This window comes from Lycorma delicatula, chromosome 11 (genome assembly GCF_047948215.1).
Source record: "Lycorma delicatula isolate Av1 chromosome 11, ASM4794821v1, whole genome shotgun sequence".
Lineage (NCBI taxonomy): Eukaryota > Metazoa > Arthropoda > Insecta > Hemiptera > Fulgoridae > Lycorma > Lycorma delicatula.
The window spans coordinates 71,193,579-71,337,757 of record NC_134465.1 but is presented as its reverse complement, the minus strand read 5'-3'; the positions used below and the strand labels follow the sequence as shown (position 1 = coordinate 71,337,757).

The following is a 144,179-nucleotide window of genomic DNA, read 5'->3' as shown; positions in this document are numbered from 1 at the left end:
TATTTTATATTTGGCATAAAATAACACTGTGAAATGGGTAAACTACTAAAAATACATCACACCAAATAGAAATAATAACATTTGTAGACCGCATAATAAAAATACATCACACCGAATATCTAATAACAAAGAAAGATCTAACCAAAAATAATAAATACATGTACATCTAAATAAAAATGTAAATGTTAGTTTGTTCAAAACCTTAAATCTCCGAAAGTTCTTCACAGATTGCTTTGAAATTTTGACAAAACGTTGCATTTGAATACGCGCGTTTTTTTCTCTACCTACTACGTATATGCTTAAGATATCAACACATGTGACAGGTAAAAACATGCTTTTTTTAATAACACCGTTGTCTGTTGGACGTAAAAGCAACACACGCTATACTAAATATTTTACGATATCATTTCAATGTTTATAATATGTGTGTCCGTTATAGACTAAAAAACTGTTGGACCGATTTATGCGCGGGTAAATAGGGAGAAAGGGAAAAATTATAAAAGGTAAATAGGGAAAAACAGGAAAAGGAAATGAGAAAAAATAAATGGAAAGGAGGAAATATGAAGGGAAATAAGGGAAAGATAAACGGGGAAAGGAGGAGGAAATGTGGGAAAACTGGAGAGAGAAAGAAGTAAATGGTGGAAGGGAAGGGAATATGGTAAAAATGAAAATTGGAAAAACTGTTAAACGAAAATGGGGAAAAGGAAGAAAGGGTAAAAGGGAAAGGTTAAATTTTGTGAAGTTCCGTAATGTTCATTTTGTTAATGTTTTATTAAACTTCCAATTGTATTCATTTAATCTATATATATATTCAAATCTAGTAATAGCGAAGCATTACCAGGTCTACTAGTTTTTTAAATAAAAATAAAACTAAAACCAGCTTTAGACATTACAAATTTTTTTTTTCTAGTTTAAATTTCGAAAATTTAAAATTTGATGTCACATTTAAAAAACCTGCTATAAACGATTTATTCTTGTTAATTTCGATTCGACTTTGAAAAGTAAATATTAAACAAAAAAAGATTGGAAAAATATTAACTTTTTTTTTAACAATAAATAATTAATTTTAATTATAAATTGATATTTCTGTAATATCTGTATTGCTTTTGTATTTATATATTTATTTTTTTAATAAAAAAAAAAGTTAATCAAAATTAATTAAGCACCAAAAACAATAAAATAATTGAATATTTTACAAAACTATTTTATAATTTTAGTATTTTAATTAAAAAACAAAATTTAGCTTATTAGTTATATCCACTACAAGTATGTAATTCCATTTTTATTTATATTTAATAATTAATTACAGGTAGTGTACAGAATCATTGATTAAAGATATTTATCGAAGTATTTTTTTTTATTTGTTATTACTGAGAGACATGTAAACCCAGCACTCACAAACATGAGTGTGTCTGTGTATTTATTATATATATATATATAAACAGGTTTATATCTGATTGTGCGTATGCATGCGCGCGCGCACACACACACACACACACACACACACACATAAACAATCATGAACGCGTATGTGTTACCTCTTACCCCTTTTAATTAAATTGGAAAATACATATTTTAATAAAAGTAATAAAACGATATTCTACATTCTAATAAGAGTAATGTAAATTTAATCAAAATGATTATTTCCTGTGTATAAAGTACGATAAACATCGAAAACAAAATAAATATTCAGACAACAGGCGCTAGTGCCCACACGCAATCTAGATAAGCAACAGATCACCAGAATTATGAAGAATTTCAATTTACCTACTATTCGAATACCCTTCCAGACCGCTAATCTTCAGCGTGTTACACGTAATATTAAAAATACAGATCAAAAGATTCCGGGTTCGAATACCCCGGTCAGGCAGACATTTTTTTCACGGCACGAAATTCAAATTATTATCAGTCTTTAACTGTTGAGCGAATCCCAACCGCCAAAAAATATTGGTATTAACGATTTACTATTCTTCTTCTTCTTGTTTAGCGTCCGGTAACTACCTTTCGGATAATACTTCAGAGGATGAATGAGGATGATATGTATAAGTGAAAATGAAGTGTAGTCTTGTCACGTCGACCATTGCTGAGACTTGCGGTTAATTGAAACCCAACCACCGAAGAACACCGGTATCCACGATCTAGCATTCAAATCCGTGTAAAAATAATTGATTTTACTAGGACTTCAATGCTAGAACTCTCGACTTCCAAATCAGCTGATTTGAGAAGACGCGTTCATCACTAAACCAACCCGGTGGGTACGATTTACTATTTACTATTCAAATCCGTATAAAATTAACTGCTTTTATTAAGATTTGACTTCGAAACGAGCTGATTTCTGATGACGCGTTCACCACTATACCATCCCGGTGGATTCTTTTAATATGTACTCATCTTGATTCTGCAAGTTGAAATATTGATGTTTTTTCATCTACGTTATCTATAGTTAGCAATATTTTTCAGCGTATTCAGATAGCGTTACTTAATTTGAGAGTCATGATAATTGGGTATATGTTTGAACGGGGCAGAAGTAAACAAAATAAAATAACGAAAAGTCGGTCTTATTTTTTTTTAACTTAAAATATGAAATCGCTTCTCGCTAGAAAAAATAATTAAAAAAAAACAAAATTTGCAACTCAATAAAAAGTACGAAATGGTTCATAAAAAAACGAATTAAATCTATAGCTACCCAGGGAAATTGGTTTGCTTGGCATTTCTCCCGCCACCACCCCATTCGGTCACCCTAAAACATAAGACCGATTGTCTGTGCCACAAACTGCTACTGATCCACGAAATAGTTTAGCGACCGGTGTCCTAAACAGCTCCTAGAGCTTACCTAACAGCGTAAGTGAACTAGATTAGTCAGAGCTAATCGTTTTTGAGTTATGCGAGATACATACGTACGTACGTACAGATGTCACGCCAAAACTAGTCAAAATGGATATTTCCGTTGAAATCTGAAAACCGACATTTTTTGCGATTACAATAGTTCCTTGTACGATTTTTACTTCTTTACAATGAAGAAAAAAGTACCGTCTGTTCAATGAATGATAATTATTTATATGTTTACAACATAAGAAATTTTGCTAGATTAACTTAATCGCTTGTGGATTTTAGTTTCAAAAAAATGTTTAAGTTAACACAAAAGAAAATTAGAAGTTTTCTGATTTATGTTTACATGATTGTTTTTTTATTTTATTATTATTATTATTATTATTATTATTATTATTATTATTCTGTAGAACACAATATCAAAATATTGGAAAACCTTTTTTTACGTGGTACATTCGGTATATGTTTTCACATTTTATAAAGGATTAATACAGGTTTCCAGGGTTACCCTATTTGGTTTAAACCTTGATACCACTATTATAATTCTGTTATTATAATAAGGAACGAGAGAGCATTATAAGTTTATAACCATGTGCAATTTTATCCTAGTTTATTAAAGACTCGAAAATATATTACAGAAAGGACATTGTATTATCTGAATTAATCCGTCATTTTCTTTACTTCATCATTTATTTTTTTTCTTTTTATTTTATTTAGCATTTCCTTTTGTAATAAATTAATAAAATATTTCAATATAAGAAAAATTCTTGTTATACGTTGTACATATATTTTTTTAAGGCTTGACAACCATAAATTTATTTGTTATTTTTAATTTAGTCATTATTCATTTTTTTTTTTTAATTAATTTTATAATAATTTATCTGAGTAAAAAACAAAAACGTAAGGGTAAATTTTAATTAGTTTTTTTTTAATTAATACTTTTCAAAATTATAAATAATAATGTCAATCATGCTGAATTTAATTACCGATCCGTAATCTTTATTATGTACTAGCATCCCCGTCGCGGCTTCGCCCGCCCTCTATGGTTATATGTAATTAATTGTATGTCGACCAATATTTTATCGTTTTGAACAAATATGGGCTAATTCGGATCATAAATACAATTTTTCGAAATATTTCGACCCCAGCGCCACCTAGCGGGTCCAAACTAAATCAGAAACCTTCGTGAGCATGCGCACAACTCCCAAACTTTTAATAAAATCTTGTTATCTTAATTATGCATCCGTACGTAAATTTGTTAAACACTTTTTTTTTACACATTATTCACTAATGCACTTTTTCGCAGTCCTTTTTCTGGCCACTAACGAAAAAGTGACAGAGCTTAAATACTTTTGTCTGTGAGATCTTCAGGTTTTTTACTTGCGAGATCTTCTAGACGAATTTAAAAAATGTAAAATTTTGTAATATGTATCTTATCCGCACGGGTAATCTTCTGTCTTCTATATATATATATATATATATAAGGAAGAAAGTTTGTTTGTTTCGTAAATATCTCGACACCGGCGCCATCTAGCGAGTATAGTTTATGAAAAATTATCTCTTTTCACGTAACTAATATATATTCTGAATACGAGCCAAATCGGACCATAAATACAATTTTTCAAAATATCTCGTTCCCAGCGCCACCTAGCGGGTCCAACCTAATTCAGAAACCTTCCCCGGCATGGCAACCAACCATTCCCCAAAGTTTCATCGCAATCGGATGAACGGTTTAGGAAGGCATAAGAGACATACAAACAGACAAATATTAATTTTTATATATATATAGATGTACTGGGTAATTCACGAAGAATGTAACAAACTTTCAGGACATGTTCTACAGGTAAAAATATGAAGAACCCTCATATAAACATAGTCGAAAACGCTTCGTTAGTACGCCTTGGCTGACGGAAAACGTCGCTCTGATTTCTGCATCTTCGGCAAAATTAAGCCCGATAGTAATTTTTACCCCAAATTGAGGGGTAAATCAAGCGGTTTCTAACCTGAAAAATTGAAAATAAAATAGATCCCAGAACTGTACTTTTTGTAGTTTTCGAGAAATCTATGGTAAAAGACAAAAGATTTCGGTCAAAAATCAAACTATTTTATGTTTCGCGTAAAATAACTTTGTTAATCGGGTATTAAACAAGCAAAAGTTTTAAACAGAAATTGTATAGAATTTGATTCAGAGTAAAACGGTGTGAATATGGCTCACGGAAATTAATATAAATCTATGTTTATTAAAACAAAACAAATTAAAATCAACAGATTTTACCGAAGACCCATAAATAGGGGCGAAATCTTTCACCTATCGACAATCGCTAACAAAGCATTTCCGAACCTATGTTTATATGAACTTTCTTTTTTATTTTTACCAGCATAATATATTGGTAACATGGGTTGTCGTGTTTCAAGCTTAGTAACTTTTTACTGGATAAACCGATTTTGATGAAATTTTGTACAGAGACTTGCGTACATGAACCTATTTGTCGGTAAAATTTTGAAGTCAATTGTTCCAAGAGGTGGAGAGGTTTTCTAGAGTCAATTTTCTCAAAATTATTCAAATCTAATCCCACTTTGTATTAACCTCACTACTTGCGTGCGTGCTTAATTTACTATTTAAAAAAAAAACAATTGCCCCAAAATTCCCCTTCCCAAAAATCGAAATAACCTACTTATTTTTTTTATTGCATAGAATCTTATTTAATAATTAACTGTATTTACAATACGTAGTTTGTGGTAAACATAAAAATATATGCAAAGCTATAAATTTATAAAAATGTATGATTAATCATCGATGCTTGACATTCCTTTCTTCCTGCTATCGCTTCACATTCCTTGAGATTAACGTCTACATTTCATATTTATCGGTTGATCCGCATGCAGGTTCGTCGTAACTCTGTCTTGCCCGTCTGGAGATTATTTAAAGTAAAAAATATGAAATTAAATACATAAAATGCTATTTTAATTTTTCGGGAAGGGGAAAAAATTTCCCCTGTAAAAATGTTTTCTTCAATAGGGCGGCGGACCCCTCTTATCGCATCTCTTATGGCAAACAATAGGGGCATCGCAAAAGATTGTCACACAAAAACCATCTCCATTTGCTACGGCCCTGCCCGCACGATATACTAAAAAAATACCTTTTTTTTGCTCGCGGTTGATAGTATTTGCCTACCACTGCTCTAAGCGGGCATCGATTTAGGAAAAAATGGTAATCTACCGACGTAATGAAAACCATGACGATATTTTTCCATGCATTTTAGATAAAGTACTCAAAATATTCACAAGTACCTAAATTTGAGGCGTGTTACATCTTTCATGATATCAATTTTTTTCTACTGTTTTACAACAGCCGGAAAACTAAACTTCTATGATAAAATTATCATCCCCGAGGCAGGTCCCTCCTGCTTTACGTTTGTCTTCATTCTGGTCTATTAGGAGTGAACCTTTGACTTCTGGATATCTACCGTTTTTTTTTCGTACATTCACCAAATTTTTACTCCTTTCCGACTTCTCTTCGAACCTTTTGGCAATATTTTAATCGATCATTCTCCTTTCATAATATATCCTGAGCGGTTAGATTTCCTATTTTGAATAGTTTCGATTAAGCTTTTGTTCTCATTACTTATTTATTGTAAATCTACAACCCTCAGTGGACATCCGCTTACATTTAATTTCGCAACGACAATTTTATTTACAGAGCCGATTCCTCAACACTACGCCCAACCCCCGACTTGGAGGATCACTGACCGCTTTGTCGGGGATCACCGTACTCTACCCGAATTGTTCTGCTTAAAGGTGCAGGGCTTTTCACTTCTCTCCAACCGATTACATAACGAACGACTCGCATGGACCTTTGTGTTGCCCGACAATTGAGTCAATTACTCTCACGATTAAAACAGTAAATACTGTTTAGTACCAGAAAATAACTGGTATTATTTTTAATTTTACTAGTAAAATACAGGGTAATCATAAAATAACGGTGCGGTTTCAGTAATTCATAGCAAGATTGTAGGGAAATTTCTAGATGTTTTATTGGTATCCCTGAAAGCATCCAACCCAAAAGTTTGTTTATCAGGAGTTGTAACCACAACGTCAGTTCTAGTATTGTTGTTGCGGTGAGTTTAGTGAGTTACTACGTTCTCGGATAAAGACAAAGCAAAGTGTGTTTTATTGATGGCTGAATTAAAATCCGTAATTCTAGTTCAACGTGCGTTTCGACGTAAATTCGGAAGAGATCCACCGCACAAAAATAACATAACACGTCGGTTCAAACGATTCGAAGAAACCGGATCAGTTAAGAAATAGAAATCAACCGGCAGACCAAGTGTACCAGACGAAACGGTTGAACTAATTAGACGATCGGCAATTAGAAGTCCTGGGAAGTCCATCCCCCGTCGAAGCGTCGAATTAGGTATTCCAAAATCAACGGTTCACAAAGTTTTACATAAAAAACTGAAATTACACGCTTATAAAATGCAGATACTGCAGGAATTGAAACCCGATGATGGTGTAAAACGTTACAATTTCGCTGTTGAAATGTCGAACAGAATAAGTGAAAATGAATCATTTTTAGACGATATAATTTTTACAGACGAAGCTACATTCCACGTGAATGGATGTGTTAACAGACACAATTCACGAATATGGGGCTCTGAAAACCCACACGCAATTATTGAGAAACAACGCGATTCGCCTAAAGTTAATGTTTGGTGTGGCGTGATGAAAAATCGTGTAATAGGGTCTTTCTTCTTTGCTGAAAAAACAATTAATGGAGTTGTGTATCTTGACATGTTAACCAGTTATTGCTTTCCTCAGCCGAATGAACTCGAAAACATTCATTGACTTCATTTCCAACCGCGCTTCAATGCATCGGTCACGGACGCTTTGAAAAAAAAATTTAGAAATCGATGGATAGGCCGGCAAGGACCCATATTTTGTCATCCAAGGAGTCCAGACCTGACACCTTGCGATTTTCTTGTGGGGGTACATCAAAAGCGTTGTTTATACACAAAAAATTCGCGACCTAAACCGCTTAAAAAAACAGGATTAATGAAGGAATGACAACCATTAACGAAGAAATGTTAACTAATGTTAGGAGAGAAGTTGAGTATCGTTTGGACATTTGTCGAGCGACTAAGGTCGCACATATTGAAATTTATTAATTATGTAAATAAATGTTTGAGACGACAAATTTGAAAAATAAAAAAACATAAACTGTAAGTAATTCTGTTTTAATTTAAACCATGTACAAAACCGCACCATTCTTTTATGATAACCCTGTATATTAGGCATCGGTTCCCCGAGATCACCTTTTAACCGTGGTCAAAAACCTCCTTAGGCCAAATTCCAGGACCCATCTGTTATCCATAAACTTATTTTTCTCTATTTGTACATATAATTTTCTCTAATCTCATTCATGCCCAGATTTTTATCTTTTCTTAGTGTCCATATTCTACGTCGTACATTAGTAGAGTACAAACACAACATTTCACGAAATTAAAAGAATATATTCATTCAAAATTAATTAAAGAAGATATTTAGTTTTAAGTAAAATTATTTTTAATATCGTTTAACGAAATAGTGAATCTAAATTAAAAAATATAAGTAAAAATTAAATTTAAGAATAAATTAGAAGAACGCTACGGATTAAAACCGGTTCACATTACGTTTTATTTCACTGATATACCGACATCAAAATTGAAAATATTTCTAAGGCTACCTTCGTTCACGTTTATTTGTTTATTTATTGTTAAACGGCCTTTGTAGGATTTGTCCTACAATCATCGAATAATTCGTTTTAATTAAATTGTACCGTTACGAAATAATTACAAAGGAAAAGCGCGTAAAATGTACGTATAAAGGTTCAGTTTAATGCGGTCAACAAATCCTACCGCATTATTATTTACAAATCTGCATATTGTTTTTGTTTATAGAGTCTATTAATATAATAAATTATATTACACCGGCGCGTGTATATAATAAAGTAATATGCAAAATAATTACTTTTTAAAACGTACATGGTCTAACACACGAATACGCATTATACGGTATCGCTATTCAACGTAACAGGGAAATTGTTCAGAAATTGGAATTCCTCTTGTCAGTACCAGGCGCCGGTTAGGCAAAATCAATGCGCATTCACGGCATGCCTACAAACGTAGTAAACTTTCCATTCGCTCACCCTCTGCAATCTACCTCATTCTAACCCATCGTTTCATTCAGTTATAAGACAGTTACAGCATTTATTGAGACGGCCCGACATCTTCCACTGTTTATTACTATTTATTTACTTCATGGTAAGAATCTTAACAATATTAATATTATACGTACAGTATCTATTGATAATTTAAATTTAATAACCGATTACACGTAACAGTAGCAAAACATAACAAGATAAAATATAGATTAAACAAAATTAAAATAGAAAAAAAAATCATAACGATAATGTAAATTATTTAAAAACTCTATAAATCAACAACCGACAGTTGTACGAAATAACAAAAATTAAAATAATCGTTTTGTACAAATTCGGATAGGCCAGAAAAAAATTATAATTATTTTGGAAACTTTAGCAATGTAATAGTAGTAAAACTGAGTTTGAATCCTGGTAATACATGGAATTTTTCGGATAGCGAAATTCATTTCTCATTAAAAACGAGTAGTCATCCTGTAGTTGACAGATTAAAAATAAAAATAAAATTATTCAAATTAATATAAAATCAATTTATTTTGATAAGAAAAACTGTTAAAAAATTAATCTTGTGCGAACTAAACGCTTATTTTTTTTTTTTGAAAATGTTAAACTATTTATTAAATCCAACAATGTATTTAATTTTCAAATTTATAAACTTATTTTTTTTATCATATATACATTTGGTAATAATCTCTTTTCTTTCAATGGAAAACTAAATTTTTAAAATATATACTGTTACTGATTTTTTTTTCAAAAAAACTTTTCTATGAATTACATTTAAATTAAATTACTTCTGTTATACTCTACCTTCTTCCACACGCCAACCGTTCCTCTTTCTTTAATTTTCTGTTCTTTTTTGTTTAGTTTTCTTTCTATATGAAACGGTATAAAATAATAATCAATATGATAACAAAAATAATACTGATTTCTTATTTCCTGCGTAACTATATAGCTTCTGCTAGCGATGTAAACTTATAAAAGTATAAAATTTTTCAATCTATTTCTATTATTTTATATTATTTTCATAAGTATATTATTATTATTAAAAATCTCTTTTGTTTTTTTATTTTAAACACTTTATTTCCATTTTTAATATTTTCTGTATATTTACCAAATAAATGAAACAATTTTACCATTGCTTTTCTTTATTAGCTGAATTCTCTACTGCAATCTATGTGATTACTGTGAAATTATTTTAAAAGTTAATTTAGTTTACTTCCATAAGTAGTAATAATAATTTCTTATTTAATGAACATTTATATCACTGAAAATCAGATTTGAATTAAAGTGTTGAAAAAATGATGCAACCTTATCGGAAAATGAGTAAGTTACGATACATGTTGCAAGTCGCCTACAATCGAAAATGACGCTACATACTCTTAAAAACAAATTGTAACGTTTGCTGAGGAACTTCAGGGTCACACTGTTCAATTTTGCTTTGCGATTCGGGAATGATGTGAAAATGAGTTTCGTAAGCAGCATCCTTAAGGTATCCTCGCAGGAAAAAGCCAGAATAAGTCAGGTGATCGAGGGAGCCACAACCCTTTCGAAATCACTTGTCCATGGAAACATTGATATAAGAAAGTCATAGTTTTATTGGCTGTATGAGCCGTAGCATTGTTCCGCTGAAACCATGTGTACTCTATCCGGTCTGTAAGTTGTCACGTTGTAGTATTTTTGATTACATGTGAATTATTACGTAATAAAATGGATAGGAAAATCGATGTTGCTGCTGACTGTGAAATGCGTGGAGTCATACGTTTTTTAAACCATCAATACGTTAACGCTAAAATTTATAGGCAGTTGGTTGCTGTGTACGGAGATAATATAATGAATGAAAGAAACGCCCGAAGATGGTGTGAAACGTTTAGAAATAACAGAAATAATGTACACGATGAAGAACGTTCGGGGAAGCCCTCGACAATCACCGAGGGCTTGTTGAAACGCGTCTATGATGAAACAGACGCGTTTTAACAAGTCCTCGCTCAACTATTTCTGACCTGGCCCTTCTTTTTCCTGATGTTTCAAGAGCTGTTGGTCGCATTGTTCGTGACCATTTAGACTTCAGAAAGGTTTGTGCACGTTGGGTGCTGCACTTCTTGACGGATAAAATCGCTGTTAGGTAAACGCAACAGGGAGGTAGGTTTTTGATGGATCCCTAGCCACATTGGAATTCTAGGTAACAAAAAGAGCAGATTCTGCTGCCAAGGAAGCGTGTATTCAGCCTCCTTTCACCACCCGAGTTACTACCTTTGATTTTATCAATCGTATAAAACAATCACTGCGAGCGAGGTGGCAAAGTGACTGGACGACTACCGTCGATAATAAACTCCGACGGATTAAAGATTCAGTATTGCCGTGGGGCTCCTCTTGCAGAAACTCTCGTCGTGAGGAAGTGGTCCTCTGCCGGTTACGGTTGGGACATACGAGGGTCACACATGAATGCCTAATGTCAGGAGAAGACCCACCCCTGTGCACACGATGCAACTGCCGCATGACCGTGCACCACATTCTCGTGGGCTGCGTATGTTATGCGGCGTTGCGTCGTCAGTTTAATATACCCAGAAACATCCGTGATATCTTGTGCAACGATAGCGGGGTTTTGGAACGGGTGTTTCCCTTTTTTCATAGTACCGGGTTACTGCAAAGGATTTAATATACTCATGTATGTTTTTCTGTAAGGAGAGTTTTTTTAATAATTTTAACCTTTATTTTCAAATTGATTTTTTGGTTCTATGTACTTAATTTTACTATCCGGGGAGGGGATTTTTGCACAACCCATCGGAGTTAGGTAAGTTTTATATACTTTCTTTATTCTATTATTTTAACTTTTATATTTTATCAACTTTGTCTATGGTACTGGTTTTGAGTTTTATTTTGCCTTCTTGGCTTGTTTTAGTAAATTTTTATTATGATTAATATTACGTTTACACCTTGTATAGTTTATTATTTCGGAGTTATTTTACCCTTTTACTAATATCTACCGGGCGATGATAACGACCAGGCGTTTTTCGCCCACAGACAAAAAAAAAAAAACTTCTTGACGGAACGTCACAAAAAATTCGAATGGGATCTGCTTTCGAATTTTTGTTGCGCTACACAGAAAAAAGTAATGAGTTCCTTAATTCGGTTATTACCGGAGATGAGACATGAATTTCGTGTTACAAGCCAGAGAGTAAACGGCAATCAAGTGAATGGCGTCATCCTCAATCACCGACCAGACCAACAAAGTTCAAGCCACAGACGCAAACTGATGGCCGCAGTCCTTTTTGATCGGTTTGGCATGCAGCTGATTGATATCATGCCACGTGGAACTGCTATAAATGCAGAAGTCTATTGTGAAACTCTTCGCAAGTTACGGCGCGCCATTCAAAATCGACAACATGGGCGGCTGACCGACAGCTTCGTCCTACTGCACGATACGCACGTTCACATGTGGCGGGTCCGATACGTGATTTACCGAGAACATTTGGATGAGAAATTTACGATCACCCACAACATAGTCCGGACTTAGCGCTCTTTCTGATTTTCATTTGTTTGGGAAATCGAAAGAAGTTTTGAGCGGTAAACGATTTGCGGGTGACGATGAACTTAAAAATGCTGTTAATCAATGGCTAAATGAACTGGCGCCAGAAGAATACGACGACGGTATATTGAAGCTGTTGATTCGCTACGATAAATGTCTTAATTCATCGAGCGATTATACGAAGCAGTAGTATAAAGTATTCAGTTTAATAGAAATAAAAAATATTTATAAAGTTTTCAGAATAGATTTTTTTTTTACAATGAAACGATCTTTATTTTAGAGATAAATTCTCGTAGATATGCGTATTTTTAATCATCATTATTCATGCCTGGTAATTAATTGTTACTTGGAAAGTAAAAAATTTAATAAACTCATTAACTCACACACAGCTTTTTAGTATTTTACAACATAAAATTATTTTAAAATCGTTAAAAAAATATGTCTGACGGAAATCGAACCCGAATTAGTTGAGCCAAGCAATCTGATGGCCGGAAATTTGTCGATCCAGGCAGTCGCTAAAGAAGGCAACTATGGTGACCATTCATCATCGGTGTTTGTTAAGAGTGATTTAAGATAAATATATCTAAATATACACCACGAGTATATATGATTAAAATTAATTTCTTTTTTGGATCCGATAACTGGGTTGAAGCTATTATCCAAAGCTTTCTGTTCTATGCTATTTTTTTTTTTTTATTTTAACAAATTTAAATCAAACTACATTCTCGATTATTATTTCGTATATTCCAGTTTTTTCCTCCTACACGCTACATCATCAGTAAACGAACTATATCATAATACATAGCCCTCCAACTTAGTTTGTCTTATTACAAGGTCCTGATAAAAACTTTTTTCACCTATTTGTCTTTTTAATTTCATTATTAATTAATTTCAATTTGTTTTTTTAATTTCATTATCCAACTAATTTTCAATCTTCTAGTGTAAACCCGTATTTCAAAGTGCGCAATACACATATATAAAAGTGTAACCATATTTCAAAGTGTGCTTCACTCCACACGTATGATTCTAAGAATTTAATCCTATTTCTTATATCTATATTTTTAAACTAACAAATTTATTATGCGTGTGAATTATTTGATCGCTTGTGAGAATCTGCTTTTAATATTTACATTACTTTGTTCATACTTTATAATTTTACTACCTAAATACAAAAATTTCTGGATAATTATGTTTCCCTAGCTACCTTTCTTTTTCTCTTACTTCAAGGCTAAATTTCGCTCCCTGCATTAAATTCATGATACTCAATGTTTCTATTTATAATATTAAGTTATTTAAAATAATAATCACTTCATTTTTTTTCGTAAAGAGTGATTCACGAAGAATGTAACAAAATTTCAGGACATTTTCTGAAAATAAATAAGTTTCAGAAAGAAATGAATCTAGTACAAAAATAATTAATACGAATAAATACAAGAGAACCGGTAACTATCAAATAAGTTGATAATATTTGATAGTGTCTGAAAATACAGTTAAATGCAGAATTAATAAACATATTCATACCATTAAGGTATGTAAATAGAACAATAAATGAAACAGTTACTTCAAGATATTTATAAATAAATAATAAACATAAGCGTTCATAAATTTTATTAAAACAAAATAAAAATAGTTATGGATCCAACAAACCGGATGGATCATCATAACCGTCCATCAACCAGGTCAAGCATATAGAGTTATCTCATCCTCCTAACGTCCTAACTGTTGTCTAGAAAATTCAAACCTAGATGATTAACAAGCATCTCCAACCTTGACACATATCTCAAAACTAGGCATTCAGCTTCTCAAATGTATGGAACCCCTATGTAATTCTGTATTTCTGTGTTCGTTGAGAATCACGGTGCTTGTGTTATTGTGTTCCATAGTATTTTATTCTGGAACCAATGAATGATGTCCTCATTTCTGTTACTGTTTAAATTCTACAGTTCATACCGGCTTCAAAAAACCTTTTATATTAGAACCATGTTAGGCAAAGAACAAGATCCTTTACCTAATATCAAGCGCATTCTTTTAAACTTAATGTCAAGCAGTCTCCCTTTTCTCCCTTACATATCTCGCAAGTTAAACGACGATTAAGGTATAAGCCCAGGATACCTTACCTTAAAATTTAATCCGTTGGAAAATTTGTAAATTACTTTAAGTTTGCCGTTATATAGTTTATTTGCTTTTTTATCTAAAAAAAATTTATTAAACAAATAAAATTAATTCCAAATTTAACTTTCCTGAGATTATTTATCTTTTTTTTTTCTTTTTTTCCTTTTTAGCCTTCGGTAACTACCGTTAAGATAATTCTTCAGAGGATGAATGAGGATGATATGTATGAGTGTAAATGAAGTGTACATTCTCAGTTCGACCATTCCTGAGATGTGTGGTTAATTGAAACCCAACCACCAAAGAACACTGGTATCCACGATCTAGTATTCAAATTCGTATAAAAATATCTGGCTTTACTAGGACTTGAACGCTGGAACTCTCGACTTCCAAATCAGCTGATTTGGGAAGACGCGTTCACCACTAGACCAACCCGGTGGGTTATAGATTATTTATCTATATTCAATTAAATTACGTCTATCAAGAAAGAACAGGAAGTAGGAAATTGATATAAAATCTAATGGCAGGATTGTCTATCAAAAGAACTTGATCGGGTCTCTTAACAAATATTTAATAATTTTTTTAAAGTTTTAGAATATTTTTTTATCAAACTGGTGTGAATTTCTACTTCTCATAAAGATATTGATGAATTAAATGGTATACAGTATATGAACAAACCATATTTGGTATTTTTTAAATGTTTAGTTTAAAACGTGGATAATGTTTTTACTAATATTGGTTTTTAGATTTCTACCGTACCATTTACTTAAGAGAATTTTATCCAGTATAGATTTTAAACTTTTTGCTTACAATCGATTTATTAAATCGGGTACCTTAATTTGTTTAAAAACATTTTAGTGAAAATTCTTCTGTACTATATTCTCCCATTCTAGAATGGCATAGATAATATTATTATAACACAGTGTTTTCCACCTAATGGGGTGCATTAAGTTGACATGTTATCCTGCCTATCACAGTATTTCTTACGAATGTAAAAAAAATGCATTGAAGTGACTGTATGTCATTGTAAAGCATTTTAGGTAGAGCCCAAATGTTTCTCTGGGGTATAATGTTTACAAATTGTTGCAAAATCTGTATGTAGAACTCACTATTCACTGTCCCATAGAAGAATGTTGTGAAGATTCATCTAAGTAACACTGCACACTAAATGCCCACTTTTTGTCCTTGCAAAGGAAACTCGTACAGCTGATGTGAATTTTTTGTACAACGTGAGTTCATGATTCATCATGAACTCGATGAATGGTTTTAGTCTCATCAGACTAAAATTAATCATAAAGTTCTTCCCCATCTGGCGTTACAGATGACATAAACCACTGTCAGAGACCCGTTTTCGAGTGTTTGCAGGTAACAACTCGTGAACAACACAAATCCTATACGGATGCATCTTTAAACATTTGCCGGACGTTATATGGGCACTACTAAAGGAGAGAGCAGACCGGCTAGTTAAGAGTCACATAGACTTGTTGGAACAAACATAATATGCAGCTTGCACATCAATCAACTTTTCTGGTTTAGTAGTTTCAGTCTACAACTTTGGTTGCTACTGCCACGTTCCCTGTCTTTTGGAACTTGCGGTACAACTGATTGATTGAGGACTTGTTTGGTGCATCCACACCGTACTTTTCTGTGAAGGCATTCTGGGTCTCGGCATAACTGGTACATCTAATATATTGAGAGACAAAGAATATTCTCAGCTGCATTAAGTAATCCATTTTTCCTCAATTAAACCAGCAAAAAGAGGAGACATTTTTCTACAAGATATATATTTAGTGTTTTGAACACTCTGTATATACAACAATTAATTGTCAAGTGAAGATAATAAAATTATATAATTATTTATACGTTGACATCCAATTATGTTAGGTTTGTTTTTATGATAATTAATGTATTAATAAATAATAAATAACATAACATGTAAAAAACATTTTAATGAAAGAAAACATTATTTAGTTAATAAAGCAAAATTATGGCCTTGATTTTTACCCTCCATTCACATCTATAAAAATTATTTGCAAATCAATTAGATAATTCCACATCCATTTGAATGTTTTCCAATGTCTTTTTATTATATTCTAGCATCCACACTTTATAGATGAAAAAGCATTCATAAATAATATCTTACTCCCATTCTACAGAAATGTACCCTGACATCTTAAGGCTATTTATTTGAATGAACTCCACTACCTGAAGGAAGGTCTTGACATACTCCTTTAAGCAAGGTTGTTTGTCTTTCATTTTCTTTTTTTTATTTTGCTTGATAATTTCACCACATAATCCTGAAGCTTGTATGCGGGATAAAGAAAAGGAATTTTGTAGCGTATAAAAAAATACCATACCTGCCTGGAATTGTAACTCGGGAGAAATCTGGATGAAAGGCCGAGACAATAACACTCTGCCACGGAGATCGGTAATTTTGATTCTTTTTAAGGTATATCACCTGTTCTCTCAATCTACCCTCTTTTTTTTATCTCTGATCCCTTAATCCACAGCTATGTTCATACATTTTTTCAAACATTCATTAGATTCATTCAAAGACAGGGAGAGTCCAACCTGAAGGTGCGGTCTACTAATCGGATAAATAATAACTCATAAAATATTCCCGAGCATATACTTTGGAATAAACATATAAATTTTAATTGTAAGATTTTTTTCAATTAAAGTTCTACTACATAAATATTAGTTCATAAAAAAATATATATATATAAATGTTCTTTAAGATGGGAAGATTTTTTTCATAAGTCATTTAACTAGTATGATGCACTTATAAATTTCAATCATATCTATTCTAACCTCCTCTATGAATCATGAGACCTTGCCGTTGGTGAGGGGGCTTGAGTGCTCAGGGATACAGAGTAGCTGGACTGAAGGTGCAACCATATCAGAGAGGTATCTGTTGAGAGCCAGACTAAGGAATGATTCCTGAAAGAGGGCAGCAACTCTTTCAGTAGTTGTTAGGGGTGTGAGTCAGAATGACTTAAACGACCATATCAACATCACTCAGTCCTCTGAGTACTGCGCAGCTGAAAGCAATGGAAAACTACAGCTGCTTTTTTTCCAAGAAAATGTGGCTCTCTGCATTTTCATATAACAATGATGGAAGCGCCTTCCTTGGCAAAATATTCCGGAGGTAAACTAGTCCCCCGTTCGGATCTCCGGGTGGGGACTACTAAAGAAGGGGTCACCAGAAAAGTAAAAAATAACATTCTACGAGTCGGAGCGTGGAACGTTAGAAGTTTAAAAAAGGTTGGTAGGCTAGAAAATTTAAAAAGGGAAATGGATAGGATTAATGTAGATGTAGTAGGAATTAGTGAGGTTCGGTGGGAAGAGGAAGGCGACTTTTGGTCAGGTGATTTTAGATTAATTAACTCAGCTTCAAATAATGGGCAGGCAGGAGTAGGGAACAAGAAGATAGTAAGAGAATAGAGTATTTCAAAACGCATAGTGATAGAATCGTTGTAATAAGGATAAAATCAAAACCTAAACCGACAACGATTGTTAACGTCTATATGCCTACAAGCGCCCGTGATGATGATGAGGTAGAGTGTGTATACGAAGAGATTGATGACGCAATTAAACACGAAAAAGGAGATGAAAATTTAATAATAGTTGGAGATTGGAATGCAAGCATTGGAAAAGGCAAGGAAGGAAATATAGTGGGTGAATACGGGCTGGGCAAAAGGAATGAAAGAGGGGACCGACTTATAGAGTTTTGCACGAAGTATAATTTAGTAATTGCCAACACCCAATTTAAAAATCATAATAGAAGAATATACACTTGGAAAAAGCCAGGCGATACTGCAAGGTATCAGATAGATTATATCATGGTTAAGCAAAGATTTAGAAATCAACTAGTTGACTGCAAAACTTACCCTGGAGCAGACATTGATAGCGACGATAATTTGGTGATAATGAAATGTAGATTGGGGTTTAAAAACCTGAAGAAAAGGTGTCAGATGAATTGGTGGAATTTAGAGAAGCTTGAGGAAGAGGAGGTAAAGAAGATTTTTGAGGAGGACATCGCAAGAGGTCTGGGTAAAAAAGATAAGGTAGAAAATGAAGAAGAAGAATGGGAGAATGTTAAAAAGGAAATTCTTAAATCAGCAGAAGCAAACTTAGGCGGAATAAAGAGAACTTGTAGAAAACCTTCGGTTTCAGACGATATATTGCAGCTGATGGATGAACGTAGAAAATATAAGAATGCTAGTGATGAAGAATTGAGAGGAGAGTGGAAGAAGTGTTAGAAGATCAATTTGGTTTCAGGAAAAGTATAGGGACAAGGGAAGCAATATTAGGCCTCAGATTAATTGCAGAAGGAAGATTAAAGAAAAACAAACCAACATACTTGGCGTTTATAGACCTAGAAAAGGCATTCGATAACGTAGACTGGAATAAAATGTTCAGCATTTTAAAAAAATTAGGGTTCAAATACAGAGATAGAAGAACAATTTCTAACATGTACAGGAACCAAACAGCAACATTAATAATTGAAGAACATAAGAAAGAAGCCGTAATAAGAAAGGGAGTCCAACAAGGATGCTCCATATCTCCGTTACTTTTTAATCTTTACATGGATCTAGCAGTTAATGATGTTAAAGAACAATTTAGATTCAGAGTAACAGTATAAGGTGAAAAGATAAAGATGCTATGATTTGCTGATGATATAGTAATTCTAGCCGAGAATAAAAAGGATTTAGAAGAAACAATGAACGGCATAGATGAAGTCCTACGCAAGATCTATCGCATGAAAATAAACAAGAACAAAACAAAAGTAATGAAATGTAGTAGAAATAACGAAGATGGACCACTGAATGTGAAAATAGGAGGAGAAAAGATTATGGAGGTAGAAGAATTACTAAAGATGGACGAAGCAGGAGCGATATAAAATGCTGAATAGCACAAGCTAAACGAGCCTTCAGTAAGAAATATAATTTGTTTACATCAAAAATTAATTTAAATCTCAGAAAAGATTTTTGAAAGTGTATGTTTGGAGTGTAGCTTTATATGGAAGTGAAACTTGAACAATCGGAGTATCTGAGAAGAAAAGATTAGAAGCTTTTGAAATGTGGTGCTATAGGAGAATGTTAAAAATCAGATGGGTGAATAAAGTGACAAAATGAAAAATGAAGAGGTATTGTGGCAAATAGATGAAGAAAGAAGCATTTGGAAAAATACAGTTAAAAGAAGAGACAGACTTATAGACCACATACTAAGGCATCCTGGAATAGTCACTTTAATATTGGAAGGACAGGTAGAAGGAAAAAATTGTGTAGGCAGGCCACGTTTGGAATATGTAAAACAAATTGTTAGGGATGTAGGATGTAGAGGGTATACTGAAATGAAACGACTAGCACTAGATAGGGAATCTTGGAGAGCTGCATCAAACCAGTCAAATGACTGAAGACAAAAAAAAAAAAATCTATTCTAAATAATTTCTTCGATTCAAAATAATAAATTTCTTAGGCTGTATTTCTTACATCCTTAACAACAGATAATTTGTCTATTGACTATTGTCTATTATCTCAGAAGATGAAGTATCTTTATAGTTTTTTTTTAATATTATTCAATTTGTACTTGCATTTTTAATCAGGCTGAGGTCCCCCAATTGAATTTTAAATTTGTGTTAAAATTAACATAACTGTTAAAATTTACGTTAATTGCTTTTATTAGAAAATGCTAAAGGCTAAAATTTTAATTAAAGTATTTTGTTTAAACGAAGGAGAATAATCCTTTTGTTAATTAGAATCCTTATTCCTTCAAAAAGAGATACATTTATTACATTTAGTTTATTTTTTTTCAGCAAAAATACTAAAAGTTCATTTTTGTTCAAAATCCTTGTTGCTATTATCAATCTCGGTATAACCCCCACCTTTTATTACAACATAAAATTGAATAATCTTTGTTAAATATTAATAAATTAATTTCTAAAATGTTTACTTCAATAAATTATAGTTTTACCCAGTAAGTTATAATCTAACCAATTTAATCCCACATGCTGATTGAGGAGAATTAGGGCTGTTTAATCCAGTAATCACTGTAACCAAATGCTTAATATGGTAGCTTCTCAGCCTTTCATCCGGAGGTCCCAGGTTTGAATCCTGGTCAGGCATGGCAATTTTACACATATTACAAATCATTCATCTCATCCTCTGAAGCAATACTTAATGGTAGACCCCAACAGTTAAAATAAAAAATAATTTTATGGAACTGACCATATAGTTCCTGAATGAGTGGTAATAGTCTGTATGTTGTAGAATTTCTGATTAATTATATATTTGAACTAACACAATGTTTAAGAGAATACATAACACACAACCAATAATTTATAATAACTATTGAGATATCTGATCAAGAAAAATGTGTGAAACAGTTGCTGACAGCTAATATTGTTTTCTAGACAATAAATTTCTGAACACTAGGAAAAAAAACTCTAATTTAGTCAAGTTTTTTACTTATCAGCAACAAGTTAAACTATTAGGGAGCAGACGAAATACTATTTTCTATCCAGTTTGTTGTATGAAATCCCTCCTAATTATTGAGTAGTGAGTAAGTATTAATCATCAAAGGTTATTTAACAAAACTGCTAAATTTTGCAACAGAAAAGTTTTTTCCTTATTAACTTCTGATAGGAATAATTTAGCGTAAACCAAAATAATTTTGCAACCTTATAAAAAATTGTGAATGTTATTAGAAAGTATAGGAAAATCAGTAATATGAGCTAATTACTTCCTGAATTCACACACATGTGTGCACGCACATTTTTTATAAAACAGTAACAGAGCTAAATAAATCATCAGAAAATAAATGTTAGTGTACAAACAGTATTACGTGTTAACAAACCAATACAAACTAGTTAAAACTAGTATTGTATTACGCTGGATCAACCGATCATTATTCCCCAATTACAGTTATACAAACTAATCAAGTCAGTGTAACAAACAACCTGTTTAATATACAAACCCCAAGAGCTAATTCCCAAATGAAAACAAATGGCTGCAGAACCTATTAATCATTTTGTATTTATAATGTTTTGAAAATTATAATTTCATTTACTTTACGCGTACGTGTAATAATATATCACTATTTATTTACCGAATTTGTAAGATGTAAGTTGAGAGATAAACATTTTACTTGCACCTCAATTATAAGAGAAATATAGTACAAACTTATAAATTAACTACCCTTTTCTACAGAAAAATAATGAAACAACGTGTTCACATTGTCTTTACTCAGTAAAGTTAACTACTGTAGGTTAATTAATGAAAATTTTTTATGTCAAATTATTGTTAATCGATGTGATTTTATTATCATCAGACAAGCATTGACTCTTGTGTTTTGTAAGATGTCTTGCACTACTGTTTTCATATGTACATAGGATAGACATGTAAACATAGAATTAAGCTAAGACCGAACCAGAATTAAATAGCGAGTTGTATTATATACTTCATCTTATTAATAGCATGCTAGATTAGCAGATTTTATAATGTGCTTAATCATTATGTTATATCTTTTCAGAGATTCTTTCTCATCTGATCACCCCATTCTTTTAATGCTTCTACTAGTAATATTAATGATTAGTTGCTGGTTATCAACTAGCAATAGTAATATATCAGTCACAGACAATATTATATAAAACTCTACAGCCTAGTTTTGTTTTAACAATTCCCTTTCTTCTCAAACTCTTTTTAACGATTCTTCATTTTTAACCCACAACATAAGTTAATTTATTTCATTTTTTTCCTGTACATCACCTTATGACTTTCCATCCATTTTAGTAATAAAATATCTACACAGAATTACTCATGATGAAATTTTTTGCTCGTCTATTCTTTAGCATGAGTTTCCATGCAGCAATTTTTATTTTCATTATATTTTATTTTCTATAGAATTATGCATTTTTACTTTCTTACAGCAATACAATTCTAGTTAAATTAATCATTCTTAAATCAAGGGCATGTACACCATACATGCTGTGTCAAGGATATGTGCCACTGCCAATGACACCATTAAGTGACGAAATCACAACAGACAAAGTACTGCACCCTTATCAGGCTCAACATGAAGGACAAGTGCTGGTCAAAGATAATGCAGATAATACTGGCACTTGACATACCTGCTTATCTGAAAAGAGTAATAGCCTCATACCTTTCAGTTAGAAGTTTCCGGTTCAACACCAACAAAGGAGTTAAGGTGTGTAAAATCACCAGAAGTGTTCCGCAGGAACCCATACCACAGAACCTGATGTATGACGATCTGTTCAGGATACTTTAGCCTGATGGGGTAACTCTCACAGGTCATCAGTTTTTGTTGATGACCTGGCATTGGTCGTGATCTCAGAAAGCTTTGAAGAACTAGTTGAGTGTGTCCAGGCCTCTTTTTATGCAGTATTGTATGGAGGAGACAGGCTAAGCTGTATTTTTCTGTTATAATCTTTTGTTTTTGCTGAAAAACTTGTGATGGATGTCATCTCAAATTTGAAAAGAGATGTAAATACTGTTGTAGATGAAGCATTATGTATTAATGCGTAGAATATTGATATCCAGTACTGTCACATTTATGCTACTCTATGAGGCTCCAGTGTGGGTGGGGGCACTGAGCAGTGTCTGTAACAACAAACATATGGTGGCAGTAGCATAGGTGCAGCTGCCTTAGGATCTGTTCCACCTGCTGGACAGTGTCCAGAGAGGCAATGATTGACACAATATCTAAGGTATTCAAACGCAGATGTCCATAGCTACAGAGGACGTAGGAGGGCTTTCAAACAAACAATTTCGATTTCGTAGAGGGAGACAGCCTTAGATGAAGTTGGAGGAGGTTGTGGGGATGGTGAGAAAAATAACTCGTGAAAAGAAGTTATGTGTACTTGTGGCGTTGAATGTTCGCAACACTTTTAACTGTATAACCCACAGCGCCATCAGGACCGCGACGGTGAACAGGAGAGTTCCCCATACCTTCGATGGATAATCTTTATTATCTCAATGGCTGCAAACTCATCTGCAAGGTGACAGATGGACCGGTTGAAAGGGTCAGTCCTTGGATCAACCCTTTGGAATATTGTCTACAAAAGTGTTTTCCGGGTTCCGTTACCGCCAGGAGTCATGGTTATAGAGTGTACGGATGACCTAGCCCTCATGGTTGAGGCAACCACACTGAGGGAGTCTGCTGTCTGATTACAGGCATCCTATGTCGCAATTAGAGATTGGATGACAGGAGCAGGGCTAACCATGACAAGACTGAGGTCATTGTTATTACAACTACCAAGAGAAGACCAACTTTGAAAATGGTCCTTGAGGGTCAGATGGTAGTTTTGAAGGCTGCCATAAAGTATCTCGGTGTATGGGTGGATGTGAGGTTATGCTTTGGCACTCATGTTATGGAGACAAAACAAAAATTATGGAATCTACCAAAAGGCAATAAAGGTGAGGCAACTAATAACTTGTTTTCTACTGAATAACAGGGAACCCAGGCAACAAAGGAGGAGGCTCCTGTCTGGCATTGTGTTTTCTGCGTTACTATATGGTGCCGAAGTCTGGGGAGGAGTCACCAAATATGGTAAATACAGGGGTGCTCTCAAATCAATACAAAGAAGGAGCAGTCTCTGAATCACAGCAGCATACCACACGATTTCCCGTGAGGCTGTGGACGTCTTAGCAGGAATAATGCCAGTAGACCTTGAGATTCTTTGTAGGAAGAGTATGAAAGAACAAGGTGTTCTAACACCCGCTGAAAAAAGGAGATTGGCCAGTTCCATCATGGAACATTTGAGAAGGGAATGGCAGAGACAGTGGGATAACAGTGAAGAGTCGATGGACATACCGCATGATCAAGGAACTGGAGGGTTGGTGCAGGCGTACCCATGGCTCGCTGGATTACTGTCTTACATAGTTTCTGGTAGGCCATGGAGGGTTTAGAGAGTACCTTTATAGGTTTAGACTTGACTACTCCCCATGCTGTCCGGTTTGTGGGAGTATGGAGGAACCACATACCACATACACATTTTTTCAGCAGTACCAGATTCAAGAATTATAGGAGTGAAGTACTGCATGCAATAGGCAGAAGGGATATGTTTTCACCTGAGGAAGTGCAATGGATCATGCTTGAGAGTGAAAATAATTGGACAGCCATAGCAAGATAGTTGGATGGTCAGTAGTGCGCAGGAATACATACGCACCTAATATCATCTTACAGAACCTGTTACCGAGTCCGACACTCCTTTGACGCCCATAAATGGGGTTCCTCTATCTCTTTAACAAACAAAAAAAAAAGGTTTGGAACATGCCCATCAAAGAATCTTAGGATTTCTGGAGATATTGTTGCTTTTTTTAACAGATTTTCTGCCTCCAAACTAGAACTATAAAATCTATTTTGATAATTGGTTCTCACCGATACCTCTTGTTGAGCATTTAAAGGAGAAGGGAAAGTGGAGCAACAGAACTATTCGCTCAGACAGAATGGAAAAATGTCCTTTACTGTCTGAAGGAGAATTAAAGGAACAAGGACATGCATCTTAAGACTGGGAAGTGAAAATAGATTCAAATATAGCTAATATTGGTTAGATAATAAATGTATTCAGCTGGTTTCTCCATACGGTGTTATTGAGCTTGTTGACAAATGCAAAAGATATAGCCAAAAAATAAATACAACCCCTATATTATAAAAGAATATAATAAATTAATGGTGGTAGTTGACATTACTAACATGCTAATAGAATTATACAGATTCAATCTGTATTCCACTAAATGGTTCTCAAGAGTTGTGTACTGGTGTCTCAATGTTAGTGTTGTGAATGGTTGATTATTCTACAAGAACCATCAAACTCAAAGAGGCTCAGAGAAGAATGAAATTTTGAGTTTGTTACAATTTCAATCAAAAATTATATCAAGTTTGCATATTAAAAAATTAATATAAGGAATATTGGTTTTGTTTCTGGCCCACTGGGCCATTGGACACAATATGTTAAGTCAAAGAAGAGATGCAAATGTTGCACCAAGGGAGTGATGGCAGTTATTTGTAAGAAATGCAATACACACTTGTTTCACACCTGGCAGAAACTGTTTCTTTTTATTTTAAAATAAGTATAATTATATAATAAATTTATGTAGTAAATATTATGTATATTATAATAAATAAAAGTTTCCTATTCAGCCATATTTTATTATTTCATTACATGTTTTTCAGTGGATTGTTATTGTAATAAGAATTACCAAATTGAGCATGATAAATCTGTAATTTTGATTAGATATGTAGCAAAATTTTTTATAAACAAATCTACAAGATAAAATAATTATCATTCAGTATCAGTTTATTATAAAGGAAAAAGATTTTGTTTTATATTTATAGGCCTAGTATAAAGAATATTTTATATGACACAAAATAGGTTAGACAGAAATAATACGTACCAATATGAAATTTATTTCATTTCCAATATATAATATTCATATACATTTTAGAATGAAATTTTAAATTAGATATTAAGTTTAATGGTGCAAATGTAATAATAAAAAATAAAAATTAACATCACAATGAAAGAGTCTATTGATTTATCATAACTTCTCAATGTAACTCCAGTTCATATTCATGTATTTTTCAAAATATTCATGAAATTTTACGTTTTTTGTGCAAAACTGATTTTGATTACACACAATTATGTTGTCTTCAAATTCAATAAGATCTCATTTGGAAATATCTTTACTGAAAAACATCTTGGGAGCTGCTCACTGTAAGAAAGGAGCTGAGAATTTAGCTGCTCACCACCTAGTGGCATTAATGAGAAGTGCAGCACCGTAACGAATTATTTATTATTTAAATGTTTTAATAAATAATTTTTCATTTTTAGGTAACATTTCCAAATAATTGTGATCTGTTAGATTGAGAGTGTAACCGATGCATACAAAAGTTAGCTTTTAACCTAATAACAAATACCCCGTTAAAATTTTGAACAGATTGTTTGCAAAGATATTATAAGAACAGTCCATTGAACCTCCTAAAACAGCATCCCAAGGGCACCCTGTTTGATAGTGATTATTGGTCTAGCTTTCCACTAGGAGCTTACATACCTCACCACTCTAGCCTCCCTCACACAGTCCCCCTAGGAAGCCCATTATCATTAAACAGACATTTTTTTTAATTTATTTAAACCCAGCTCATGTAGTGATAAAGAATAATAATATAATAAAAGTTCATTAATTCAATTCCATTAAAGTTTTTGCTTCAACCAGCAAATCTCCACTACTACATACATACATATATACATTTTTTCAAGATTTTCTGAGATGAAATATATCTAAAAACCTTCTCAGATACACCAAGAAACACGGGTAAAATTTGGTTGCGATTGATCAAGTAATTTTTGTTTATCACGAACAAAAAAAATCCTCTTCCTCTTTATATAGTAGTATACACATGTGTGCACACACACACATATATACACACACACACACACACACACACACACACACACACACACACACACACACACACACACACACACACATACACACACACACACACACACACACACACACACACACACACACACACACACACACACACACACATACACACACGAGTATGTAACAAATTTCATCAAAATCGGTCTATTCAATCAGACGTTGTTAAGCTTCAAACATACCAAGTAGATTTAACCACATTTATTTTTAAATGTACTTCATATTTCAGAAGCATAAATATGAATCCTTGAACATGCTTCAAACAGCTTTGTAGTACATACAAACATTACCCTTTTTTGTTTTTTGGACTCTCTGGGTCATGAAACATCAAGAAATGCAGAAAAACCCTTATCCGATTTTTTTACTGATTACCATACTTTCCTTCTCATAGAATATCTATGATTCCAAGATGGTAAAAATGATTTAAAAAAATTCTTTAGAATTTGTATTTTGCATGAATCAGTACACTTAAAATAAAATAGTACATATATTCCCAAATTCTGTAGTCTCAGCTCATGATTGGCAGTAGCCTGCCATTTACAAATTTTTTAAAAATATTTTTATGAAGTTATATTTATCCAATTTTTTTGTTTCTTATGAACAACTCTCTTCCATACTGGTAACATTTTGTTGGTCTACCAGTATTTTAAATCGAAATAATTAAAAAAAAAAAAATTAATCTAATTGATATTTCTAAAAGTATAACAAAAGTAAACAAAATTATATATCTAAATTAAATTGATTAAATTAATCTTTTAATTATTTATTTTTAAACAATTTTTAAGATTAGCATAAAAAAAATTAAAACGTATTACTGATTTTTTAATTTTTATAAGTGTCCGTTTTGAATAAGTTTTATTTTTTGTTAAAAGTTTTTTTTAAATAACATTTTTATATTTTCCTAATGAAAGTTGTTTAAAATTTTTACTTTTTTTGTAATTACTCTGAAGTTACATATTTCCAGTTAAAAGTAGCATCAGAATTGGCAGAATGTCAGATTAATTTTTTTTTATTTTTATGTGTATGTAAATGTAAAAAAATAAACTACTCCAACATCCCTACAACTGAATATTAGAAACAGAACATTTACAACATACCGTTTCCTTCAATTCATTATTTCCACTAACATTCACAACCTTTGATTTACAAGTGGCTCAAAGCAAAATTGCTTTCTCTGAAAGTAATAACATTTATTATATACCAGGTCTTTAATGAATAAAATGAAGATGTCAGACATAAGACTGTATATCACTTGCGTTTTAGTGGGCTTAAAATGTTGCTTAAATTTGGCTTAGAGAAGGGGGGCAGTAGAAACCACCAAATTCCTCAATATTCTTTTATAAGCCTGGTCATTCTCCATATCAAGTCTTCTATAAACATTACTATTATGGCACATAACATATATAACACTTCTCTTTCAGATAGGAGTGGGATTTCTGATAAATTTAAAAAAAAACAGTTTAAATTTTAGTTAAGGTTAAATAAATTCATTACGCAGTTCTGTTTAAACTAATCTGTTTGATCTGTTTTTGTGTGAGCAAATAAACACAAATTGGACAACAAAAGAATTTGTTTTATTCATAAACAAAACCCAAAAAAATATATCAAGAAAAGTGAACTGATATTTTGAAAAATTTAAAACTAAAATGTCAGGTTACACACAGAGTATTTACAAGTTACTTTATACAAAGAGATTTATAAAAAAAATATATAATTATGTTTTAATGATTTATCATCAGCAAATATTTTAAATAATACTGAATAATAAGTGAAATGAAAGTCATTCTATGAACAGTTGAAAATACATTGAAACCAGTATGACAATGGAATGTACAATACCCATTACAGAGGAAATAGAAATCTGGTAATTTCATATAAACATAATTTCATCACACAGATATGATAATGTACGCTTGACTTAATATCACTGGTTCAGAAAGGCCAAAATACCATTCTATTTATTACCTGGAAAGCATTAATATTCATAAATATTATGTTTGCACATATCAACAAGTTTTGAATCCCCTAGTGGTTTTGCTATTATTATACGACTAAGCCATATTATTTAGTTTAATTTCCATTTCAGTAGATTAATATAATCATGAATAGCATACTTTCATGAACATTAAAGGTAACAATTAATTGATAATTAAATATTTTTTTATCACTAGTAATGTGACCTTTGCTTCCAAAACTGATGATATAATTCTCTCCCACACACTTCTAATAAACCTTTATTCAGGCACATCTAAAAATAAATCTGTATTTGCATTCCGGAAAAAAAAATTCTTTTGCTTACAATTTCAATTTCCTGGTTTTTATGACCCCGAGGTTTACATTAATGTTCGCCCTGCTATCGCATACATATTACAAAACGGATGTTTATTCCTTCAAAATAATTTCTTACAAATTTTTCTTTGTAATTCAACTTTAACCATATTTACTACAGTCACTTTTATAATTTTTTTCAAGAACACAATTCAAATTTTAGTATAATTATTTACATTTTTTTTCACAACAAGAAAAATAATATTTAGATCACATTTATTTAGATTTCATTTTCAAATCTTGAGATAAATTTCCTTCAATCATAATGAATATAATTATCACATCTTTCATGTTCACTCAATAATCTTTAAAATTTCACTTTCAATGATAATTTTCAATTAGGTAGTGTATGAAGATAAAAAATAATAATTAATACACTTATAGAAAATTGTGCAAGAAGAATTGGTTTATAATTATACAAAACAAAATGGTTTTTCCAATAATAAAAGTAAAATCCAATCAATAAAAATCACTGAAGAAGAATCAATCAAGAGTCCAAAAATTTAAATATTCAGGTGAAATAATTACCCTGAAATTTTTTGGAAAAAACAAATAAAAGCCATAATATAAAAAGTGTAACTGGCTTATCATCTTACAAGAAACATTAAAAATAAAAAATCTTTAATAAAAAACACTTAATTTAGACATTATAAAACCACATTTAAGTGTAAGCATTATATGGGACAAAAGGCCAAACAGAATTTTTTTCAGGAATCAAACTTTTTTTCTTAAAAAAAGAATTTTAAGAAAAATCCACAGATCAAAACTTGAAGATAATATTTATAAATTAAGAAATTTACCAAAATTTTAAAAAATAGACCATGCATTGAGAGAAATAACTAACATTTAAATTTAAGAAAAAAAACTGGTTCAAAATAATTGAAGAGATTAAAAATTATATAATGTTTTCAAAGAAATAATTTCCAACAGACAATCTTTCAGAAAACTAGTTTTAATTTAATCTATATTAAATTCTAATTCAAATTTCCAGAAGTACAGAAAAGGAAACACGGTGGATGGCCAAAAAAAATAGAGAAAAGCTAAATAAAAGAATGAAAAATTTTAGAAAAGAAAGTAAGTCAGAAATATGCATGCATGATCCTTAGGATATATTTCAAAAAAAGTACCGAACTGGCAGTATATAAGTTTAACTATTAACAAGCTTAGAATGTAGAACATATCAGGCTGCTTTATTGCTTCACATTTTTTGGAAGCACTAATGTACCAACCTTATTTATATTTTTACGCCATTCATGATTATTTAAGCAATTACTGTAGTACTAGAAAATACAACTATAAATGTGAAACATGAAATGTTATTTGGATTATTTATAAAATACACTGAGGACTTGGAGTGAATTATAATTTTTTTTTTATAAAACTGATGAAATCAGTGAGAATACATTTTATCAAATAATAACATTTTGTAAATTGTAATTAGTATTATTATTTCACTGCATAATATTTCTTTTTAATTTGATAACCAACAATGTTAATTATTTTTATAAAATAAAGTAGTAAACATGTTCAAAATAGAATTTATATTATTTTGATTACAAGCATTGGTAAACTGAGATAAATTTATAGAAGATTCAAACATTTTGTACATTTTTCTACGTTTTTCAATTAAATATTTTTAGATCTCGTAACATTTCTGTTCTTCTATTCATCCTCTTTCCATTGCTTCCAGTACTTTTATCATTCTTCCTCACTCTTCTGCTTGTTCTTGCTCTTCTGTAAATTTTCTGAAGTTATTATTCTTGGTTATTCCTTTTCATCTAATTTGAAATCATCAACTGTTTTTTGAAACTCTTTCCCAATAAAAAAAGTAGTTTAAACCAGTTTAACCCTCTTAATAAACTTTATATGCTCGTGTGTAGAGCATATCAAGTTGCTTTATTACTTAATTACAAGAAAGAATTTAATAATATAGAAATCAAATTTAAAATTTTAAAAAATATGCATTTAAATACAGAAAAGGATAAGTATAATCAACATAAAAATCAAGTATCACTTAGGAGAGTAAAAAAGTCTTTAAATGAAAAAAAGATGAAATATGGTTTAAAAAGAATGGAAGTCTCTCCCTATTGAATTTTTCAATTTGTACACAGAAGAAGCAACTCAAAAACTGAAGAGAAAATTTGAGAATGAAATAATTATCCAAGAAAAAAAAAGATTTTTAATTTTTTTTAATGATATTTCTCTTTAAGAGAAATCAAGATGAGTTAGAAGAAATATTGAGTGATGTGGATTTATATTTTATCAAAATTAATAAGAATAAAAACAAAAATAATGAACTATGATAGAAAGGAGAATAATTCTGGGCATTATGATAAAGGAGGAATTAAATATTAACTTAGGAGAATACAAAATATCAGCAGTAGGAGAATTTTATTATTTAGGTAGTAAAATTATGAAAGATGGAGAAAGTAATGCAGAAATAGATCGGCACAAGCAAGAGAACTCTCAAACAGAAAAGTTATCTGCTATTATCAAATATAGTGTACAAATCTGAAAGAAATTCTTGAAAATATTTGTGTTGTGAGTGCCACTTAATGTTTGTGAACAAGGATGACATAAAAAACAATGAATAAGCATAAAATCTTTGATATGTGATGTTATAGCAAGATGTTGAAAATTAGTTGAGTTGGGCGATACCAATGGGATAGTGGCTGCCCTTGCACCCTGAACCTCTTCGTTTAGAAGAGGAAGGTGATGTACCAGTGTGTAAGTAAGGTGGCCGAAAGGGATCACTTCTTCGCAGGTGGTAGGAAATACGGGACCAGTCAGTAAAAGGCAGATGGACCCCCGTAGACTGATCCTGGACCTCAAGAAATGGTTCTTTCACAAGCGCGGGGAACTGGGGTGTGAGTAGACCCAGATCCTGATCAGTCATGATTGCTTCAAAGCATACCCAGCATTGACACCAATCACCGAGTGCAATTACTGTGGAAGAGAGGACACCAAAGAGCATACTATAGTCAAATGTAACAGGTTTTTGCACCACATGGTAGTGTGCTGAAGTGAATTCAGTATGCTAACCCCCAATATATCAAAGAGACTATGCTACAGACTGAACAGGCATGGCATATAGTGTTGAGGATGTTAGTTAACCATCTGAACAAATATGTCAGAAGAAGTTCAAGGATAAATATCACCTGATTTTCTCTAGGGGCTGTGTTCATAATTAAAGTAGGTCCAGCCTCAAGGAAACATAACATATAAAAAAGGGTAGTTAATAAAATTCAAAACAAAGAGACTTTAGGGTGAACAGGAAATAAACATGTAGCAGAATCTCATAAGAGATGAAATAGGTAGTTGGTCTAGATATTAAGATATATAGGGTTTAATTAATTTAGTTAGGGCTAAGGTTTAATTAATTTAGGGTTTAATTATCAGATTTAATTAACTTAATTAAGGAGAGATAAATAGAAGGTAGAAACTAAACAGAAAGATTAAGAATGGACTATATGTAATAGAAATAGTTTAAGATGTAAGCTATAGTAATTATGTTAAGTAAAATATTAACACAGAAAAGAAAGTAATAAGGAACAGCATCAAATAAGCCAAGTTTAGTTTTAAAAATATTCCATGCAGAAACAACAAACATTATTAAGAAATTTCAGGTTCCGGTTTTTTATTTAACTAACTTCATAATGGTAGCATCTCAGCATTTCATGTGGAAGTTCAAATCCTGATTGCATATTTTCATACTCTACCAAGTACCAATGGGATAATGACCATAGCTGTTAATATGTGCTCTTTCATAAAAAAAAAATCTTCGTAATAATTGTATCACAGCTGCATCATTACTGAACAATAACCCAGCAATGATTCTAACAACTTATTAACCCGATAAATAAAAAAATAATTGCGATCTCAAATCCCAAAACAAATCAAGTACTAACAAAAAAATGATTTCTTTTCATGCACATTAAAACTTCCCACAAAATGATTTATAATTTTCTTGTAAATTATTTACCAAATACTCTTCTCACAACAAAAGCCTGCACTTAGCTATGTATAGCTGCTATAATGAATTTTGAAGCTTGAACTACAACAGCTAGTACAGTGACTGTTATCCAAACTGAAAAACGTTCAGTTTAGTTATCACGTGCAGAAACAAACTGCTTTCTTATAAATAAAACTTATTATTTTATGTTACTGGATGGTATTATAAATTAATTTTAAATATTTTTTAATTCTACTATTTATATTTTATAAAATTATTAAGTATTTTGCCATAAAAAGAAATGTTCTGCTATACATTTAAATGTTATAAAATTGACCTATTCTCAACAAGTATAATTACATCAGCAAACAAACACTAAATGATAAATTAACTAACATTATAATTGTCTGACATATATAAACACACTTTATAATCTATTGTGACAAAATCTTTGTAAAAAATAAACATGGGACAAGCAAAGTATTATAACTCAGGAAATGAGTTGTCACCTTTTTTAGAATCATATCAAGAAACAATATAGCTATATTGCTTGCTATGTGCTCATAGTTTTCAAATACAGCCAAGCTACTGTAAAAATAAATAATTACCCATAAGCCTATGTTATTGAATGCTTGAGTATAATCCAAATAACTAGTTATTATGTATCTGTTGATCCTGTAAGAGCACTTGTGCATATTCTATTTCTTTTTATTCGAGTTTGATTGAGAAAAGTAATCATATTTTATAAATAGTTGTGCATTTTTAGTGTTTTATAATTTTGAGTAAACTTATGTCTACCAATAAAAACCAAAAAAACTAAAATGGCAGGCCTGGAAAATAATAAATAGCATGTATGAGTTTATGAAACAAGAAGGTGAACAATTACCAAAGTCGGAAAAAGAAGATAAACATCTGATCCACATTAAAAAATATGAATAAAAACACCCCACTGCATGTGGGTGTCATGATCCCATGTCCAAAGAGTGAGAAAAGAGAAAAGCGGTTGTTAGAAAACAGCCGAAAATCTGGCGAAGACTTCTTTCTCTACTCCAATAAAATACAAACCCCATTAAATGCCTTCAATGGAACTAGATAACTTTGACATACCAGCCTTCACGCAAATGATAGCGTCTCACCCTTTCATCCAGAGGTCCTGGGTTCGAATCCCGGTCAGGCATGGCATTTTCACATTCTACAAAAATTTCTTCATTCATCTCATTCTCTGAAGCAATACCTAACGGTGATCCCGGAGGTTAAAAAAAAGATGACTTTGACAACTGTATTGTGAAATGAACCAAAAACGAATTTCATGAAATTCATAAACTGCCTATGGTGAAAAAGATAATGTTAGTATTTAACAATGCCATTGGTTATTCAGTAAAAGAGATAAGTTTGAAAAAAATAATACAAGAACTAGGCTTTAGGTGGAGAAAAACCAAAAATAATAAGAAGGTGGTCAGTGAGCGACATGACATAAGGTTTAAGCATATATCTGACTAAAAAAATTTAGAACGAAAAATAGGCCGATAGTGTACCTCAACAAGTCATATATATTATCTTCTCACACTACAAATAAATCTTGGTGTAGTGATTCAGGGGACTGGCTGAAAGTTACTATTTTAATGGTTATTAGTCCTATTATAGTACACGCCGCAGGAAAAATGGGTTTTATACCAAACACCTTACTAACTTGGTAAGCAAGTCTAAAAAGTGGCAATTACAGAGGTCAAATGAAAGCAGAAAATTACTTAAAATAGAAAGAATAGATTTTAATTCCAAACCTTCCCAATAATCCTATGGTAATTTCTGATAACGAATTCTACCACACTGACGTTTTAGAATAATCACCAGCTTCCAGAAAAGAAGATATGATAAAGTGGTTGCAGAAACTTTCTGTTCCTCATCTTCCCGAAATCACAGTTGGTCAAATTGGTAAAAGCAAACAAGGAAAAGTTTACTGTATATGTATTTGACTAACTTTTACAAAAACAAAAAGGGCATGACATTCTCCAACTAGCTCCCTCCATACCACTCTTTATTTAAATCTTATTGAAATGGATCGGTCAGAAGTTAAAGGATACATTCCTTTAACATATCTTTTGATATCAAAGATGTTCAAAAGCTATATGGAAGTAAAATGGCCAATATGAATGAAAAATAGTGGAAGGTGTATAGTGATAAAGTTAAGGAAACAGAAACTGAATATATGCCACAAGAACACATTATTGACAATACTATGGAATCATTTATTTCTTTACAAAAAGATAGTGAAAGTGACAGTATGATTACAATGATGATTCTGACGACAGTAACCTTGGAAATAATAATATTTCTTGCAAAGTGGATGGCATTCACCCTCTTTAATTAAAATTGTTTTGTTTTGTACTAACATTTAAAAAATAATTAGTTCTGGTGTAACTTCCAATTCCATTATTTTGCGTACTTTATTTTTATCTTACATTAACTTTTGAATATCTGTTTAAAAATAAAATGGAACACCAGCACTCAATGAAGGTAATACATTTTGATTTGCATATAATACCACTTTATGTGTACGCCTATTATTGTACAACTCCCAGCTTCAGATTAGTGCTTCTATAATTCTTATCAAATTTACCATTTTCAAAAATGCATAATAACATTTTTTTTTGCAGAAAATGGTCAGATATTAATTAAAGATTATTCAATCAGCCGATTAAATTTGACATTATATACTCGTATATATAATTAAATCAAATTAATTTTAAAAAGTAATAAAGTTCAAAATATTAGCTATTAAGGTGATTATTAAGGTGATTTTAATTTATTAAGGTGAATTAAATTTCAAAAAAAATTGTGATCTGGAATCCAATAATAAATAACACCACTATACATCTTACGAAGGTCCATTTGCTGTTAGGTAATGAAACAGATTTTATGCTAAAAATTTAGTAGAATGATTCAAATTACAACTGTTGCTACTGTGGCACCAAGCATCAAGATTGATTATACCAGCTGTACATAATTAAATTACATCACATCCCAAATTAAAGACAAAAAACAGAACAACTTAAAAAAGAAATATTAGAAAGTATGCTACTTTTATCGATCCGAACACTTTTGCAGTTTAAACGTTCTGTAATTTCAAACATATAACTGATTTTAAATACCAGCAACTTAAAACAAAAATTCATGAAAATAGTAAATTACTACTTTAAAATTAACAATTTACTTAATTAAAGGTAGCATTTCTGTTACCTATGCCAAAATAAATAAAATCTTTTTCAATCATATCAGAATACAAGCAAAGGATACCAATGAATATAACAATAAATAATAAAAATATAAATGATGAATAAATACTTACATTTAAAACAGAGGTGTGTGCAGGTGCTGTAGATATGAGACTCAGTTACTTCTAATAAGACTTATAGCACTACCAAGTAAAACAGCTTATAAAAAATGCCATAAAATATGACACCAAATTCCAATAAGCTGTTCAAAGTAATTTCATTAGTCACTTATGCATGACATGATACAGCAGCTACCACTGCAACAGAAAAATCTGTTTTATTTACATATATGAATGTATGAATAATTTTTATGAATTTACTGAAACCACCAAAATGACAGACAGGGCAACGTGTATTTGATACTCTCTTCATTAATATATGTTTATTACCTGGTATGCACAAACCAACCAGTGTGACAGCGCAGAACACAAAACATTAATTTAGGAGCATAATCAAGATAGAATAAATCAATAAAGCTGAAGAGAAAAGGTAGAAAAACCTAGAATATGATTTGGTATGTCAAAAGGATGGATAAGCATCAAATTCCTAATATAAATAAAAAATTAATAGTTGGATAAAAAAGAATAAGAAGAAAGCACAAACTGAAGTGAGAAAATGATGACAGAGAAAGAAGAGTTGTAAATTTGGATATAGGAGAAACAGAAGGAATATGAAAAGAGGGGACAAAGTGGGCAAGGTTAGTAAATTCCAGATAAATAGGTATGTATGAACAAAACTGTCAATATATATATATATATATATATATATATATATATATATATCTTGATTATAAAAGATTAGCAGGGTATTAGAAGAATTAAGAAATTAATTAAACAATTAAAGTAACTTGACTCCAAATTTATTTTTTCTGGTGTTTTTCTACTGACACCAGAAAAAACACACATTAGAATAGTATCCTATATTACAAAATAAAATTGTCAATATATTAATTTTTCAGGTATCTAACTGACTTTATCAATAGTGAAAAATAAACAACTAAGAAATTATCATAAAAAAATAACAAAAAATTCATACCTACCACTTACACATGTAAGTACAAAAAAAAAATATGGCTGAAGTATATAAAGAAACAGAAAATAAGGAAAAAAAGATTAATAAGGATAATGCGAGTAACAGAATAGAAGAACAAAAAGTAACAGAAGAAAAAAAATCTAATGTAAAATTAAATTGCGATGAAATTAAACATAAAGTAGTGACAGCTTACGCAAAAATGAATTTAAAACCAGAAAAAGGTGAATCTACAAAAGATTATTTAATAATGATTAGAGAAACAAATGATTTAAAGGCTAAACCTCAATGGGATACAAGTAAAAATACATTAACATTATCGATGATAAAAGCAAGAAAAAATGTAATTACAGCACAAAATTTATTAGAAGATAAACAAAAGGAATTTAAAAAATATTGTAAAGAAAGGGATGAAGAAATAAAAGAAATAACAGAAAAAGAAAATAAATTAAGAGAATCATTTGAATTTTTTGATGGATTCGTAAGAGAAAATATTGAAAAAAGGGTACGCGCTGAAGAAAAAATTAAAAAAGAAAAAGAAGAACGCGAAAAAATTAATGATGAAATAAATAAAGTAAAAGAGCGATTGGTTCATTTAAATCAACTAAAAAATGGCATGATAAAGGCAACTGAAGAAAATAAAATATTTGAAAATTATTTAATCGAAGTTGGTAAAGCACTGCCAGAAGTATTCAGGTAAATACTCATATTTTATTTAGAAATAACTCAAAATTTTTCAGTCTTTTATTACTGATTTTATATTAACATAGGTTTCATTTTTATACAAAAAATTATTCTTTTTTTAAAAATTACATTACTCTAACTAAGCCAATAGGCAAACATCAAAGTGTAATACAATAATAATTTAGTATTTTTTTTCTTCAATTGACTGGTTTGATGTTATTTTCCATTCATTTACAGCTAGCTATCTATAAATTTCAATCTTTGTTTTCCTATACAGTTTTTACCCTTTACATATCTCTCTATCACCAAATTAATAAAACCAGTCTAGTATTTGACTGTAAAGTAGCCTCTACCTAGTTCTGTGTTTATAGATCATGCCGAAAATTTCTCTCTTCTTCCATCTTAAAATTTTTCCATTTTTAATTTTATAAATCCACTTAATGTTTCTGGATGAATCAAGAAAAACTTTGATAAAACTTTTATCAGGGCTACACTACAAAATAAACAATAATAAAAGAGAAAAGAAGTAGTTGAAGTCCACCCTCATAGATATGTTTGCTACAATAACTATAACAATTATAGGTGACCTAACAAAAGTTACAAGTTATTTCTGAAGATAAAATGACAACCCCAGAATTAACATATACCCTATACCAAGCTTATTAGGGAAAATGAGACAGAAACTTGTTACTGATTGCCTTTTTCACAGAGTCAAATATAATCCATATTATTATATAAAAATAAGAAACATTTTAAAATAGTTTGTCGGTTGGTCTCCAACCAGTTTCCTGCTACTGCTGGGTTGTGTGTGTGTGTATGTGTTTGTGTGTGTGTGTGTGTGTTTTGTGTAGTTTTCACTACCAGGTGTTTTTAACAACGTAATTAATTACACCATTTTAAATAATTATCTTCAAAGGTAATAAATTAACATATATGCAGTATTGTATTTTAAGATTGGTGCTAACTAAATACATATTGAATTAGAATGATTAATTGATTATTGGTAATGAAATAAGTACTGGTAGAATAAAAGTAGTTTACTATAAAATAATTTAAAAAGCATTTTAGTAAAAAAAGTAAGAAAATATACATATTATTTGTTCGAAGTACAGCTTTTTGACTTATTGGTAGGTTAAAAGCTGACTTATGTCTAATAATATGCACTGAGTAATTATTCATATGACTTTTTAGTCATACTGACTTATTAATGAATTACGATTTTCTTTAAAACAAGCCAATATTTGCCAAAACAACACAGTGTAGCCAAACTATAAAACAACAGTTATCATGTCTACCATTGTTTTTAAATGAAACATATGCAATTAAATATTTAAAAAACTAATTATATCTTTAAACAGACTTAAGCTACAGTTTTATAGCATTATAGACCATCTGCAATAACTCCTAATTAGTAATAATGTGAATCTTCCACTCAACAGACTGCTTGTAGATACAAAAAGAAAAAAAGTGAGCCCCACTTTCTGTATTCAGTTGATTTCAGCAACTTCTTCCACTTTCCCAAAACCAAAATCAGCTTCAAGGAAGAAAAGAAAAATGTTCTTAAGATCAAACATTTTCTAATTATAAAAAACTAGTTCGAATGAAAAATTAATACAGATTATCATTAAAAATTTACGATGTAAAATTTCATTAACAAGAAAACTTTAACAATATTTAGAAATATATTTCTAGAATAGTCCTTAATTCCTCCTTCATTAGTGATATAGGTACCACTGAATATCAAAGAAAAGCATTCCAATTAATAACAAATAATAAACTTATAATTACTGACTCAAAGCAACCATACTGAAAGAAACACACTTCATATCATCAACACAGCAATTAAAAGTACAACTTAAAGGAACAAACATAATTCTCATACATATGAGAATTATACTAGAGAACAGGTTTAATACAAAAATCAAAAATAAATAATTGACAAAATCATAAATATTCTCATAAAAATCCTGTAAAATAAACAATTCTAAAAAAAATTATCAATAAAAACTATAACCTTGCCACTAGCTCTAAAAAAATACAAAATATTTTGCTCATCAAAAGAAACTACACTCAACCATGCCTACGAGTAGGCTCGCCAATCCAGTTTGATATATTTTTACACCAAATCCCGGGGTAAGAGCTCAAATTACTAAATTTTTTTTTCTCTTCTCGTTCTTTTGATCCCTAGTTGGTATTTTGATTGGATCGAATCCTATGCCCATACGCTGCTGTGGATGCCAATGGTTATCTGATTTCACTAACAAGACATTTCCATGCCTTAAATCTTTTTGAGGTTTAGTCTATGGTTTTTTATATTATCATCGATCTGCTTCATCCACATTTCCTTTGGAGCTGTTCACTGGACTTTCCAATGGGTGGGTCGTTCAAGTCAGAAGAGTAAGTGTGGTAGTCAGTTTCCACTCATTCTGCAGACATGGCCAAACCATCACAGTCTTCGTTTTAGAATCTGTTCCTCAATTGTTGAATGTTGTTCACAGCAATGTCGAATATTCTCATTTCAGATGTGATTGCAAAGTAAGACTCTGATCTGGTATATGCGTCGCATTTGGAACACTTCAAGTTTGCTCAGGTTTGTCTTAAGTAGTGTTCATGTTTCTGCTCCATACAATAAAATTTGCAGGATCAAGGTTCAAAAAGATGAATGATTTTGTTTCCACAAGCACCACTTCAGGGAAGTCCAATTGGTTCCTTGACCAATTCGAATGTGGATTTCCAACGTAGCTGCTATTTTCTTCTCTTGGGACAGTGAGCTCTAATATTTGAATTTTTGCACTTATAAAATTTGCATACCATCCAGTTGGGCAATGGTGCATGAGCCATCTGTCGTTAGTACATGTCTTATCCACATTTATTTTCAGGCCATAAGATTAGACAATGCCAATCTTAAGAGTTCTTAAATCTCTTATTAGACCTCATCTTATCAAAAAGTAGATGATAAGCAAATTTTCAAATGTTACTAGAGTCCCACCACAATTTACTTACTTATAAACAATACATGTAATATATAATACAGCTTTCTTATACATGTTACACATATACAAAATTGGTGGACAAAAGAGAAAAAAGTAAAAAAAAATTAAATATCTAGCAAATGTTGTTATTTGTACATACTTATAAAACTACTTTGTATAGAATACAAAACGTAGTAATAAAAAATGTATAACATATAATAAATATATAAAAATGTATAACTAACATATAATAAATGAGATTTACCAAAAAAAAACAATCAGGAAAAAGTTTGCTATATTGTTCCAAAAATTACTCTCCAACAATTTAAAAGATATTTTTTTTAGCCAAACTAAAAAAAAATCATGAGCATATTCTAAGTTAAATTTCCAAAACTGTACAAATACATAATACAATGGGCTATCTGAATACTCATACTAGCAAGAACAGATTCATTACATACAAATCAGAATCAATCAATCAATCAATCAATCTTTGTAAATAACTTAAATGAGAAATATGAGAAAAAGATAAATATATTTATAAATATGCATAAAAAATGTCAACAAAAACATTAAAAATTTGATATACAGTTTCACATGTAAACTCCTAGAACTCAATACTCTCAAAAAAAATAAAATATTTTCTAATATTTATACAATTTTATGAAAATAAATATATAAAAAAAAAAAACTATCGCAACATACATCAAATTTATTATTCAACCGGATAAAAGAGATTTCTTCATAATCTTTACAAGGCATACCATTTCATCCAGAAGCTAACATGCTCTGTTGGAAAGTTTATCCCCTATTATGTAAATACAACTAATACATTTACAGCTATAGTCAGTCATCAATCAAATAAACATTCTATTCTAGTAAGCATAAAATTAATATATTAAATTACATGTAAAAATAATTTCTTATATTTTATCTGTTCAATTTATTATACGTATCTTTTCACTAGTAGAAGTTAATTATTTACAGTCCACTATATATGAATACTGTTTCAGCCAGCAAATTAAACAATGCATAGGTTATCATAATCCCAAACAGACTATGTTTAATAAATTCCATGAAAATGAAGAGATTAATAAAAACATGAAAAAATCTTTTGGTAACATATATCCATACATTTTGTAAAACATTATTTATATAATTGTTTTTTCAAAAGATTAACTACATTTTTTTTTTTTTTTTTTTGCTAACTGTATTAATTTCCATAAATTTCTTGTTATTGCAGTTCTGATCCTGAAATGATAATAGAAAGGTATGAATTATTAAAAGAAGTAAGTGATGAACTGTCAAGATTGCAGTGGCAACATATTGAATCATTACAAGAGATTAGTAACAAAATTGATGAAGAAACAGAACGTAGATCAGAACAATTAATAGATCTAAATAATTTATTAACAGATTTATATAGTAGAAGACAAGTTGCTGGCCGAGAAGTATGGAGGTAAATAGATTCATATTTTAATATAATATACAATATGTAAGAAGTATATTTTGGTAAATGTTTTATTAAGAAAATACCATTGCTTTTTATTTAACAATAATATTCAAAAGCATGAATCACCTTAACAAGCAGAAATATAAAAGGAAGATATATTTATTCATTGATTATTATTACCTTTTTTTTAATGAATATTGAATTTTCAGATGTACCTCATCTCTTAGTTCTTTTATAAATATATATATATCATCATTCTTTTGTAATTAGCACCAATTCTAAAAAATTAAATGTCATAAAAAATTAGAATTAAATAGATATTAAACTAAAACGCACAGATCAAAAAAATCTTAATAAGGAAGAGCCATGGTCCAAAGGTAACACAGGAAGGATACAGATTGAAAGTTAACAAAGAGATCTATGAAAATCAAGAAGGCGTAGTAATAATGATAATAAAATGAAAGTAAATTTCTTGGGACATATGATCAGAATATACCCAAACAGATCAAATAGCAAATTGTTGACAAGATGAGGAACAAGAAAAGCAAATTGAATTACCTGAAACAGATAGAAGAGGACCTCCAGTTGTGATAGAGGTAACTTCCAAAAAATAAATTATGTTATAAGAGCTCTTGTGACAGAAAAAAGGACAGGAAGAAAGTGAACAGCCGAGCAAAAATGAAGCCATGCTGGAATAATGAGAAACGTATAGAACAAAAGAAAAGAAACCAGAAATAGCTAATATTTGGTGGTCCTATGTTATTCTTTTCATGTTAAAAAAAAATAAAAATGCAGTGTCACTTAATCAAATTCCCCCATGTAACTGAATGATATTATTAATATTTATTACTGATAGTATATCCATATGCTAAGCTTTACTGTACAATATTTGATAATTTAAACAAAATGTTGTTATAGTCATCCTGTGAATTATTAACTTTTGTTGTTTTTTTTTGTTTTAATTTAAATAAGAAATACTTACTATTATTAATTATTTACTTCTAAACCTATTTTTTCTGTAATAATTACAATATGTTTGATTTAAATAAGATGTCGATCAGCTATACGAGATAGATTTACACTTTTATTTTCTAACTATATATTTTCTACGTATGCTCTCATACGTTTTAAAAATCTTATTTTAAATAACGTGTTTGTTTTTTTCTATTATACATATATTCACATAAATTTATTTTATTTTATAAATATCACAATATTAATACAATGAGAATGGTTATTATAAATAGGTTTTTAAATATTTTATAAAATTAATTCTTTTTTGTTTCAATATATATTTCTTATTTATAAAAATAAATCTTTCCACTTACTTTTTTTTTGTTTCCTCTACATTTCTCACTTCCACAGAGATTTCTGCTTCTTAAGAACATAAATGTGAAAATTTAGATTAGATTTAAAACTAACATCATAAGCATACTCTCTATATTAAAAAATGTATAAATTATGTTTCTAATCTAAATTCACACAATCATATTTATATATATATGTTTAGATCTCTGTGAAAGAACTGAGTGTTGACAAAAAGAAAAAAATGAAACAATAACTGGAAAATTTTATTTTTATAAATAATTATACTCCCTGCTGCCACAATGCAATTTGCTAGACTATTTATTTCTTTATTATATATTCTTCTAAAAAAATCTTCTGCTGTTTTATTTACATTTTAAATTATATCTTTATTTTTATATATAAATATATTAAATTTACATTTTACAAACAATTTTATATAATTTTTCTTTTATTAATTTGTTAATTACTGGGCATACTTTTATTGTTTCTGTAAGACTCAGTTGTTACCTATCAATCATTATAGTTGATTTGTATAAATATTATCTTTTTCATATCTATTTAAAACAGGTAGTACACATGCTAAGAAACATGTACAAGTTGGGAGGAATTTATAAGTACAATAAATCAACAGTTTAGATGTATTGCATGTACAACAGAAAATAAACGGAGAGTATGATGTTTTATCACAAATGAAAGAATCCAACCTTAAATTCTAACAATAAAATAACCTCTTCAGAGATGACTCAAACATATCCATACTTGAATATGAAACCCACTTCATTACTTGACCTCAGTGAGATGGTGAGGTTAAGTGAGGCTCTACAGGGTCTTTTCCACCCAGAATTTTTACAAAAAACAAAATTAGTACCTATCAAGTAAATATGAGCCTCATACTTTCCATGCAATGTAACATTTATATGTAAATAATTCTAATACATAACAGAATTAAATTAAAACCTGAATTTTACACTATTATGTTCACAAGTATGTGTTAAAAAATATTCATTTACACCTTCTGAGATTTGTAATTATTATGTTTATTTAACATCTACACACATCTAATTTCTATTACTTCATGTATTTTTATTTTTAATTAATAATATGGACTTTTTACCAGTTCATTTTCTTATTTTAGAATGACATGTATATTTAGTACAACATAATTATAACAGAATTAAATTTAAAAAAATAAACATTTATTAATATAAAAATTTCAGATTAATTTAAAGTAAAATAATAGCATTAACCTGACATTTTTGGATGAAACAGGGCTTTAGTCTCTCTCACCTAACAAGCCATTACTGAGTAGTGCCTTAAGTTTAACATGAAGAGAATTCTGTCATCACATATAATACAGTTATTTTATCACGTAACCAATTAAATGCATTTGATATCTTTGTTAAAAGATTTTGATGAAATCAAAGGATACAATTCATTCATTAAAAATTAAATTAAAATTATATCCTGCCAGGATCTGTTTTTAGCCATGAATTAATGATACGTCATGCCTGGTGAATAATATAGAAAATATAAAATTATCATACATTAATATACGTACTGTACAAGTCCTAACTAAATAGTTCCATTACGTATCCGGGATACGTTCAGATTATCACACAATGTGATCTAAGCAAGCAGTATTCAAAAGGAGATATCAATTACAATAAGTATCAATCTTCAAAATTTGATTATGATTTTTAGAAAGGATCATAATTATATGCAAATAACTATCATTTTGATTATAAATTTAGTTTCGTATTAACAAATTAATGATTTAACTAAGTAGATTTACAAACTCACATAAATAAATTACCACACTTATTAATTTATATATTACAGGTGGAAATGCGTATTAAAAAGAGTACAAATAGCTGCGGCTGAATCAGCATTAGAAACAGAGCAAGCACAGACAGCGTGTGATGATCTTTATTCACAAGTTTGTAGAGAAATGGGAGGACCAGCAGATTCACCAATACAAGAAGATAACAGCAAAAAATTACATGTAATATTGGATAGGATATTAGAACTACGTAGTATTTTGAAAAAAGCCAATGAAAGGGCATCATGTAACTATTCAAACAGACCGAATTCAAATTTATCTCGACCTAAAACTGAAAATCCAAAACCAAGAACTAGGCCTTAACAAATGTTTGTAATGATATGTTTCTGTACTGTAATGATAATGGTACAGTACATTTACCTTTTCTACATGCAGATTTAGTTTTTATATAATGGTATCAACTAAATTACCTACTTAACAATGGTTCATTTATTATTTCTTATGATTTACCATGAGGTAAACCCCTAGTCAAAATTAAAAACAATGTTGTTTAAAAATTTGTTTTATATTATTTATATGAGAAAATTCTAAAAAAATTGTAGCATCTTTAAACTGAAAGTCAGTATTTCCAAGAAAGATGAATCGTGATCACTATCTTATTTCCCAATAAAAGTTACTTCAAACCATCAGTTAAAGAAGAACTTGAAGCAACCATTCAGAATAAACAGATTATTTACATTACCCACCTGTAATTGGACATATTTGTAAACTTAAGATGAGATTCCAAACTCTTTTAATATTCGAATGAAATAAAGTAAAACTGTCATACTGACAGTATGTCAAAGAACAATAATATAACAGTTTTAAATTCTGGAATGAGCTTTGAATTTGCTTTTAGCTAATCATTAATGGTGTTAACCATCCTACTCAGTTGAGATGTGAAGAGTACAAAGAAAATTGCATTCTTTGGCATGGCAAATTTGAATCTGTGATTTTTATTTGATATGAATGTTATCAAATTTTTAACAAAAAATCATCACGTGAAAATAATATTAATCACTGGGATTACAATTTTATGGAAACTGGTAGCTTGTTTGAAATAGATTTTCTACCAGACCATCTGTTAATGACAAGTAAGTTACTTTTCTTTTTCCTGTTTAGCCTCCGGTAACTACCGTTTAGATAATACTTCAGAGGATGAATGAGGATGATATGTATGAGTGTGAATGAAGTGTAGTCTTGTACATTCTCAGCTCGACCATACCTGAGATGTGTGGTTAATTGAAACCCAACCACCAAAGAACACCAGTATCCATGATCTAGTATTCAAATCTGTGTAAAAATAAACTGGCTTTACTAGGACTTGAATGCTGGAACTCTCGACTTCCAAATCAGCTGATTTGGGAAGACGCGTTCACCACTAGACCAACCCGGTGGGTCAATGACAAGTAAGTTAAAAATACTTAACTTAACATAGGTTGAGCAACATATGAAGTGTGCTCAAGAGCTAGTCATTAAAAATTACTGGGAGTTGATAAAAATGTTTGTTAGAATTAACTTTATTGAGAAATGTCCCTCACTCAATCACTAGGGTTTTATCACATAAAATAAAAAATTATATATAAAAAATATATATAAAATGTGTATCTATCTATTCAGTAATTTGTGTGGAATAAATAGTAATCTACTTATATAATTTGAACTATTAAACTCTTTGAATACCAAATCCAGTGAGATAAACTGGATCATCAAAATGTCAGGACAAATTACATTGGATCACTGTAAACATTTTCATTTTTTGTCATATTTTTTAAATACATCATTAAATGTATAATATATTTCTATATTTTGTTCATAGATTTTGCTGTTTCTTTTTTATTTTGAAAAAAAATAACAGTACTGATGATTTCATGTCTGGTCCATGTAAGCAGGTGGTGTCAAAGGAAACTTCTTAATAACAGTTAAATTTTAAACATCAAATTATTCAAAAGCTCTCCAAGCTTTTAAATAAACACAGTTTCTGTAGTAAATTTTTTGCTTATTGAAATGGTTAAGTTGGTAGAAAACAATTTTAATTCAAACTCAGGAAAATAATAATTTTTTTCTATAAAAATTAAATTTGATAAGATTGTTGGTGAAGAAAGTGATATATTAGTCTATTAAATATTTCTTGAATTAAAAATTATTAAAAAAAATAATAATAATAACACAGTCCTTAATTCTTGAGAAATTAAATTTTCAAATTATTAGAGTAAAATATCTGTTTACAACTTGGCACTGTTATCATAACTGCTGCATATGGTCTGGAAGTTAACTGGTTAGTAAAATTTTTCTGGCCATTTTTAAAGACAATGTTTTTGTAATATATAGTATTATTTGAATGCTTTATTATTATTAGTCTATCAAAATAATACATTTATATTACTTTTAATAAGTTCTCTGAATATTTTTATATTATTTCTGGCTTAAAAAATAAATAAATAGGTTATCTAAGAAAAGGATATTATTATTATTATTATTATTACATCACAAAAACTCTTTTTTTTCATAACTTTCATTTATTTTCTAATACAACTGTCACTATTAGATGATAATTGTTATTTGATGTTCGATTCAACAAATATTAAATTAAAAACGAATTTATATGAACATTTTATATTTTAACATTACAATAAGTGAAATGTATTATCTATACTGTTATATAAACAAGAAAAGAGTTTTTGTTTTTTCAAGATAAATAAAAAACTACTTGATCAATTGCAATCACATTTTTACCCATGGATTAACTACGAAGATTTTTATATGTATTTCGTCTCAAAAAATCTCAAAGAATCAACTGATCGATTGCTTTAAAATTTTCAGGATACATTCATATTATAGCATGGAAGGTTTTAAGCCGTAGACTAAAGCTCTAGCTCCATTGAAGGTTAAAATATTAAAAATGTTCATTATTTTTTCACCCCCAAGGAGGATGAAATTGTAAATTATAATAGATATTCCTTAAGGGAAAAAAGATTAATCCGTTTACTTCAATATCATATTTTTGCCTTCATGGCAAAGAAATAAGTTATGAATTTTTCATTGTCAAAGGAGTGTGTTCTTTAGTTACCATAGACACTATTCCTGTCTTCTCACAATCATGAGGATAACAAACAGTGTGGAGGTCCAGGGAGCCCTGGGGAGGAACCCTCTAGGTGGACGGGAATGGCGACCAAAGCGAGCTCTGCAGGTGTCCAAGGTGCTGTTCCCTTACAACACAGGAATGGTGAGTAAAGTAAGCTCTGTAGCCCTTGGATAGACCCCATGGTCCCATAAAGCCCCAAGGAGCCCCTAAGTTGGCTTCGGGGTTTGCCAGGGCCAACCTGGGCTCTGAGGGTCCTGGTTCTGGGTAGACAGGGCAGCTAGTATTTAAATAAATAAATTACAAATTTTTGTGAACTTGTCAGGTAAGATTTGTTTTATTTTTTGTACTCTTACTTATCATAACTAACTTATTAAATTAAGATATTACTTTATTTTATTGAAATTCAATTTAATTTAGTGACTGCTAAATAAAAAAAAAGGTTATTCCAAAATTCTCTATTAACGTTCATCTTACAAAGATGATATAGGTAGTGATTATTATCTGATGCAACAAAACCTAATGAAGTACTAAGTATATTAATATGTTGAATGACTGCAGATCAAAACTAAAAATAAAGTCATTAAGAAGGTTGTTTTAAATTAATTTTTAATTTAAAGCAACCTCTTTGTAAAGAGTAAAAGCATTATTTTTAATGCTGTGGGAGAAGCTAAAAGAAGCTTTTAAAACAACTGAGTAAATAGCATATATTAGAGCATACCATAATCATCTAATTAAAATGCATACATCTTATTATGATTCCAGTATAAATTTAAACAACCCACCGGGTTGGTCTAGTGGTGAACGCGTCTTCCCAAATCAGCTGATTTGGAAGTCGAGAGTTCCAGCGTTCAAGTCCTAGTAAAGCCAGATATTTTTACACGGACTTGAATACTAGATCGTGGATACCGGTGTTCTTTGGTGGTTGGGTTTTCAATTAACCACACATCTCAGGAATGGTCGAACTGAGAATGTACAAGACTACACTTCATTCACACTCATACATATCATCCTCTGAAGTATTATCTAAACGGTAGTTACCGGAGGCTAAACAAGAAAAAGAAAGTATAAATTTAAACGATGATCTACTTTACATTTATAACGAAGGAAACCCTTATTCATTAAGAAGTAAAAAACCTAACCGCTAATTTACATATATTTTGAAATTCCACAAAATTATTCAAAATTTTTCATTTATAGAAGAGGGATCAGTGGTTAGACATAAAGAACAGTTACATAGTGCTTGGTAATTGTTTATAATAGTAATAAAAATTTACAGTTAAACTCATAAAGTGAAAGAATAAAAATTGGCATATTTTGGCCAGTAATCTAATAAAATGAGGAAAATTTGAAAAATATAATTAGTGAAGTAGATGCGGCTGAAACCGCATCTGATATTGTTAAACTGAAAAAAAAATCTTAAATCAATAATATGAGAGAAGAATTTGGAAGTTAATGAAATATTCAAATGAAAATTTAGAAAACAGAATTAAAAATCTAATATTTTAAATGTAAACTATTGAGTCATCACAATTCATACTTTCCATAAATTAATGGTTATCAGATCAAACTGCTTCTTATGAAACTCCACTTATTCTCTTCAGCATTCCAACCTGAAAATTTTCTCTGCTGCTGTACTCTTTTCAGGTGTTCCTTTAACAATCTAACCATATATTTTTATTAAGATTTCCCCAACATCTTCTTCCAATTAAATTTAGATTAAGATTTTCTTTTGCTGCTTCTTCACTTGGCATTCTTTGTGTGTGCCCCCAAACTATTTTCATCTACCTGTTCAGTTCTCTCCTGTAGTATTCTACATTCTCTTACTAAAGCATTTCTAGCTCAATCTCTTTTGTATAATGCTTCTTAGAAACTTACCTAAAATTACTTGTATTTACTGTGTTCTCTTCTATAGTTGCCTCTATGACAAACTGGTAGCATCTTCACTATATCTAAAGGTGACATCTTTCTTCATCTTCTATAATTAGAAGATGCTACCTGTTTCAATCCTGGCTATGCTTGAAGTTTTTAATACACTATAAACACTCATCTTAACATATTATGAATCTATAATTGATCAATATTTTATGTTTCTAATGAAAATAAATAAAACATTTTTGAACTGTTTTATATTAAAATAGAGACATTAGTTCATAAATAAGGAAGTTTATATTTCACTGGTTCTTGCTTATTCAACTAATACTTTTGGTAAAAATCTCCTACCCTCTTATGATGAAACAACTATGTATTTTTAATATAAATTAGGAAAAATAATGGTGATGGATCATCATCCAAAAATAAATAGATGTACGATAGAATTTTTCAGAAATTTAGAGGTAATGTAATGAGAGAAATAACATTCTTTATAAGTGACGTTTATGTTGTCAGTCCTTGTAAGTGATAACTGTCTGTCAGACAACAATCTCTGAAAAACACAGATGATATTATTTTTATTCTGATTAGAATACAATGATGGTATTTCATGAAAATAATGGTTCGCAAGACGTTTCATCAAAAAGAAATCACTGGAGCTTGTTGGTTATAGAAAGAAAAACAAACAGTTCATATAACTTTGATTCCATTAAAGGATTAAATCTGAGCGTTTTGACAAGTTATACAGATCTATCAGGGGATTTGTAAATTGAAATTTCTGTTTTGCAGTAAACTAATGGATTTGAATGTGTCCTACATGGTCTGATAAATGCTGTAAGGGTTATTCATCGATTTACAACATACAGGCTTTTCCTTTGGCTACCACTTTATTAAATTATCAGCTGTTCAATGAATCACTCAAAGAATGAATTCCAGATAACTAATTTGTGTTACTTCTGTTCTATGGATATTACCTAATAAAATACTATTTAGGAAAAAAACAAATAGTATACCACAGCTACTAAGTTTTTCAGTAAAAAATGTGGAACTAAATCAAATGCTTTACTGAATTTGCAGAAAATTTAAATAGAATATATTTGATATCTATGCAATTTAAAATAGTTTTCAAAAAATGAGAAGTGGCTATCGGTAGACATTTTTTTCTTAAAACTATGATGAAAGTTTGTTGGTACATTGTAATTTCAAGAAATGTTGAAGACATAATATCAAAAAAATCAAAAAACCCTGAACCAATCAGATGAGGAAGTTTCTAGAAGAAACTCCTCCTTAAGTGCCCTCTGGCTCTGCCTCACTCTGAACCCATTATCTCACAATCCCAATAACACTAATTATGGTTACATCACAGGCCTTCATTTATAGATATTGAACACCTTCTTTATTAAAATTTCAGAATAGCTTCATCAACAAATAAATTACTGAATGATCTATTTAAATAACAAAAACATAAATAAATAAATTAAATTAATAAGAAAAATTTTCTTTTTAGAATAAATAAATTGAAAATCAACATCAAAAGAAAACAAAAGAAGCAAACATATAAAAAGATGAAAGATAGTAAGGACACAGAAAGAATAGAATCGCCTTAGATTGTTACAAATGCTTAATATATATGAGACAATAGAAATAGAACATGTAACAAAAAAAAAAGAACCAAACAAAAATAAAAATGTAAATTAAAATATTAAAATCAGAATTGACAGCTACTAAAATAAAACCTGTTAATACAAATCCAATATCAATTCTCACATTTGTTTTAAAATGGAGCAAACAGCCCTAGACACTAACTTCATAACATTTCTACAAACAGGGATCTAATACATTCACTTGATAATAAACACATTTACACTTGACAAGCTAAAAGAAGCAAGAGGACTAAAATGTGAATTGAATTACAACCAGTTAGACAACCTAGGAAAATATTTCGCAGAAACTAGAAACATTCGCAAAGCAATAATACATAAAGAACTGCTTCCACATTGCTCAAGTTTCAGAAACCAAACATACAATCCTATTACAAACATAGTAATGAAAGACCATCTGGACCAACCATGGATAAACAGACAAGCATCCAATTTGTTCCAATGTTTGACTAAGAAAAGGAAACATCTACAGTGAAACAGAAGGATTTACAATCAGAGAAAATCAGGATCTAATTATTATTACAAGGAACTACAATAAAATATGTGATCAATGACTGCAAAACATTCAAATGCAGGTTACATGAGCAACAAATAATAACAATAATACAAGATTATAATGTACAAGGAGCAAATAAAATGTAATGCATACTGGAACATAACGGGAGAAAAAATTGTCGCAAAAACCATCAGATGCAACTGTCTGTAGTTCAATTTTCTACTATTAACACTCAAAAATTCATTATTCTGTGCTCTCTCATATCCTATAACAGTCACCACTGTCATGGAGTCGAGTACGCCTGCTATGTCAATGCATAAAAAACAATACTGACATCCTTGTCAATCACCTTACAACCCAAAAGAAAAACAGCACAGAATGGAATACCAGCATTATATTTTGTCACAATAAAAAAAATTCAAAACCACAACCTTCTGCAAAAAAAAATTCTCTCGATAGTGTTCTGGCATTCCACACATGTATACATGACTGACCAACTGGTAGCTGGGTCAAAAGTAATTTCTGAGTAATCTTTAAAGATGTTAAAATACCTTATGAAATGTGTGCATCATGTTTTACAATCCACAGAGCCAATGCTCCATGGATTGTTGAATGCTCAGCCCCACACATCGTATATATTTCCCAAGGATCTTGTGAAGTTGCAATTAGAACTTATTACACATCCTCCACACTCACCAAATTTATCACCCTTCAATTTTCACTTATTTCTACAATTGAAGAGTAATTAAGGGTATTTGTTTCACCACGGATAATGAACTGAAGGAATTACGTGAGGTCGTGGATCAAGGAAAGACCACCACTACATTCTTCACTGATGAAATGAGAAAACTGGTTTACCATTGGTAGATATATGCAGCTATAAATGGTAACTATGTGGAAAAACAAATGTAAGTTTTTTAGCAAATAAAATGAACTTTTATGCCTATTTTTTTCAATTTACTACCACTTTTTATTTGTGAATAATGGCATCACATTTCAGCTACCCCTTATAATAACAAACATACACGTATTGAAATCAATGTTGTTTAAGAACATAGACATTCTTCCCCACAGATTAATCTTAGTTTAAGAAAAATAAGATTGTCTACACAGCGTAGGTAGATCTGCAGAAGATATTTAAATAATGCAAGCTGGATCAAAATGTTTTAAATTTCATGTATAATTGGAATGAAATATGAGAAAAGAGGATACATTCAGTTTGTGTAAGATTAAGGTCACAGTGACTAGAGTAGAAGATAATGAAAGGCTTTGACCTATAGCAGAAATAAAATACTAAATTTTAATAATAATAACAATAATGAAAATTTCAGAAGAAGAATTAATCAAAAGATTTCAAAAATGGAAATATTTAGCAAAAATAATTACCCTGAATGTATTTAAAAAATAAGGAATAAAAACCGGAACCAGAAAAAAATGAAAATAGCTTTTTATCTTACCAGAAACATTTGCAACAAAAGATTGTTATTAAAAAATGTGAAATTAAGACAATATAAAACTGTACTTTCTCCAAGTACAGTAGAAGTCCGATAATCCGGCACGTTCGGGACCGGCTCGGTGCCGGACTACCGAAAATTCCGGTCTATCGGGCGGTAATTATAAGAACAATTAGGTTAATAATTAAACTACAAATACAGTATGCAAATACATACAACAAAGTTCATTTTACTTTTCATATAATGTATGTACACGTACTGTAAAACATATTTCACTTAGATTTAAAAAAGTCAAGAATGTCTTTTTGTTTTCTTGACTTTTGGCGTTTAGTATAAAATTTATATCTAATGATATGAAATCAATACTTTCTGAAGCACTGTAGCTAGTACTAGCCTCAGCAAAAGAGATAAAATTATTTAGTGATTCTGCAGCTTCTGCCCAGCTGATTTTTTTCCTTTTCTTCCGTTTCGGCATCTGAGTCACTTTCTTCAAGATTTTGAGTAGGCTGAGGGTTTACTACAATGTTGATAATGTCCTCATCGGTTAGTTCTTGTTCAACAGGCTCATTCTCGTCGATTAGAGCTACTCCTCTACCTCATCTTCAGGCAGGTTTTTCAAGGGATTGTCAGCACTTCTAACGACATCCAAAACTTTGGTCAGAGCGTCTTGATGGTTTTCTTCCTCATCAGTCTGTAGAGTTAGGTCAGATGCAGGGTTTGCAGCTGGCCAAAGTTTTCTCCAGCATTTTTGGAGTGTTGTATTTTTTACCTGGTTCCAAGACAGTGCAATAGCATAGACAGCATCTTTTACTGTAAACTTTTTTTGAAAATCAGTCACATCACAGTCGGCATTTAACAGGCCTTGAATAAACACTGTACAGTTAGAATGAAAATCACTTTTTTTATAAACAGTTTCAAAAGTTACGGTTTGATTTTACAAACCCGCAACTCTTAAAATTGAAATATACATTTTTTCTGTGTTTTATTTTTACCTTAGCTCTGTTCGGGTTTAATATTTAAAAAATTTGTTTTAGTATTTTACGCATCATACATAGGGCTTTTAATAAATGTATATAATTTTCCAAAATTGTAAGTCCTGGACCTTAAACACAGAAAAGGTTTTTGAACATTTTTCATTCTTGTTTCAACCATTATTGAAGGAGCTGATGTTAGATTTAGAGAAAACTTTATTTAAGCAAAATTTTTAAGGTTAACCTATATATGGACATGTTTAGAATTTTTTTTTTTTTTTATTCCCCACCTCTAAGAAATATAGTATTCTGTTTTTTGTTCTTTGTTACATTAAAATAATCAAAATTTAAATAGTTTTGGCCTCTATAATATAAACCATATCTAAAATAAAAAGCAATTTTGTTCATTACTATAATAAAAGTAATACTTTTACTGTTACAATATTTTTAAACAATCCATTTTGTAATTTTTTTTATAAAGAATCACTTTATAAAAAAACGTTTAATAAATTGTCTCCACTAAGTAAGTGAGCACTCAAAATTAAAAATTTTATTTGAAATATAGAAATATTGATTAAATTTTTTTTATTAATCATTATAATCAATAAAAAGCCCCACTGATAGGACCCTAAAGTTTAAAAAAATTTGGAAAAGTTTTTTTTTGTTTCTTATATTTAAAAGTTTATTATGAAAATAAAAATAAGACTTTTAATGAATGAATTGTAAAGATTTTTCGGTAAAAACAGGTTTGTGTTAATTTAATGTAAATGCACTATATCTTTGCTGATGAGTTTGAAACGCTTGGTCACCTCATAATAGTCATAAAAAATTATGAATGGATATATTTTATTACTCAATCAGTTTCACAGAGAAGAAAAGGTAATGTAAAAGATCAAGTAACAACACAGGTCTGCTACAAGACAGCTGTAGCTATCATTTTTCTGTGATAGTTACTATTGATTTCTCCCTTACTGACACAGGTACAAAGTATTTAGTGCCGTTTTTATTTATAAATCATCATTTTACACTGGAAGGTATAGTTATTATACTAATTTTCTTATTCAGTATCTAAATCAACTTGCAATGTTTTTAAATTTTTAACCCAAAAAAACACTGAAATTAGATGGGGAACAAAGAGAAAAGATTAATCACGGTTATACGCATAAAATATTATAACCGTATTGGTTTCGTGCAACCTGAATGCCCCTAATCATTATCGAAAATGATATAATCATTGTTAAAGGATAATTGGATATTTCAGACTTATTAGGGAAAATAAGGAATGAAGTAGTTTTGTATTGACTTTTTCACTGAACCAAATATATGACTGCATATTAACAAGTACATCTTGCTGAAATGCAAGTGATATTGAGCTCTGAAAAAGACACCTTAATTCTGTTTACCACAGGAACATCAACACTGAATAGTTACCACATGGAACATTACCACAGGAAAGTTGTGTACACTGATCATCATTACCCTAAAATAAATTAATTCTGATTGATGCCTATTGCACTTCAGGTGCTTTACACACTTCACAGACAGGAGAGTTTTCAGAATAAGAAAACATGTATACTAGTATCGAATAAACATCCAAGAATTAAAATTTGAATGAAATTCTAAATAAATAAATATTTTATTCGGATAACAAAAAAAATCATACATTTTACTGATCCAGTCAGGAACGGTTTGCCTAAAAAAATAAAGTAGTATTTTACCGGCATCTAACAGGAAAATCAAATGAAACCCATGGAGAAAGAACGAGTATAGTAGTTTAAGAAGTAAACAATACTTAATGAACAAAAATGAGTGATATAATTTCATATCAATACAGAAAAATAATAATTACTAAAACAACACTGATGTAAATGTACGTAGATAATCGGGATGGTTATCTACGTATAATTAATTGTATGACTTTTTGAAAGCATTAATCGATAAATATTAGAGCACGAATTTAAAGTAATTAAAGTAAAAATTAAATAAAGTATACAAAAAACTAAGATTTATTTAATTAATGGCTATCATTTGAAATCCCATAAAAACAGTATATTGTTTGGTAAACGGAATTTCATTAAAAAATAATAAACGTAAGTATTCTCGTAGGCTATTATATTGCTTTAAATAGAACAAATGATTTCCCCTCATTTGATTTAATACAAATGAATGTATTTTTTTATATAAAATTTTTTTTATATGGTTGCAACTTACAAATATACGAATAAAAGAATAGTAAATGTTAAAACGTTTTATTTACTAAAAAATCAATCAAAACAATTCACACTTCACTGGCCCGAAACAAACATTTACTAACCCATTTTTAAAACGAAAATCGATATAACTTTTTAAAATAAAAAATTCGTCAACTGTAAATGCTAAATGGTAAGGAAACATAAGCCAAAAAAAGCAAGAAAAAGAGTTTTTTAAATTTAGAAAAAATTGGGTAGGTTGATATGACGGTACGAACTGAAGAGATCTTTTAACTGGAGACAAATAGGCGGGTGAGCAATTTGTAACAATAATGTCGAAAGATAAACTAAGACATATATGTAGATACCATTAAGACACCTATGTTTAATAAGAATTATTATAGAAGGTAAAATATGACAACTTGAAATGTACAAACGGAAAATAGGGAATAATAAACTTCGAAATTAAAATATTAGCACAAAAAAATAGTAATGAGGAACAATATCAAACCGTTCAAATGACTGATAAATCGAAAGAAATATTTACGTAATAACCAATAATATATACTTTCTTATAATTGTGCGTGAGCACGCGTGGATATAAAGACAGAAAGAAATAAATACGAATAGTGATTAGCGAGGCATTAACAGAAACAGAAGGAAATGAAATGGTATGACCTTGGTAAAAAACAAAGTTTAGTATATAAAAACAGTACACGTCCGTTCGCTTTTTTTTAGCCTAGTCAGCAAGAAATGGGATAAAACCCCTAGCATTTGCATTCTGTTTGAAAAATTATTGCAGTTCAGCGTACGATTTATCTTAATAATCTTGAATAGAAACATCTCGTTTATTCATAATAATTCTTAATATTAAAGATTATTTAGTGATAGATATGAAAAAATTATTTTTGTTATTAATTTTAATTATGTTAATTAATTCTGTGATCAGTGACAGTGGTAATGATTATTCAATAAATCAATCTATAAAAACAATTAATAGAGATGGAGATAAATGTGAATTAAAAAGATTTAAGTGTAATAATAATGAAAGTAGCAATTATAATAAAAAAGTAACAGCCGATTGGATTGCTGAACCATTAATGGAAGCACTATGGGCATTTGCACCAAATCTGGAATCGAATGAAATATCTGAATTGTGTAAAAAACATGTAAGATTATACAAGGAACACTTGAAAAATAATACATTATGGGCTGTTCAAAGTAAGTAAATCATATGTTTATTAACATTATTAAAAAAATAAATAAATGTATATTGTAATAGATATTAATTCTTATTTAACAATCAGTTGGGAGGAAACCCACAGTAAAGACTTCTATCTAAGAAAGTTTGAGCCACTGGGTTGATTTAGTGGTAAAATTGTTGTCGCAAACCAGCTGTTTAACAGCTGATTTTTGAAGATGAAGGCTCCGAGATTCAAATTCTAGTAAATTAATTTTATGTGAATTTTAAAACTAATTGATGAATACCGGTGTATTTTTGTGGTTAGGATTCAATTAACCACAAACTTTAAGAGTGGTCTGAATCTGTACAAGACTACACCGCATTTACATGTCAAACACATCCTCATCCCATTGGGCCATGGACTTGCTTATGGTTCACAAGTTGAACAAATTGCAACACAGACATTGAGAATATAAAATAAAATAAGAAGAAAAGTTTAAATTTAATAAAAAAAAATTGTTTCACCAACAGCATGAGAGAGCAGACTTTTCTAAATTAAAAATACTTTCTCCAGTAAATGTTTAAAAATTTATTTTCTTTAATTTCTTTCCCTTAAAATATTTCTGTATAATTATTAATAAATAAATCTAAGAAAAATGCAAGCAAAACGTTTTAGCGTAATTATTTTCCAACAATTTTTGATTTTTTTTTTTCTTGGCTATACCATCAAAATTAACTATGGATAAAAAACATGCAAAAAATGAATCATATATTAATTTTTTTTTTTTTTTTATAATTTGTGTTAAATTAAGTCTAAAAAGGTATATAAAAACTTTTCTATTTTTACTTCCTTGTACGAGTAAAGGAAGTATTGTGATCACGAAAAATTTTGGTTTTCAGATTTCAACAGAACATCCATTTTTACCGTCCCTGAACCCATTTTGACTAATCTCGGCGTGATATCTCTACGTACATATTTATGTGTGTATGTACCTATATATGTATTTTGCATAACTCAAAAATGATTAGACATATGAAGTTGAAATTTTGGGTTTAGAGTTTAGTTGTACACCTTTCTTTTAGACTGCAATCAGCTGAACAAAAAGTGTTCAATAAATCCCAAAATCCAAATTGTTTTGGACTTTTTCTTAACTGCAGTAATAAGCCTTCATTGAGAGCTTTTCAACGATATATCATAAGTGATACTTATTTTCATTGATTTCAAAATTACAGCTAAATGAGATTTTAATTAATGAAATATTTGGATCTTACAAGGCATATCAGTTTGAATCAGACTTCATCTCCTTTTTTTAACTTTTTTTTTTTTTTATTTAAATATGATTTATTAATAATTATTAACATCTGTACAAAAGTTTTTTACGATAAATAATAATTCAACATAATAAAAAAAAATATGATAAAATATCAGAAATTATTAATGAAATAAAATTTTATGTACTTTTCATTTTAAAAAAAAATGTGTATATATAATTTAATAGGCATACAAGGAAGTCATTTGGTGCCCACATCAGATTTTTTAAAGTGTGTTTGTAAATTTATTTAAAATATTGCTTTTCATATGATAAAAAAATCTTAATTTTCCATAATCATTTAAATGTTTTATAAGTCATAAAACATAATAATATATAGTAATTTTTTTTATCAAAACAATGTTTGAATAATGTAATATAAGCTGTTACAACACTGCAACTGTACATGCATGAAATTGGTGTAAAAGGTTGCAATTAGTGGTACTATATAAACAAAAATTAATCAAATATAACCTAGCCTACATAAGACTTTCAAAGGAAACTCCACAACAATAATGCATAATGGCTTACTAAATGATAAAATCATAGAACGGTTTAATAAGATGACAAAAGAACAAAAATCTGATCACACAGTAATATTTTAAACTAAGATAAAGCAACAACTGAAACAATTATAAACAAATACACCCCCTGTCATATTAAAAGCACAACTCCAAGAACATAGACAAGATACATTGTTTAGACCTGTCATCAACTATAATGCTGTACCCATACACTAACTAGTTAAAGGCATAGATTGCACCGAATACTTGAAAACAGTTAATACATAAGCAACACAAAACAACTCATCGATAAAACTGATATAACTGATTCCTGTGTTAAAATACCAACAAATAACTAAAAAACAATAACCAAATTATGTAACTAAATTCAAGGCTTAACACAAGCTACAATTAACAAAATTACATCAAATACTGTAAGTAAAATAATCAACAAGATCTACCGATGAGTTCACCCATTTTTATCTCCTGAGTAATATTTTTACAATACTGTTTAAAATACTTTTTATTTATAGTAATTTTATTCTACATTTGACATGAAAATAAAACCTGAAATACCAAATGCTATTATCAGAACGATAAGCAGCAACACTCATGACAGCTGTGAAAGATTTCCACTTGTTTTAGAAGATTATATTTAATAAATTTGGCTCAATTTTTCATTGAAAAATTACTAAATTTACATAACTTTCATCGCTGACTATCATGAGAAAATGGATGTTGTATCATGATATAAGGTAAACATGCTTTTGTAGAATGTTATTACATACTGTGTTTCCATTATTATTATTATCTTGCATGTTACAGTTATCTTATGTAATAAGTTGTTACAAAAGATAAAACATCAATTATTTATACTGTTTTCTTAGAAAATACATTCAGGAATATCCAGTAGACTAAAATGGGACAAGGATATTCAAATAAAAATAAAATTGTTTCGTTTGAATGCATGCAAATATTTAGATCAGTGAAGTCCAATTTTAACAGAACACATTACTGTTTATTAATAAAATTATTTTTAATGTTGTCAACATAATTACTTTTTGCTTATTTCTTGGAATATTAATTATTTGAGAAAAAATTATAGGAAATTTATTTCATACTTCTTATAGGTATGATACTAAAATAATCTTACTTACATTTTTTCTGGTCGTTTGCATGATGCTACAGCAATTATTATTATTCTATTACAAAAGGAAGTGTTTTTTCTGTGTAGGTCACAGACAAGAGGTAACAACAAACACCGAAAAATTTACATTTCAAAAGTAAGCATTTCTTCATATTAGAATGTCTGGAATGAAAATCATACAAAAGAGATTAAATAGAAAATTAAACATATGTTTAGCTTGAATAAATCATTTGAAAATTAATTACACAGGTTAATATTTTACTGACTGCCTTTTTAAAGAAGTTGGTTTTTTAACACTCAAGGTTAGGATAAAGATATAACCCTATGAGTTATAATATGAATATCGTTACATCATATTTAAAATTTAAGGTTACAGTCTTTTTTCAAATTGGCTTCTGAATGCATTTCAATTTCGACTAATAAAAAGTTCATTTTTCTCTATTACAACGTATAAATAATTTTATCATCTATTATTTAAATTGTAAAATAAGAATACATTATTCAAATTACCATATACCATAAAATCTGCTAATTACTTTACCTAAACTACTTGTTTGTTTGATGATTTTGAAGCGTTATTTACGGTATGTTATTTAGTAAAATTATTAACTGCATGTTAAAATTACAGAGAGCTGAAATTAATCAAGAAAATATTTTCTCTAACAAAAAAAAATTGAACACCATCATTTAACGCTTGCTAGTACCTCGAGCCCGCGTTAACCGCTGCTGATTAAATCTCTTTTACTCTGTATTAGCTGTTGACGAATATATTATAACAGTTCTCAAAGCTGTTATCAAACGTCTCGTCTTGGTTTTCCTCTGATATTTTGTTACGATTTTTAGTTATTATAATCAAAGTAAAAACTTAAGTTAAATTTATGCAGAGTTGTGGATTTGTTACCAATAACGACGGCGATGATATCAGGCAAATTTTACGTTAATGACGTTCTAACTTATCTTGGGACTTAACAAAGTTCATGGGTGTTTAACCTGGTGCGCGCTGCTGTTTGTTGTATAGTTTGATTTATTATAATTGTTTTAATACTTTTCTAATGTTACAAAAAAATTATTACCTAGGAATAAAAAATATTTGGCATTTATTTTGGTTTATTCTGTTTAAGATGTAGTTAACGTCAATTTGTTATTAAGAGTTTCGAACGTACTCTTTCATATTCATTCGATTTGTTATAATAGAATAAAAATGTAAGAAAAAAATAAACGAAAAAAATATTAGTGAATCTTTTAGCGAAAGTGAATTTCTGTATGGTGAGGATGTAAATTTTTAATTTAGATAAAAAATATACGGTTACACAGATAACATTATGGTTTCTCTTAAATAGTGCAATTCTTAACTTTTTCACTCCAACCGTTATGATAAAAAATTATAGAATTAAAAAAAAGAGTTTTTCCATCATACCTTTCTAAGATTAATTTTTAGTAAGTTATTGCTTACTTATAAAAAGCAATTTGGATATAGTATCAACATCAGTAAATTAGTTAACATTCAACCTGAGTTGTCTAATGTGGTTGTTATAAAAACGAGAAATAATGTTAGTTGTATCATTGTGTAATGTATAAAAATAATAGTATTACTAAACAAGCTTGTATTTTTTACTTAAAGGAGTTAATTGTATATTTCATCATCATTTACAAAAATTATTTTCTGAAAAACCTGAAATTTTAAATAATCTTAGATAAAATTAATACAACTTCATAATACATTATCCTCTAACATAATAAAATATACTGTACAATGTGATAATTTATCTAATAAATTCATTATACAAATGTTAACAGTTAATAACAAATATTTTTGCATAAATGCAATAAACTGTAACCATACCGAGCACAGTAAAAATTGTACTAAACTTCAATACTAACTAATATTAATATTAATACCTCATAGTTCCAAGAATTAATCGTAATTATTATAGTTAATTAATTTCAATATTATTTTTCTGCTCTTCCTACCATGTTATTCTAACATTTATAGTTGACACGTTTTGGAGTACCTCCATTCTCAAAACTACTTTTAACAACTTTTAAGAATGAAGGTACTCTGAAATCCATCAACTACAAATGTTAAGAGTGACAGTGCTAGGAAGGGGGGCAGAAAATACTGAAATCAATTATAGTAATCCCTGAAGTATGAAACATTGTGAAAATTATAATAGTTAAGTTTAAATAATGTTTTAGAGTATTGCAGTTATTACAAATTATTACAAATGATGTAGATTGAATGCTACTTGCAAGGTAATATTTTCTCAAAGATAATCTTAGATTAATATTGTTGTATAGTAAATAATTTACCATAAAACTGATTTACTATAAAACAGTAAAGTGTATAATTATTCATATTATTATTTTTTTAAATACTCAATTACATTATAAATAACATTTGATGAGTTAGCCTACACTGTACCTCAGCCATTTTTGTACAAAGGGATTACTATTTTCTGAACATGTGTGGTTTTTCTTTTAAGTTAGTCAACTGAAGGCTTTGTTGTTTGAGCTGTAGGGCTTATATTACTTTTTTGTGAATGTAAGCCTTCTTATTTAAAATCAGATCCAATAAGAAATATTGCAAGATATTGGATGACCTGAATTTTTTATTAAAAGCCTAAACAATTTTTAATAAAAAAACCTTTATTCTATCGAAGATAACTTTTCCTAAAATAAGGGAGGAAAGTTAAGATTCCCTCTGCCAATCATAAATATATTAGGCAATTTTAGGTAAATTCATTTTGTAAATTTTAAAATTATGCATTTGCAGATTTATTACAAATTTTTTTAATTTTTTTTGGTGTGCAAGAACCATAAATAGAATTCAATATTTTTGTTTAAAAATATTAAGCTGAAGTATATATTGATACAAACTACATATGAGAGAACTTAAAACAATGCATTGATTTAGTTTCTACTGATATATCACTTCAATGTAGATTAGTTAGACAAAAAATAATTTGATTATATTAAGTGGATGTATAAAAATATTTTTTTTTTTTATTATTACTGATAGTCTCTACAAGATTCAGTAACATGTTAAAGTTTAATTTTAGTTGCTAATTAAAAAGTATTTCTATTTAGATGACAGTAGGCTATGTATGTTTCACCTACACATTGTTTCCGTGTGATAAATAATTACTAATTCTTTTTTATTAGTGTTAGATTCATCTACTTTGTCTCCCAGTGGTATATTATCTGGTGATAATTATCAATTGGGTCATTTTGATCAGTGTTTGGATATCAGGGTTAATTTAGATAGTGAAAACAGCAATGGTGATCTGATTAACGGTAAATATTGTTTACCAAAAATAATAATTAATCCTTCTTACAATGCTTTACCACATTATTATAGCGATGATTTTGTCAAACAACCGTATAGTCTTCATTATGATCCTCTTTTATCTTCTTGGACAAAGATGAAGGTAAGTCTTCTTGATTATATCAATTTTCCTTTCTATAGTATATTTAATGGAATTTGTATATAGTTTTATGAGAAAGAAACCAATTTACTCTATCAGAAAATATTTCATTTATACTTTAAGGTTTATGACAAAAATGTTTTTCATAGTTAGTAAGAGATACGAAAGTTCACTTTTTTATTAAACTATTAGGTGACCATGATAATGTATCGTATTCATAATATTGCTATTACAGGTAATGTTTTTGTTCAGTATAATCATTGTGAATGTAATTACATTTAAAATTAAGAGAGGTATTTAAAATTCCCCAAAAGAGATTAGGGATCAATTATATTTAATATTACATATATCATGGAGAATAAACAGAAAGTTTGTTTTTTGAACCTTCCAATATGAGGTAATTTTTATTAATATATTGAAAATTTATTTGCAATAATTACCTGAATAGGTTAAAATACTGATTGAATTTTTTGTTTTATGATTGTATTTAGTAATAAGATATAAAGGAATGATTTTTGGCATAAGAAAAGAGAAAAATAAACGTTATAACCGATAAACTGAACCAAATTTTTAGCAATTGGTGTTACTATTGTTACCCTTGTAAGCTGCTTTTTTTTCTTTTTTTTTGCTCTCCTGGGCTGACTCGACAATCGAGTATTACTCAGCCCTGGGGAGTGTGATTCCTTACAACTTTGATGAGCCTCCCTGCCTACTGGCAGGTCGGCTCACAAGTTGTGGATCTTTTCCTTATTTTCATCTTGCCTCTGCCTCTAACCACTAAGGCCAGGTAGCTACTGTGAGTTTAGAAGTGTCTTCAAAGCTACATCCTGTTTGACCAATGTACAACATTATGCAATCTGAACAATTCAGTTTATTTGGTAATTGTGTTATGTGTGTAATGGTTTGTTTTGTTTATTATTTTAAAAATTTTCCCTTTCATTAAGTTTTGTTTGTTAGTGTGATGTAATTTTTTTTAAATTTATCTAATTTGTACAAGAATGTTTAATATTGTTATTTTATTAAATTTGGTTTAGTTCATTTGAAAAACAAATTCTAAATAATTTTCATTACCAACTGTTAAGAACTTTCATATGAAAAGTCAGAAATGTTTTTTAAAGTATTGGTGTTCATTATACAACCAGTCATGTGATGAACAGAATGAAGGTATCACTTGCATTTGATTATATGATTTACAAAAGTGTATTTAGCTGAGTATAAAAGGCAATGGAAAATACTTTTTCTTGTACACCTGGCATAAGGTGCTTTTCCTTGATAATAATTAATCTACTTTTTTGACTTGTATTTTAATGTTTTGGTCACCCTTTCAATTTTTCTGAGTTCTGTAATAGCAGAGCTTTAGGCTTAAAAATTTTATTGCGTGATTGAAAGATCTATGTCAAGGATTTCTTAATTCTTCATCAAAAATTGAAATGCACACTTAAGATTTAATTTTTTTTATTTAATAATTTTATTGTATTTCTTTTTCAAGGTAACTGTTGATCTATCAAAAAAACAGAGGAATTTAATATATTGGGCTGTATGTGTGCCATCATCATGTACGGTAGATGAAATAAAAATTAGTTTAAAAGAAAGGATCATTCCAATTCTAGCCAAAAAAGGAATTGTTGCTACTGTTGAACTGGATAAAAAATATTGTCACATCAAAACGCCATTAACATTTACCAACAATAGCATCACATTAATGTAGGTATTATATTTTATATTTTTGAAATTATATTTTAATTGAGCAACACTTATCTAAACAAATTTGAACTGAGAATTCTGAACGTGATGGAGAAAGAATGTGCTGTTGTCTTTGTTGGCCCAAATTTTTTTTTTTATTTATAAATAAATATATTTTTTTTAAATCTCTTTAAAATGTATATTGAGATTTCCCATAGTAGTATCCTTATAAGCTGTTTTCAACATCACAATAATTTTTAGGGAATTCCCCAGCATGAAGCAAAACTTCAAGGCCATGCTCTGTTTATTGAAGTACACTTTTGACAAGAAACGAGAAGCAGGCAAAACAGCTTTCGCAAAGGCAGACATAACCTTTCCAGGTGACGCTTTCCAGCGTTCAAGTCCTAGTAAAGCCAGTTATTTTTACACAGATTTGAATACTAGATTGTGGATACCGGTGTTCTTTGGTGGTTGGGTTTCAATTAACCACACATCTCAGGAATGGTCGAACTGAGAATGTACAAGACTACACTTCATTTACACTCATACATATCATCCTCTGAAGAATTATCTAAACGGTAGTTACCGGAGGCTAAACAGGAAAAAGAAAGAAAAGATGACGCCACTTGGTAAACAGATACAGAAAAAGTCATATGATGTTTTCCTTGCAAGAAAATTGTGTAGTACAGAAACTCCATCCACCACAATTCAATTTCAGATATTTATGGGTACCCCTCATATTCAAAATTTTACAAAATCAACTTAATAAAAGAAACAAATATAAAATTTAATATTGAATGCATTTTTTGATTATATACCAAAGGGATTTTACTACTAAAGAAGCAACAGTGCTTTTGGAAACTGCTGAAGAAAGTACTGATAATTAGATATAATTTTTGTGTTAAAACAACTTCCATTATTTGAAAATGAGTTTTAAAATTTTTAATTTTTTGCCATTTCATCACTGTCAACAAAAAGTATTACTGTTGTTAATATTGTGTTCCAAAAGCATGCATAGCATGATCAGAAAGTATTCGACTTTAACTCATAAAAACAAAAATACTCTACTTATTTAGTTCAGTGACCCTTTCAAAGTAAGTCCCTTCTGATGTAACATACTTATCCCAGTGATGTCTCCATTGTTGAAAATATTTAGTTGTCAGTTTTAGGGGTCTGTAAGTCCTCTTATCACATTTCTTTTGATCTCTCTCTATCTTTAAATTTATTTCCTTAAAGTGATATTTTAAGCCTAGGAAAAAGCTAAAAATTTTAGGGAGCTATGTCTAGTGAATAAGCAGCTGCTGAAGTTCAATCATGTAATTTGCCAAGAAACTCTGGATAAGTTGTGATGCATGAGCTGAAGCATTTACTACTAAAGTTACGCTGGTACTTACGTATTAACGCCACCGCAGCTACAGCTTTATTAAAAAACAAAGTAGTCAATCAGATTTCGGTGGAAAATGAACAGTCTCTTTATTAATTTTAATAAATGGTTATTTATATTTATTTATTTTATAAATATAATTTAACCAAACTTAACCTACGCTCGCTTCCCTCGCTAACCTTGACTAATTAACACCGTAATTTTTTGAATATTTATTTAATAAATGCAGTAATTATTGCAATTATTTATTATTTAAATAATCAAAACACTCCTGTTAATTAGTCAAGGTTAGCGAGCGTAGGTTAAGTTTGGTTAAATTATAAAATAAATAAATATAAATAACCATTTATTAAAATTAATAAAGAGACTGTTTTGAATCTATGTTAAACTCTATTTGGCCCATTTTCCACCGAAATACGATTGACTACTTTGTTTAAAGCTGTAGCTGCGGTGGCGTTTATACGTAATTACCGTTACACTTTACTTTAATATCTGATTCAATTCTACTAACCATTTAATTCATTAATCTTTATCTTGTGGTAACTTACTAACAGCTAGAAAATGCATCAAATAGCAGAGTACAACAGTGCAGCACACTGGTATCAAATAAAATTATATTTGTTCTTTGTTCAAAGAAGTATTTGATTAAATTGTTGTACTTTTTTAGGCTACATTTAAATTGTATTTATAATTTATAGCTACTTTTTACAAGTATGAGTTATACTATAAACCATGTGTGGAGTGGATACCACTGTTGGCAACAATTTTATCTGCCTCCCAGGAATGAAAATATATATATATATATATATATACACCTAATGTGTATTGAATGCTGATGTCTATTTAATATTATGTGATGTGGATAGGATAATTTAAATTAAAAAAAGAACACAAAACCTTTCATCTACAGTGGAAAGTTTAAATATACATAAGTGGCAGTCATTGTGCTTAAGCGCATTAATGTTCCCAAAATATAGAATTAAGTTTGATTTTTATGATTTGAATGAAATTTTGAAGTAACTGTATTAATGTACTTATACTGACTGTATTCAGTTAGCTTGTAGAGTTAAGAGTAAACAAATGTTGTATTTGTGTTAGTAATTTCATCATGTTTCTGCTGAATCGCATCCCTTGTATCAGTGATGATTCACAACACAACCGATTTGTATACAACACCATAATCATTTTTCATATTAGTCAACATGTAATTAATTAGTCATTCATGTAATCAATCGTTTATAAATTCATAATATTAGGTCTTTCAATTCTATAAAACCCTTGATCTTTTCATATGATCAATCTTTTGTTCTCATGTTCAGTTTTTGTGTTTATGTTACTTATTTTATTACTCTAATATTATTTAAAGTTAATATAATACCGATAATGTAATTTTATTAAGTTTACTGGAACGAGAGTGTAGTGTATAGTCTAGATTTGTGTCTGTACGTCTTGAATTAGACTATTATTTTGACACTATGTCTGATACCAGTTTAGCTGATAATAGTGCACAATTATTGATATCCCCTCCAAAAAAAAAGGCCATGAAAAAGCCCTTAAGTCGTGTGGAAAAACACATCATTTTAAATGCTTAAAAAAGCAAATTACAGAGTTATCTTATGGCGTTGATTTCAGACGTCATTAATAAAACTGCTAACGTAAGTGGAAGTGTGCTGCTTCACTATACAATGTGATTCGTGAGTATAAATCTACTAATGAATTACAACAGTCTCTTAAGAAAACAAAACTCCTGCAGGTCACTTGAAGAAAAAGTTGACAGTTTTGATAAAAACGTGATTTGTAAAAAAGTATTTGAATTTTATTTATTGAGAAATAGTTCAGCGATGTGTTACCTCCTCTGAAAGATAATTCAGTTATTGTCTTAGACAGCAGTCATTATAATTCATGTAAAATGGAAAAATTCCAGCCGTATCTTCAAAAAAAAAATGATATCGAAATGTGGCTTAGTTCAAAAGGAGTGATTTTTAAGAGGATGAATTTAAGGTCCAATTATTGTAAAGGGTTTTGCGTATTAAAAGTAATTTTAATGTGTCTAAAACTGATGAGTTAACAAGATGCAGTGGTAAAACTGTACTTCAATTACCTCCCTATCGTTGTGTACTCAACCTGATTGAGTTAATTTGGACACAAGTCAAACTTTACATAACATCAGAAAATACTGCTTTTAAAATATATGATATTAAAAATTTATGCTTAAAAGCTATCAATAAAACAAGCCAGCAGGAATGAAAAAATGATTTAAAACATGTAATGGATACTATTGAACCAAATTATTGGGAATTTGATATATAATAGAAAACAAAATTGAGCCTCTTATACTGACAGCATTACGAATTTCTTGTAATCAGATGACGAAAACTGAATTGAATTTATTATTTGTTTATTATCATAGAAATTTAACCTAAGATATTGGTGAAATTTTACTGTTTGTGAACGATTGGCAGTTCCATTACTCTTAAAATCTCAAATAAAATGTTTTAATTTATTTAAATTTAAAATATATTAATAGTTTGAAATATAATAGCACGTGGTTACTGAATATTAGCATCTTGTAGTTTCTTTTATACGCATCGGGATTTACAGGAGATAAATGCTCATATGCACAGTTTGTTTACTTGAACTCTATAAGCTAACTGAATAGGATATAGTTATATTTTTTAAATATAATGTATTTGTTGCATATGACAATATTGTTTTAGGTTATTTATTCTTTTCATGATAGTGTTGGTGGTGAACTTTTCAGTTATTGATATACTATTTTATAGAAATTCTAAGTGGGAGAAACTTGAGAAAAAAGGTAAATATTAATCTTATAAATTTATGAAACTAATTTGAAATTTTTAAATTAAATTTATATTTTTCATGATACTCATCACCAAGAATAACAGTTCCCAGTTAGAAGACATCTATGGCAGCAGAATGTGTTATAAGTCAATCTGTATAAGACATGTTTTATGAATATTAAAAAGATTTTTTAATGAAATGATATTACAAATTTGAGTTTTTAAATAATATATACTAAATAAGCCAGTATTTTATGTGACTTGTCTAAATTTGTACTTTAATGAAGATGAATTATTTAAAACTGGCCTACTGCAAAATTCTGCATCTGCACAACCACTTCTTGCACAAAGAAGGACTTACAGGCTTTGTAGTAGGTTTCTTCATTAATTTAATTTTTCTTATAGATTTTTGGAACGAGATAGAAAAAAGCCTACTCCAAAAAGTTCTAATACTCATGTTTCTTTTTACAAGTTCGTAGCATTAGTACTTATAAAAGATGGTGGAAGTGAACTTTCCGTAAGTCAATGAAATTATGTTACAATCTTGTTGAAATACCCTCACAAAGTGGTAGTAAGTGGTGTCAATATTGCTTAGAATATTTACTGTTAGTTCATTCATAAAATTCAGAAATTTCTTTTTTGTGAACTGATTTCCAAACAGTTGAAAACATGCTTTATTATTGTTCTGTTCCTAGTTTGAGCCAGGTAGTGCTGCGCTCTAGTATCTATTAGTGCTGGCCTGCAAGTCAGTTTTACACTTTCATTCGAGCGAACAATCCCGTCCGGCGCGGTCATGCGTTCTCTTAGTCTAATGTAACTTGTTTTGTATAGTATTTTAAGTGTGTCTAATGTGACAAAATTAAATTCAACTATCCTAGAAGAACATGGTTTCATCATTTCATCGGAATATCAATACAGTCCATACTAGCTCTAAAGACTTAACAATTATATACATAATACAAGGCTGCATGTAATTCCCTATCACCAATTTTTTTGAGATGCTAGTAACAGTAATTTGGATGACTGTTCTGTTTGTTTTCTGTTTATTTTTCTGATATATAAATAATATATCTTTAAATATAGATTTAAATATATAAGTTTACATTTTTGGATGGGTATCAGTTAGCAGAAACCAGTTTCAGTTAGTGAAGCACTAGAAATGAGGTGGACTCTATAATCAGATATTTCTTCATTAAGCCAAGTTGCTTGTATTCTGGACTGTTTATTTATTATGTGAATTTTTATTGTATACAGGTTATCACAATAAATTTCACAAATTAATTCTATAAAATTCATTTATTGAAAAAAGTAATATAATTACAAATTGCAGCTTTCAAAATACTCCCCTGAGCTGTAATGCATTTCTCCATTTACCTTTTCTAGCTTTTGAAATGCTTTTGAAATTTTTCCTCTGTTACTCATGACAGCACCTCTGATGTTATCTCTTTAATGGCCTCCAGAGTCTGAAAATGATGCCCTTTCAATTTTTCTTTAATTGTTGGAAATAAAAAAATTAAAGGAGACAAAATCCAGTGAGTAGGGGAGGTTGTTCAAGGACCAGGTAGGTATTTTGGCTAAAAACTGCTCGACAATGATGACTATCGAGAGAATACATTGTCGTAGTGAAGCATCCACGAATGGTCTTGCCACAAATGGGTCTCTTTCTGTGAACTCTTTCATGCAGATGTTTCATTACTTCCAGGTAATAAGCAGAATTCCACATGAGTCTGTGAAGCACATGAGTCTATAACTCATGGAGTATAATACACATGAATCTAAAAAACCATCATCATTAAAATAAAATGAGTCCACAAACTTTATTGTCATAGCTTGTACATCATTCCACATATTATATTTATTATTAACTATTTTTTTTTTTTTTAATTGGCACCGGCCTGTTAAGGATCACTATACACAGTTTCACTTATTGGCATTGCTTTTCTTTGTTCCAAGTATTTTTTAATTCTGCATGAGTGTTCTTCTCATCTTCGCTGGGTCAATTCATTGTTATCTTCTAAAATCCTTCACATATTTTGAGTTTATGTCTGAACTTGTCTCTGTGATTTCATGTGTTTCTATCTTAGTATCTTTTTAATCTATTGACTTGTGCTTTTTTTGTTCTTTGAACCATTTGGTAGTTGTCTTTTTGTTGTTTAATTATAAAAAATTTCTTTGGTTAGTCTGTTTTCACTCAATCTCATTAAGTGTCTGTAGAGGGTAAGTCAGCATTTTCTATTCACCTTTAGTAATTTGTCTAACTTCCATAATTTTTTTTTAGTTTCCAACCAACTTCTGTTTTTTGGGTACTGGTATTTTTCTTTCTATGTTTCCAATTTTTTTTATTTTTACTCATTTAACGTTGTGCATTCCCTATTCTTGAGATTTTTTTCTCATTTTTTTGAACATCATTTTGTTTAGAATTAAATTCTCTACAAGCTTTATGTGTTTATTACCCATTTAACAAAGTCATTTTACATCAAACTAAAAACCAGCTTTTTACCCTAATTTATTGATTTTCACCCCAAATTTCTCAACAAATACTGCAGAAATGGTACTGGGATCTATTTTATTTGATTTTTTAGGTCAAAAACCATAAGAAGTCACTAATTTTGCACCTTAATTAACTTCCTAAAAATTCTACTTCAACCTCATTTCACCAGCATAGATGAAATTCGAGCGAAGTCTTTCACTAGCCGTAACTCGCAAATGAAGAATTTTAGGACATATGTTATGTGAACTTTTTCCATTATTTTCACAAGTAGAATAGGTTATTATATATATATATATTTTAATCCTATTAATATAAACTACCTAGTACAAAATACTGAGATAAGATATCTTACTTTAATTTTACTATGAAAGTTCTTTTGCAGGATCCTACATTCTCAGTCATAATTGAGATATTTGACTGAGTATTAAAAAACTAAAATATTTCAATCATGACTGAGGATGTGGGATCCCACAAAAATACTTAAGGTATATCTTATTTCAGTATACTGTATTAGGTGATTTAGGTGGTTTATATTAATAAAATTAAAAATATAATTGAACAGTACAAAGGAATAATATGAGTTCAAAGGTTTGTGTGTGTGTGTGTGCGCGCGCATGTGTGTATTTTATATATGAAAATTATTTCAAATTTTGTTTGACATAATTCTTTCTCCTTGAGATTTTTTACTAAAAAAAATTTCAATATATCTTAATAAATATATTTAAATAAAGTATATCCTCAAACAAGTAAATTACAAAAAAAAATTAAGTGAGTGGAAAAAAGTACCATTTAAAATTTCAAAAAAAATTTATGAAACTTATATAAAATTCACTTCTCTTTATTTTTATTTTAAACTTTCTTTCTCAACTATTAAATCATAAAATATCAGTTTTATCTCAAAATGAGGAGGAAAAGAATTAATGGTACTTATCAGAAATGAAAATGAGAATGTCTAGTAGCTAGAGGGATCCATAGGTAGTGTCAAATATTTCATCTAAGAGATATAAGCAGTAAATACATAGCAGTGAGATATATCATACTGCTATGACATGACAAGTTAATCATGTGATAACTTGAAAGAATCTTATTAATTGGTATATTACATTAAAATACATTCACTCTGCTAGTATTGTTGTACTAGGTTTTGATATTCATGTGTTATGCTGTGCAAACAGAATACTAAATGGAAGTCAAAATAATAGACAAAAATTAAATAGTGGTTTTCTGTAAGTTTTTTATAAAATACAAAGGTAATATGTATATAAAATACTTGCACCTTAGTAACTTATGTAAATTACTTTAATTATTTGTACAGTTTACAAACAGAACATGCTTTATTAACTTAATTAACTCGACAATCTATAAAAGTTTTAAACTTTCTACAAAATCATAATATTTTGAAAATAATTTAACAAATTTTTATAAACTAAATACTTAAATAAAATTCATTCTAATTTTAAATCTTAAAACCATGCAGCTGTCTCTTATAGAATCTTGTTTAGCCAGTACCTCAGATTATTACTTCATGTTCACTTTTTAAGCCTTTACATTTCCTGCTCACTCAGTTATGGAATTTCCTGGAAAATTTACACCTAAAATCTTCATCAAAGTTCAATAAATCACAGAGGTAAAAGAAATCTCAGACTGGCTCAGCAGTTCTTTATTAGACCGGCGATTCTGGTCCAGTGGCAGATGTTTTAGTAAACATCAATTCCTATGCGTGCGCACAGACACACACAAGGATTTATGTGTAAAAATTACAATTTTATGTCATGTAAATTGAAGAGCTTAGATAATCTGTGAGCTTTGGCTAAAATGAGCTTGAATGTCAAAGATTTTATTTGATGCAGGGAAACTCTATAAGCACCATCCTTTGCCACCAAATTCTTTATGTACAAAGGCAATAGGTTTACTACATTAAAAAATCTGTATGTAACATCTCTCTATATTTCAAAACAAAGAAAAATGGATATAAATGACAGGCTGTTTAGCTTACATAGTATTAAGTTTTATCTATGTGTACATTTAGTGTTCATAACTACACCTTATATGGGTCCCATTTGTAAGTTTTTACTTTATGGTTATATGAAAAAAATAATTCATAAAATATCTTTACAAAGTTTTTTCATTCTCTGTTTTCATGTACCTCATTTTAGAGAGGTTATTCTCAACCGTTTTAGCTCCTTGACCTCCAAAAATAAAAAAAATATATATTGAATATTTTGTGACCCCCCCCTCCCCTGCAACCCAATGAAACATAGCTGAAACTATATTTAGCTGCTTTGACAGCAATGGGTATGAACATGCATGAATGAAGTGTAAAGATTTGAGCAATCTATAGGTTTCAACTTCATGTGTGTATTCTTGTAATTTGGTCTGCTTGCATGATATTTGTTCTGAGAACATCATGTTCGAACATGATGCGTTTGAATGTCATGGTCTCAGTAGTATAAAAGGGGTGTAAGGGATTGCATTATGTCAGTTTAGTGTTGAATGAGAAGTGTGTGCATGTGGTGCCTTTATTTAAGTTTTTAAAGCAGAGTTTCATTTAAAATAATGACTTAGGTATCATTTTTTAGTGTATAGTCAAATGCTGTAACTTTTTACTTTTATGCAAAATCGATAAATTTGTGAAAAAACAAAGTGAGTCATCTACATCCAGAATATATTGATAAAAAGACAAGATTTTACATTGAAAATTATTTAAATTATGATTTTACCTTTTTGGATGGAAAACTACAGTGTGTTTTTTACTTTTATGTCCTCTCCAATGAAAGCATGAAGCCATCAAAATTAATTCAAAACTTGGAAACTAAACATCCAGATCATAATTGGAATTTTCAAAAGAAAATTACATTATTTGAGAAATCAACAAGCTTCTATTTGTAAATCAAGCCCTACTGATAAAAGTACACTTGAAGCATCTTATCTTGTTGCATTAAGAAGATGTACAAATCCCATACAATTGCAGAAAATCTTATATTGCTTGCTGCAATATGGTCAGTTAATTAATTACTGCTGATATGGTCAGTGTTTTAATAGGTGTGGAAGAAGCAAAAAAATGAAAAAATCCCACTTTCTAATGATACAGTATCAAGGCGAATCAATGACATGACTGCTGATGATCACAATCATATAATTCAGCAAGTGAGTTCTAGTGATGTTTTTTGTATTCAGTTTGATAAATCAACAGATGTGGCAGATATTTCTCATTTCTTATCTTTTATGAGATGTGAATGCAATAAAGACAGATTAATCAAAGAAAATATGTTGTTTTGCAAATCAGTACCTGATCATGCAACAGGACAATGTCTTTCTGATGTTTTTTATGAAGCTACTAAAATCTATAATATAGATTGCACAAAATGAATTGTAGTATGTAGTGATGGTGCAAAGGCTATAACAGGAAAGAACGTGGATTTCTGAAAAAAATTAAAAGATCATCTTATACCAAGGGTGGAATGGACGCACTGCTTCCTTCACAGACATGCTCTTGCCACAAAAAATATGCCGGAAAATCACAATCAAATTCTTTTTAAAGCTGTAAAAATTGATAATTCTATTAAAAGTTGACGGTTACAGAATAGGTTGTTTGTTAACTCTGTGATGAAATGGGCGAAAAGTAAAAAATCTTGTTTTCCATACAGAAGTCAGATGGCTATTACAAGGGTAAGTGTTAACCCAGACCCATCATTGGAATTATGAGATGAATTAATAATATTTTTCTAGGATAAACAAATGCCATTCTCAGTGTTTTTACAGAATAGTAAGTATATGTTGCTGTAGGCTTACTTAGCTAATATATTTTTACTTTTAAATGATTTGAATGTGAATTTACAAGGATGTGATAAAAACATTTTATTAATGATAAACAAAGTCCTTGCCTTCATTAAAAACCTTCATATCTAGATTATTTATCTTCAAAGCAAAAATTTTTATATGTTTCCACTCACTTCCAATTATATTGAGAAAAATTTGGACAAAGACTAATATACACCTCACTTTGGATAGAATGAAGATATGTTTGCGTTAGCTAAAAATTCAACTGCTGGAGTATTTCCTAGAAGATAAAAATGATTTCTCAAAGAGATGGGTCCTGAATCCATTTAGTGAAAATGTTGTTGCAACTGCTAAGTTGCCAGTTGAGATTCACAAGCTCATCGAAATGTCTGCCAGTAATGTTTTACAACTACAATTCATATCTGAAGATTTAGATATATTTTGGCTTGCTCGTCAAAGTGAATATGCAAATTAAGTCACAGAAGCATTGAAAATATTAATCCCTTTTGCCATTTCTTACATCTGTGAATAGAGTTTGTCATCTATGTTAGCGTTAAAAACTAAATATAGGAATCATCTTTTATCATTTGAAAACAATTTGCTTTTATGTGTTTCTAACATAGATCCACACATGAAGAAACTTTTAAATGAAAAACAAACTCGACGATCTCATTAATTTGTTTTCTTTACATGTGAACTTATAAATGTAAGTAAAATGTTTAATAAATGATTTTTTTTTCTCATAAAATGATTTCATTATAATTTTCATGTAAAGTTGTAGGCTAATTTTGCGATCCCTCTTTCAAATCACCATGAATTACAGGTTGAGAAACATTTTTATAGAGTATGATTTTGCTGTAGAGATTTACTGTTAAAAAAGTATTGGGCTCTATTTATCTACGTAAAAAAAAGTAATGTAAGTTGAAGGAGGTTTTGTCTCGGTCAATAACTATTTTATAATCTGTAATAAATTTAGACTAAATAAAGTTCATTCTTTTCATTAGAAAAAAACTCTTCATACATAAACTCAGATCATATACCATCATATAATAGCTATTTTTCAGAATTATAGTAATAATAACCTATTAATATAACCAGTGATTAGGTTTTGTAACATGTAGAAAATATATTTATTATATGATAAACTATAGTTTTTGGTTAAACCTAGACAAGGATGCTGCTGTCATTCTGTTTACAAAATGGTGTAAACTCTCTCTCTCTCTCTCCCCATTATTCTGCTTTATTTTTTAAGCTTAATCTTTGTTGGAAAATATAAAGCTGTATTTCTAGAGTACCGTTATTTATTTAATCTGTTAATTTTAGAATTAATATTCTACGTTATTTTTAATACAAGAATTTGTATTAATTTCTTAATTTTTATTTATCAATTTATTTTAATTTTTTGTTTTTTAGGTAAATTTACATTAGTAATGTTATCATTTTCGATTTATGAGACATTTTCAAATCTAAAAAAGCCTGATAGTTTTGTTGATTTATCTATAATTAATGGAATGAGAACATACACTACATTACTTGTAATGCTTGGCCATCGTTTTATGTTTACATATGGAAGTCCATTTCACAATCCTGAATTTTTAGAACATGTAAGTTGTCTTTTGCTTTTTTATTACATTTACTTTGGTAAGTATATTCATTTATATAACATACTGAACTGCTGAAGAAATTAACTTGTAATGATTTTATGTTGATTTAATTTATAAATTGAAAAGTTTGGAGTAACTGAAAGTATATTAAATATATATAATTTTTATTATCATTATTTTTCTTTCAATTTTATCACTGTATTCTTGTATTGTATTTATGGTTCTTGGTTAAATAACCATAATCTGTGTGTATCTATAATCTTCTCACTAGTTTGAATTTTTAGTACTACAAGACTTGCATCTTGTAATTAATTTTGTAATCCACTAGAAAATCTACACTTGACCATTTTTCAATAAATGATTAGTTTATTATTTTAGTCACTGAAAATAATTGGATGCTAACCTCCAATACAGTTATTACTATAGCGGGTACCTAGTTTCACAAGATTATAAAATAAATGTTTACTTTTATTATTTTACTTATATTTTATATTATTGTTTGGTTATACATCTATTAAGCTTATGTTTTAAGAATTTATTACCATAAATAATTTTATTTTCTCTTGTAATCTGTTTATATTTCGTGAAATAAAGATTATTATTATTATATTTTAATAGTAAAAAATTTATTAATTATAAATAATGATATATTATGTTTCTATTCTACCATTTTGGTACTATTATTTTTTATTGATGGTATAGAATTCTATGGATACATTTCTGCCTATCAAGAGATTGAGAATTTTTTTTAAATTTGCTTCATGTAACTGCTATTAGAAATCAAGTAATTTCCCGCTAGACACGATATACTGAATGTAGTCAGTCATTCTTGTATTAAATTTTGCACAATTTTACAAATTATTAGTCATTTTACTCCGTAATTGTAGTTAGTTAAAGGTATAAATATTTAAAAAACTATAATGTGCATGGACAGTAATCTAAATATCGTTATTCAGCAAAATAATACTTCACTTTCAATAGTTATAGAAATATGATATTGCCGTTTGATATTTATGATATATTTTCTTTTGACAGCTAAATATTCTTATAATCGATTGTTTTTTTTTTGTTTGTAATTTGTCTACTGAAAATTAAGTGAAATACCAGTTGAGCAACGTAATACTAAACCAAGCTGGCAAAAACTGCAGTTATTTGATAAGTTAATATTTGCAGTTAATATTGATACTATTAGTGTCACTACTGTTTATGTGTTGCTACTCTCATCTTCTGATTTTAATTATAAACTGTTGTGTATTGCTTCAATGCAGTATAGTTTCATCCTTTATAGTTATGTTTTTCTAAAATGCCTAATTGATCAAGGAAAGGGTTGCTATTGTAGAAGCTTGTGCATTCAGTTAAGATAATAGACAAATCAAGATATGACAACAACATTTTGCATCAGATGGTTCTCAATATGATCTCTCAAGCTCAAAAATACATTGCTACTCAGAGCACTCACTTTGAATATTTTGTAAAAATATGTAAACTAATGTAACTACAGAATTTACATTTTCATGTTATTCATAAAATATTACATGTCGCAACTGTGTTTAGTCTGTAGTGATTTAGTTTTAAGTTGCTCACCCGGTTTGATTTCAGTTTTATTATTGCTAAAGATGATATTTGTGATGTGCTTAAAAACAATGTTGCTAATGCTCAGATACAACACAGCTTAAGTTCCAGTACTAATTAATTAATACTTTTCTGTGGATAAGTGATCTTTTTATTTCTACTAATTACTGCAATTTCTACATTTCAAATAAATGAATATCAAATTAACATTTTAATAATTTAAGTAGAAAAATAATCATATCTTGGCTGTTGAGCATGTACTACCAACCAAACAGAAAGGATTTAGAAAAATACTTAACCACTTTTCGTTGTGTGAGAAATGTTTCTTGGTAATTTTTCAAGTATGAAAAAGATTGATGTAGTTAAAGAGAAAATTTTAGTTCATCTTTCATTCTGCAGTTTCTTCTGAATAATAAAAATGTAGGAGTTAAGTATTGAAATTTTATTTTTTAGCAGTTACATGAAAAGATAAATTTTACTTTGGTTCACATATTAGGTGGTCATAAATCTTGTTATACCATTCTGAACCCTTCTAACATTTTTTTTATCAATTTTTGATTTTCCTCATGATTGTGTTTTCTGTCACTCCCCCCATTGCCGAGTGATAGTATCTTGGCCTTTCATCCAGATGCTCCAGGTTTGAATCCCAGTCAAGCATGTAATTTTTCATATGCTACAAAATTCCATTTCCATATTCCATGCACAAGCTACAAGCTTATGTAGTGATATTATCAAGCAAAAAGAGGATTAAAAAATCGAGAATTAAGTGTACTTCATATTTGATAAGAAAACTAATACACATAAAATATTATTTATATTGTTAAACAGGTAGACATTGTGTTCTTTTCCCTCGTTTTTTTGGCCTCGCTTGAATTGTCTGGTCTCTGTTGATGCAAGTATTACATTTTACCTCTTCTTATATCCGTAGGTTGTAACATCTGTTGGATATACCTAAAACCAAATATGATAATTTGTACTAATATGTATTTTTATTAATGTACATACTTATACTCTTAAATTATGTTTAGTAAGTTTGTAAAATAAATAGTTCCATTAAAAATAAGATTTATTGCAGTCAATTACTGAAAAATAGTTAATAAATGTGTTAGAATTTTTTTTAAAACTGTTTGTTATTGAATAATTGTTAATTGTTCAATAATTTTATAATTGTTAATAACTGTTTAGTTATTTTGAAATGTAGTAAAATATATTTTTGTAAACATATTAAATAAGATGACTGAAACACAAACTGTAAGCAGGTACCTTAACTATTAATGCTGGATTAAAGTAACAGTTATGAAAATTCAGTCTGAGACTTGCTGCTTGGTGAGTTCTTTTAAGAACATACTACAATAATATATATATATTTTTTTTTAAATCGGATTATTGAAAAATTATAAAACATTACTATAATAAAAATAATACCTTTTAAAATACATAATTATAAAAAATTAGAATTGTAAGTTTTGTTATTTATGTTAAAAGAATTTGTTTGAGAATAATTGTTAAATTTACAATTTGGAGATTTAAAAGAGCAAACTGTATGATACATTGTAATCATTAATGATTTGTTAGAAGTATTTTTGCTTAGAAAGATGTTTTAGTTGGGCTCATTTTTAAGAAACAGATAATTGAAAAAAAACCAAATAAATAAACAATATTTTAAAATATATAGATCCAAAACTTTAAGAAAATAATAACAAAAGAAAAAGAAAGTAGCGGATTTAATAACACAATATAAGTTGTAAGTTAGTAGTGACTTAAGATTATTATTCTAATAAAGAGTTATTGCATTTCCTTTGCAAAAGATTGAAAATTATAACAAAAAAAATCTTGTATTATAAATGGACTCATTCTGAGCGCTGTGCTAAATCAAGAAATCAGTCCAGTTTTGGATTCCATCATAGATGATAAAAACAGACTTTATGTAGACAGTGAGAGAAGTCAGTATGTTTTTATTGATTTCATTGTTTCCTTTTTTTCCTGGTGTATTTTTAATAGATAATTCAATTTTTTCTTCTCTTTTGTTACAGAGGTACAGAAGTTTTGATGAGATCATTGTACTCAACGGATTCTTAATAGTGGATACATTTTTTGTAATAAGTGGATTTCTCACATGCTATTTAATTCTTAATGATTTAAAAACTAATACTTTCAATTTATTAATTATTTATTTACATAGATTGTTGCGGTAAGAAAGAATTTTTAAAATTAATTTAATAATTGTGCTCTGATTCTGTTTGTTGTTTCATGCTTTCCAGCTCACCTTACCATCTGTGCTTGTAAAAGTTTTGGTAGTTATAATGATAGGTACTAGTTAGAATCATATGTTACATTCTGGATTGATTTTTTTTTTTTTGTCTTCAGTCATTTGACTGGTTTGATGCAGCTCTCCAAGATTCCCTATCTAGTGCTAGTCGTTTCATTTCAGTATACCCTCTACATCCTACATCCCCAACAATTTGTTTTACATTCTGGATTGATAGTGGACTAAATTCTAACTGATGGCATAAAGTAATGATTTAATATTACTATTTTTGTTAGGAAATAATGCATTATATATTCATATACTTTACTTCATTTAGCAGAGAAAACTGTAATAATTATTTATCTTTGTTGAATTCCATTCTAGAATTATTTTTTATAAGACCAGTTGTTCATTACTAAATATATTATTGTTAGAAAGTGTGTGTATGAATAGTTTATTTCTCTCTTTCTGTTTAACCTCTGGAACCACCGTAAGGTATTACTTCTAAGGATAAATGAGGATGATGTATGTGAATGTAAATGAAGTGTAGTCTTGTATAATCTCAGGTCAACCATTCCTAAACCAACCGGGTTGGTCTAGTGGTGAATGCGTCTTCCCAAATCAGCTGATTTGGAAGTCGAGAGATCCAGCGTTCAAGTCCTAGTAAAGCCAGTTATTTTTACACGGATTTGAATACTAGATCGTGGATACCGGTGTTCTTTGGTGGTTGGGTTTCAATTAACCACACATCTCAGGAATGGTCGAACTGAGAATGTACAAGACTACACTTCATTTATACTCATACATATCATCCTCATTCATCCTCTGAAGAATTATCTAAACGGTAGTTACCGGAGGCTAAACAGGAAAGAAAGAAGAAGTTCAACCATTCCTGAGATGTGCGGTTAATTGAAACACAACCACCATCTACATTCATTTTTAATTTTTCAATAGAAAGACTTTTTTAAAAGTACCTCTATCATTGTTTCTTTTATAAACTGCATATCTGTTGAAAATAAAAATGAAATATTAAATTTATCAACTATGTTAATTATTTTATTCTCTTGAAACATTAATGTTTAAAACATTGGTATTAGCAAAAAAAAAGTTATAAAAGTCATAACATGTGTTATATGATATTTATTATAATAAATTTTTTTTTTTCAAACACCTACGATGGTGTAAAATTTTAGTGTCTTTTGTTAAGAGGTTACATTAATTGTATTAATATTAATGTGATAGTAACATTTTTGTATGTATGTATGCATATTTTAAATTACATATTCTTTTTTAGGTTAACTCCTTCATATGCAATTGTTATTGCTATCTATGCTTATATCTTACCCTTATTGGGAGACGGTCCATTATGGTCTGTTAAGGTTGGTCTGGAAGCTGAAAGATGTCAAAATAACTGGTGGATGAATATATTATTTATTAATAATTACGGTAATGCAGATATTGTAAGTAATGAATGTTCTATTAAGTTATAACAAAACAGTTTGTCACTTTTTATATTTTTTTGACTTTTAATTATCTAAATTTTGCTATTATAATATTTGTTTGTAAGGTTGGGTAACAAAGACAAATGAATATACAGATGACAGCACTATTAACAATATCCTGGTCAGCTATTTTTCTCTTTTATTGAAATGATCAAATCCTAAATATCAATTCAGTTGGTTGTGTTGGCTGACTTGGTATGTGTTTGGCAGACTGTAAAAGAAGCTCTCAGTGATTTTTGTAAAATGAAAAAAGGAAGTTTGTTCACTCATCAAATTCTATTTTTTAAAGAGAAAATTGCTAATGAAAAAAACCTGCTATATGCAGTTCTTGGTGAGTCTGCACCATTATTTGTTCATTCATGAGTCAAGTTTAAATGTGGTCAAACGAACTATGAAAATGAACATGAACTCTATATTGGATGTCCAAATATACTGAAAAGAGATAGTGACAGAAATTGGTAAAATCATTTTACAAGACCACAAATTGAAAATAAAAAAAATTGATGAACTGGTAAGCATCTCATATGTGTGTGTTCACTACATCTGACATAAACATTTGGGTACAAAAAAGCTTTGTATGTGATAAGTTCACATTTGCTTACATTTTACATAAATGTTTTTCAGACTATATATCTGTGAGTTTAGAGGATTTCAAGCAAAATCAAATAACTTTTTTGCCATTTCATAACCATTGATGAAACTTGGGTTTATTACTATGTGTTTAAACCAAACAATCAGTCAAAACAATGAACAAGTGGCAAATTGATCCCAAAGAAGACAATGTCATTGCTCTCTGATTCTCTCTATTCTTGAGCCTAAACAAATTAATCAAAGAAAAAGCATTTTTTGTTACAATGAAATGGTCAGTGCTTTGAATTGATATTCTGAAGATTAGAAAAATAATTTTATAAATATGATATAATTGCCATCAAACATTATCAAATGTGTACTGAGCCAAAGGACCCTACAATGAAAACAAATATTCAACCAGACTGTTTTTTTCCGTTTTACTTAATAGCTAGAATAGCTATATTAAAAGTATGGAGGCCATACTATATGGGAAAGTACAGTGACCATGTCAAAAATGGTGTATCGAGTTTTTTTGTAAATCTTTATGTTTTAGGGTCCAACAAGTTCATATAGACCAAAAAAATAACATTTAATTTAATGTATTTAATTTTTTTAACTTCAAAAGTTTTATTTGTTACTTATAAATGGCAAAAAACTGTTTATAACAAATAAAAACCTTTGCAAATTATTGCATTTGAAAAAGCTGTGAAAGTTATTGTATTATAGCTGGGAAAGTCATGCAATACTTTGCCAGCTTTATTTATCATCTGACCAACTTCATACAGATTTATTTTATAAGAAATTGGTTAATAATTAATTACATAAAGGTTTATTGATATAAAACAGTCTCCTGTTTTATGTTTAACATTTTGTTTCAGTGTATGTTCCAGTCATGGTTCTTAACATGTGATATGCATTTTTTTTTATTTGGACCAATATTAGCATATTTACTTCATAAAAGGCCTAAATTGGGTATTGTTATTACATTAATGTTGTTATTAATCAGTATTATTATACCATTTCTGGTCATTTACACAAACAATTTGGATGGTGTTCTCAAACTTTACATGAGGTAAATTGTGTTTATTTAAATGCTCTAAATTTATTTTATATCTTTTCCATAAAAAAGGATGGTGCGTGGGTTTGTTTGTTTGTTGCGTGTGCTCACATTTTTATTGTAGCTGCTACTGGCGTAGAGTGGAGTGCACAAATGATTCATTTGTTTAAACGATTTATACTTTTATACTTCTCAAACTATTCATTCATTTGAACAATTTATACTTATTTATACAAACGATCTTTCTAAAATTTTATTTGTGTTTTGGGATAAAAAAGGAGAACACTGAGGTTAGAGCTGCGTTAAAAATCACAATTCAAGAAACAGCTAAAAATGTTCAGGATTTTTGTTGTTGTTAGTAGGCTAAATTCATGAATTTTATTTAGTTACAGTTGGCAAAAACATTTAACAAAATCATGTGTAGTGAAACAACAACCGTGTAACATTTTTGCAGCAGGCTGTAGGCCTGCCTTTTTTCTGGTAAAAATTATTTCCTCTGTGGATTAGATGCATTATTAAGTTTTGAAAGGATTGCAAATTCATCTTGTGTTGTAGGCCTAGTATGGTTTTCAATCAACAGTACCTGCCATATAAGAAATTGTTAGTATAATTGTGTAGCTAAGTATTAACTGCTGATTATAAAAATAAAGTCATCTGAGAAATTTTAAACATTTTAATACTGTCTATTACTTGATTTGTCATGCATAGTGAAAAAACTAAATATTTATATTCTATGAATCAAGAATAAATATTATTATACAGTTTATTTTTATATTGATTTAAAAGTATTATTCATTATTTTATACTTAATGGTTGCATAAAATTAAATAAAAACCATGTACTTTAGAAATAATATACTCTGTGTAATAATTAAAATTATTAATTAGATGGCATTGAGTAATTCATTAACTATCTAACTTCAGTAAAATTTCAATTCAGAAAAATACAATATTGAAAAAGATCTTTCAAAATATCAGCTGCAGAGTGGAAAAAGTACTGTAATAATCATGTAAGAGCAATTCACTACAAACTGCTTTTGTAAAATGCTGCTCATAAGACATTCTACCAGCTAATCATTTTCTTGGAAAAGTTGCTGTACATTGCTTACTTTAGCATGTAATATTTAATCAAATTTTTATTTACAGATATCAGATATTACAGCTATTTATTGGTGGGTTACGGGGAAACTGTTGATCAAAATCAACCCAAATTTCATTGGAAAATTAACAATGACTTTCAGTACTTAATAGGGCATATGTAACTTTCCTTTTTTTGGTTTCACTTAAGCAATTCTAGTAAGGTTAAAAATTTGACAATGAAAATGTAATTTTAATTTTTGTAGCTTAATAAAAAAATGGAAACAATGAATTCAAATAGCTCTCTGTTTGTCACATTTTTATCATATCAATTATTTATCATATTTGTTATTTATCCATATCATATCATTATCAATTATTTTATCACATCAATTTTTTTTATCAATTTTATCCTATATCTCTGTATATGATAAAATTGAAGATCTGGAAGTAACAATAAAAAAGAACTAAAATTCTATGGACTAATGATCCAAAAACCCAATAAGTCTAAACAAATAGATTTTTTATAAACTGTAGAGCTACAAAGGTGAAAGAAGCTATATTAACAGATGTAAGAAGCATTCAACATTTCAATATTACAGAAAAAGGCTGAATGGTTCAAAAGCATAGAAGAAAGATTTTTGATATATAGTCCTTGGTCCTTGCAGGCCTCTTAACAAAGAAAAAAAAATTGATTTGCATAGATTGATAGAAATCTGCTTTGAGGTAAGACTGTCTATGATTCTTTTATCATATTTTAGGTGAATTTATTTGAGTTCAACTTGTCAGCAAAGATGTAGCACAAGTAGTATAGTTTTGTTTTGGCAGAAAAAGAAAACTGGGAAATCAGATGTGTTATATTCAAAAACTATTTATTTGGAAAAGCTTGTTATTCAATTTCTACAAAAGACTGATGTCTTATTTTCAGGTTCTAATATGCTCACACGCTAGCATGCTCTGGAACTAGTAATAATGCTAATAAATTATAAAAAAGTATAAACATGATTTAATGAAAATTATTTAAAACGATAATAATAGTTTATGGTTTGTTGTTCAAAAAGTATACAGTTTTGAATAGATAATAATAGGTTAGAATACTAAAATTTTATTTAAAATATTCAAATTTTATTAGTAATATGAGAGCTGTTTTTATTTCAACCTCTGATCGTGTATCTAAGTAAACAAGAGATAGGCAGGAGCCAGGTCTGCGTGTTGTGTGATTGCGCTGCCCCTCCACCTTAATTTCTCCCATTGCCAGCTTCATTGCATCAGTCTGAGCCGAACTATAGGCAATTGAACACGGCTGTTATGATCAATGCTCCCGCCAAGTGTGATAAGTTTTCTGCAAACAGAAGGATGTAGCATTGCTAACATCCATCGCAGAATGAGCCTAGTGTATGGTGAAAACTTTATGAATGATAGTAGTGTACGGGAATGGTGTAGAAAATTTAAAGAAGGGTGAACAAACGTCCATAACGAAGGTAGGCAAGGCACAAGTCTGTTGCTACTGTACACCTGGCTGAGCATGTTAATGATTTTGTCCGCAAGAATGGAGGTTTACGATAAGAGAATTTTCTGAAGAAATCCTAGAAATTTCAAGGTCTTCTTGAATACCTAGGATACCGGAAAGTGTGCGCATGTTGGGTCCCAAAAACTTTGAGTGACAATCACAAAACACAGCAAATGGCAATAGCTTTAATGTTTCTCACATGTTACAATAATGCTGGGGAAGAGTTTATAAAGTCTAACGTTACTGGCGATGAGACTTGGATTTCAGAAACCAAAGAACAGTCTAAGCAGTGGATGCACATTTCTTCCCCAAACAAGCCATAAAAGTTCTATCAGACACTGAGCAACAGGAAAACAATGGTTACAATTTTTTTTAGGACCATAAAGGTGTCTTCTAGGTTGACTTTAAGGAGTAGAGGATAACAATAACAAAGGAAGTTTATTGTGAATCTTTACGTTGCCTCTGCAGAGCGATCCAGAACAAACAAAAAGGCATGCTCTCATTGGGCGTGGTTTTAATCCATGACAATGCACGACCGCACTATGCCAACATGACGCAAGACCTTTTCAAGTCATTCAAGTGGGAAGTTTTTGATCATCCTCCGCATTTTCACCTTTTTCAGGAATTGAAGGCACCGTTGGGTGGACAACACTTTGTCACCAACGAAGAACTTCAGGAGGCTGTCAAAACATACCTTACCTCACTGGCAGTAAACGTTTTTGAAGAGGGCATCAGAAAGCTGGTGTCACAATATAACAAATGCCTCAATTGTTTTGGTGATTATGTAGAAAATTAAGTTAGATACCGCTGAACTTTTAGTAATAAAATCATTTTGTTATGTCAATGTGTCTGTTTTTTACAGCTCATCAGAGGTTAAAAAAATAACTGCCCTTATATTTATCATCTCATTCATTATTATAAAATAAGCTAGTCTATTGCAATCTGTTGGTGGGTAATAAAACTATTGTTTTGAATATAATTTGGAAAAAAAAATGTATATAAACTAGCTGACCTGGCAATGCTTTGCTATTACTAGATTTGAGTATATATACATATATAGATTAAATGAACACAAATGAAAGTTTGGTACAACATTAACAAACTGAACATTACAGAACATCACAAAATTTAGCCTTTCCCTTTTTCTTACATTCATTTTTTTTCAAATATTCATGTTTATCTTTTTTATTTTGTGACAGAAATTTGTTTTTATTAATATTCTCTATGATTTTTTTAATAAAGATGTACATGTAATATTAACTCTTTATATATATATATATATATATATATATTTATGTATATTTTAACTTTTTTAATTTACTTTTCAGCGTTGTTGAAGATCCTATGACCAATGGTTATGTAAAAAATATATACATCAAAACTCACAATCGTGCAGGACCATATATTGTTGGAATACTAGCAGGATATTTATATTATATCCTTAAAAATAAAAATTTTAAATTTTCTGTTGTAAGTGTGTGTAGTCTACAGTAAAATTTAATTTATTTAATTGAAAATTTGGTCAATATAATTTATTAATTCTAATCATGGTAGATGTCATAGATGTGATATTATCATTCTTAATGGTTTTTTTTTATAACACAGATACTCATATGTTTTAACATAATCTGTTTTATTAAGATTAATATGTTTTATGAGTAGGAGTGGTTCATTTTTTCAGTACTTTTTTTAAATTGATGTTAAATAATTTCTGTTGAAGTTGGTAAATTATGTGAAATGCACAAATAAATAAGTTTTTAATCAATTTACCCATAAAACAAGATTATTTACGTTTACTAAACTATGTTTAGATTTAGATTTATTTAATTGTCATCAATAAAGATAAATAACCTTGACCACTGCTGTTGAAGTGTACAAAAAAAAATGGTATAAAGAGAGTAATGCATTTACATAGTGGGAAATTATGTGTGAAGAGGGAAAAGTAACTTAAAATGTAATACTTATATTTCCTGATGCAGTTTATTGGCGTACTTTGACAATTTAAGCTTGTTAAGAAATTTCCATAACAAGTACTTCAAAGATTGTTAATGGTCCTGTAGGAAGCAGTAAAAGAGAACGGAATGAAAATCAGTATAGGAAAACTAAAGCAATAGAAGTAAACAACAAAGAGAATTAAGTGGTAAGGACATGTTTGGGTGCAATGGTAACACAGGACTGGAAGAGTGAATAGAAGTAAAAGAAATGATGAAAATAGCAAAGAAAGCCTTCAGTAAGAGGGAATTGCTATTTACTAAAAGTCCAAAGTTAAGAAAGAGGATAACTGATTATTATACATGAGAATTTTTTTTTGGGAGTGAAACATAGATGCTGAAGATGGAGAGAGACTGGGTTGAAGCCTTTGAGATTTCGTTATGGATAAGGATGGAGAAAATAAGATGACAGATAAAGTGATGAATGAGTAAGTGATTAAAGAAGAAAGAGTTCTTGCATTAGAATTGAACAAAAAAAAGTGTTTGCACAGTGTGGTTGAAGGAAGTAGAATCTTGTCAATTGTATTGGAACAGTAATAGAAGTAAGAAAAAAAAAGTTTGAAGTTAGTAGATGAGGTGAAAATTGGAAATTGTGAACAGAAATGAATGGTGGTAACGGTGGCATAAGGAGACCTGCCATTAGGCAGAACACCTGATGATGAATTTGCAGGGAGTTAATTGAAAACACAACTTGCACGCCCTTTTGTCTTATACCAATTTGATGTTTCTTTCTCTCTACTTTCTATATGGAATTTTATTATATTAATTGCTGAAGGTTACATAATATCACAAGTTTTGCTGTGATAAAAAAATAATTGATTCAAAATCATTACTATTACTATTTATCTGGAATGTTTTCAATTCAAATGTTTTATTTTTTTAATTTTGCTTCCTGACTATATTTATTTTTTCTTATAATTTCTTTTCTGTCATAAATTCTGTTTCCTTTTACTTTTATTATAAACCATGTTCAGTTACATAATTGGTCTTAGATGGATTCTTTTATTCGCTTGTTTATTCATTATCACTAGAATTTTTAGTTTGTGATTTTCTTAGTAAAATAAAATGTCAAAACAAAGTAAATTATTTTCCAAACAAGAATAGCTTCTATAAAATAATTCTTAACAAACGGGTTATTTTAAGTTTTTTTACCCTTCTATTTGCAGCAGTAACAAACATTTTTAACGTAGAAAAAATAATTGTGGGACTAATTCTTTCCAAATAAATTAGTAATTAATTATACACTTTAGTATATAGTAGATGTTAATTTTATTGTTTTAATTTAGATTTTTGATGTAATATTTCATTGTGATTTTAAATTTTCTGGGTTTTTATGTGTAATTTTTTAATATTTATTTATGCATTATACAAATATTGTGTTAAGGTGCTGATAAGAACTTTTTGTTGTGCGCCAAGGAAAAAAAATGTTTCTGTTTTAAAGCTTTTGGATGGATGTACCCAACAAAGTTTCCAAATGGTTTAATGTTACAAATTTCATGAATGTCTCTAATTATATTCTACATTTACATGTATATGTTAAATTCTATACCCAGAAAGGTTTTAAGCGGCTTGATTTAGTTGATCCCAGAAATAGCACAGCCAGTCCCAATAGCACAAGCATCCCATATAAAGCCTACTAAGGAGGGTGAGGAATAAAGCGATTTCCTTTTATCCTCTTCATTGAACTAAATAAATTGTTTCATTTCAACATGCCATGCTTATTGAAGTACATATGATACTTAGCCCTACAAGTGACAGCTACTGGTGGCTGTATAATAAATTATTGCTCTTAGAGAAAGTAAGTCGTGAGTAGCACAGCTTTTGCCTTAGATGCTTCATAAGAAATACTGTAATTGATAGTGTAAAGTAACAAATTAATGTAGAAAACAATTCATCTCTTTCTGTAGGAAACAATATATTATAAAATTGTCTCCTTTCATTAGGGAAAATATTCTACTACTATGTTATATTAAGAGAAAAAATCTTAATGTTCTTCTTAAAATATTTTTAAATAATTCAAATTATAAAAAGATCAATTAAAAAATATTAATATTTCTTTCAGTTTCAGGTTGTGTATGGATCAATTATTTGTACTGTAGTTTCTTTATTATCTTTATTAATTGCTTGGATTTTTTATATTCCTGGAAGAGAATATAGTGGGATGGAAAGTGCATTGTATGCTTCATTACATCGTATCACTTGGTCTGCTTGTATGTCATGGATTATTATTGCTGGAGGTGTCACGGGTTATGGTATGTTTTATAATTTACTTAAAGGAGATTTAAAATTCATTATTAATTCATTTGTTAGGTATTGTAATTTTAATCTTATAGTATATTTCTCTATTCAGTATTTTTTATTTTTAAAAGATAATTTATTTGATCGTTATCAATTTAATCGTTTAATATAATTTTTTATTTAATCCAAACCTGATTCTTGTTATTAGTTTCCATTAATGAATTAATGGAATGAATTACACAAATAAATATAAAATTGAATTGTTATTGACCTTCTTTCTCTGTATTATTTGTCTGACCCACATTTACTTTCTTATTTTAATGTATCTCTTTTTTATTGCTACATTAGAGTTCAGAATATCAATGATCTGGTGTGTGCAAATCATTGATTGGCTGTCAGAGAACTTGCAGAAGAGGTTAGCTTCTCGATAGGATCATGCAATGACATTTTAACTGAAAAATTGAACATGTATTGAGTCACAGAAAAGTTTGTTCCTTGTTTGATTATTGAACAGCAGAAAGAACATCGAGTGGATGTTCGTCAACAACTTGAACAAGCGGATGACAATGAAACATTCATGCAAAGGATCATAACGAGAGACGAAACTGGGTTTACAGCTATGACTCAAGGTTCAATCATTACAATGGATTGGCAAAGAATTTCCACACTCCAAGAAAGCACATCAGTCTCAATCTGACGTCAAAGTGATGCTAACTGTTTCTTTTTTTTTTATTTTAATGGAATTTTGAATTTTTGCCTCAAGGTGAAGCAGTGAACCATGCATGCATACTGTCAAGGTATTGAAAAAAATCTGCAAAAAGAGACCAGAGTTGTGGCGAGACAACTCACGGTTCATTCACCATAACAATGCGCCCGCACACTCAGCTTTGTCTGTCAGTTTTGTGCCAGGCTGTTCTTCTTCAGCTCCCTACTCACCAGATCTGGCTCCTTACAATTTTTTGAAAAATTTCCAATTTTTCAAAATTAAAATCAGTGATGAAAGGATGTCTTTTTGAGACTATTGATGACATAAAAGGAAATTCGTCGTACACCTTAAAGACCATTCCAAATGAAGCTATCTAGGACTGCTTCGCAAAGAGGAAACACCACTGGGAAAAGTGTGTGAATAGGGAAGGCTTTGAAGCGAACAAAGACCAATAATTTATAAAATTAATAATAAAGATTAAAAAAATATAATACAAGATTATTATTTTACTTTATTATTTTTATCCTACATACTTTTCCAGCAATCAAATTAAGTATAACCCCACATGCCTTGATTTGTACTTCATAAGCTTTGACTTTCTTTTTCTCTTCAACTCAACTCTTTTTAAAACCTTCATTTAATATTTCTTATCTGTTTTCTTATCACTGTTTCTACAAAAACATCAGGGAAAATCTGTTTTAACTTGTTATGAAAGTCAAACTTTGATTTGTGTAATTTTGAAGTGTAATAAATTTCAATATAAAGTGTAAGAAGTCTAGCAGTCTTCTATTGTGATGTATTATTAAAAGAGAGAAGTAGCAGTTTCAATTTTAATAAAGACTAACTGTAAGGCATAAAATGTTACCTAATGAGTTTGAATGATTTGCTGGATTCAGAATAAATAAGGTATTCTACGTAATATAACGTCTTGTATTATACAAGTAACATTCTTTACCTATTTCTTGGCCCACTTTTATTAAAAAACTGTTAACAATAAGGGAAAAATATAATAATTTAGGAAAATTTTAATTTGGATTTTAGTGAAAATATTTCTTATTTACACTGCATCATTATTAAGTGATAAAAAAATCTTTTGAGAGCAAATTTTGAACAGATACATAAAAAAAATTATTTTTCCTTTTAATTAATGAAAAAAAATTACAATAATTACTTTGTCATGAATTTATTTGAAATATGTAAAAATAAATTATTAAAATTTGTACTTTGTTATACCATTTTAAAAATTAGTTGCAGTACTTTTTATCAGAAAAGACATAAAACTTTATCCTTATTTGAACCAGTGTTCAGAATTAATTATTGAAAAGATTTAAACTGCTGGCAACCTGTGGATTGAAAATTTCAATGAATTAGTAGTCATGCAGAAAATGTTGAATTAAAAATTATTTTCATTGTAAAAAAAAACTGAGTGTTATTCTATAAGGCAAAACAATGTTTAGTTTGATAATTTGACTTTTTCAGGAATTTTTGATCCAATTTTACGTATGGAAATACTTATTCCATTAAGTAGATTAACGTATTCTGCATTTCTTATACATGGAATTGTTCAGTTATATTCAGTTGCTACAATACGTGTCTCTGAATATGTAAGATATCCTAAACTGGTAAGTTATTTAGTAATTTTAATTAAATTTATATGTAATTGTAATATACTGTTATAATTAAATTACTGAACAATTTAGAAATTCAATTATTTTGGATGTAATTATAGCATTAAATACAGTATTGATGATTCTGCATATATATTGATTCTTGAAAAAATGTAAAAAAATTTCAGGCTATTTGAAAAAATGTAAAAAAATTTCAGGCTATTTGAAAAAATGTAAAAAAATTTCAGGTATTTTATACTGATGAAAATAAAGAAGAAAGTTCATGTAAACATAGGTTTGGAACTTACATCAGTGAGTGTCAATTGGTGAAAGATTTTGGTGGTTTTGTATGAAATCTCACCTGAAAAATTGAAAAAAACATATATCCCAGAACTGTATTTTTTATAGTTTTTTGAGAAATCTGGGATGTTTTGTTTTAAACAAACTTCAAAATTCTTACATGTGTATTTTAGTTTCTGTGGATTTTATTCATACCATTTTACTAAGAATTAAATTCTCTACAAGTTTTATTTAAAACTTTTGTGTGTTTATTACCCATTTTATAAAGTTATTATGTGGTAAACATAAATGTGTATTTTTTGACATGCAATCTTTTGTCTTTTATCCCACATTTCCTAAAACCTACTAAAAAGTCAGTTCTTGGAATTACTTTTTTTTCAAGTGAGATTTTCATATAAATTATTAAATCTATCTCTTAATTTGAGCCCCAAGAATTGTACAATTTTGCTTCATTTTACAGAAGGTACAGAAAGAAAGAAATCATTTTCTAATCAAGTGTATCCGATTCTATGTTTGTATGAACTTCCTTCTTTATTTTCACCAGCAGAAAATGTCCTGAAAGTTTGTTACATTCTTTGTGAATCATTCTATATATTATTTACTGTTATTGGGTTCTAATTACAACACTTTCTGGCCTGTTTTGTTCAATGTTGAAACAAGCTACATAGGTATAGTTACTTACTCCACACGTGTTGCAGTTATCTGCAGGTTTAGAATCATTCACTAGTTAAACACGGTATGCTTGCTAATTCTTCTTAATTCATCCTTAAGTTATTAATTTTTTTATTTTTTGTAAAGAACTTTTCATGAATATATATTTTAAACCCTCTGAATTCATTCAGAGGTTCTATGTTTTACATATGTTTTGTGTTTAATGTTTTATGTTTAAGCCTTTTTATATGTGTTCTTTTCATTAATGCTATCATTATTAAGTATTGATGTCTAAAAGAGTTCATTCGGAATAGATATTCTGTCATATTGTTACCTTAAAGTCTTATGTAATATAATTTTAAATACAGTATTGGAGTATTTATATGTTATGTTAACATGAATGTACATGTTGCATTGCATGCATATCAGTAACAGGAATCCTAGACAATGGTAATAAATAACAGATTTATCAAAACTACAGAAAAGTGTTGATTCATCAGTAGGAAATTTATTATCAGAAAATTGTGTTAAAAATAATTGAAAGAATGAGAACAATTGCTTGTTTTAATAAAAATATTTATAAATCACAAAATAATATTTTAATAATCACAAAATATTTTATCTGGTCAACATATATGTTAAATTCAATCTTAGAATATCCAACATTCAAGTTTTCAGAAACACCAAAATATTTTGTCATCAGTGGCATGTAAAAGCAAAGAGAAAGCAGTTTCAGGTATATATAGGGATTGCATGAACTGAAAAAATGTAATTTAAAAAACTATTAACAGATACAATATTCAAATAAAATAAAAAAATAAAAATAAAAATTAACAAATCCATTATTAATAAATGTAAGTTTAAAAATTGTATAAAAATAGAAACACCCATAAACAGAAACATTCATTTTTTCTTTGTATTCTTTTATTCATTGTTCTAAGTATTCCTTTAGATAATATTATCAGCATGTATTAATTTTAAAAAAACTCTTGTGCTGTAATGACTTTTCATTATTTTCTTTATTCCTTTTGAAAAAGTATCAACTCATTCTAATCTAGAGTTTTACAAATAACTCAACAATGACTACCAATCTACATCAAATTTCATCAAACTGATATAGTAGTTTTAGAGATTTTTGAGCCACAATATTTTATACATGAATGGTATTTTCATACCTCATACCTCAAAACCTGAAGAAAATTCATTTTCACATCCTCAATCCTATCATGCAACCAAGAACAATTTCATACGTTTCTTTGAAAAGTTTGTAAAAAAAATTTAACTGTTATAAAATAGCTTTTAGAACTATAAAATAATTAAGAAGTCTAATTTTTTTTACTTATAATAAATCGGGCGTTTATGAAATAGAAGATGTAGAGTAAAATATTAAAAACTCAATGTATGAATAAAATGAAAAAAATTTAAAAATTATTCTTTCACTCGTAGCGTTTTCACAATAAACTTCATTAATTTACTGATAAATATCAGTTTTTAAAATGTTAAAATCTGGTAACTGCCTTAATTTCATAATCATCAGGATTTTCAATGGACATAAACATTTATATTATAATGGCATTTGTTGAAAACTAATGAATGAGAATCTGGCAAGGATTCTCAAAACTGCAATTACAGTGCTGCAGTGGTAATAGTAAGAAAAACTACTTACTTTCCAGGTGTGCTTTCTAATTTTAGAGTGAATTAATACTTTATAAAAATAATTTTTTTTTATTCAGTATAATATATGCAATATATTTACAGTTGTGGATGTGGTCAGCAGATATAACATGTTCTTTTGTGTTTGCATTAATATTACATGTATTATTTGAAGCTCCTATTAATGGATTATCAAAAGCAGTATTTTTATCTTTCAGATCGCAAGGTAAGTCATAATTTTAATTACCATTTTGAATTTTAAAACTCTTTGTTTTAATTACTCTTTCGAATCCTTTATTATTAATTTTATTATTCATTAAATTGAAAGTTATGTACTGAAAGTTACTGTAATTAAGAGTCGGTTACAAAAGGTTACGATAGCACAAAAAGTTTTCATTGAAGCAGATTCAACTAATTCATGTTAATATACTCAGGATAATAGTAATATCCCCTGTTGAGTGACTCAGTACTGAGTTAGGGAGTCAGAATTTGATAAAAATCAGTTTATAAGATTAATAAAACTTAAAAGGTGATAAATCTAATCATAAACGTACAACTATCTAAGCTATTATTAGAAAGGGAACATAATTTTTTACTAGATTAGGAAGTTGTTTAATTAAATATCGCATTAGCCTTGAACATTATTTAAATTATAATAAAACAAATGTATAAAAAATCTTATAATGTTTATGTAAAAGTCACTCTTTGGACGGGTTATATATAGAGTGGCTTATATTTAAACATTATTTTTTTATATTATAATTACGAACATCTAAATTTATTTTTAAATCATTATGGTGTGTTGATTATTGCTTCATAAATAATTATTGAAGGGGCGCAGTCATTAAAAGTTATGTTTAAAAGATTATTCTAATGTTTTCACGTTTCCTTATCCCTGTAACATTTCCTTTAATGTTTGTTCAATCTCAAATGTTAATAAAAGGTATCATCGATACCTTTTAAAATAGTTAATATAATAAAGGGTATATCAATGCAGTGGTGGAAAACCAATTGGTATTTTGCCTTTCATTTTGTGTTAAATTCCTAGTCATAAGAAACAGAAGGTATGATTTTAACCTGTCATGACTTTTATCTGTATTTTAGGTACAACATACAGTATACAGCATGAAGTATCCTTCTATGCCTGCCAAATTATTTGGTGAGATGGATCATCTGAATCATAATCATAAACAGGTTTTTTATCTTGAAACAAACACTTGAATTTTCACTACCTGTTGTAAATTCTATAGTATTTTATTATCTTTCTTCCCTTTTAATGCTAAATAAAAATTATTGCTTTTTAATTTTGTATTGAATAAATTTTACAAAATTGTGTTGCATGATCATTTTTTTATATGAAGCATATAAAAATCAACAGTACTACTTAGCTATGAGTAAAATATCTGCTTCAATTTGTACTGTACTGTACATGTTTTGTAGATGACCAATTTTGAAGAATGAAGAATAATGAATTAATATTAAATTTTATGCCAGGTTAAGTAAAATAAAGTGGTACAAATATGCAAACTTACTGTGGTGAGTAGTAAGTTGTATAAAAGTTATCAGTAGTTGTTAACAAAATGATTTGTTTTTATGTTCATTTGATCGTCCCAGAAATAAAGAATTATATTCTTTCATTACTCAGTCATAATGAGATATTGGGATAAACCAGGAATCCATCACTACAACAAGCTAATGCTATAGTTGAGAACAAAGTAGCAGAAACTAAAATGATGTTATACTATTTTAGTATTTAGTTAAATAAATAGTTACTATTATAATGATAAAACATGGATTTACGAGTATGATACTGAGACCAGACCCCCAGTTGTCATAGAAGATTGACAAACATTATTAAATTAAATTTCTTATGAAACGCAGTTTCATAAAAATCAACTGTGTGTGTATAGAATTCAGTAAGTTACAGAAATTTACATTTCATTTTAAAAAAATAAATAAATTTTATTCTTTGGATTTTGATTCACTTTTCACTTGCTCATTTCATTGCTCAACTGTTTGAAGTTGATTTGGGGCAAAGCAACTTTTTAATTCCTTTCTTTAACTGTACATAGGACCAACTATGAAAAATGAAAAATTGATGGAAAATTTTGTGATAAAATAGTTCAGAACTGTTTGAATTTTTGTTTTCTATTTACAAAATATGGTATTCATATTTTTTTTGTCTTCAGTCATTTGACTGTTTGACGCAGCTGTCCAAGATTCCCTATCTAGTGCCAGTCTTTTCATTTCAGTATATCCCCTACATCCTACATCCCTAACAATTTGTTTTACATACTCCAAATGTTTTCTGCTTGCACAATTGTTTCCTTCGACCTGTCTCTCTAATATTAAAGCAACTATTCCAGGATGCCTTTATATGTGGCCTATAAGTCTGCTTCTTCTTTTTTTCCAAATGCTTCTTTCTTCAGCTATTTTCCGCAACACCTCTTTTCATTTTTCACTTTATCCACCCATCTCATTTTTAACATTTTCCTATAGCACCACATTTCAAAAGCTTGTAATCTTTTCTTCTCAGGTACTCCCTGATCATCCAAGTTTCACTTCCATATAAAACTATGCTCCAAAACATATGCCTTCACAAATATTTTCCTGATGTTTAAATTAATTTTTGATGTAAACAAATTTAATTATATTTTTGACTGAAGTCTCGTTTCATATGTGCTATTCGGCATTTTATGTCACTCCTGCTTCGTCCATCTTTAGTAATTCTACTTCCCAAATAACAAAATTTTCTTCTACCTCCATAATCTTTTCTCTTCCCATTTTTACATTCAGTGGTCCATTTTTGTTATTTCTACTACATTAGTTTTGTTTTGTTCTTGTTTATTTTACTGTCAGCTAGAATTATTATATCATCAGTAAATCGTAGCATCTTTATCTTTTCACCTTGCACTGTTACTCCGGATCTAAATCATTCTTTAACATCATTAACTGCTAGTTCTATGTAAAGATTAAGAAGTAACGAGGATAGGGAGCATCCGTGTCAGACTTCCTTTCTTATTACGGTTTCTTTCTTATGTTCTTCAATTATTACTGTTGCTGTTTGGTTCCTGTAAATGTTAGCAATTATTCTTTTATGTCTGTATTTGAACCCTAATTTTTTTTAAAATGCTGAACATTTTATTCCAGTCTACATTTTTGAATTCCCTTTCTAGGTCTATAAATTCCAAGTATTTTGGTTTATTTTTCTTTAATCTTCCTTCTACTATTAATCTGAGGCCTAAAATTGCTTCCCTTGTCCCTATATTTTTCCTGAAACCAAATTGGTCTTCTCCTAACACTTCTTCCACTCTCCTTTCAATTCTTCTGTACAGAATTCTAGTTAAGATTTTTGATGCATGGCTAGTTAAGCTAATTGTTCTGTATTCTTCACATTTATATTATATTTGTTCCTGCTTTCTTTGGTATTATGACTATAACACTCTTGTTTGAAGGCTGATGGAACTTCCCCTTTTTTGTAAATATTACACACCAGTTTGTATAATCTATCAATCACTTCTAAACCTGCACTGTGCAGTAATTCTACAGGTATTCCATCTATTCCAGGAGCCTTTCTGCCATTCAAATCTTTTAATGGTCTATTAAATTCAGATCTCAGTAATGTTTCTCCCCTTTCATCTTCTTCGACTTCCTTTTCTTCATCTATTAACACCATTTTCTAATTCATTTTCTCCGTATAACTCTTCAACATATTACAGCCACCTATCGACTTTGCCTTTTGTATTATATATCATGTACCAAATCTTTGTTTAACACATTATTATATTTTTATTTATGCACCCCAAAATTTTCCTTAACTTTCCTGTATGCTCCGTCTATTATACCAATGTTCATTTCTCTTTCCACTTCTGAACACTCTTCTTTTGCTAGTTTGTAGTTCCTGTTTATAGTATTTCTTAATTGTCGATAGTTCCTTTTACTTTCTTCATCACTAGCATTCTTATATTTTTTACGTTCATTCAATAGCTGATATATATCATCTGAAATCCAAGGTTTTTACCAGTTCTCTTTGTTCCGCCTAAGTTCGCTTCTGCTGATTTAAGAATTTCCTTTTTAACATTCTCCCATTCTTCTTCTGCATTTTCTACCTTATCTTTTTTACTCAGACCTCTTGCGATGTCCTCCTCAAAAATCTTCTTTTACCACCTCTTCCTCAAGCTTCTCTAAATTCCACCGATTCACCTGACAACTTTTCTTCAGGTTTTTCATTAACACTAAATTATGGTTGCTATCAATGTCTGCTTCAGGGTAAGTTTTGCAGTTTATGAGTTGATTTCTAAATCTTTGCTTAACCATTATATAATCTATCTGATACCTTGCAGTATCACCTGGCTTTTTCCATATGTTTATATTATGATTTTTAAACTGGGTGTTGGCAGTTACTACATTATGCTTCATGCAAAACGAGGTCCCCTCTTTCATTCCTTTTGCCCAGCCCTATATTTCCTTCCTTGCCTTTTCCAATGCTTACATTCCAATCTCCAACTATTATTAAATTTTCATCTCCTATGTGTTTAATTGCTTCGTCAATTTTTTTGTATACACACTCTACCTCATCATCGTCATGGCGCTTGTAGGCATATAGACGTTAACAATCATTGACGGTTTAGGTTTCGATTTAATCCTTATTACAATGATTCTATCGTTATGCATTTTGAAATACTCTACTCTCTTCCCTATCTTCTTGTTCATTACGAAACATCGTACACTGTTCACTTGTTCACCGTACGAAACACTTGTTCATTACCTGGTCATTATTTGAAGCTGGGTTAATTATTCTAAAATCACCTGACCAAAAGTTGTTTTCCTCTTCCCACCGAACCTCGTTAATTCCTACTATATCTACATTTATCCTATCCATTTCTCTCATTAAATTTTCTAACCTACCAACCTTTTTTGACTAAACATTCCACACTCTGTCGTAGAATGTTATTTTTTAATTTTCTTGTGACCCCTTTAGTAGTCCCCACCCGGAGATCCAAACAGGGGACTAGTTTACCTCTGTAATATTTTACCAAGGAAGGCACCTCCATCATTTTTATATGAATATGCCCAGAGCTACATTTTTTTTTTTTTAAAAAGCATCTGTAGTTTTCCATTGCTTTCAGCTATTCACATAATATTTTTATATTATAATTAGTTGTTTAAATAATAATACAAAACAAGGAATAAAATTATAGTAGTATTTTTTTTTTTTCAGGAAAAAGCCAAAAACTTCTTAAATTAGGAAATATGCATTCAGAAGTCAAGTCAAACAGTCACTCAAAGTTTCATAAAATAAATGGAAATATTAAAAACAGAAAATTAATGCGTAAAATGAATATAAATTCCATGACAGAAAATGTTTTGTCTACAATTGAGAAGAAACATTTATGACTGTGTTATTCTTAATTTTTTCTTACTTTCATTCATTTCCTAAATACAATAAAATATATTACTTTATTACTCTGTTTATTATCTTAATTAGTTATTTATTTAGTTTATTATCATTAATCATACCAGAAATTCCTTTTATTCATTTTTACACAATTTTTAATTTTTCTTTCATTACGATACCATAATTATTTTTTCCATCTTATGTACAAACCTCATACATAAATGTTGTCAAGTGTGTGTTATCTAACTTATTATGTAATAAAATACATCAGCTATAAAATTCATCTATTGAATAAGTTGCTAGTTCTTAAAGGGGGTTTGTTAACTAAAGCAGGCTGTTAAGTCTCTGGCTTGACAGCGATGGCACCAGCAGGTATGATCTGTTACTGGCATTCTATAGTATTATCCTTCACTAGCTTTATATAATTTCAGGTCAATAGCTTGGTTATTATATGTTTGACAGTGTTTTGAGTGAGATGCCTTTGTTACTCTCATGAAAATGGAAAAAACGGAAAAATCTGTGGTTGTAAAATACTTCCATTTGAAAGATTTAATGCTGTTTTAAATCAAACAAGAAATGGACTCAACACCAAAAGACTTTTCTGTCATATTCAACAATAAAACAATGGGTTTCTGAATTTAAAGAAGGATACTAAAACACACGATGAACCATGCTCTGGATTCCCTTGTAAGGTGAAGACTCCTAAAATGATAGAAAAGATCCATATCCAAATTCTCAATAATTTGGTTCAACAGTATCCGTTAAATGTTTCATACGGTTTTTCCATTCCTATTAGCCTGATTTAAAGGCTTATAAGTATAAATTTTTAAAATCAGATATTTTAAAAGCAGCCTTTCTTGGCGTTATGTAACTTTTGATTTGTCCCACAGATTAACTCAATTTGGTTGAGTTCACAATGGTAGGGAGGTAATCAAACACAGTTTTACCACTGGATCTTGCTATCTCAGCAATTTTATATATATTAAAATTACTTTTAATATGTGAAACCTTTTGCAATTGGAATTTTAAGTTCATCCTCTTCAAAAATCACTCCTTTTGAACTAAGCCACATTTTGATATTATTCTTTTTCCAAGACACGGCTGGAATTCTTCCTGTTTTACATGAATGGTAAGGGGCATTGACTAAGACAATAACCGAATTATCTTCCAGAAGAGGTAACACATCGCTAAACTATTTCTCTAAAGACAAAGTACATCTCATTATGGTTGTCTCCTATAGATTTAGATTCAAAAATCCAGAGACCACCATTTGATAAACCTGGTATCACTGCTCATATGTGATTATGAGACCACCTAACTTTACCCGATGGAGCCTTATTACCGATTGATAAGCCACATAGAAGCACTTCTTTAGATGAGTTCACAGTTTTATCTTTCCAAATAAAATTATTCTTGTGGCCTTCATTGAACAAGTTTCATTCATATTATATATTCTGCACCCTTCTTGCCTCATTTTCTTTATTTCGGTGAGGTAATGTTTTCATCATATCATCCCTTTTAATTAAAGCACTTTCCCAGCCCTGTTTTTCATATTTAAAATTCATAAAAAGTTGTTCTTTGGAAATCTGGTAGATTGTTATCGTCATTTAACTCTGTCTGTTGCAGGCAGTTTGATTCGAAAATAAAATTCATGTATTTTTTTACAAATCGCATTTTTATCAAAATCATCAACTTTTTTTCACTTGACCTGCAGGGGTTTTGTTTTCTTAAGAGACCATAATTCATTAGTAGATTTATACTTGCGAATCACATTGTACACTTTAGCATCACTGGTTTCACTTATGTTAGCAGTTTTATTAACAACATCCAAAATCAACGCCATTGGATTATTCTGTAATTAGCTTTTGTGAGCATTTAAAATCATATGTTTTCCATGTGACTGATATCTGCTTGAGTGGATATCAATAATTGAGCACTATTATCAGCTGATAATAGTGTGCTCGATTATTGTTATCCACTCTGAAAAAAGAGCAGTGAAAAAAGCTCTTAAGTCATGTGGAAAACCCATCATTTTAAATGCTTGCAAAAAGAATTACAGAATAAACCAATGTTGTTGATTTTGGATGTCATAATAAAACTGCTAACATAAGTGGAACTTGTGCTATTTCAGTGTGCAGCGTAGAATTTTCTAACAACCACAACTCAATAAAAACATTAAATAAGGGACATAAAAGGAAGGTTGAACCTTCAAAATGGAAGTAAAACAAAGAGAAAAAATGTAGAAATAGTGGGAAAACATGCTTTTCAAAATCTGGACATACTGTACCGGAAAAATTAGCTTCAGAACAGGTGAATGAAACAATGTTATATATCACCATAACCTAATAACCACACAAAATGCTTATTTTTGTGTGTTAAATTTGATTGCGTTAGATGTTATGTTAATTAAATTGCATTTAATTTTACTAGCCTACGTACTATTTGAATTTGAGTTGAAGGAAATAATAAGTCAGTCTCTGTAGTGCAAGTGGTAGCATCTCAGACTTTCATTTCCGTATGGAATACGGAAATGAAATTTGTAATATATGAAAAATACCATGCCTAAGTGGGATTTGAACCTGAAACCCACATCATTGGTTTATTCTGTAATTCTTTTTGCAAGCATTTAAAATGATGGGTTTTCCACATGACTGTGTGAGCACATGGCAGTTGTGTGGGAGTAGACAACTTACTGTCAACAAGGTAATATTTACATTAGAAAAGTTATAAAATTGTGGTTGTGTGTTTATTGTTAATAATATTATAAAGCTTTGTAATTCTATTTTCCTACTTCTTTTTAGTAGGTAAGCAAGTATTTATATATTTTTTACTGTATAAAAAATTTACATTTTTGGAATCACTGAATCTATTTGGCTGAGCTAGGTTTCTGATTTGCTTGGCATTTTTCCTGCCACCACCCTATTCGATTGCCCTAAAGCATAAGACTTAATGTCTGTGCCACAAATGGCGACTGAGCCTCAAAAGAATTTAACAACCAGTGTCCTAACTACCTCCTAGAGCTAACCAAAAAGCGTGGTACCATACACCACTTGCTTGCATGTCCCACCGCCCAGTTGTCATATATCACTAGAATGGGTAGAGGCGCACCCCATCAACTACTAAAACATATGACTATCAATAATTAAATTTATCTCATCAAAGACAGTAATTCGCTGTCACGCCTAGGCCACTGAATGCGAGCAAGTTATCTATCTATCGTTAAAGCACTTAGAGCCTTAATCTGGCTGGTACCCAGCCATATCACTTGGTTAGCTTTCTATGGCAGCGTGGTAGGAGTCTTTTCCCTTAGGTAAACTACTGATGTCAGCTGAACAAAGCAACCACATCAAAGAACTCCCATACAGTCCGACAATGCCGACTTTCGCCACATTGACTCTCCACTTGTGAGTAGCCAGTTTTCTCCTTGACTTCTAAGTTCCAGGGTGGCCTGAGTTCTGGCCCTCCCAAGAGCTGGGCAGTCGAACATCATGTGTTTGTTCGACTGGATCCCCCCCACAGACACACAGCTCATTAGCTGCCAGGCGGAATCAAGGCAAATATTGGTTTAAATTTACATGGTTCGAGAGCACTCGGGCTCCTATTGCCCTTAAAGATGAAGGAGAGGCATACCTTACCCCCAGATCTTGTATAAATCTACACAAGGACCTTTCCTTAGTTGTGGCGTCCCATTCTTGCTGCCTTGCTTCCATCGCGGGCTGTAAAACCTCCTTTGCTTTGGCTTAGCTAATGAGCTAAGCATAATGCTATAATTAACCTTGATGCACATATGTGGTTTTTATTTTTTTTTGGAAATGGCAATTTTACCGCATGTGAATATGTCATGCCTGGCTGGGATTTGAACCTGGGACCTCCAGATGAATGGTAGTATCTTAGTCTGTTACTAGATTAAGTCTTTGTACAGATGTTACTTACAGTCTGGTTATAATGTTATTTATTACAGTATTTATTCATGACGGTAGAACCTGTTTAACATTTAAATAACAGTTTCAAGTTTAGTTTAAAGCTCAGTACTAGGCGAATTGAAGCAATATTTAAAATCATTACAAACAGTTGGCAGTGATTGTTGTGGGATACAAATAAAAGAATGGAATAAGCTTTTCAGAAAGGGATGGACTTCATTAGATAAAATCAACATTATTACTGACCGTTAATAAACTAAAAAAATGACAACTTTGATAGATTTATGAATTTAAACGTAAAAGATCATCGATTGATGTAAAGTGAAGAGCAGATTTCATGGGAAAAATTTGAATTAAGATCTTGATGAGATTCCCAGACAAAATAAAAATTGAAGTTGAATTTTAGTTTATTGAATTAACAGCAAAGATAATGTAAAGAAAAATGTTTTTGTAAAACATATTGATAATTTTTTTTTATTTTATATATGTGTAAAAAAATAACATTTAATTTTATAAAACTTTCTGTTTTATTTATGTTGATTTTTAGAGAGAATGTGTGAGAAAATTACACAAAATTATTCGTGTTAAAAAAAAAAGAAATTTTTATTATTTTCATTTAAAGAACAAACCATTTACCGTGGTTTATTATATTCTTTGTATGTAAATATTTCATTAACAATATTATGTTTTCCCTAGATACTGATACAGTTTCTTGAAAATAGCTACGTTCTACAAATTAAAATCATCTCCACAGATATAAAGATATGAAAGTACTTTTTAGCTTTATCTCGTGTGTACTGTGTGGAAGTTAACTCTATTTCTATCTTTCTTTTGCTTTATACAACTTGTAATTTATGAATTATACATTTCCTAGTAAACATTTAAGTGAATAGATGAATAAAAAGTAGTTATAAAAGCAAACTGAAATCATTTACTTTTTTATTCATTTGATAAGTGATGCAGCGATAGATTTTTGGGGTTATAAAGCTTTTCTGTGTGTATACTAAAGTAATTGTACCTAATTATCTACATTAATAATACACAATTTATAATAGAATAATACTTATTTAATTTTTAACTTTTTTCAAATTTCTTTAATTTATTTGCTGAAAAATGAACTGAGAAGAGTTCCAATAATTGATATGTTAATTTTGAATTATTTTTTATACTATATATATATATTGTTGCCGAATGGCTTCAATGGCACGTGGCACTTAACCTTGTGAAGTGCCACAAGTCCTGAGAAGGACTGTTGTCGAATGGCTTTGACGGCTCGTAATTAATAACCTTATGGTAGCCCTGAAAAGGGCAGTTTTTGCTTTACCTCTGAGAAGAGCTGTTATGAGCTGCTATCGATGTCGTCTGCCGATATTAAATTAAACATATGTGGTAATAATATATATATATATTATAACAGTGATGGATAATCATGTACAACTGCCAAAACAAAGACAGCGACGAATTCCATAAGTTTCCCAGTCAAGATATGCAATTCAATCATTTTAGGTTCTATATCTTTATGAAAAAATATACAAATTTATCTGTATCTTTATTGAAAAACAATGACGAAAATCATTAATTATTTTTACAGTGTAAGAATCTTTTACACAATATCAATCAGAAATTTTCAGTTATTTTTTATTGATATACTAAAAAAAAAAGAGAATACATTTTGATGTTATTATATATTTTAATTTTTGAAGTTAAGATGCTCAATAAAATAAAGCAGTTAACCAAATTTTTAATATTAGTATCACAATTTTGAAATTTTTTTTTGACTTTTTGAAAATTTGGAAGCTAATACATTAGTAGGCGTTGTTTTAATGATAGACACATTTACTAAAATTTATTTTAAATAAGTTAAAAATGAAATTAAAAAATGTATTTTTATTTTCTCTAATTTGTGGACTCTCTCATCAAGGGAAGAGTATTAAGTTATTTTAATGATTTTATTATTTAACAAAATACATTTTGAGCATTAAAAGGTTGAAATCGTGAAAAAAATTATTTTTTTCTATTTTGGGGGCTTCAAAATTCAAGGGGAATGATTTGGGTAAAATTAACTTTTAAGAAAATATTCCCTAAGTGGGGATAATAGATTTAAAAAAAAAAATACTTTTTAAAAATGTATGCGATATAATTCTAAATAAAAAAAAACCCTTTCGGCAAGGCGGAAGGCGGAGGTAAATTTCACCGGTGCTAAGTGGAGGATAAAAATATTTCAAATATACTACGAGACAATGCTTGTATGCAAAAGGGTTTCACATGTTTAGCATACGACAAGTCCATCTACTTACAATCTAGCAAACCTTTGGTCATCAGCCGTAAGGGTTGGTCGTAAAGGACTAACGACCACTTTAAACCGATTCGATACTGTGCCTATTAAGGGAGGTATGATTTTTTATTGTGTTCAAAACCCCATTTTTCCACTCCCTGATCCAATGGTTGGTGATATCAAAAAACTTTACTTACGTAACTTTTAGGCTCGTATCTATAGAATATTATGAACTTTAAATGAATTCAATATTTTACTTAATAAAAAAGTTAAAGCAATATTTTGTTTTTTTCGAAAAAGCCCCCCCCCCCTTTTCCATTCCCATGGTCCGATTTCCCCCTTTAACGAACTCGACCGAGATTTTCGGACGAGTTATTTTTAAGCAACAATTTGAAAGTGATTGGTGCAAAATTACAGCAGTTATCTTGTCCACAAGAAAGTGAAATATATATATATATTATTGTGCTGACATTGGTTTTGGGGTCTGGGGGTTGTGAAACAAAAAAGATAAGTCGAATCATGGTACCTATTACAATACGTAGCTTTCTTATGAAATCTACCTAAAACATTAGATACCCGAAATATATAATGAAATAAACTATGTTGTAATTTGGGGGGTGTTTTACCCATTTACAAACCCTTAAAATCGGATAATTAATTCGGTTTGAAAAATAGATATTTTAAATAAAAATAAAAACAATAATTTAATTTTTAATTATGAAAGATGTTTTACTGATTTTTAATAAAATCCATTTAAAACCACGACACCGTTTATATTACAATAATCATCGAACCTTTAATTATTAAATATCACTTCATTATTTTCAAGTTATTTAAATATAAAATGATGCTTTGATACTGAAGTGTACGCTGTCCTATCCTATTCGTATTGTATTATATTAAATTTAAATTTGTTTCTCATATTATTTATTATAAAGCGTGTCATTACACGTGTATTATTCGTATATTTTTTATAAATTTTGTTTTTTTAAGGTAGGCATTCTTTAATATTATTACGTTCTATTAAATGAAATGTTTTATCTATAATTTTTAAATAGATAATTTAATTATTAGATAGCAAATGAAATAATATTTTTTATTACTTTAGACCGGAACATTCGTTTGCAATATGTCGACATGTGTAACCTTTTACTTCAGGGTTATCTTTTTTTTCTGTTTAGTGTCTGGAACTACCGGAATGTATTACTTCAGAGGATGAATGAAGATAATATTTATGAATGTAAATGAAGTGTAGTCTTACACAGTTTCAGGCCGACCATTCCTGTGTATTTAATTGAATCCCAACCACCAAAGAATACTGGTATCCATTATCTAGTATTCAAATCCGTAAAACATTTATTCTTGTTCTTGCCTTTGGTAGGATTTGAACCTTAGAACTAGACTTCGAAATTAGCTGATTTGCGATGACGAGTTAACCACTAGACCAACCCGGTGGTTCACCAATTAATCTTGCTACTCTTCAAGATCTGCGAAATCGAACTGTTACAGCAGTGAATTCAATAAACAGGGACCAGTTAGATTTTTTTTTTTTTGTCTTCAAAATCCCATTTTTTCCACTCCCTCAGGCAATGGTTGGTTATATCAAAAAACTTTACTTACATAAGTTTTAGGCTCTTATCTACAGAATCGTAGTATTTTTTAACGAATTCGATATTTTACTTAATAAAAAGGTTATAACAATATTCTTTTTTTTACGAAAACGCCACCCCATTTCTATCCCCATGGTCCAATTTTGGCTGTTAACGAACTCGACCGAGATTTTGGGTCGACTTTTTTTTAGGGAACAATTTGAAAGTGATTGGCGCAAAATTACGGCGTTTATCGTGTCCACAAGTGAAATACACACACACACACACACACATATATATATATATATATATATATATATATAATTTGTGTAATTTTCGAGGAAGGTATGAAATTTTTTGGCTAGTATATTTTTTCAAGTAGTTTTTGAAAAAATCGGCTATCATAAAATTAAGATTTTTTTTATTCTAGATGCAATGAGTAACTTAGGAGATGGATTTAAATTTAAAAAAGATCTTAAAAAAATAAAATAAATATTATTTAGTTGTATTCGGAGCTTGCAAAATTAAAGTTATATTGTTCTGCTATTTAGATTATGTACCAGAATTCAATTAATTCATTTTTATGATGGCAGAGGCAGCACTGTTGTGCGATGATTGTACCCATGATTCAAATTATAAAAAATTATTAGTTAAAGAACAAGCCTCGGTGGGATGTGCGTGTTTATTTGTTTCGTCTGTATCATCATTTTAATTATTTGTGGTTTCTATCCGTATTTATTTAAATTATAGTACTTTACATATTAGTAATTCCTATTGTTCTAAAACATCTTTAATAAAATTGTGGTAAATATTATATAAACATAATTATAGCGTCATAGTAGTAACTGCTTACTTTGGTATCGTTGTAAAGTAACTTTGAATTGTCTTACGGTTATTTTCGAAAGTAGTTATTTACGCTTTCAACTGTAAGATTTAACATTTACCAAAGGGTTAAAATTAATTTAAATTTTTGGTAAAAATATCAGTAATTAGGTTTTGAAGTAAGTTGGTAAATTATTTAAAGCTATTAATTCAGATTTTTAAACATAATTTATATAAATGCGAGATAGTGTTCATCAACTCCGATAAAGCGTTGTTGCGAACGCCGTTGGAAATTGTTATTGTGTTACAGGTAAATTAAATTAAAAATTCTAGTAATAAGTATTTATTAAGAAACCGTAATATAAAGATATTTTTTTTGTACTGTTAACTAATACATACGTCTCTTATAATAATTCATACTGTCTACTAATTATCTAATTCATACGTCTTGAATTTAAAATGCAATTCTAAATGTTTATCGAGTATAGAAATATTATTTTGTTTGTTAATTTATAGTTTTGTGACATCATATTTAGTTTGCCGGGCAGCCTATATCGTTCCGTGAACGCAGACAAATTAACGTCGGTACAAACTACTGTTTTGTTTGCATTTGGTGCAACACATTACGGGTAGTTGTACGAGTTGGCGTTGTTCGGTAGTTTTCGTTATCTGTATGTTGCTTTCAACCATCTTCTACTAACTCCAACGTGCATAAAAAAAAGTATAATTATACTGGTCCCTTTAAAACTTCACCTACGTAGTAGTTTATAATTTTCTAATTACTGCATCAGAGTGTTGTACCATAATATATTTAATTAATTTTATGCACAATTAGTTTTTATTTAATATCGTTATATTTCATAATTAAAATTATATATTTTCGTAGAACTTCTATACTCGTTTGAATTAATCTAATAGATTAATTAAACTGATTTAAAATTAAATTAAAAGATTTTCTTCTACAGAAGAGAGTTGATGGATATTTGAACAATAGCAATTAATTAGACAAATCTGAATTTTTGTATACTTCGTTTAATGCATACTTAAATATCAAACAAATATTTATTATCGTAATTAATTCTTTAACATTTTTGTCATATCTTTTCAGACTTAATTATATATTATATTTTTGCACAGTTAAGTCAATATTATTTCAAAAAAATAATAGTTTTTATGTACTAAAATTAATGTAATCGTTTCTTCTTTAACAATTTTGTATTTTATGGAAAAAACCTCTAATGGTTTCCCATGATTCTTCCAAGTAAATGGAGCAGTTCCTTTTTTTTGTTCATGAAATAGCAAATTAATTATGTTTTTGTCTTTATTTAAAAAACTACTGAAATTATTTGAAAAAAAAATTTCCACTACTTTAAAGCTTAATTCTTAGGGTAAAAGACATCAGACATCTGGTCTACCTGAAAGATATTTGTGGCTTGCAGATTCAAAAGAATTATAAAATCATCTTATTTTATTTGACACTTTTGTATTTGTATATGTATAAACTTGTTATAACTGAAAGAATTAAAAGATAAAACTTTGAGTATCATCAATCTTATTAAATATTATTAATTATTTATTAAGTTGATAAATAACTGCAGTAATAAAGGGACATAACTCAAAAAATTTAACAACTTAAAGTAAACGTTATAACTGCTAATTAATAAATTAATTATTATAGAAGAAAGTATTGAAATATGATCGCATAAAAAAATGCTGTAAAAATATTTAAAAAATCTTCTACAATTCAAAAATAGTGGTTATGAGACTTACCCTTTTGGCTTAAAGAAGTCTGTACAGTTTTGAATATTATTATCCTAAATATTCAATTAAAATATTGTTTTTACTAGACTGTAGCCCTCAAGCAGGTTAGAAATACTGGCCTGGTATGAAAAAAGGTTAAAGACTCCTCTGGTTGAAATAATAGGGTAAAAAAATTCCTCTTTTGTTTTTTATGTTGTTTCAGCATTACAATGCTATGGCTATGGCATACAGCCAACAACTATGACTTTCTTTTATCAGTGTTTACTTGGACAAGTGATTTCAAAAGGGTTGTGGCCTTCCCGGTCTCCTGATTTATTCTCTTCTAAATTTTTCTTGTGGGGATACCGTAAGGATTCTACTTACACAACTCATTCCCACACTGTGTCACTGCAGTTCCTCAACAAGCATTACATCATGTGTTTAATTTAACATTCAATGTCATATTTTATTAATGTAAATCACATAGCAGAGGCCACTTTCAACAACTGTTCTAACTTAATTTCCCATTGTGTCACTTTTTTGAACATTCTGTATGTGTGAATAAACACACACAAACACCTACATATATATATATATATATATATATATATATATAGAGAGAGAGAGAGAGAGAGAGAGCCTAGGATAGTTCCAGTAGTGTAAAAATTCCAACACAGGATCACATCTAAACTGGTTCAAGTTGTTGAGCTTCAACGTTGGAACAAATGCACATACATACTACCTAAATTCATTTCACTTCTTTTAGGGCAGTTATGTAAAAACATTACTATTATGAAAATCGTTACTCAACAATTGTGTACTTGTGCTTAACCTACTATAGCTGTTCATGTCTTCAATTACTATTATTAATTGTTTATAAACAGTTAAAAAATCATATGATGTTTTAGCGAGCAGTATGTTTGATCATGGAAGCATATGTTATTTCTTCTTTCAACATATTATTTTGTATTAATTTGTTACTTTTAATCTTTCTATCTTATCACAAATACACCAAACAATTAAAAAGTACAAACCAGTTACTTAACAAATTGCCATCTTGCTGATTAATTAATATATTTATGTTATTTATTGTTACAGTTTATGTGGAATTTTTCTTTTTTGTAGCTGTTTCTTATTCTTCTTGAAGCCAAATTATTTAAGAACATATTGTTCTATATCAGTGTTATTATAATATAGCACAACATTAAACTATGAACATAAATTAAAATGAAATTTAATCAATAATGTTTTTACTAAGTATAAATAATTAGAATGAAAAATTATAGTTTGATCATGAAGAATGACTAAAACATAATGTTAAATATAAAAATGTAATAAACTACAACTTTGTTGATTTGTGTGGGTTAGTTCAGGAATTTAAAACTTATCCACTCAAATCTCAACAAAACCAAACCAAATCGCCTCATTTGACGTGAATGAAGTTAAATCTGCTGTTGAGTGTTAAAATCATTCCACTATTTTTTTATAACATTCCTGCTGTATCGTGCTGTATTTTTATTTAAATTCTTTATTTAAATGTTCAGTTGAAGATTGTATATTTAAATAAAGAATTATCAAATGTAAAAGTTGGAATTAGAAATTAGAAATGTTACCACAATCTTTTATTATCAATGCTATTAATAACAGTGTAGAAAAATATAAGTATAGAGTTAGATTTAATTAATGATTTATCATGATTAATGATAAAATTGTATGTTTAAAAAATTCAATTAATGATATTGTTACTTGTTCAAATCATTTACCAAATTTATCTGATAATAGAAGTAACCAAGAAAAAGGAGAAATAATTAATTATAAATAAAAAATTAATTCAAAATAATAGGTTAAAAGAAAAAAGAATTAAAATATTTTTCCCTGATTGAACATATTACCGCTAAAAAAATCATACATTTTGTGTCTCGATTTATTGAAAGGCTAATTCATCACACCCTAGAAATGTCGGATCATCAATAAATATATAAATATTAATATAATTAGATATTTTATTTAAATATTTAAATCATTGTTTTACTATTGACTTATATGATATAACTTTGAACTAAGAGGACAGTTTATTCTTAATGTAAAATAAATGGTTAAGAAGACGGTGTTAAAAACTAACCAATTAAATAAAAAGAAATAATATATGCTTCTATGATTGAAAAATATGGCTATAATACACAGAAAAATTATAGAGATGGAATTGAAAACTTCCTGCTTTTTAATTATGTGAACAAGAGATAAATATTAAAAATCACGACTGCCAACTCAGTGAAATATTTATTGTTCTTTAATATAGGATAATTAAAAAGTATGCGAGTGACAATTTTGTATATATCATATTATTTCTAATATATTTAATCATAGATTATGGCACTTGCGGTAACATAAAGATTCTCCCGGTTCTGTAAAATTCTTGCATCAAGATGTGGGGTCATACATTTAAATCAGTTCAGCTCCATTGAGCAGTTACGGTAGAGCAAACATACAAATGCATATACCCTAAATACATTAATACTCCTTTTGAGCTTCATAGTAGTTCCTGCAGTTAATATTTGTTTCTTAAATTACTGACAGACAATAAATTTTACAAAAAACTATGATGTTTAATTTTTATATTCAGCGCCAAACATTCATAATTAAAAAAAATAAAAATAAAAATGTTTATTCTAATCTTCTTCATTTTGGAGGGGAATGTTCAGGTACTACCAAAGAAATCCTCAAAGTTTGTATGTAGGTATTAATGCTTAGATTGGAGTCTTAACTAGTACAGCCTAGTACTAGTAATCTACCTAATCTATACCTAGTACAGCCTCCAAATTTTTGTATAAAGTGACCAGAAAAATTGTTTTATAAAGTGACCTTCATTTCAACAAAAAAAATACGTAGACAAACAGAAATAGAAAAAAAATGTGTTACAGAGAAATAATACCAACCAGGTTTATTAATTATATATTTGACTTTCTTTTTTATGTATAACCTATTACAATCCCAATAATGTAAGAATTTCAGTGCGGGGTTATACATCTAAATCGGTTCAGCCATTGAGCTGCTATAGTGGAACATACATACATACATATATCACCCTAAATATTTTACCCTCCTTTTTGAGCAGTCATGTAAAAATTAGGAATCTGTAAAAAACTTTGTTTGTTATTCTGGTATGAGAAAGTGATCATCAATGGTTTGGTTTTATATATCTTCTCTCAGAACCGATGCTGTTAAGCATCGGTTTAAGCTGAAGTACCATAATACCGGTATTCTAGTTGTTTTTTTTTACATTTTTCAACTTCAGGAACGTGTAAAAAACAGAAATAAAAATAAAAAATATACAGATAGTCAAACGTTTCAAAATTTATTAATTATATTTCATTTATATTGTGCTATACTAGAGGCTAGCAAAAAATTCAGTTAAAATAAAATAGTTTGGGTTTCCATGTCTTTATCTTCCTTTTGCTCTTCAATTAATAAACTGAAGTATTGCTCAATACAATATTCACTCATTGTTTGAATTTTTTTATGAATGTACTTCTTTAAATAATGTCAGGAATAAATTGAAACTTAATTTAAGCTTGCCAATAGCCTTATGAGCATGTGTATTTGCAGTTCTCCTGAATTTGTTGATTCTATTTTTTTTTTATATTCAACCTAAATAATTAAATAATGTGCATTTATTATTTTAGTAAAGTACCTTTTCTAAGTTTTTCTAAACTTTATTTTATTTTTAATATCTGATTTTACTGCTGTAACTATAAAACCTTTGTTATAAGTTATTAAACGAATGATAAATGATTTTATGTATAAAATAGATTTTATAGAAAAGATTTCAAGTTACTAAGTTAAGTTTGGTAATTAATTTTTATTTTATGTTCTTAATTGGTATTTATTTATGTTAAGTTATATTTGTTGTAAAAGTGAAATTCTTTATTACAAGTTTTATAAACCTAAAATGAATAAAATAAATAAATACAGTATTGCATATTTAAAACAATTTATAACAGAAAATATGTTCTACTTCTAGTGTCGGTAAAAAACTCTTATGTTATTGGTTTCTTCTTCTTTCCTTCCCAGCCTCTTTAAAAAATAACAATAGAGGTATATTTTCAAAAAGTAGTCTAATTCCAAGGGAAAATAAAAATTTGTTGTTTTAAGGATTCTACATTGCCCCTTGAACATTTCAAGACCCTTCATTTAATAGATTCCAAAGTACCTTTGACTGATGTAGGATTTATTTTTTATAATTGTACATAAAATGTAACTTTGTTTTCACTTTCCTCACTATATGCTTTTTCCATGTCTATGTATTTTTATGAATTTGAATTTGTGTTGAACAATTTTTGGCTCATACATAAGTACAGAATCAGTTTAATTAATAAATGTGGCAGTGCGAATTAATCTTTATGTTTTACAAGTTATAATTTATCTTTTTATTTATTCTACATATTTTATTTTTTTAGAATTATTTCTATTCGTAACAATACACACATTTCTTTAAATGCTACTAATTTATTTGTTTATACTTATAGCTTGGGTTCTGTGTTTATTTTCTAATTATTTATCGATGGTTTTTGCTATTTTTATACTAATGTAACATATATCTTATTATATAGAAAACAATAATTGTTTTGTTTTAACCAAAAAATATGTTTTGTGTGTTCTCTTACTTTTATTATGTGTTTCATTCTTAAAAGTGTTTTGTTTTGAAATGCAATTACTGTCAACATAAAATAAAATTAGAAAATCAGAAGTGAGGTATGCCAAATGATTTTTTTGGTTAAATTATAATAATTGGACAATTTCTATTAGGGAAATATGATTTCAGTTTGTACTAAGTTTGACAAGAAGGTTTCAAATCCTAAAAGGAATGATTTATATTCATTGCAATATTTGATAATATTATATTAATATATGCTTGTTTGCTAAATAAATCTTTCTTTATGATTAAGGAATAGTAGATGTAATAAACTTAATGTTGAGTAAGATGCTTTATGTTGCTAATTAAATATATAATGATTTTAATATGTATTCATTAAAGAATGTATGTGATCTGAGTGTTGAATTACTGTTGCATATAAAAATTATTATTTTGCATACTCACTGGGTTGATATAGTGGTGGACTCGACATCGCAAATCAGCTGATTTTGAAGTTGAGAGTTGTAAGGTTCAAATTCTAGTAAAGGCAGTTACTTTTATATAAATTTGAATACTAAATCATGGATACTAGTGTTTTTTGGAGATTTTTTTTTTTTTTTAACCTCCAGGGCCGCAGTTAAGCATCACTGTACAGAGGATGAGAGATGAATGATTTGTAGCATGTGTGTTCTTTGGAGATTTGGTTTCAATTAACCACACATCTCAGGAATGGTCGACCTGAAACTGTACAAGACTACACTTCATTTACATTCATACATATTCCCTGAAGTAATACCTTACGGAGGCTGAACAAAAAAATAAAGATTATTTGCATGAATATCTGTTAAAAAGAGTATCAACTTTTTAAAATGACAAATCAAACTAAATTCAGTAAAAAAAATAATATAATTTAAAAATAAATAACTAAATACATTTTTAGTTTTTTACACTTGTTGAAACTGTTATTGTTTAGTAAGTTTTTAGTTGGTCATTTTAATAACCATTACACACTTTTCGTATGAAAAAACACAAAAATATACCTTATATTTGAATGGATTGGCTTTTTAACCCTCGACTGTAGCAAAGCTAAAAACAGGGATTATGTGTTTTATCTGTGCGCAGTGTATGTTCATAATTTTCTCAGTATTATTGCAGCTATTGACTTGTTCTTTCACTAAATTATTTGTTATGTTCCCCCTAAAGCCATAGAGCTTGTAGACTTTTACTTTAAAGTTTAAAATTTTTAAACTTTTACTTAATTTTTTTAATGTCGGGTTTTTATAAATTTTTAATGTTGTATTAGTTTCAAATTAAAAATCTGGGAGCCATTTTAGAAAAAAAATTTATAAGACAAAATTTTTTATCTTTTTGAAACAGCTCAACATGTTTAAGTAAAATTTTCATAAGTTCAAGCCCTGCAAAGATATGATCCCTAATATCTCTTTTATCTTCCACAACTTTAAGACCACAATTCCAAACAATAGCATACTGATCTATATAAAGAGGCCACCCTGTCAAATTTGAACCAAATTCTGAGCAGTTTTTCTGAATAGTTTTTAATGTTTTATTTGAATTTATGCTGTTCTTATGGCTATAGCTGTATTTCTATTGTAACAGCAGAGCTATAAAGGTTAAATATAATAATTGATGGATGATGCCTGTACTTAGTAAAAATATATCCAATCAAAAGTTGGAAAATGGAAACAAAATATGTTTTTTTTTTCACAAATTTTATTTAAACATGGTAGCTGCTGTGTGCTTGGTAATTTTTCTAATTTTTTGAAAGTATATGGTTGACTGAGATTTTGGGTAGAGGTACAACCCTTAGTCTAAAATACACAATAAATTTATAGAAGTTTCAGGAAGATGTATACACGTAGGTATATTGATGGTGTATTTTCATTATTATATTTGGATTGGCGTAATGTAAATATTTTGAAAATGACTCAAGAAATTGTTGTATATAGGACATTGAGGGCTTTTGATAAAATTAAAGAAAGGAAGAATAGTTATTATTTTTAATTTTTTACTTTTTGTATAATAGTTGTAGAAAATTGATGTTTAGTATGATCAAACCTCTTATGGTATTATGTTATTTAAAATTCTAAATTTAAAAATTTGTAATTATAATTTTAAATTTTAATAAAGAAGTCAAAATTAAATTTATAATTTATTTTAACTTCTAAATTTTAAGTTGATTGGATTTAGGGAATGGGAATATTCAACATTATTTCTAAACAGTTTTTATCTCATCCTGGTCTAAATCTGTTGATAAAAAAATGGAGATTTAGTTAAATATATTTTCGACCCTATCATGGTATTCATTTTTTTTTTAGTATAGTTTAATAAAGTTTCAATAATTTGAGCCAGTAATTATTTACTTAAAAAAATTTTCAAGCTCTAAAAACAATCGCTCTAAAAAAAAATGCTATCACATTTTAAAGCATTCAGCTCTTAATTTTAGATATATTTTTGTTTGTAACCTTTTTATTACAAAAGTTACAACAAAAAGTTATTAATAAAAGTTGGGTAGTATTATTATCTATAAAAAAGCATTTTACAAACTTTTTGTGGTAGTTGTAATTTTTAAGATAAATGAAAAACTGATTAAATCCTTGTTTTCAATGGCGGCCAAATGAGGGTGCCTCCCACTTCAAAAACTCAAATTTAAATTAGGTTTGATCATATTACATGATGAAAAAAACGATGTCTAACCAAAATGTATGGCTAGCCTTTTTTTTTAATGTGGTTTGTTATGAAAGTCATATCGTATTCAGATTTAAAAAAATTTTGGTTTTCTGCAAGTCTTTATTTGAAATTAAGACTAAAGAAAAAGTCTTTAATTTTTAAGGTGTAGAATTTTTGTTTTTATTTTAATTTATTTTTGTAGATATATGTCGATGAGTTTACTGTTGTATCTTTTTGTGTGTGCTAGCTATTTTATTACAAAGTTTGACAAGATCATCTGGTTATATGGAGTCGTTGAATAGTCTGGATCATACTTGAAATGAGTAGTTTGTGAGGCTGGTTGATTTGAGGCTAGCTTTCAGGACATGTTAGTTTTCTTTGTATTTTAAAAGGTTGCTTTTAGTGATGATCAGTTCAAGAAGATTTGTTTAACGTGTTCCTATTCATCTCATCTATAAAGTTTAGTTTGAGATATCTTTATTTATATTAGTTAAAAGTTGCTCATTTTCTATTGTGTTGCTTATCTTTGTATATTATTTATAATCTTATCAATGCATTGTGCAAGTTGTAGGTGTAGACACTTTTGTAATTTATGACAATTTGGCAGTCTTAAGTATTTTTCATCATTGACTGTGATGGACAAAACCTAGTAAATATTTTACATTTTTAATAAACCATGAAGCTTAGACTGTAAAACATTACACTTTCACTCAAACTAGATGACCTAAATGCAACTAAATATTAAACTTAAGCCAATGGATAAAGCAGAACACTAATATGAAATCCCTAACTAATTTCAGAACGGAAAATAGAATAAGATAAAACAATAAAAAAATGTTTTAACACTTTTATTAATAAGCATACCATAAAAGTGTTGAAAAAGTTAAGTAAAGTAGGCTAAACATTCCATAAAGAATCATTAATAAAATAAATACACATTGTCACAAAAATATTTTTTTTTAAATTTGTTTAACCTGGGTTTACAAGACTGTTCTGATTATAGTAGGTTCTACATAAACCAAAAAACTACAGGTTTTTACAAAATAAAAAGTGCATATAAAGTGCTTTGCACAATCAACGATTCCACTTTCACAAACCAGCTCATTTATACAAAAACACATATGCACAAACATCAACATAAAAATCTTAACATTTAAGGATTAATACTAAAGGCACTTGAACAACTGAAAGTGTAAAAACGTACAGAAACACATAAAAACAACTTTCTAAATTAACATATGCAATTTAACCACACACACGCATGCACTTAAATACATCAACAAAAATCTACATCAAAAAAGTAATTCAACATTAGTTTCATATCAAAAGCAAAATGTAAAGCAGTGCTCTACATGGAAGTGGCTGAAGAATTTTAATTTATAATCAAAACTAGGACCAAATTTGTCTAACTTTTACCTTAAATAAAGTATACTGCAGTTGATTTAATCACATTAATTTTGTGTAATATGGTACACAATTTTTTTATTGAATATGTTTCATTATTAAATGTGATGTTTTGCAATTACTGATATTCAAACTTTTAAAGATTAAATTTTTAAGCAATTTCAATTAATTTGAGGTATTTTGTTATTAATTAATTGCAGTATGTTTTTTTTATTTACATCTAGCAAATTTATATTTTTAATAATTTAATATTACCTAAATATGTGCAGTTATTAATGTAAACTGTTTACAATAATTTGATACTTTTATTAACTAATGCCTGGTGTTGTTTATGATGCTTGAAAGTTTGTGTAAGAGATAGCAGCACTGTACAAATATTAGTATACTTTTGACATTTAAACAGTCATAACTGTAAAATGTATTATTTTTATCTCCTGTTGATGGTTTGAAATAAACCGAAAGATTTTGAAAAAAAATCTTTTTTCTTGTAAGTGGATATAAAATTTTTATTATTTTTTTATTCTATTAAAAAAATTATCAGCTGAAACCATGTTTAAGAGATTTACAAATATTAATGTACGAAACCAAGTGTTACGAATGTAAATAATAATTTACGTTAATGCAAGTGTTAAACATTTTTTTATTGTTTTATCTTGTTCTATTTTCTGTTCTGAAATTAGTTTATGGGTTTCACATTAGTGTTCTGCTTTATCCATTGGCTTAAGTTTAATATTTAGTTGCGTTTAGGTCATCTAGTTTGAGTGAAAGTGTAATGTTTTATAGTCTAAGCTTCATGGTTTATTAAAAATGTATAATATTTACTATGTTTTTTCCATCACAGTTAATAATGAAAAATATTTAAGACTGCCAAATTGTCATAAATTACAAAAGTGTCTACACGTACAACTTGCACAATGCATTGATAAGATTATAAATAATATACAAAGATAAGCAACAAAATAGAAAATGAGCAACTTACTAATATACATAAAGATATCTCAAAATAAACTGGAACCTAAAAGGATTCTAAATAAAATTAATTATACAGGATTTGATTAGATGTTTTTTAACTTAAAAGTTTATAATTAATGCAAAAACTTTTCAGTTATCAGAAAAGTTATGTTAATTTAATGAAATATTTAAATTAATTAATAAAACTCAGTATTATTTTTTAATTTAATGTAATAAAATAGTTTTATGAAATATAATATTAATAGTTTTCTTTTTTTAGAATGTTATTAATTTAATGATATTGTTATTGATTGATAATAATGTATTAAAATACTATAATTATTTCTAGATAAATTTAAAAACATAATTTTTAATGTTTCTGTAAATTACCTTAATGAAAATAAGTGTATTATTTATGTAATATATAATTAACAAAAAATAAGTTTAAACCAAACGCAATAATCTTTTTTTCTTTTTAATGGTTTTATTTACAGTTGCATTAACAATTAAAGTCATTAACGACTAAGTAACACTATTATGTATTGTTACATAAAACAACTAAAATAAACAATAAAGAAACAGGAACAGTAAAGAATAAATATATAACAATAATAAACAAGTAACAACAAATACAAACCAAAACATATAAATCAGACAAAAACCATTAAATTGTATTCTTCATTCCACTGTAGGAGAGAAACAGTAACAGACGTTTTATACCTTCTATCCAGTTTAGTCGAAATTTCATATCTGAACCCAAGTCTAAGTTTTGTCGGATGGTTCCAAAGATTGGGCAATCAAAGAGTAAGTGGTGCACGGAACATTTAACCTTGCAAGCCTCACAGATCTTCTGAGGAGAGCCAAATAGCCGAAATTAAAAATTTTGCGTTACCTTGAATTGAGTTATTTTGTTTAATTTACAATATTATCCGAAAAAGTAATTCTGATTTTTTTTTTGTAAATTTTGGCTATTCTTTGGAAAATGGGTGTTGGAAAATGCAGTATCAGTAGTAGTTTTACTTGGATATAGTAGGGATGAGTCAAGTTTTTGTAACAAATTTTGCATATATTTTTCATTATTTTCAATTGGTAATAAATATTCTTATATTACCACAGTTTTATTTATTGCACGTGCACACACACACACACACACACACACACACACCCCCCATATCTGAACACTATTGAATAAAATTTGTAAAAAATAATTATACTTGTAAACATATAATAGAACTAGTGAAGTTGTTTTACTGTACACTAAAATGAAAATATTAATAACACCTCCAATGATTAATAAAACAGAAAAAAATAGACTTAATATTATTGACTGTTATTTTCAGTAACTCACTTTATTCATGGTAACCTGTTATACATGACAACACCGCTATTTGTGCACCTTCTGTTAGTTATAGACTTACATAAAACATACCTTGTTCTTTTACTCTGCAAATCATATTCAGTGATGTACGGCGTAAGTTTTGATAAGTCATCTTTTTTATTTAGTTATAATTGTAATTTAATTGTTAAAATATATGATTTAATTTGTTTTCACATTATTTCAACTAATTTCTTTGTATTATGTTGGATTCAATTTTGATTGTGTGTTTCTTCTAAAAAATATGTCTCATTGCCAACCCTGCATAACCACCAAGAATCCAAACTAAAATACTGTTATCAGTATTTCCACTGAACTTGGTTTTTCCATTTGTATATTAAAAATAAATGATTTCCCAATGATATGATTAAATATTCCTTTATTAACAAAGAAGTGACAACTGAGGATGATTGATAAAACTTGGGTAATCATTTTTAAGTCATTTGAGGTAATAAATGGTTAATTTAACAATTTTTGATTAGATCTATTACTATTATTTTTATTTAATTTTTCTAAGTAAATAAGAATTTTATTTATTCATTAGTGAAATTATGAAAGAATATTAGCACTGTTGTAATAGTTGTAGAAGCGCTAAGTTAAGGTAGTGTTGTGTTTTTGCACCTTCCTAATTACCGTGACTGTGCATGACAATAGAGATAGAAGTTAACAAAAACATGTTTTAAATGGTGTAATATTATAAGTTTTAATGTTAACTAGGACAGAATGAATGAATTTATATATATATATATATATATATATATATAAACATAATATTTCATAAAAAGTTATTTACCTTTCATTTTACATTGTTGCCAGTTCAACATCATATTATATTATAGTTAAAGTAGCTATAAGTTATCGACAACAATGAATAAGTATAACAGGTTTTGTATCTTTCCAATAAGATCAAGTTTACTGTGTAAGCAATCTGGAACGTTTTATGGATGATAGAGAATTTTTGTCGAATGAAAATATTGCAGAAAAATTTACATTTTGCGTTTAACAATGCAGGTATTTTCACGGTGAAGTAGTAGATACTTTACATTAGTATACACTATATAAATTTTATTTACTGTTTGATTTGTGCTGCTACTATCTTTTCTAAAAAAAAATATTATTAACGATAAGTAAATACACCTGTAATGACACAATAGAAATTTCATATAACTCAGCACACAAATTTAGCTTATTAGAAAGGATCTTATTAAACTTTGATTTTCATTTCTAATAAATAACTGATCCATTTAAAAGTTTTTTTCACCAAATTGTTAAAAGTTAAAGTTATTTTCATTTAAAAAAAAAATAATAATAAAATAAAAATCAGTTGTTGATGAAATTCCTTTCTCTTAAAGTCATAAATCCTATTATTGTACAACGAATCTATCAATTAGATTTATCAGCAACCTCTAAATCTCTGTTATTATTATTCCAAAAAAGAAACTTTAGGTGCATTTAATTTACAAAATTATAGATTAATTTCTGGAAAAAGAGCCCAGTAAATAAATTAAAAAATTCTTGAAATAAATGTATTGATAATAATCAGTGTGGTTGAAATTCTATTGAGCTTCAAATATTGAAAACTACTGCCAACTATTTCCCAGCAGAATCTGTTTTAAATAACAGAAAAAAAGCATAAACATGATTTTTTTTTTTTTTTGAGATTAAACCATTTTCGCTCTCTTTGGCACAATTTTACATACCCACTATTGTTTGATCTCTGATGTGTAATGGTGAATCTATGTTTCATCTACTGTAATAAAACATTGAAGAGACTCAGCAGTATTGCATTTAAATAGATTTATAGTAGCGTTGAGAAGTTTTTGGTCAGCTATTTAGAAATGCAGTACCAATATAGCACAAAGCTTTTTCATACCCAAAATGTTGTGTATAAGTGTAGTGGACACTGTCCAGCTGTTATAATATTTGCAATGTCAACAAGGTCATGTGCATAAGTATAATGGACACTGTCACGTACCTTGACTCAGTGATCAATTAATATAACATTGTGGATTTTTGTGATGATTTCGTTAGTCGTAGCAGTTTTTAGATGTTTTAAGCTTTTAATATCTTAAATTGATGTACAACTACATTTAAATTCAGCAAACCACTTTTTAATTGAAAAAATGAAGAGGAAGAATCCTTTAAAGTTAATTAAAAATTTTTTTATGCCTGTCAGAGTTAAACCTTTTAACACAAGCACTTAATAACAATTCAAACTTAATAACTCTATCCATTTTCCTGAAAATGTCGAAACTTGATTGTTTTACTCTAGTGCCACAAACGTGCAACTAAACGTGTACATATGAAACTTCAGCACATAACATCTAAGGAATCAAATAATAATTCGGTTATACTTGCACCATATCTGTGTCGGGTTGGACTTTTACAACAAATAATAATTCAGTAATAACAATAAAAGAAATTTCTATCTACGTGTACAGTTTATTATTATGTCTTCTGTATTCTTCTTCGCCTTTGATGGGCTGTAGGACTTTTCTGAGTATTTGTAATTCTTTTGTTGTAATTTATTGACTAGAAGTTTCTTGTTAAATGTTAAACATTAGCTGCATATAGAGCTTTCCTACCAATAACTGTAGCAAAGTGTCTTCAGTAATATTAATTTCTTACTGCAGGTGTTATTAGTTAATTAATATTCTTATTCCATTTTATAGATTTTTGACCGGATGGTTTCCTTTTCACAGATATTTTTTTCAATTTTCTACTTAGGTATTTTAATTTTCCAGTCTTGTTAATTTTCTCATATGTCATTCCGTATAGTTTTCTGGAGACATTTGATTTAAATTACAAAAATTGTTATTATAAATATACATAAACTGAAAGTAATCCAGGTAGGAAATGTTTTTTGGATAAAGAAAAGACAGTAAAAATTACTGTAATAATTTTGAAAAATTTAAACAACTTAGATGTATGAAAATAAAATTAAAAACTTTTTTCCCCGCTTGAAAAATAATTACAAAATATATTGACTTTATTCTAAATTCTCAATCTTGTTTTGATTTTTACTTGACTACAACAAATTTAAAAATAAAATTTTACATTTCAAATTATTTATAGAAGTTGCTCTGATAATTTTGAGTATGAACAGTTATGATTAATATGTTACCAAGCTAATTCTGTTTTATTAAATCTCTTACTACTTGTTGGATATGAGAGAAATTATGTTGTGTGTTTATTTTGATTAATTTTAAGTTTTACTCTATACTGAATCAAAAATCAGAATATTTACTATAAATAAGCCTCTAGAGTTCATGGAAGTAATAAGTTATATTATACCATTGCAGTTCTTTAGTAAAATTAATATAGATGAGAAAAAACAAATTTTAGTTAGTTAAAATTATTAATGAATGTAAAATATCATTAAAATGAAAAACAAAATATAGAAAACAAGTATTGTGAAAATATAGAAATGCATGCACACATATAGTAATAAAAGAAAAACTGCGTAGTCTGTTTTTGATTGTGTAACTAACAACATGTATTGTCCATAGTACTGTATGTATTTATTATTTCTAAACATTAAATTTATGTTATTCATTGCTGTATAGTACAGAGAGTAACAAATTGCATGGGGGATTAACAATAACTGTTTTCATCATTTCTCCATTACATTGTCTTGTGACGATTTATTGTCATTACACTTTTCAATTCTGCTTGATTTTAATAGTCACTTCTAACAATAAAATTTTTATTCATGAATGAATTATTGTGTGTACTTTCTAACTCCGGTTTTTTGTTTTTTAAAATAAACTGAATTATTTAATTAATTTGAGTTTCTCTACTTTTATAGTGTACAGTAGAGAATAGATTATTAACAGTTTAATAGTTCTTAACAGTAAGTGTGATACCAATAAGCAAAACTACTGGTAAAAAAAAAAAAAAATCAATTAACTGCATAACTTTCATGGTTATGCTACTCAATTTATGCAATCCAATTTTGAAAAATCTTTCTGGCTTATTTCAACCATTTAAGCTCTATTTGTAGCTTCATGATAAAATAATTCCTTTTTATTAAAAAACAATAACCAGAATAATACATAGAAATAGAAAGATATGCCATAAATTTAAATGAATAAAATTTTAATTTTCTAGGAAGGGATGAAATTTTTGACTAATTTAATTTTTTTTTAAGAAGTACTACAGGTATCAAAAAATTAAGATTTTTACATTTTGGGGTAACTTGTGAGATGAATTTAAATTTAAAAAATACTTTTTGTTACCTCAGACCATTGAAATGGGATGCGCAAAAACTTGTTGTAGTGGTTTGAAGATCTATCGATGTAGAAAAATAGGTACAAAAACTCCTCCTAATTAACTTCTTTTCTGAAGCAAGATACCACCTTTTCCAATCCAATCTTTGTAAAACTTTAATAAATTTTTTTCCCTTGAAAGTATTTTCCCTCCGTAGGTACAAAAAACTCCTCCCATTAACTCCTTTTCTGAAGCAAGATAAACCTTTTCCAATTTTTATAAAATTTTAGTATATTCTCTCCCCTGAAAGTACTAGCTGCCTACCAGGTTGGAAAGAAATCAGTTGAAAGGGTCCATAGTTATAAGACTAAATACAGGCCAACATACATGCACACAAATATCCGTCTGACAAAAATAGATTTTTTAGACTTGGAGCATCGGAATAAAAACTTTTTTACAGATTATTTAAATTTTTTTTTTTTTAAATTCTTTTTTACACGTCTCCTTAAACGACAAACTGTTTAAGATTTTTTTTTTTTTGACCGATTATATACTTTTCCAGAGCTATAGCTGCATGCATTTCTATAACTGGGAAAGTGAAAATGACATTTCAGTTTTTATATGTCTTGGTTTTTTCAGGTCCAGAAATATGTAAATCATACTTACAAAATGCGTATAATGATTTGATTATAAATTATAATCTTATGATATTGGGAGTCCTCCAATCATAAAATTTGTCATTATATTATGAGGATTGAGTGTATTAACATTTTTCTTAATCGTGAATTTAGATGAGATCTTTCAATAAGGATCTGCCTTAATGGATTAGATAGATATTTGTATATGCCAAATAGTGCTAGAAACAAGAAAGGTTTCTCCTTGAAGAAGCTTAGGCCTTTTAAATAGTTTTATAGTGTCTGAAGGAAAAGTTCTGCAGTACGAGTTAGGTCTATTTTAAAACTGAATGATCAAAATAAACTGGTTGTTACAGAAACATGATGATTAGTAGTCATTACTGCACATCCATCTGCTGTCTATTCTGTTCATAGCTAGTAAAACAGTGGTTTGTTGATTAATCATGGAGCCTCTCCATTGTCATTCTCACCTTTAGTTTTGTAGGTCATTAAAAAGTAAGGGATGAGGGATGGTCATCAAGATGTTGTTTTTATGCCTGAAAATACATGGCCCAATTCTATAGGTTGCATAAGGGCTTTATTTTAGCAGTTCAAATGAATATTATTGACCAAGATAAACTAATAAATTAAGCTTCGTCTGTAGTATTTGCAAAGCATAGAAAAAAGCATTTATGTTATCTTATAAACAACAATGTTGCTAGATGTATTGTTGCAATGCTCATTTATAAATGCATGAATATAGCAAATGTTATGAGGGAGAGCATTGTTTATTAGTTATGTATTTTTGATTGTTGGTTGCTCGTTTTACTAGCATAAATGCAAGAAATTATGCTTAATTATACCGTTTGACAGTAGCTGATATGTTGAAAAAATAAAGATCATTACTTCTTTAGACATTGATGAAATCATAAAATAAAGAGGGTCTCATAAAATAAAATTTGCTGGTCTCCTTGGTGTAAGTGGTACCATCTCGGCCTTTCATCCGGAGGTTTGAATCCTGGCTAGGCATTGAATTTTTCATACGCTACAAAATTCCATTTCCACATCCCACACACAAGCTTCAAGCTTATGTGGCGATATAAATTCAAGTCTTTACTTGATTTTCATCAAGAAAAAAAAGAAACGAAGGATATTGTAGTAGTGAAGAAGAGAGTAGGTTAACTTTTAACTTTGTATTTTATGAAATATAGCATAGACATAAATTGTCATACTGCTATTCACTAAGCTTTGCATACTTTTTTTTTGCTTGATGGATTGATTCACCATAGAAGCTTACAAGTTTTTATGAAAATGAAAATTTTGCATCTATGAAAAATGCCATAACTGACCAGAAGTTGAACCCAGGACTTCCAGATAAAAGGCCAAAATGCTATCATTCTACCTTGAAGATCAACGGAGATCTAAGTTTATATATAAACTCCTTATGATTGCCATTCGTATTTGGATCACACTGTGACACCAGTATTTGCAGCTGCTCATTGGTTAACTCCAGTTCAGGATATCCGAGTAATTACAAACACTATCCAATTTGCCTCATTGATTTCAAAGCTCTATGTAATCCATCCAATCCTTTATCTTGATAAAGAGAATGATCTTTTTCATCTCCAACTGTTGTCTATTGTGCTTCAAAATTGGACTGCAACTTCCTCTGCTTGTAAAACTTTTGTTCAACCTATGAACAAAACAAGCACATCATCTATGCTTAGAATTATTATATCAGGTTTTTTTTTAGTCTGTCAAAGATTAATGATAAAAGTCAGTGCAAAATTAATTGTGCATTTAATTCTAAAATTAATTGTGAATCGGATAGCACCTATGACCTTGAAACCCTCATTCAAGTGATCTTATAATAACTCTTTTAACAATTGGTTGTCTTTTCTCATTATCCACCACTCTCTTTTGTCATAGATTTTTCATCCTTATTGTGAAATTTTGTATAGATTCCAATTGGAACAGTGCTTAGGATGATGGGAGGATTTAGATTTAATGTTTAATTTTTTATTTTTAGAAGAAACAAAAAAATACAGTGTTTCTTATCTGATGGCTGTAAAAAATCCAAAATAGGGTAAAGAAAGATTAAAACAGCTGAGAAATAACAAAAATTAAACGATTAAATGTAGATGTAGACTGTATAATAAATGGTAAATCTTATCTTGAGTTTATTTGTCATTAAAGGTTTGAAAATGTTGCAATAATCATTTTATATATTTCATATTTATTGTTAAAATAAGTGTATAGTATTTTCAGTGTAATAGTATTAAAAACAGTTAATTAAAAATATTAAGGTTAAAATTTACTATAGAACTAAACGTCATAGAAAAGTTCATTAAATAAATGACTTGAGACAAAAAAAAATAAATAAAATTCTTGTTTTTCTTTTTATTATTATGTATATTAAATACATTCCTTATGGAATACCATAAGGAATACCATGTCAGTATAATACCAGTACTATGTCTTATTAAATTAATATTCTCATTGGGTTTACATATAAAATATGATAGTGTTTATGGTTTAAAGTTCTTTAATATTCTTGTTTTTAAAGTTTAAAATTCAAATATTTTGATGTAATTAATTAAATATTTTTAGCAGTAAAAGTTTGTTTTATAATTTTTAAGTACATAAGAAAGTTTATTTTAGGTTAATTAATTCTAAAATATAAAATTACTATGTTATTAAAGTACTTCCAGAAAAATTTATTTAAAATTAACTTAATTTATTAATTTTTAATTATTTTATTACATTTTATATTTTATTTTTAACTTTTTTATCTTTTAATAAATAATTTTTTTATTTATTTTAGATTTTTAATTAAATATTTTAAAAATATCTTTAGCTTTAATAATAAAGAATAATGATAGATGGTAAATCTATTAATTTGCCTATAATAACTTCATTCATAACTTGACAACCAGTCAACTAGTCTTAATGTTGTTTGTTTGTTTACAAGTGGGTATACTATTTCCATAATACATCATGTAGGAAAAACTTGTTTGATCTTCATCCATCTTAATTGAGTAAGCTGCTTTATAACTTGATCTCAAACTAGGTCACTAACAGGTATAACCAAGACGAATACTTTTTCCTCTTATAGATAAAAAATTTATTGAAATTTTTAAATTATTCTGAGTAATTAGTGTATGCGTGATTGTTTTGTATCCTTTTTCTTTTCTTCTTGTTATGTCTTTTATTTATCTTCCATCATTTGATAGGCAATTTCCTCTTGGTACTCTCTTTCTTTTGTCTTCTGTAAATATGAACTGAATCGTAAGAAGAATACCAATCAATTAAGCATACAGTAATTATTCAAATAATTTTAAAATTTTCAAAAATTTTTACTTACGAAGGAAAAAGTACTGATCTTAATTATACTTGTTAATGATCTAGTTTGAGATCAAGTTATAAAGCAAACTTATCAATTTAAAAATTATGGAATATTGGAAAAATTATTGCTTGGCATATATAATATTAAATCTTGTACTGAAGGGAACTGGAACTGTTTGAGCTCTTGAGGGAGAAGGAGATAGGTATGGCTTTCATTACGGAAATTAAAAAGAAGTGTTAGGAAACATATGATTTAAATGGTCACACGATATTATGTAGCAGAGTGAATTTAAATTCCAGGGCAACATCAGGACTGGCTGTAATATTGAATATAAAATGGAAACATACAGTGCATTTTTTCAGTTGAAACTCGGGATAGGATAATGTGGATTCAGTGTAAACTAGAAAGAGGCTACATGACTGCATTTCGCTTATATGCCTCAACAGAAGGAAAAAAGAAAGAATCAGAGGAATTCCATAATTTATTGTAAGACACTCTGGAGAAGTGTAATAAAAATGATTACGATCATTATTGCAGCGGACTATAATGTAAGTGTGGGTAACAAGCTGCTTGCAGGTGCATCAGCAGTTTGTAATGAGGATGGTGTAAGTAATGGATAAGTGTTGTGTGACTTCATCACATTCAATGAGATGAAAATTGATGAATATATTTTTTAGGCATAAAAATATACATCATTATACTTGGGCAGGTAGGGGAACTTCGAGGACAATTGATTATTTTTTGCCTAAAGTAAAGGCCGTAGGTAGGTTCATCAGTATACTACTTATACTTAGTGCATGTGATTTAGGAAGTGATCATTTCCTGCTCTGTGCTAATTTAAGATTTCTTAGGAGATGGTTCAAAACAAAGAAAGTAAAAAGCAATGTGGAATGAGGAGTATTCATGGAAAGTTCATCTTTTTAAGGATACGGTGATATGACTGCTTTATTGGCAGAGGTTGATGGTTGTAACTTCTTTCCATTGGAGAATGATATTGATCTAGAATAGGGAAATATTAAGAGTATATTAGAAAGAATGGCCAAGGAAGCTTTGTTATCTAGCAGGAAGAGAATTTACCATAAGAGGCTGGTTGCATGGAATGAGGGAATTCGGAAGTTGGTTGACGAGAAAAGGAAGGGTTATAGGACGTTATTAATAGTTGGATCATAGCTGATGAAACAAAACTACAAAAGACTCTCAAATTGTAAAATCAATGATGAGGAAAGCTTAGGAGGATCATTGGGAACGATATATTTATAACACACAACATTTCATTCATTGTAGGTAGCATTTGAGTTGTAGAGTTATGTGGCAGTTGAAAAGACAGGAGAAGGGTGTGACCGATTTTAGAGTAACAGAAATGGGCAGTTTTTGACATACTGTAGAGAGTTGTGAACAGAATGGAGGACTCATTGTGAATGAAGGGATGGATTTCATGGAGGACACGGATGTGGTGGAGTGGATGAGATAGGGATGGAGGAGTCCTTAACTAAAATGAAAAACAGGAAAGCAGCCTGGGCATGATGGCTTGAAGACAAAGCTTGCCTGCAAAATGTGCATTGGTGAGCCTTACGAACAGGTTCTTTAGATTATTGGATCTGTGCTGGAGGAGATATGCTGTGCCAATGGAATACCAGAATGCATTGATTTGCTCAATATTTAAAAGAGGGATAGATCTAATTGTGGATTTTACAAGGGCATATGTCTTCTGAATGTGGCATATAAGATCTACTCAACAGTTTTAACTGCAACACCGAGACCAGCGGTTGACATTATGCTGCTTGAGGAGCAGCTGGGCTTTCGGTTTGGACAATCATGCTCAGATAATGTTTCAATTTTAAAGCAAGTAATTGAGAATAGGAAGAAATATAATACAGAAACCCATATCGCATTTATAAATTTTTTCGAGGCTTTTGACATGGTGAGCAGGAAGAAATTGTTTGACATCTTGGAAAAATGAGTTTTGCCTTGTTTTCTGGTTGACTGTTTAAGATCTGAATATAACAATTCAAAGATATGTATGGACGGGAACAAGAAAAGGTTGGTGGTGGGACATAGAGGCCTTTGAGAGGGATGCAGCCTCTTTCCTATACTGTTTAACTTATATATAGATGAAGTTCTTTGACAGTGGATAAATAGACTGAATCATTATAGGATTGATTATAGGTAGATAGGAGGAGGGATTTTTGCTGTACTGTTTGTAGATGATCATATTTGATGACAAAGTTGATTGGAAGACAAGTTGAAAAGGCCTGTTTGGCACTGGGTGTAGTAAATATAATTTAGACATTTGTGTAGAGAAAACCAAAGTTTTTACCTTCAAATGAGCAGCAGATCCTGTTAGATCTAAGATAGTACTAGAGAACTGAATCCTGGAGGAGATCTCAGGTTTCAGGTTTTTGGGTTCCAATATTTCACATAATGGGAAGTGGATGTGCACCGAAAGCTTGAGAATTACAATAGAATGAATTGTACTATCAGGCGGGCTCAGAGGAATAAAGTGAGGAGAGATACCCTTTTAAAGTTTTACAAGGCATTATTGGTTCCAACTTGTCTTTTTAGAAGCGAAACTTGAACTCTGATTAGTGCAAATAGGCAGAAGCTCCAGGAATCCAAAAATGAGGTTTTTGAGGTCAGTGGCTGGTAGAGTGTTGTTTCGACAGACATCTTGATGTTAATATCTGGGAAGATGAGTGTATGGATATAGGAAGATTTCCCAGGCATTTCAATGATTATTGAACTAGAGGAAGATGAAGTGTAGGTTGACCCGAAATGCGATGGTAGGAGAGTTTAGGGTTTTAGATGACACAACAGGCAGTGATACTTAATGCTTGATGGAAAAGAAGAAGTATGAACTGCCTACATATATCTTCTTTTATTTTAAAACTGCAGCTTAATTAGTATTTGTACACTTAAAACAATATCTGATGTGTTTACTTCTCGTTTGATAATTTTATTTTTTTGTGTAATTTTATTGAACATGTTGCCTGTGTGCTGTAATTAATGTACCAACAACACAAACTTAATTTAAAATTATCTATTTGTACAATAAACTTTACCAATCCGTGCATTCGTCATGAGATATAAAATGCTACATCAGGTAGCACCATTATATGTAAAATCATTACCACCATTTTATGTAAAATCTAATGGCTGTCTTGGTCAATAAATAAATAAATATATATTAATTTTAAAGTGTCTTCAATTATATTCAACAACTGAATAGTTATAAATGTCTTGTCTTGAGGCACTCATATAAATGATTTGTTATTCTCCAGAATAACAAGATTCTATGCTAATCTTTCCCAGATAACTGAACTTGTTCACTGAATTAAATGTATTTTTGCATATCAGCATGTCAAACTCACCAAAATTTAGGTTATATTCAGTCTTATAAGTGAAACTTTCCCTCTGTTCACGTGAAACTAAATGTATCACAGATAATATTCCTTTCAGTGAAAGCAATCATGAATATCATTCCTTGTAACTCAGGCATAACGGTCATTTGAACATAAGTTACAAATAAATTTAATTCTTTTCTTATAAAAACGCCTTTATTTTGGCTTTGTACAGTAGAGAATTCCAAAGTAATGTTTTTTTTATTAACACTAATTAGCTGTATGTCCTATATGACAATTGTCCAGGGGGACAATTATTTTCCCCTTGATTTTTCTTCTGTGCAGTAGGTGTATTTTTCTGTATCCTCATTTATCATTTTATGTCATACTAAATAAATTTAAATATTAAATTCTGATGTTTGAAAGATTAAATTTGTACCAGATCTGGGTCACCAGTTCTGATCTATCTGAATATAAAATTCACTAATAGTTCTATCATTGACTGTCAGATAGCATTAGAATAGGCAAAAGGGTACAAGATAGGGTGACATTTAATGCCCCAGTGTATACGGACATGTGAACTTGGAATGAAAGAAGATTATATGCATTTACAAAAAAAAAAAAAAAAAAAAACTGCAGCCAATAAGTCATCTAAAACTATATTTAAAAAAATTTGTTTGTTAGTATGTATTGTTAAAATTTATTGAGTTTACTGGAATCTCATTACAGTAATTTTGTATGTTATTGACTTTTGTTTTGCTGTTTTACAAATTTATTGTTTTATTTATTTAAGATGAAATTAAAAATGATTTATTAAGTGTTAATTTCTGTTTACCAGATATAATATATTTGTATATAATCCATTGTATCTGTCTGAAAGGGATATATTCATTTGTTGCTTTACAATATCTGAGAATGTGGTGTATTGTCTGTTTACATGTTTGGTTTTGATAGTTATAAAGCACCTATGATACAAATTGACATTAGTTGATTTCTTTTAACTTAAAGTAATGGTGAACAGAGTGTAGGTGTTGCTTATACGGTTAAAAATTACCCCTACAATTATAGGATTTGTTTGGTTATATTTTCCCAAAGAAGCGTGACGTGAGATGATTATTATTCTCAGGAATAGGTTACCATTTTAATGAATAACTTGTATTGTTTTTGTTAGTTGTTTACAATTACCAATTTATGGCAGCTGATATAAGTAATCATTAGTGCTAAAGGTTTTAGGTATGTTTTTAGGTTTGGATTATAACCAATCAGATTGTTTATGTATGAGGTCTGCAAATAAAGTAATGAAACTGGTTCAGAAAAACTTTTTATTTACAATTATATACATTTTTATTTTATACATGGACTCTATCACCATTGAAATAGTTCCCTTGGAAAACCAGACAATGTTTCAAACTGTTTTCCCACTCTTCATAGAAGTGTTGAACTCAGAAACTGGAAAATCCTTCGGATGGTTGGTTACATTTTTTATGTTTTATATTGTTCCAAAATGGTGTCCTTTAAGGTCTTTTTTTAAAGTCAGGAACAGGAAAAAGTTGCAAAAGTTTTTTCTGTAGTCTTTCAAGAATTTCTCAGTAAACATATTGATTTACAATCTGTCCTGTAGCCAAAAACTTAAGGACAATGCCATTACTATCAAAGAAACAAATTAGCATGGTTTTGATTTTTGATTTATTAATTTGTACTTTTTCGGGATGTGGTGAATTTGAAATGTGCCACTCCTTGTTCTGGAAATTTGTTTCTGGGTTGTACTCAAATATCCAAGATTCATCACCAGTAGTAATATTATTTTAGAAAATCAGGATTAGTTTCAATTAGCCCTAGAAGATCGCGACACACTTCCATTCTGTTGTTTTTCTGTTCAACAGTGAGGTTTTTTGGGACCAATTTTGTACAAACTTTTTCATGTCCAATTCGTTTGCCAAAATTTGATGGACTGTAGTATGGTTCTATTTCAATTGTTCTGAAATCATTCTGACAGTTAATCACTGGTTGTACTGTATCAAGTCTCTGATTGTTGTCACTTTTTGACGTTAACAGTCTTCCAGGGCATGGATTGTCCACAACTGATTTCCGGCCATCTGAAAGTACTTTAAACCACCTAAAAACTTTAACTCATGACAGAGCATCTTCTCCATACGCCCTTTTCAATTTTGAAAAAGTTTCATTAGCATTCTCACAAAGTTTAACAAAAAACTTGATTGTACAACGTTGCTCATAATTAGTATCACTAATTTTTGTAATGCTCAACAAAAACTTGTTTCATAAAAGTTTTTTTTTACATCTCATGTGGCAACAATAGACTAAAAATATTAATATCTGATATAAATCAGCTGTTCATATAAAACCTTATGTTTATTAGCTACTTTACAGTGTTGAAAAAAAAAAAAAAACTAGTCTTATTACTTTATTTACAAACCTTGTATTAAAACTTAATAAAGAAATACCTTGTGTACAACCAACATTTTAGATCTCTGTCTTTTCATTTTTATCCTGACATGTTTTTTGTAATAGATTATCGTTTGAAATTTTACTTTCTAAATAAAAAATTCTACAACTTTGGTATAATAGTCTATGTTTTCCTATTTTATTGTTGTATCTAATAATTTATTTTCCTTTCTATCATTTTTAATTAATTTTGTTTTATTTATTTTCATTTACATTTTTGTTGGCATACTTTTTTCACAAAGCGATAGCATTAAACTTTAAATTGTTTTAATTGCATTTTTATATAGGAAACAACCCTCTTTTATTCATTGTGAATAATTACGAGAAATTTTTGTAGTTTATTTTTGATATACTAAGCTATATATTATATTCTTGGTTGAGTTACTGCAGTGTTTTGTTTGTTTTTTTTTTCATTTAATGAAGTTGATGGTAATGTTTCTAAATTATAATCTAATGAATAAATGGTGAATGTAATGTGTACTGTATAAATACATGTAAAGTACAGATAGTGAGCGGTCAGGATTAGCTTTTGACCCATTTAACTAATAATTGAAGAGAGTCTGTTTGGTTGAGGGTTTGAGAGTCGAGTGTTGTTGTTTCAAAATGGACCAGGGCGTGTTTTTGGTGAGTGATAAATGTCCCTTTTCGAGTGCATATAACTGCCTCGGACAGAGCAGTCACCTCTTATTGTACTGTGAATGTGTGTGTGCGAGTCTAAAATGTTACACGCTGACAATTCTATGCATCAGTATATATATATATATATATAAAGAGAAATTGAGATAGAAAATATAGCTAGGGAAAACAAAATTCAACTCAAACAGAATTCATTGCCAGTATATATTCTAACAGCTCCCCCTTGTCTACCATTCTTCTATACTTCATTTTATTCAGCCTTCCTCTATAGCAATACAACACTTTAATTTCTCTCAACAGTTTAAATAACTATGTACTCAAACACTCTTTATCTACTAAAACCAAAAAAAGTGATAAATAACGACAGATTGATAGATGTACAAATTTTTACTCATAATTGTGGTAAATACTTTTTTGTTTTATTGTTACACATACATTGTAATGATTGCAATTTTCTTCAATCATGTAATTACAGCCTTTACGTTTGAAAAAAAAAAAAAAAATCTACAAACGATTACTACAGCTCCATGTTGTGAAAACAGCACGAAAAAAGCAAATTGTTTGTTAATATTGCCTTCAGTATGAAAATAGGCCTCGTCTGAAAACCAAGTGTGTTGAACTGAACATAATTTTTCCCATCCACCCACCGTACAAACTTCAATATTGTTTTTTTTTTTTTTTTGTTAGGTTATGTTAAATTATGTATGCAGAACATCTCACCCACTTAGGTGAAGACATCCTCTTTGTAACGATTTTGGTCGCCGTCCCCCTCGATCATAGCCTTGATGATCTTGAACGGAGGTCATTTATTGACCCTCTAAATGATTGCATCTTACAGTCATCAGCAAGACTTCAGTTGGGATGTCACTGATGTAAATGCGTCGGTAGGCATTTACATCAGTGATTTTTAACTCTCCTTTGTCTTCGCTGTAGGCTTCTTTCGGACGTCTTCTCCTTCTGTCCTAATTGTTTCCCTTTGAATTAGCTAATCGAGTTAATTAGCTAATCGTGCAAAAGCACGAACCCCGCGCCAAGTTCACATTTTATCTGACTAAGTGTCTGTAAACGTCTCATACTTTGGAATATGAGTTTAAAATCTGCTCTAAAGCATACCACAGAATGTGTTTATCGCAACAACGGTAATTTGAACCTAGTTCTCTTAGTTGATCACAACTGATCAAGTTTACCTCATTATTGCAACTATTATGGACTCTGATCTGGTCCACCAGGGAATCGAGGACAGACTCGTTCTCCCACTCGGATCCATCACAGAGTCCCCCGTGACGTTTATTTTTTCATTTTCAGAGACCGCTCTCGGCAAGACAGTCTTACACCTCATGGCTGCATGGACTACCGTACCTTTGGCAGTGCAGCCATCCCTCGCCTACAGCGGATGTGCTTCTTTTTTTCCTATTTAGCCTCCGGTAACTACCGTTTTTAGATAATACTTCAGAGGATGATATGTATGAGTGTAAATGAAGTGTGGTCTTGTACATTCTCAGTTCGACCAATCCTGAGATGTGTGGTTAATTGAAACCCAACCACCAAAGAACACCGGTATCCACGATCTAGCATTCAAATCCATGTAAAAATAACTGGCTTTACTAGGACTTGAACGCTGGAACTCTCGGCTTCCAAATGCAGCTGATTTGGGAAGACGCGTTCACCACTAGACCAACTCGGTGGGGGGACAGCGGATCTGCTACTTGACTTTAACAATTATCATTCAATCAGACTAACTGAGGCTCGCTGCCAATGGTCCTACCTTCAGCCAATCAGCTATCCAGGTGGTATGCAACTTTTTCACATGCCAACCATTGTCATATTGATTATTTTTTAAGTTTTTCTTAATTTTAAGGTGGAAATCTTTTTTATCCCCTACTTAGCGCTGGTGAAACTACCTCCGTCTTCCGGCGTGGCTAATGTTTTTTTTTTTTTTTTTTTTTAATTGAAAAATGTTACAAGGCCGACTGGGATTCGAATCCAGGACTTCTTGGAGGTCGATAAAACGAACAGTAGGAACAGCGTCTACGTTTATATACTTGCTTAAAATTATAATACTTTAATTTGTTATTAATATATAATTATTATTTTTTATTTATTGTAGTACTGTTTTATTATGTTATAAAAATTTGTTTATCGTGGATTAAGTTTGTTATTTTAATATATATATATATATATATATATATATATATATATATATATTGCTTGGTTACACTTTGTTAAACAGACGGATTTTTTAAGTATCGTTTAAATATATATATATATATATATATATTACTAATTTATAAAATATTACAGTAGAATACCAAACCGCTGCAAAGAATTATTTTCTTTATATTACACACACACACATATATATATATTATATATATAAAATAAAGCTAGATCATTTTATACTAGTGTATTAATCGGCAAAATTCGTGCAGATTCGGTATTTTTTTGTGCGCATGCCCGATAACACCAACAAAAATTACCTGTACATCAGTTACCCTTGTGCAATCAACACGCTCGTATGTTGTTTGCCGAGTTGGTTGTGATACAGTGTCGCTCTCTGTATAAAAACCACGTGATCCGAAAGTAAAAAAAAAAAAAAAAAATATTTACTTTTATTGTTATAATCATCATTATAAATAGAATTAAAACAAAACAAATTATATAAATTTATTAATAATATTTGTGCGGTTTAATTAAATTTATTTTTCATATTTTTATTATTAATAAATAAATTTTAATTATAGTGTCTAATTAAATAATGTTAAATTAGGCTTCTGTTTGTTGTTCAGTGTGTGTTAATTTAATATTTTTATGTGTGTTAATTAATCATATATTATCAATGTTAAATAGTAGTCATTTATTAAATATATTATCAACATATATAGAAAGACTTCGTTAGTATTATTAACTTTTAATTATTGTTTATTCATATATTTAATTAAAAATAAGTAAATATACATAATAATTAAAATTATTTGTATTCGCTTACACCATTTATCAACGGATTATAAGGTAAATATATACCTATATATATATATATAGGTAATAATTTTTTTTTTTTATAGTATTTTTATTTTAATCAATTTAATTAAATAGTTTAATTTTACAATATTTTTCTGAAGGATGATAAACGTTTATATATAATATATTTAAGTGTACAAACACACACACACACACACACACACACAGTGAAAACGTTTTTATATATATGTAAATTGTTTAAATCATCCATACCAAAGACCTATAATATTTTCTAATTTAATAGAAATTCGTAACATTTCTTGTTTTATATCATAAATTTTTGTTGACGAGTAAATCGATTTATTTCCAACAAAAGTAAAACCGTACCGTTCTATTTAAACTGTTTTAATATATATTAAAAAAAAACAAAAAAAACACGAATCATCGTTTGTTATTATTAATTATTTATTTCGGGTAGTTGTCGTTCCTTATTTTTGTAGGGGATTTTTTTTAATAAGCCAAAACGAAATTTTTTTTATATACACAATATGGATTTTCAAATTATATTTTAAAACGGTAAATATCATTCGTATTAATCAATTTTCAGTAAATAATAGTATATTATGCAACGAGCGTATAATGATAGCCATTAATGCGCGAGTGCGAAATTAGTTATTTTACTATTTTGGTGGGTGGAGTAAACTTCGCAGCAGTGCATTAATTGTCATTATAGAGAGTTTCATATCGTAATTTTTCTACGGCTGACGTTGTTTACGGAATATTTTTTTTTAATTTTTCAAAAAAATAAATTAAGTAAGACATTTCTGTGGCAATAGGTCATTCTTAGTCATAAGTTCTACTTTTTCTTTAATATCAATCGGTGTTGAAGACATTTCTTCCTGATTATCTGACGTAATTAACAAAAAATAAACAGTGTAATATAGAAACTTAGTTACCCTTCGGTGTACTTTCAAATTTACTAATCCCTCTCTAACTACTAAATCTGATTAAAATCAAAGTAAAAAAAAAAAAAAAAACAGCTGATGCATTAAACAATACCCGTTTTTGATTGGTCAGTAGTTGAAAAGTATAGGATTTTGATCGGTTGAACACCTGTATCATAATGAAAATGTGTTTCATAATTCTGGCCGCGTAATTCAAATGTAATGTAATATAAACCGCCGTAGGGAAAAAAAATTATTAGCTTTGCTACAAAAAAATATTATCTAGTATTCTTAAAGAAAATAAAAATACCGACCCGTAGTAAACCAAATAACAGAACGATTTTGCATAATACTGCATATTACGTGATTTTTTTTTTTTAACCTTCGAGACCACCGTTAGATATTCTTCAGAGAATGAGATGTATGACAATTTTTGTAGCGTGTGAAAATGCCGTGCCTGATCGAGAGATTCGAACCCGGGACCTCCGGATGAAAGACCATATTACGTGATTGGGGTTTTATTAAATTTCCATTGCCATTTTTATAAATTAAAAGAACTGTTTAAAGGATCTTTTATTAAAGGAAATTCAAATATTCTAAATTCCTAGAAAAAAAAACATCGAGCTATACAACTGTAACCAAAATGACAGGAATTTAATATTTTTCACAACTCGTTTCAAATGTTACCTACGGTTCACCCCCAAGTAAAGATTAAAGTGTTATTTACTGTTGAATAATTATGTAATAGTTACTATATTTTTTAACATACACACACACACACTCCCTCTTTTTTTTCTCTCCCTGTATATATATATATATATATATATATATATATATACAGGGACACACTATATATATATATATATATATATATATATACTAGATTCCCGTCGCAGCTTCGCCCGTGCTCTATGGTTACTTGCGTTTCCCGTAGCGGTCAATCTTTTTATTTTATGTTTATTAGTAAAGTAACCAGACGCAAATGCAGCCAGTAAGGCTGGTAGTAGCTGTGTTTGTTGAGCCACAGCGCCGTATATCTTCGCACCCTTAAAAAAATCAGAATTCAAAAAACGGAAAATTGTTTTTAAACATTTATTTGAAGATATTTGCAAGCCCAAATCTACCGAATATCTCGTTTACTATAGTCAGGATTGAAAATTTACAATCATTGTTCAAAATTTTTTTTTTACCTTTCTTCATCCCCTTTCAAGGTCG

At 29.2% G+C, this 144,179-nt stretch overlaps 2 protein-coding genes across 2 annotated transcripts; both read left to right on the top strand.

Annotated features, from left to right (window-relative positions):
• The first annotated feature begins 24,337 nt into the window (after positions 1 to 24,337).
• LOC142331970 (uncharacterized) lies at positions 24,338 to 46,268 on the top strand. The gene is made up of 4 exons (XM_075378019.1): positions 24,338 to 24,516; positions 37,817 to 38,404; positions 42,608 to 42,823; positions 45,965 to 46,268. Exons 1-4 carry the CDS (start codon positions 24,338 to 24,340, stop codon positions 46,266 to 46,268), a joined length of 1,287 nt encoding a protein of 428 aa, XP_075234134.1.
• A 5,230-nt stretch (positions 46,269 to 51,498) lies between these two features.
• LOC142331969 (nose resistant to fluoxetine protein 6-like) lies at positions 51,499 to 103,074 on the top strand. The gene is made up of 14 exons (XM_075378018.1): positions 51,499 to 51,662; positions 58,619 to 58,890; positions 64,975 to 65,240; positions 66,727 to 66,941; positions 71,022 to 71,119; positions 78,790 to 78,980; positions 82,586 to 82,743; positions 84,095 to 84,260; positions 85,751 to 85,944; positions 89,844 to 89,985; positions 92,569 to 92,758; positions 94,930 to 95,072; positions 97,767 to 97,887; positions 102,883 to 103,074. The coding sequence occupies exons 1-14, from the start codon at positions 51,499 to 51,501 to the stop codon at positions 103,056 to 103,058; spliced, it is 2,496 nt and encodes an 831-aa protein (XP_075234133.1). The 3' UTR covers positions 103,059 to 103,074.
• The last annotated feature ends 41,105 nt before the right edge of the window (positions 103,075 to 144,179 follow it).

Excerpts from the sequence above, each read along its gene's own strand:
- LOC142331970 (XM_075378019.1), top strand. The coding sequence starts at position 24,338 with ATGCCAGTAGACCTTGAGATTCTTTGTAGGAAGAGTATGAAAGAACAA. Across the intron at positions 38,405-42,607 it reads GCACTGCCAGAAGTATTCAG|TTCTGATCCTGAAATGATAA; the intron begins GTAAATACTCAT and ends TTGTTATTGCAG. Across the intron at positions 42,824-45,964 it reads GCTGGCCGAGAAGTATGGAG|GTGGAAATGCGTATTAAAAA; the intron begins GTAAATAGATTC and ends TATATATTACAG.
- LOC142331969 (XM_075378018.1), top strand. The coding sequence starts at position 51,499 with ATGGTATTTCATGAAAATAATGGTTCGCAAGACGTTTCATCAAAAAGA. Across the intron at positions 84,261-85,750 it reads ATTACGGTAATGCAGATATT|TGTATGTTCCAGTCATGGTT; the intron begins GTAAGTAATGAA and ends ATTTTGTTTCAG. Across the intron at positions 85,945-89,843 it reads GTTCTCAAACTTTACATGAG|CGTTGTTGAAGATCCTATGA; the intron begins GTAAATTGTGTT and ends TTTACTTTTCAG.